The sequence below is a fragment of the Episyrphus balteatus genome, chromosome 3 (genome assembly GCF_945859705.1).
Source record: "Episyrphus balteatus chromosome 3, idEpiBalt1.1, whole genome shotgun sequence".
Taxonomy (NCBI): domain Eukaryota; kingdom Metazoa; phylum Arthropoda; class Insecta; order Diptera; family Syrphidae; genus Episyrphus; species Episyrphus balteatus.
The window spans coordinates 16582035-16724875 of record NC_079136.1 but is presented as its reverse complement, the minus strand read 5'-3'; the positions used below and the strand labels follow the sequence as shown (position 1 = coordinate 16724875).

General features: G+C 30.6%; 13 protein-coding genes, 1 long non-coding RNA gene and 1 pseudogene across 16 annotated transcripts; 4 read left to right on the top strand and 11 right to left on the bottom strand.

Moving 5' to 3' along the window:
• Positions 1–23110: 23110 nt before the first annotated feature.
• LOC129913258 (probable cytochrome P450 12d1 proximal, mitochondrial) lies at positions 23111–28052 on the bottom strand. The gene is made up of 6 exons (XM_055991842.1): positions 27879–28052; positions 24802–24919; positions 24481–24727; positions 24298–24414; positions 23792–24233; positions 23111–23737 (listed from the first exon to the last, which is right to left on the bottom strand). The coding sequence occupies exons 1-6, from the start codon at positions 27969–27971 to the stop codon at positions 23153–23155; spliced, it is 1602 nt and encodes a 533-aa protein (XP_055847817.1). The 5' UTR covers positions 27972–28052; the 3' UTR covers positions 23111–23152.
• Positions 28053–36616: 8564 nt separating this feature from the next.
• Positions 36617–37132, bottom strand: LOC129913279 (uncharacterized). The gene is made up of 2 exons (XR_008772021.1): positions 36740–37132; positions 36617–36670 (listed from the first exon to the last, which is right to left on the bottom strand). It is a non-coding gene; the product is annotated as an uncharacterized LOC129913279 (long non-coding RNA).
• Positions 37133–37181: 49 nt separating this feature from the next.
• Positions 37182–42284, bottom strand: LOC129913269 (uncharacterized). 2 transcript variants are annotated; one of them, XM_055991855.1, is made up of 6 exons: positions 42092–42284; positions 40017–40166; positions 39873–39947; positions 39377–39666; positions 38391–38656; positions 37182–38333 (listed from the first exon to the last, which is right to left on the bottom strand). In XM_055991855.1, the coding sequence occupies exons 1-6, from the start codon at positions 42282–42284 to the stop codon at positions 38279–38281; spliced, it is 1029 nt and encodes a 342-aa protein (XP_055847830.1). In that variant the 3' UTR covers positions 37182–38278. The 2 variants fall into 2 exon arrangements, with proteins under 2 accessions (XP_055847830.1, XP_055847829.1); XM_055991854.1 differs by having other exon boundaries at positions 39873–40166.
• Positions 42285–50157: 7873 nt separating this feature from the next.
• Positions 50158–55820, bottom strand: LOC129913265 (cytochrome P450 CYP12A2-like). Its single transcript, XM_055991850.1, has 5 exons — positions 55687–55820; positions 55250–55596; positions 55064–55180; positions 50839–51280; positions 50158–50781 (listed from the first exon to the last, which is right to left on the bottom strand). The coding sequence occupies exons 1-5, from the start codon at positions 55762–55764 to the stop codon at positions 50209–50211; spliced, it is 1557 nt and encodes a 518-aa protein (XP_055847825.1). The 5' UTR covers positions 55765–55820; the 3' UTR covers positions 50158–50208.
• Positions 55821–59164: 3344 nt separating this feature from the next.
• On the bottom strand, positions 59165–61143 carry LOC129913262 (cytochrome P450 CYP12A2-like). The gene is made up of 5 exons (XM_055991847.1): positions 61005–61143; positions 60820–60934; positions 60517–60763; positions 60347–60463; positions 59165–60283 (listed from the first exon to the last, which is right to left on the bottom strand). The coding sequence occupies exons 1-5, from the start codon at positions 61089–61091 to the stop codon at positions 59263–59265; spliced, it is 1587 nt and encodes a 528-aa protein (XP_055847822.1). The 5' UTR covers positions 61092–61143; the 3' UTR covers positions 59165–59262.
• A 5729-nt stretch (positions 61144–66872) lies between these two features.
• Positions 66873–69081, top strand: LOC129913602 (cytochrome P450 CYP12A2-like; annotated as a pseudogene).
• A 2000-nt stretch (positions 69082–71081) lies between these two features.
• LOC129913264 (cytochrome P450 CYP12A2-like) lies at positions 71082–72991 on the top strand. Its single transcript, XM_055991849.1, has 5 exons — positions 71082–71179; positions 71236–71344; positions 71424–71670; positions 71737–71853; positions 71912–72991. The coding sequence occupies exons 1-5, from the start codon at positions 71105–71107 to the stop codon at positions 72927–72929; spliced, it is 1566 nt and encodes a 521-aa protein (XP_055847824.1). The 5' UTR covers positions 71082–71104; the 3' UTR covers positions 72930–72991.
• Positions 72979–73262, bottom strand: LOC129913601 (metallothionein-4-like). Its single transcript, XM_055992362.1, has 2 exons — positions 73238–73262; positions 72979–73178 (listed from the first exon to the last, which is right to left on the bottom strand). Exons 1-2 carry the CDS (start codon positions 73260–73262, stop codon positions 73078–73080), a joined length of 126 nt encoding a protein of 41 aa, XP_055848337.1. The 3' UTR covers positions 72979–73077.
• Positions 73263–79458: 6196 nt separating this feature from the next.
• Positions 79459–80340, bottom strand: LOC129913274 (trypsin-like). Its single transcript, XM_055991863.1, has one exon. The coding sequence runs from the start codon at positions 80291–80293 to the stop codon at positions 79502–79504; it is 792 nt and encodes a 263-aa protein (XP_055847838.1). The 5' UTR covers positions 80294–80340; the 3' UTR covers positions 79459–79501.
• A 4705-nt stretch (positions 80341–85045) lies between these two features.
• LOC129913263 (cytochrome P450 CYP12A2-like) lies at positions 85046–86950 on the bottom strand. The gene is made up of 5 exons (XM_055991848.1): positions 86841–86950; positions 86673–86781; positions 86352–86598; positions 86173–86289; positions 85046–86103 (listed from the first exon to the last, which is right to left on the bottom strand). The coding sequence occupies exons 1-5, from the start codon at positions 86925–86927 to the stop codon at positions 85086–85088; spliced, it is 1578 nt and encodes a 525-aa protein (XP_055847823.1). The 5' UTR covers positions 86928–86950; the 3' UTR covers positions 85046–85085.
• A 5596-nt stretch (positions 86951–92546) lies between these two features.
• Positions 92547–95190, top strand: LOC129913260 (cytochrome P450 CYP12A2-like). Its single transcript, XM_055991844.1, has 5 exons — positions 92547–92870; positions 92917–93025; positions 93100–93346; positions 93410–93526; positions 93586–95190. Exons 1-5 carry the CDS (start codon positions 92781–92783, stop codon positions 94610–94612), a joined length of 1590 nt encoding a protein of 529 aa, XP_055847819.1. The 5' UTR covers positions 92547–92780; the 3' UTR covers positions 94613–95190.
• A 3253-nt stretch (positions 95191–98443) lies between these two features.
• Positions 98444–100498, bottom strand: LOC129913259 (cytochrome P450 CYP12A2-like). Its single transcript, XM_055991843.1, has 6 exons — positions 100343–100498; positions 100158–100281; positions 99847–100093; positions 99667–99783; positions 99164–99608; positions 98444–99108 (listed from the first exon to the last, which is right to left on the bottom strand). Exons 1-6 carry the CDS (start codon positions 100424–100426, stop codon positions 98524–98526), a joined length of 1602 nt encoding a protein of 533 aa, XP_055847818.1. The 5' UTR covers positions 100427–100498; the 3' UTR covers positions 98444–98523.
• A 6886-nt stretch (positions 100499–107384) lies between these two features.
• Positions 107385–109260, top strand: LOC129913261 (cytochrome P450 CYP12A2-like). The gene is made up of 5 exons (XM_055991846.1): positions 107385–107495; positions 107556–107670; positions 107731–107977; positions 108037–108153; positions 108219–109260. Exons 1-5 carry the CDS (start codon positions 107409–107411, stop codon positions 109237–109239), a joined length of 1587 nt encoding a protein of 528 aa, XP_055847821.1. The 5' UTR covers positions 107385–107408; the 3' UTR covers positions 109240–109260.
• A 4206-nt stretch (positions 109261–113466) lies between these two features.
• Positions 113467–119145, bottom strand: LOC129913256 (cytochrome P450 CYP12A2-like). The gene is made up of 6 exons (XM_055991841.1): positions 118976–119145; positions 118786–118900; positions 114848–115094; positions 114674–114790; positions 114180–114621; positions 113467–114129 (listed from the first exon to the last, which is right to left on the bottom strand). Exons 1-6 carry the CDS (start codon positions 119105–119107, stop codon positions 113542–113544), a joined length of 1641 nt encoding a protein of 546 aa, XP_055847816.1. The 5' UTR covers positions 119108–119145; the 3' UTR covers positions 113467–113541.
• A 2483-nt stretch (positions 119146–121628) lies between these two features.
• On the bottom strand, positions 121629–123323 carry LOC129913266 (cytochrome P450 CYP12A2-like). Of its 2 annotated transcripts, none has more exons than XM_055991851.1 (4): positions 123011–123323; positions 122842–122958; positions 122342–122783; positions 121629–122282 (listed from the first exon to the last, which is right to left on the bottom strand). In XM_055991851.1, the coding sequence occupies exons 1-4, from the start codon at positions 123295–123297 to the stop codon at positions 121692–121694; spliced, it is 1437 nt and encodes a 478-aa protein (XP_055847826.1). In that variant the 5' UTR covers positions 123298–123323; the 3' UTR covers positions 121629–121691. The 2 variants fall into 2 exon arrangements, with proteins under 2 accessions (XP_055847826.1, XP_055847827.1); XM_055991852.1 differs by having other exon boundaries at positions 121631–122282; positions 122842–122953; positions 123011–123322.
• Positions 123324–142841: the final 19518 nt, after the last annotated feature.

Sequence of the window (142841 nt, the reverse complement as noted above, 5' to 3'; positions counted from 1 at the left end):
TCTATAGGAATCCGGAAAGTTCAAAAAGTTTTTGAAAGAAGAATATCTGTTCTTATAATTACAAATTTGTTTATAATAAATTACCCAACATAAGAACAGAACCTCGAAAACAGCCAAAATGACGTTTTTTTAGCATTTTATAACCGTAATATTTCAAAAAGGGAGGTCAATCAAATTTTTCTGACTTCAGATTCGCGTTCAGCACATCAAAAACCTATAGAAAAGTATATCCTGGTTCTTGTGGCAAAAAAAGGTGCAATTTTGTTGATCAGTGCATTAAGAGAAGTACCTAACTAGGAAAGTGTTATGGTTATTGGCTCGGACTAAATATTTTCCAAATTAGTGTAACGGTGCATAAGAAAACTCTCAAACTTGAGAGTCAACCTCAGGGTCACTCTTGCATGTACTCTAGTCCTAGGTCGTAGTGATTCTATAGACTGCAGGCAAAAAGAGTAGATGAACTATCGAGACAAAGTTGGGTTTAGGTCAAAATTCTGCAGGGGTCAAAATTCTGCTTTCAAAATTCTGTTTTTCAAAATTCTGCTTTTCAAAATTCTGTTTTTCAAAATTCTGTTTTACAAAATTCTACTTTTCAAAATTCTGTTTTTCAAAATTCTGTTTTTCAAAATTCTACTTTTCAAAATTCTGTTTTTCAAAATTCTGCTAAAAATTAAAAATAGGTTTGGAAAATGTTAAAATGCGCGCTCTTTTTTAATTTTTTGCAAAATTCTGTAAAATCATCTTCTTGAAAAATTATCTACTTATTTGATAACTTACCAACATAATTTGTCATTCTTTGAATGCATATTAATTTTTGTTTTATAAATGAATAAATTTGAAAATATTAAAAAAGGTTTTGAATACTAAACATTTCCGAAAATAATTCAAAATTTTTTAATTTATCAAATAAAGATGAATATTCAAAAACTTGAATAAGAAAAGGAAAATATTTTGTATCAAACAACATCGGTTCCAATAAGTTATATGTAGACTTTATTGGAAAGAAAGTAAGTCTATGCATTTTAAAAAATATTTGCGACACTTAAACACAAAAATTTAGGAAAGTACCAAAGTTGAATTACATTAATGTAGTGGATTTTTCTTTAGTCAGCGAATATGCTATACAAAAAAAAAACAGAATTGGCAGAATTTTTTTTGTTCAAGTATAATGCTGGCAGAATTTTAAAAAGCAGAATTTTGAAAAGTAGAATAGAAAACAAGCAGAATTTTGAAAAACAGAATTTTCGTTAAAACAGCAGAATTTTGAAGCCAGAATTTCGACCCGATCCCGACAAAGTTCTATGAGATCAACATTGTTAACTTGATTTTTTCTTATGGGCAGAAAAGTTTCCACTAAGCGACTTCTCCTTGGGTCCATGTGGCCAGCGGGAGAATTTCCTAGATGAGATCGAAGGTGTGTCTTCAGTTCCCATTAGAACGAACTTATTAGTGAACACTTATATGGGTTTCTTCGATATCTTTAGAGGTAAAGCCAATAAGGAGAGACTTGACCGGCTTCCTCTTCTTAGAGTTATTAAAAGACTAGGACTTCCCCGTGATAGAGGAAGTTCTGGAACGATCGGCCGACGTCAAGTCTCGGAACTCAGTTACGAATGAATTTAAAGATAAGAAGAACCTTGCAAATGAAATAACGAAAGGGAATTTCGGATCTGCACACGTTTTATGCTGCTGAACATTTAGCGCCATTTATAAAGGCAAAGGGAAGGGCTGGCTAAAAGAAAGCTAAAATACCACCAGTATCATCCTGTGAGAAAGACTCGAGACTCCTGAGTTTCAACTGCGTCAGCGAGTGCCTCGATAATAAATTGTTCGATAATTCAGGCGAGTTGACTTTGCTGTGAAAGCAAAATATTTTACGTCCCTTACTTTGGCGGACACTTTGTGGCGAAATCAAAAAAAAAAATTATCTCATTAATTGTAGTTAATTAAATGCTAATTTGTTGCGCAAACCAAAAATTTGTAGCTCGCATAGTTTTTGAATTATTTATAATAAGTCTGAAGTTAGCGGACAAAATCTGAAATGATGGAAATTAATGAGTTTAGTTGACGTCCAAATTTGTAGCTTTTTAAATGCTTTTCAATTACATAAACTTGGTTTTTATAGCTTGAACAATTTTTTTTGTTATTCAAAATTCCGCTAAAATAAGACTGAAGTTAGCGGACGAAAGTAGAAAAATTAATATTTTTTGATGCCCGAAATTGTAGCTAATTAAATGCTAATTTGTTGCGCAAAAATTAATTTTGTAGCTCCACCCAGTCATTTTTTATTTCAACTTAAAGTTTCAGAAGTGCACTTCCGGTTTGATGAGGCCAGTGGAGACTTTTTTAAAAACACACTTTTTTAAGTTATTCTTTTTAGATGAATTGTAGCTTTTGAATACATCATTTTTGATACAAACCCCAATTTTGTAGCTCAAACCGTTTTTGAAATATTCAAGATTTTGTTTTAAAAAGATAGCTCAAAAGTGACCTTCCAAAATCCAAAAAAATGCGAAATTCAAAAATTTTTTTTTTCCACCAATTTGAAGTAACCTAGACTAAGACGAAATCCAAAAACCTCGATTTTGTAGCTCGTTTAGTTTTTTTGTTATTCAATATTTTGCTAAAATAAGACTCAATTTCATATGTAACGGTCAAAATTTTCAAAAAAGTCTTTTTTTAAATTTCGTGCATTGAAAAGTGCTATGAAAAGTAACTTTAGCTGACACAAGAGCACGAGTTTATAAAAAAAAAACCTTGAAAGAAAAATAAAACCATAAGTTTTGGACCTGGAAAGGTAGAAATAAGACCTGAAAGGAAAGTGCCTGGTGCTTTCCAAATTTATACCAAAACCTTGTCAGCAAAAAATCTCTCCCAAAGTTCTATACCTACTCCAGCTCCCATTTCATTAGTTAGGATTTTTATTATAAACCTAAAGTGTCAAAACACAAAAAGATTATATTTTCAAGATCTCCTTTTCCTATCACCACCGCACCGGTTGTACTCTCATAATATCAACAATATCACACCACCCCCTGCCTGCGTTTCTTCTATAAACAAAATCTTAAATCCCAGCCCAACAGAGCGTCTTAACTTTTTTTTTTTTTCTTCCTTAATAAATCTTAATAAATTAATATAAGAAAAATTAATAAGAGCGGCGAAAGTATTAAGTCCCTGAATCTTCTGTTAACTGCTAAGTTAAGATTAATGACTCTAATAAATCCTAGAAGGGATAGTTTTTCGTTGTACCTATGTCCATAGAAGAAAAAAAAAAACAGGTCTAAAGCTTATATAACATACAGAGACTGAAAGAAAAGATATAGAACAGGGGGGCTAAAACCAAATCAGGAAGAACAACAGACATGGCTGCTGTACACATTGTTGCTTTGATTAAATTTAATTTTTTGGCTTGAGCTCGCATCCCTTTTTTGATGAGCTATGCTATGGTAAAAGGAAATAACACTACGCAAGACAATGCAACCCCTTATAGAGAATAGCTCATAACATAGGACACAGGGAGGGTGGAAAAATAATAATATTCTCCAATCTAATTACGACTTAATCAGGTACATGCGGACTGTGATTAAGAACAAGGAAATAAAAGGTTGGCAGCCAAAAGGTTTTCCGTTTTCTGGCTTCAAAAGCAATATAAACACAAAAACAACAACAACAACCCTCATACGGTAGTATGCAAGGGTTTTTGGTTTATCCTTGATTATGGGGTGTAGATTGCTTTATACTGTCGCAAAATTGCACAACCATTGTCTCGCATTGTTGTTGCGTGTATTTAATCTGGTGCGGATATGAGGTAATATAACAAAAGTTGCTTTACACTCAGCACCCAACACCACCCGAACCGAATTATTGTACTATGAGATGTGTGTGTTGAATGCATTTTGGCGGGGCCAGTTTTTTTTTGTGTTGTCTTGGCTTATGCTTTATTTCGAAATGGAAATTGCGAAATGAGGCAGAGGACAGTAATTCAATGAAATGCGTTACATGTCAATGCGTTAATCATATAATCCCATTAAAACACTAGCTGAAGTGAGGGCAAAGTGGTTTCTTCTTTTTTTTTTTTTGTGTTGGCTTTGTGTGACGATGGTTACACATAAGAGATAAGAAGACTAACTATTGTGGTGGCAGATGGAGGAAGCTTTTATTACGGAAGAATGAGCTAAGCTGGAGATAATTTTGATCAAGTTTGAATAAATTTTTGATATTAGGTTTGAACAAAAAAAAAGTTTTTCATCTGTAGTGAAAACAATGAAAAAGGTTGTTGTTTTCGTTTTCTCTTCATCAGATTTATGAAAATAAATAATTATGGCATGATACCTTCTTAAATTAATCCACAAATCAGGTAACTTTTCCTTCCTGTTGAGTTTATTAACAAGACAAAATTATTAACAAGACTGCATGTATTTTAAAATTGTCGAACCTTCAAAATTAAATTTTTTATTATTTATAACTTTTATTAATAATAAATACAAAATTCCATTCCTTTCCTTTTTCAATTGTTTTAAGCTCCAAACGAAGTGTGACACTTAATTTCTTGTGCAGCAATTTTTTTTTTTTGAAAATTTTTGGAGACGTTTTTTTTTAATAGTTTTTGTACAATCAAATTTTTAAACATTTTTCAACAAAAAAAATGGAAAGTAGGTATCTACACTATTCTTAAGAAATTATTATTCACACATAAAAAGAAAATCCCCAAAAAAAAAATTCACATTGTTTTCCAAAAATCTGATTAAAAAAATATTCAAAAATTAAAAGACGATTCTTTTTAAATTTTAATATTACGGTTTTTAAACCCTTCTGTAAACAAATTTTGAAATCGGCTAATTCATTGAGGAGAAACTCCGAATTTAACAAAACGGTTCTCTAGAATTTCATAATTTCAATATTTAAATTCATTTCATATATAAATTCACAGTCTTGGTAAAAATAGTATTTAATGTGTTTTTTTTTTTTTTTTTTAGCTTTTTTCCCCAAATTTTGACTTTGAAGTTGATTATTTCGAGAAAGATTAATTGAAATAATTTGATTTAAAAACTATAGAATTAAGTGTACAATTCTGGCTTTTAAAAAAGGTATCATTCATAACTGTAAGTGTTGCCGTTGTTTTTTCAATTTTTTTTTGGTATTTTACGTCATATTTTATTAAATTGAGGAAGAAAGACCCCCCTTCCCATAGTAAAAAATGATTGTATTGAATTCCTATACAAAATACCGTTATCAATTCTTGTCGCCTAAGTTATCGTACTCGTGCCCTCTATGCCAGAAGTAGGTACTGTTAAATGTTGAAAGAATTTTTTTTGGTTTTTATTATTTTTAAAATGAACAGATTTATTTAAAAAAAAAACTTTGGAACCGTTTTAGAATAATCATTTTTAGCAAAAAAACAAAACCGACTTCCATGGATCAAAACTGGGTTTTATGGTTTTTAAAATAGTTCCTATGGCTAAAAATGAACGAAATTGAAATTGAAACTGCAGCCACCAGCTTTCCAATACAAAAATAATTATCAAAATTGGGTCACTCAGTCCAAAGTTATGCGGTAACAAACATATATAAAAAAAAAAAAAAAAAATACAGACGAATTGAATACCTCCTCCTTTTTGGAAGTCGGTAAAAAAACAAGCTTTTTCATAACGGTCATGTGGCGCTTTTGGTTTCAAATATATAATAAGTAATTCCTTTAAGAACTGATACAAAAAATTATTCAGTCGATATGTGGTCCAGAAAGAAAGGGAAGGAACAGAAAGTAAATGATATAACTTGAGCGCGAAGCAAAGAAGTCTTACGAGCAGGTCTGGCCTCCGAAAACGAGTATAAAAATCGTATACTATTCTCATGCATAATTGTGAATCGATTTTTGTAGTTTCACAATTTATATATGAACTTTTATATCTAAGGCAAAGCATCGAAATTCCATAACCTTCCTCCAACTTCCAACAGCTATATCTCGGAATTTTGAAAAAAATTAAAAAAAATTTTTTGTTGCCCAAGGGCAGCGGGGACTCTAACCTACATTTGGGTACAATTCCCATCCCTGTAGGTCCACGCGTTCTCAAACCGGGAGAACTTAAAAGTAAAAAAAATAAGCACGATTATGAAAAAATAGGCATGATGTGGCGGTTTAACATGGAAGATGATTTTTTAAAAATTTGACAATGTGCAAAGCGTAGGCCCATCACACAAGTTATCATTTAGTATCACTCCCAAAAATTGCTCTCAATCAGTTTAGCTTCCAGGAGCGTTCAAAAAAAATTTACCCCAACTTTCAGACGCGATTTTCTTGGAATTTTGGAAAAAATCCAAAATCCGGATTATACCACTACCGGTTAGCTGAGAATATAAGCTTTCATATGGCATCCATGTCTCTAGGTCACAGCGTTCAGCTCCCAGAAGCTTTTTCGCGCCTCCAACTTCCAACAGCTATATCTCGGAATTTTGAAAAAAAACTTAAAAAATGTTTTTGATGCCCAAAGGTAACCGGGACTCTAACCTACCTTTGGGTACAACTCCCATCCGTGTAGGTCCACCCTTTACATGTGGCATAGTTTTTCTTTAAAATGTTGAAGGTTTAGATTTTGGTTTTACTTTGTTTTTAAGATATAATTACTTTAAAATTACAATTTTAATTACAATGTAATTACTTTTGTAATTTATGTATAGTTATTCATCTTCTGAAAAAAAAATTAAGTATGTCAGACCCCCCAAAATACAAAAAACTGAGAGTAAAGGGTTGAAAATATATGGAAAGATTTTACGCGGTGGCAACATTTTTGACTGTTAAATGCATGAATTTTTACCAGTTTTAAATTAGTTTGGCAGCAATCTTAACACGCACGCCCTTTTGTTATACATCCATAAAAAGGTAAGGAATTACTCTATCTATATCTATTAAATTCATTAAAATTGAACTCAGGGTTCTCGCGGTGGCAGCGTTTTTAAGTGTTGAATATATGACATTTTACCAGTTTTAAACTATTTTTGGCAGCCATCATGAAACGCAAGCCTTTAAGTCATATACATCAATCCAAAATGAGTGTTAAATGTTTGACTTCTAACTCATGGTCATTAATTTCCCATTTCAGAATACCTACAGTTTTAAATATGTGTTGGTAACATGGTCTTGTCCATCCATCACAGGTTTTTTTTATCTATCATGTTTTTGTATAGTCGTTGATAATCACTTCAAAGTCCCCTAACAAGACTTTGCATGGTTGGCTATTTTATTTTCAAGCATATTTTTTGTGTTACTTTCTAAGTAGAAGAGGGTCAAAATATTGCTTGCAGAAAAGCAGAAAGAAGTTCCTGTAAATCATTGACAGGCATTGGATTGGCACCAAAAAAGTGATACCATATAGGTTCACTATGGTGTATACTTGTTTTTTTTTTTTTTTTTTTACTTGTATTTTTACCAATCCGTTTCTTTGTCTGTTAGACCTGATTCAAAGGTCACATTTTCAAACACTTCAAAGCATCATCAGCGACATAATTGTTTCAAAACGACCACTAAAGCACAACATTGAATGTAATGTCAGCAAAATATTTTAAGCCACACGCACTGACTCAGGCAGTACTGACTTTTTGCTTCTTGGCCCGCTGCCGCACCATCAAATTGTATATACTCGTACTCGTATAATATCAATTCAAAAGCAAATCTCTTGATAGGGTCGTTTTACATTCCAGATAGGCGATCTCAATGGCCAATAAAGCCGTCAGAGAGCCATTTAAAGATATATACAAAACAACAACCTCCACAACCACACCGTGCGCCATCTTATGGAGACACAAAAATGGCAGACAGCATGTCTAATGTCTATATCCTGCGATGATGACAGTAGTACGGATCCTTTTTTTTTCTAAAACGAGTTTCTTTTTGTCTTTCTTGTTTGTTTTTTTCATCAAAAAATATACGCCAACACAACATAGGTATACTATAAAATTAGTTTTGTTCTTTGCGTTGAAAATGATGCTAGCAAACGAGCAAAAGGGGATGGTTATTAGACGGGCTTATCCGCTCGTATATCTACCACTTCGCGTTTAAGTACAATGGCAGCCATAGAATTTGGATTCGCATTTGGATTTCGGATTCGGGGGGTGACAAAACATCGGCAACGTCGTAAAAAGTTTTTTTTTCACTTTTTTTTTTCTTATGTTGTTATTCCCTTTTAAAAAATATTTCCAGGATAACAAAAAGAAGCTCAAACAACAAGCAAATAACCGTTAGTCTCATAGTGATTCTTCCGGTGTGTTGTGAGATGAATATAGGGGATAGGGAGAGATGGGGTTTACTCATCAGATCCGGGCTAGGCCAAAAATACACGCAAAAAAGAAAAAAAGTAGACAAACGTGTCAGGAAGGATGGGGTTTGCCCCCATTTTCTAGCCAGTTTCCAGGCCACACATAACAAAGAGGTGAGTTCTGCTGCTGCGATGATGTTTTCGCAAGCAATTTCCCTTTTATGTTATTTTAATTTTATGTTATTGTTATGACAACAATGAAATTGAATGTGACGCGCCATGCCCGTATTACACAGTACGGTGCGACATTGGAGAGAGAGAAAGGGAGGCTGAATGTACACTCTCTGGTACACACAAAACAGGAACCGGGCTCGTATCCTGATTGTGTATTTATATGGCGCAGAAGGGAGTAAGGAGGATTCTTTTTATTGCGTGCGGTAGCACATTTAAGGATCAAAGATAGCATCTCACGATGGGTTATTTTCCACCTTGGGATATCATTTATATTCGTTCGCGAATTAATTCGTGTGTTCCGCAACCTGTTAGAGAAATTATTGTGCATCCAGCAACTGAACGTTGAATTTTATGGATTGTCGTCGTTGTCATTGTCATCTTTCTGTTTAATGTGTGAGTTTTTATTATTTCTTATTGTTTATTTTTTTGTTTCACTTTTTTTTTTAGTATTTTTTGTATTTCATATAGATTAAAGGCTTTTGTGTTAGATGATAGACATAACTACGAGATTAAACTGAGTTAAATTAGCCAATTTATATTAGGGTTTAACGAAGTGTAGATGGTTTATTTGATCTCTTAATGGCCAAGTACTGTAGGTTGGTAAAAGAAGAGGACGTTGCAACTGGAGTCCAGTTTGAAAAAGAGGCTTTCATACTTGAACACTTTGGATAGTTGGATACTTGAATTCCTGGATAATAGAATACCTGGATAATTCGATACCTGAATACTTGGGTATTTCGATACTTGGATAATGGATACTTGCATTATTGGATACTTGTATACTCGGATAATTGTATACTTGGATATTTAGATACTTCGTTAGTTGGATAATAGATACTTGGATACTTGGATAATGGATACTTGGATTATGGATACTTGGATAATTGATACTTGCATTATTGGATACTTGTATACTCGGATAATTGTATACTTGGATATTTAGATACTTGGATTCTTGCATACTTGCATACTTGGATAATTGGATACTTGTATTTTTGGATAATTGAATATTTGGATTATGGAAACTTGGATAATTGGATACTTGAATAATTGGATACTTGGATAATTGGATATTTGGATAATGGATACTTTTATACTTGGATTCTTGCATACTTGGATACTTGTATATTTGTATAATTGGATACTCGGATAATTGGATACTTGGATATTTAGATACTTCGTTAGTTGGATAATGGATACTTGGATACTTGGATAATTGGACACTTGGATACTTGGATATTTGGATACTTGGATACTTGGGTATTTGGATACTTGGATAATGGATACCTGGATGCTTGAATATTTGGATACTTGGATACTGGATACTTGCATTATTAAATACTTATATACTCGGATAATTGGATACTTAGATTTTTGGATATTTGGATATTTGGATTCTTGCATACTTGCATAATTGGATAGTTGGATACTTGTATTTTTGGATAATTGGATATTTGGATTATGGAAACTTGGATAATTGGATACTTGAATAATTGGATAATTGGATATTTTTATAATGGATACTTGTATACTTGGATTCTTGTATACTTGGATACTTGTAAATTTGGATAATTGGATACTCGTATAATTGGATACTTGGATATTTAGATACTTCGTTAGTTGGATAATGGATACTTGGATACTTGGATAATGGATACTTGGATATTTTGATACTTGGATATTTGGATACTTGGATAATGGATACTTGTATACTTGGATATTTGTATAATTGGATAATTGGATACTTGGATACTTGGATATTTGGATACTTGGATAATGGATACTTGGATAATGGATACTTGGATATTTGGATACTTGGATAATGGATACTTGAATACTTGGATAATTGGATACTTAAATTCTTGCATACTTGGATACTTGGATATTTGGGTAATGGATACTTGGATAATGGAAAGTTGGATTTTCTAAAGAAAAAAAAAAAAACAACTTAACTAAAGTACGAATCTTCATATTCAAAAATGTATGTTTTCAAAAAAAAAAAATAAACAACGAAAGTCAAAAAATATAAACATTGTGCCTTCGTATTTAGACCTTATACTTGTTGAATCATGAACCCCTCTTTAAGATCTGTAACCAGATTTTTCTTAAGTCGCACTTGACAGGTTAAATTCCAACACAATATAAACACAAACCGCTTTGTAGAGTGTCTATAAACTTTTTCACCACATTCTTAAGCTCAATTCTCAAGTGTTTGTCCTTCAATCTTATTGAAACTTAAGTGTCTTCTTGATGGTAAAACCACCTTCTTTGTATCAATCACCGTCATTTTATCACAACATTGGGTTGTTCCTTGACTGCCACACAGTTAAATATTGAATGAAATAAAAACCGCACTTAACATACGATTCAGGAGGCCATTTTCAGGATAAAGCATCACTCACTTAGTAACAAAACAACAAAAAAAGAAAAACACATCAGTGATGCTCTTCAAGAGCAGGACTCAATTCACAAGGGGGCGTTCGTATATGCCACCGTCTTGTTAATCCTCTTATCGTCCTTTTTTTTGATGCTCTTCAAGCTGTATATAGCCATTGCACATATTCCAGACATATACGATAATCTTGCTGCTAAAAGTGCCACTCAACTGACATATTTTTTCCGCAAACACGGAAATAACTGACACTGTCAGACAACAAACACACATCCTTGAACGGGACACTTGACAAACAACAGAAGAAAAAAAAAAAACAACAAGACGCTGGTGCTGAGATATAACTTATTGAAATTCAAGTATCAATATTTTGTCACACAAATAAGAGCACATCCTTTTTTTTTGGGAGAAAACCCCTTCTTCCCTCTCGAAGGGACAATTTTGATGGTATTCCTTCTGCAGATCCTGGAATTCTAGAATAGGACAACTTTCATTTACATTTTGCATGAGACTTTATTTCACTTCTAACAGGAAGAATGAGGAAAAAGAAGAAGCAGTAAGTAGAAATTCTAGAAACAGTTTCTTCTTCTTTTTCTTATTCCTTGCCTGTTCTTCATCTTGTGCTCCATTTGCATTGCATTATTAAAGCTCAGTTGGATGTCAATTTTCATGTGTAGCGAGTGTAAAGTTTGTTCTTTCTTTTTCTTATAAATTTCACACAACTACGACAGGCTTTGGCAAAGGAGCACAACAGCACCTATAAGATCTTTCAGGTAAGGAAAATATAGATACCAACATGCATAAATGCACAGACAGCATTCATAGAAGTGTCTGAAAAATGTCATCTAGTTGCTTATAAAAAAGTGTTTTTTCAGAAAAACCTAGCATTCTCATTGTGAAAGAAATTGTTCATTGAAAATTCGTATCTTCTGCTAGAAAGAAGGTATTTTTACTTATTCATTGGAACAAATAAAGTCCTCATTTGATGGTGTTCAATTTGATGTTTTATTTGTTGATGTCAGAAAACAATGATTTCTTCCATTTTTCCGTTTCATTTCAAGAATTGAATTTTTCATTTTTCAACTTTCTATCAGAAATAGTTGATACTTTTTATAATTCAAGTAGGTAGGTACATTAGGGTGGGTCAAAAAACTCAAAATTCTTTTTTTTTTTATTTGGTACTACGAAAAATCGATTGCTAGGCACCTCTAGAATATACACACCAAATATCAGCTCTTAATATTAATGGGAAGGTCCTCCGCTTTGCAATTTTCCATTTTTAAATCAAGCTTCTACTAAAAAAAAAATCATTTTTTAAAAAATCGACATATTAGCAAAAATTTTTACATATAATATTCTTGTAGGAAATTGAACACTCTACAAAAAAGGTCTTGTATACTTTTTTTGTTTATCTAATCGTTTAATAGATATTTGAGGTCCAAAAATCGAGAAAATCTTTAAAAATTCGTTTTTTGTTCTTAATTTTGTAACAAATTGAAAAATTATAATAATCAAACGCGCAAGACATATTCTTGTAGGAAATAGATTGTTCCACAAAAAAAGGTCTTCATAACTTTTTAAATTAATCTAACCATTCTAAAGATATTCGAGGTCAAATTTAAAAAAAATTATAAAAACATTTTTTAATATTCAAAATTTTCTAATTCACTGAAAACTCATTATTTTCAAATTAGCAAGATATATTCTTGTAGGGGCTAAAACGTACTATAAAAAAAATCCCTGGAATCAAATTGATTGCTTTAACCGTTTAGAAGATATTCGTATCCAAACCAATGCCACTGGTTTCAGTAGTTTTCTTATGACTCGTATGCATTGCGATTTGGATACGATTATCTTTTAAACGGTTAAAGCAATCAATTTGATTCCAACGAATTTTTTGTAGAACGTTTAAGCCCCTACAAGAATATATCTTGCTAATTTGAAAATAATGAATTTTCAGCGAATTAGAAAATTTTGAAAAGCAAAAAATGTTTTTATAATTTTTTTTAACTTTGACCTCGAATATCTTCAGAATGGTTAGATTAATGAAAAAAGTTTATAACATTTTTTGTGGAACAATCTATTTCCTACAAGAATATGTCTTGCGCGTTTGATTATTATAATTTTTCAATTTGTTACAAAATTAAGAACAAAAAACGAATTTTCAAAGATTTTCTCGATTTTTGGACCTCAAATATCTATTAAACGGTTAGATAAACGAAAAAAATATATAACGCCTTTTTTGTAGAGCGTTTAATTTCCTACAAGAATATGTAAAAAAATTTGCTAAAAAGTCGGTTTTTAAAAAATGATTTTTTTAGTAGAAGCTTGATTTAAAAATGGAAAATTGCGAAGCGGAGGACCTTCCCCATTAATATTAAGAGCTGATATTTGGTGTGTATATTCTAGAGGTGCCTAGCAATCGATTTTTAGGAGTAGGTACCAAATCAAAAAAAAGAATTTCGATTTTTTTGACCCACCCTAAGGTACATATCTTTTTGATCAATACAACATTCGTGTTGTGAAGGTGTAGAAAAAATCTCTTTAAATGAGAAACAAAGGTGGTGGACAATCTTGGAATAGGAAGGAACAAATGAAAAGAATCTTGTTGATTTTGTCAAAAGTCCATTCAAACAAAAATTCGTAGGTACCAAAAAAGACATGGTTTCGTAAGTTTTTAGTAACGACACAGGTAAATGAATTTATTTTAACCAATAGTACATTAAAGTATGACATTTTCATGAAATAATATTAAAAAATACTCGGACTTGGAAAAAATTGCGGTGCCCCTCATAACTTAATATTGGATCATGTGAAGTCAAAAATTAAAGTTCATTCGTTAAATAATAGTTTTTTCTTGAAGTTTTTCGAAATTAAATTTTTTCAGTTTTTTTTTAAACACTTTTAAGGGAAAAATGCGAATTTTAGGAAAAAAAATTATCAAAAAATTTGAAAGAAAACTTTCCAAGTACCTTTGCAAATTATACTAAGAAATTAGGAAAACACTTTAAAGTTTTGAACACTGGCATAAAACTTTCATAAGTGAAATATAAAAAAACACTCATAACTTCGTCAATTTTCCTCCATTTGATTGAAAATTTTGACACGATATTCTTGAGGTACTATGCATTCATTAAAAAATTGCAAAAAAAGGTCTTAATATCTTACCCATTTGTAAGGAATTCTAATTTTTTTTAATAAATTTGTTTCATTATTATTTGTTTTTGTTCACTTTCAGAACTGAATTTATATTTTTAGAACAGTTTTTGAAAGTTGGAATTATTCTCTTCCTAATTTTACGGCACCTTTCTTAATGGAAGTAAAACATCTTTTTTTCCAAATAAAATGAAATAATCCTCGTATCTATAAATTTGATACCAAACAAATTATACTTTTACAAAACAAAACTAAAATTATTAAATGCGTCGTATTTTATTTTTCCTTCCATTTTAATGAGGATAAAAGATTCATCGAATCATGCCCAGGTACCTCCCACTAATGCATCTTCTGACATATCTCAGCAAATTTCTACATTGCCTGGGGCTAACAAACTAGCTACAGTCAAACTTCATGAGATACTTTTTGTCCCTTTTTCAAGCCAAAAGAACAAAATCTCAGTAAGGCACGTATAACAAATTGATCTGGAAATCGGACTCATTATCCATCTGGCTACTAGCCCGCCCCCAATAAGCGATCCATACTGTCAAACAACGCCCGTTGCTTAAAAATCTATACAGAGGGGTTATGTTCAACTCAGACTCATAACAAGCTATAAACGAGTGAGTAAAACAACTACAACAGCAAAAAAAAAAACATCTGCAAAAAAAAGTCTCAATGCCAGCAAAAGTCATACAACCAGCAATTTGCTCAAAATAAATGCTTACCTATCCAATTTAACAACAAATTAATGACAACGAATTTATATCCTCTTTCTCTCTCGATGGCAGCAGCGAAATCAAAAACAACTACAACGACGACGCACGGTGGCGCTGGCATAGCAATAGCAAGCAGTGAGTTTCATTTTGTCTTGCCATGTTCTCATTTGATAAGCAAGGAGTGGTGGAGGCGTCATCATTCTAGTCGTCGTCGTCCATATTATATACCGAGTACAGTTGGAAAGTCATCGACATCGTCAACGTTCTGTTATGTCATCGTCAACATTACTCTGGCATTATCCATCCATCCACCACCCGCTTGGTGCTGTTGCTGCCTTTGCATTTATTGGTACTTCCCCATATCAGCTTACCAACAACTACTATACCAAAACTGAGCTCAAGGATCACATTGAAACTAGGAGAAGGTGCATGTTGTCTGGGCGGGATTCGGGTGAATTTTCGGACACACAATACACATGAGGTTACACCTCCTTTGACACGTGACATGAAAAGTCATTTAGCCTAAAGGCGAAGGCCGATTGTCTCTGTTCTATATAATACATCCATCCACCAACACGGTTGCCACTCAGTTGCTGTGTGTAGTACGTAGGTTGCTGAAAAGTATCATTTTGATTGAGAAAATAAGAAATAAAAGTTATTTTGAAATTGAAGTTTAATCATAAGATTGAGAGCCAATCGTTTGACAGAACCATAAGAAAAGTCTGTGAGATAGTGTTAATTTTTTTTTTAGTCGATAGGTGAACAATTGAATTTTATCGTAACCTTCAAATGGCTTTATTTTTTTTTTAAATTGGGTGTTTGGACATAATGATACAAGAAAACGTGGATTAGATTATACGTGAAATACCTCTCAAGAATCAATGAAGTTACTGTTTTAATCCTTAAAGTCAGATGTGTTCAAGATTAAATCAGGCACTGTTCAATTATAATATGTAGATCTTAAAAATTATTTAAAAGTAGTAAATAGTGGAAATAGATACCTGAATGATATGACCTACACAAAAACTCCAAAATAAAGTTCGCTGTTCAACTCTTTTGTTTGACGAAAACCGGACACTAATGACGCAGAAATATACTTAAAAATGAGGTTATATGTAACATTCTGGAGTTTAATTTATTAAATTATACTATATTCATATATTTTTGTAAACCAGGAGGCACAGTTGTTAAAGTAGATACTTATCTGATAATACACTGAGGGAAAAAACGCAACGTAAAATGTAAAATGTTCAACTTTGATTTAATGTTGAAAAATTTAACATGAAAATTCTTAAAAATAAAATTGAGACAACGTAAGAAATTTTTTTATTTCTGTCGGTCTTTAGCTTTTGTTGCAATTTATCACTCTAATTTTCAACAGTAAGATAGAACGTTGGTGAAGCATTCGCCTAGTAACCCAAGAGTTGTAGGTTCGATCCCCAGCGGCAATGTGATGGAATTGGGCATAAACTTTCATAAACTGAAAATCACATTGATTTAACTATTGTTCGGAATGATTTTGTGTTGAAGATGAACATTTTAAAATCAACGTGGAAATAAGATTAATTTGTTATGGTTTTCTATTTCAAATCAACATATTTCAAAGTAGTTCATCTTTGAAACAAAGAAGTTTCAACTTCAATTTTCAAAAAAAAAAAATATCTTTGTTTTTCAAATAGGCCATACAACTTTTTTCACTTTTCAAAATGAAGTCAAGATTTTCAAAAAAAAACAAATTTTCGAAAAATGTGTCAAAACTGCCAAATAAGATCGAAAAGACAGTTTTTTTGATCTTTTAATGAGCAGGTATCATCTTTGGAACATTTTTGACAATAAAGAAAAATTCAAATCATGTATAAAAGTTTTGTGCTTCAAGTTAAGCGAAAAAAAGACAAAAAAGTTGGAAGACACATTGGACCGCTCTTTAAACATGAATTTCATTTTGCTTGACCAATCTTATGTGGTAACTAAATAAACAAAAACAGTAGATAGTGAAACAAAAGTAGAAAAGATTTTTTAAAAATTAAAAAAACCAGAAAAATATAACAAACGGAAGGTTAAAAGTCTATTAAGTGCACCTATCCATTAGAAAATAGTTAAAATCAGTAGAATCGCTGTTCGCAAAATTGAAAAAGCATATTCCAATAATACGGTAAAGAATTTATCAAAATGTTCTTTGAGTGAAGGATCAAAATGTATAAAAGATTAAGTTCTGATCCTCTGGAACCACTAAACCACTGGAATTTTCAACTAATGAGGCATTCATCATTGATGAATGATGCTTTTCTTTCGGAACATCTTAAACAAGTTCAATGCAAAAAGCAAGCAAGTGTAAAAGGCCAGAAATAGGGTCACGAAGAAATTTAGAGAATTGTTAGCTTGAAAAACATCGAAGGTAATATAAACACAGCTGTTTTTAATAGGCCCTTATGTTTCATGTTTGCATCGCTTAAAAATTTTTAAATTATCTGCAGATATTTTTAAAGGTGATGCCATTTTTTATGATTGTGAAGCATATTTAATTAAAATCATTGCTAAAATTTTAATTTAAAGCATGATATATTGAGAAAATAAATTATGTAGGTATGTCACCTGTCAAAAACGTGTGTAAAAGTTCTATTTCTTAATAAAAACTAATTATTCTGCCTCTCTTTTTTCGTGAATAGCAATAGAGTTTTTATTTATTGAGATTTTTCAAGCGTTTTTTAAAATAATCAAGTATATCCAATCTTAGAATAGGTTTACGGAAACATAAATTCAAATACTATAAAAATGCATTTTCTTCATCACTATTTTGACCCACTTTTTGCAGAAATTATAGATTTCTTTTTAAAAAATCTTTTATTTTTTATAGAATTTTATCTATTCACATTCATTTGTTTAAAACTGTTTAGAAAAAAAGTCGATTTAACGTGAGTTATTAATTTTGTCCAGCTTGATTCTTAATTGGCCACACTGTGCGCCGCGTTTTGAAGATATTCAACTTTCAAATACAAAATGTATTTTTTTTCTCATTTTTTCAATTTTTTTACGGAATTATTAAGTTTTTTTCAAAAAAATTTCTAAACATTTTTGAATTTTTTGTATTCTAGGTTTTATTTTGGATTCACAGATGTTTTTATTTAACTGTCAAACTCCTAATACTATCGTATTAGAATTTTTCAATTAATTCGAATTATTTTATTTTTTTTTTCAACTAAAATTTTTGTAAAGCGTTCAATTTTATACAAGAATATGATTTAGTCTCTTTTAAAAAATTATAAAAATCTAAACTCAAAAACACAATCTTTCCCATGTAAATCATATGGGAAATTGAAATTTGCGATGTGGCAGTACTTAATATTAATATTAAAAGCTGTAACTTTTACAGAATTTGTTTTACATCATTTCCAACAATATTTTCGATATAACTTTAAATAACTCAACTCAAGGGACACACTGTATAAAAAAAAAAAAACAGATGGCGCCCATCAACTAAATTTCGCAAGTGCCAAAAAAAAAATCAAAGTAATTCTTGTTGGTCATTTGGATATTTTTTTTTTATTTTGTCACCTTACCGGTCACAGAGTTTGAATTTGAAGTCAAAATAGTCAATTTACTAAAAGTGCTTTGTGATTTTTACCTTAAAATTTGACTGCATTTTTACACTTGTTTATTTATTTAAACATTTATTATAATTCTTAAAATGGCAACCACGATTACAAAAGCCAAATCCAAAGACATTGGAGTCTCACATTCATATCCAAGTCCTTGGCTTGTCCTCTGGATGATGATGACAATCGTCATTTTGGTTTGGGTTAAGAGATATCAAAAGAAAATGTCCTTGTATTGTAGGTGGATCTATACACATTTGCTCTGATATTATTCTCGTCTTCTCTTCCTCTTAGCCAATGTAATAGCTCAGCGAATCTGGCTCATAAGAGAATTGACTTCATTTTGGCCCATTCATATATACAGAGTGCGGGTTCTATACGTTTTGGAAGTGATTATCGATAGATTTATTGGTGAACTGACAAATGTATAATGTACAAAGTTTGGAGTTTTGGGGTTTAAATAGGATCTAAACCTGAACTAGCTTTATACTATATATTCGTATGTGTTCGTGTTCATGAAAATGAAGGAATAAAGGAGGTGTGGTAAATTGCTGTTCAAGTCTCTGGCGAGTTAAGTGTCATGTAAGATTGTCGAATGGTTTAATGTTATACTGAGGTTTTTGGATTTTGACAAATGTGCATTTTAGGGATTTCATTTGGAAATATAATATTGTACCAGGCAAAGTGCTGGCAAATGGAATCATGACACGTATTGTACATTTTCAAATTCTAATTTTTTTTTTTATCAAACCATCATCGGAGACAGATGGAATAAGGTTGAGAGATGATTTATGTTGTAGTAATGCAGAAAAAAATGTACATACGACATTATATTCAAAATTCAAAATTCAAAAATATACAAAATTACTTAAGGTTTGAGAGCATCTGTTAAATTTACGATCATGCAATGATTTTTGAACTAAATGCATTCAAAGTATTGCATACTTTTAGAGGTTATTAAAAGCTGCCTTAAAGTATGCAAATAGTATTTGAAATCATTGCAACGATCATTTTCAAATTAAAGAACTTATTTTATTGCATACTTTTAAATGAGGATAACAAATTTAAGCCCAAAAATATGCAACATTACTCCGAGAATGTTTAACGTTATTTTTAAAACTTTTTTCAAATGTAAAAATGGTCCATTCGTGTTATTTTCTGAAAGAAAAAAACAAAAAAGAATTATGCAAAAACTTCATTTCCATTATTAAAAATACAGCAAAAAAAAATATCAACACCCGGGACTCTTGTAACCAGTGGGGCATTTCCTAATTTCTCCTTCTCGTTGTATTTATTTATTTTCTTATTTTTTCAATCATTAAATTTTCAAAATACAAACAAAAAACAAACAAGTATAAGAAAATGAAAAAATACAAAATAGCGAGAAGGAAAAGAATAACACAACATCCGCCCTCCTCCTCTTCTCCACCCTTAGCACTCATGCATACATTTAAGTGACAGCACATGATTAATGGCTGTCAGAGGAAATTGCTCCCGAAACGCAAGAAACAGGACGCCACCATAGTAAAAAAAAGGACGATAAACCAGCAGCAAGTGAAGACAAAAAAAAAATAATAATACAAAGTATACGAAATGAAGAAAGTAACAAAAAAAAAATCAATGTCGCACGAGGGATATAAGATATAAACTATACAAAAACGAGAACAACCCTGCTTTATTTTTTTTATTTTGATGATGAAAAGCACAGGGAAACCAGTAAGGATGCTGGAGGATTCGATACATTTCACAAGCTATATGTGCTCCTCAGCTCAGAGCACAAGTAAATTGAATGAGCAAATATCAACGCTCGCGATATGTTAACCTATGCAGTGTTAATGGCATCGAAAACGGGAATTCAATTTATTCAAGAGGATAACGACTTAAGGAGTAGCGTCAGCAGCAGCAGCGGTGGCAAGGAACAGTGCTAATATGATTCAAACAGCGAAATAAAAAAAAAAATTGCTTAAAAGATACCGGGGAGAATTTAATTAATTGAAATGGATATTGGGGACATACAATACAAATATTTTATTCAGACTTTAGAATTCCTATAATTTTAATTGTTAAGGATCTTTGCCCCATTTTAAATTCTAAAGTAGAATTATAGAAATAATTACGAGTAATTGAAATCTAGTATCGAGCTCCCTAATTTTAAGCCGATATAATTAAATATCGTGAGGTAAGGTAGTTGATATTGGATTTAAATGAAAAAAAAGTAAAAGACAAAAAAATAAAAATAAATATTCTTCATACATTTTGATCTTCAGCACTTAGAAAAAGTAGGTCCATGTTACGGACATGTCCCGGAATGTCCCGGAAATATCCCGGACGTGTCTCCAACACGTCCCGTACATGTCCCGGACGTGTCCCGGACATTTTCCGGACATGTTCCGGACGTGTCCCGGACATATCCCGTACATGTTCCGGAAGTGTCCCGGACGTGTACCTGACGTGTCCCGGACATGTCCCTGACATTATCCGGACATGTCCCGGACATGGCCCGGACATGTTCCGGACATGTCCCGGACGTGTCCCGGACGTGTCCCTAACATGTCCCGGACATGTCCCTAGCATGTCCCGGACTTGTCCCGGACATGTCCCGGACATGTCTTGGACGTGTCCCGGACATGTCTTGGACGTGTCCCGGACATGTCCCGGACGTGTCCCGGACATGTCCCGGACGTGTCCCGGACATGTCCCGGACGTGTCCCGGACTTGTCCCGGACATGTCCCGGACGTGTCCCGGACATGTCCCGGACATGTCCCGGACATGTCCCGGACGTGTCCCGGACATGTCCCGGACATGTCCGGGACACGTCCGGGACATGTCCGGGACACGTCCGGGACATGTCCGGGACACGTCCGGGACATGTCCGGGACATGTCCGGGACACGTCCGGGACATGTCCGGGACACGTCCGGGACATGTCCGGGACACGTCCGGGCCATGTCCGGGACATGTCCGGGACATGTCCGGGACACGTCCGGGACATGTGCGGGACACGTTTGGGACACGTTCGGGACACGTCCGGGACATGTCCGGGACATGTCCGGGACACGTCCGGGCCATGTCCGGGACATGTCCGGGACATGTCCGGGACAAGTCCGGGACACGTCCGGGACATGTCCGGGACATGTCCGGGACACGTCCGGGACTTGTCCGGCACACGTCCGGGACATGTCCGGGACACGTCCGGGACATGTCCGGGACATGTCCGGGACACGTCCGTAACACGTCCGGGACATGTCCGGGACACGTCCGGGACACGTCCGGGACATGTCCGGGACATGTCCGGGACATGTCCGGGACACGTCCGGGACACGTCCAGGACATGTCCGCGACATGTCCGGGACATGTCCGGGACACGTCCGGGACACGTCCGGGACATGTCCGGGACACGTCCGGGACATGTCCGGGACACGTTCGGGACACGTTCGGGACACGTCCGGGACATGTCCGGGACATGTCCGGGACACGTCCGGGCCATGTCCGGGACATGTCCGGGACATGTCCGGGACACGTCCGGGACATGTCCGGGACAAGTCCGGGACACGTCCGGGACATGTCCGGGACATGTCCGGGACACGTCCGGGACTTGTCCGGCACACGTCCGGACGTCCGGGACATGTCCGGGACACGTCCGGGCCATGTCCGGGACACGTCCGGGACATGTCCGGGACACGTTCGGGACACGTTCGGGACACGTCCGGGACACGTCCGGGCCATGTCCGGGACATGTCCGGGACCTGTCCGGGACATGTCGGGACACGTCCGGGACATGTCCGGGACATGTCCGGGACACGTCCGGGCCATGTCCGGGACATGTCCGGGACATGTCCGGGACACGTCCGGGACATGTCCGGGACAAGTCCGGGACACGTCCGGGACATGTCCGGGACATGTCCGGGACACGTCCGGGACATGTCCGGCACACGTCCGGACGTCCGGGACATGTCCGGGACACGTCCGGGCCATGTCCGGGACACGTCCGGGACATGTCCGGGACACGTTCGGGACACGTTCGGGACACGTTCGGGACACGTTCGGGACACGTTCGGGACACGTTCGGGACACGTCCGGGACACGTCCGGGACATGTCCTGGACATGTCCCGGACGTGTCCCGGACATGTCCCGGACGTGTCCCGGACATGTCCCGGACATGTCCCGGACGTGTCCCGGACGTGTCCCGGACATGTCCCGGACATGTCCCGGACGTGTCCCGGACATGTCCCGGACGTGTCCCGAACGTGTCCCAAACGTGTCCCGCACATGTCCCGGACGTGTCCCGGACATGTCCCGGACATGTCCCGGACATGGCCCGGACATGTCCCGGACATGTCCCGGACGTGTCCCGGACATGTCCCGGACGTGTCCCGGACATGTCCCGGACATGGCGCGGACGTGTCCCGGACATGTCCCGGACGTGTCCCGGACATGTCCCGGACGTGTCCCGGACATGTCCCGGACGTGTCCCGGACATGTCCCGGACGTGTCCCGGACATGTCCCGGACGTGTCCCGGACGTGTCCCGGACGTGTCCCGAACGTGTCCCGGACATGTCCCGGACGTGTCCCGGACATGTCCCGGACATGTCCCGGACGTGTCCCGGACATGTCCCGTACGTGTCCCGGACGTGTCCCGGACATGTCCCGTACGTGTCCCGGACATATCCCGGAGTTTTGTATGGCTTTGTTAAGGCAGACTAAAAAATTAAAACATTTTTTTGTACGAACTTGGTTTACTTTGGTGTAGTAAAATAAATTCGTCTTTTAGATAGATACTATGTTCTTTATTCGTTTCCTTTACTTTTTACTCCTTCACATCAGTGAATTTCAAATTAAGTGGTATCGCTAAAATATTAACAAAATATTGCTTAAAAGCATTCTCTGTAGGATAATTATATTCAATGTGAAAGTTCCTTATAAGTTTGGTAATGCAAACTTCCAATTCAATTTCAACTATCCGTTTGCCAACACAAATTCTAGGTCCAAATCCAAATGGTAAGAAACTAAATGGATGACTGTTGTCTTGAATAATCTCATTGCTCGTGTTCTTACGCATCCATCGCTCTGGAATATATTCGTTTGGTCTTGAATAATATTTCTCATTTAAAAGCATCAACGAACTATTGAGAATAGTATTTGTTCCTTTGGGTATTTGATAGCCACCCAAAACAATATCACGTCCTGCAGTTCGAAAATTTCCCGAAGCTATTGGATAGTATCTTAAAGACTCTTTAATGCAAGCTCTTAGATATGGCATATTTTTCATTGATTCCACAGTCAGGGGAGTGTCTTTGTTGGGCATGATACTCAACACTTCTTCTCGAAGAATTGCCTGTTTTGATGGATTCTTGGCAAGGGTAAGAAGCAATCCAGCTAAAACTGTACTTGTCTGAAAGAAAAAAATTATTACTCTCTCTTTAAATGGATAAGAAAGTTCTAATACCGCATCAACTCCTGCCAACAACATATCCATAGTCATTATAATGGCAACTTTCTTATCAATTTTCAAAAGCTTCTCTAGCACACTTGGTTCCTGATTCTCAGATCCTAACGACTTTTTACTTTCTAGTTGTATTATTGCATCTGATACAAATTTACTGGTAACTTCGAAAATCTCTTCTTGACATTTCATCATTTTCTTAAAAGCCGGTGTACTGATTGTTTTCCACATTGAAGGCTTCATTTCAAGTTCGAAAATATAAATGAAGAAGTCACGAACACTTTTGAACATTCGCAATGCATCGGGATTCTCATTTTGACGCCGGATCAGTCCGAAACTCTGATTTAGAGCAATCGATGTTATAGATTCAAATGTTAGTCTGTTTAAGTCTTCTTCAAAGTTACCGGGAACTTCTAGGGTATTTGGATCTCTGATGTCATGAATTCTATTTAGTTAAAAGTTAAATATGTTATTAAAGCTTTTAAGGATATTTTTTCGTAAACGAATACCTTTGAACAAACTCATCATTTATATCGACCAAGGAATTTATGTAAAGCTTGACATTTCGTGGTTGCACAATAACAGGATTGACAGCTTTTCTTTGTCTTCCCCAATCTTCTCCTTGTCTAAAATAAAACAGTCCGGAGATTAAAAAAAAAGGGTTTTTGAAAAGTTTTTTTTGAGGAACTCACGCCACAATAAGACCAGAAGTGTCTCCAAAAAAGTCTTTCTTAAGAACATTACGAAAATAAGCTACTGTTTCGAAACCATCTCGAACTGGCCAAATTCCTTCTGTGCGATAGACTTTTTCAATATGATCCGGATTGAGAACCATCAAGATATCAGATCTTCCGAACATTCCAGGCACTACATAGAGATCACCGAGCTCTTCTTTCAATATTAAAGCTGTTTCGGTGGCAGATGTGTTTTGGAATCTTCCTGGAAAGGATATAGATTTGAAGTTTTGTTTGTAGAAATTTTAGTTTGAAAAAAGATGAATGAATTTAAAATACCTCCTGGTAAATAGGAAGTTATAAAATCTAGTTTTGACTGTCTTGGAATTTCACTGTAGGGTCGTGCAGTAAGCCATTCTGGGTCTTGAGCTGGACTTGAAGCTTCATCATTTGTGACCTGCATGTAAAAAACAAAACAAATATTCGAATGAAATAAAAAGTGAGGTCACATATTGAACAATGAAGCTTGATATATTTGTTCACTAAATGGAAAATTACATTCAGTTAGGAGGGATTGTTCTTTAAATTTCCGTATCTTTGGTTTGAAAAGTCATATAATCTTTAAAAGTATACCAATTAAATGGAAATTTGATGCTCTAAAACTTTTATTATGATACAAATTTTGTAACTATCATAGAGACTGAGAAAAAATTGAAAAAAAAAACCAAAAAATTTAAACTAAAACGAAATAACCTCAAAAGTGTTGTCCTCGCTAAAAAACAGTGAATGCACAAAAAAAGATATTCATATTACCTACAATTTTGGTCAAGCAACTTATTTGGTCAAGCCAATAGTTTGGGAGATATAGACCAATTCGCGTTTTTTTTTCAAAATGGCGGATTTCGCCAAGGGGTTGGCGTCCCAGAAACCTGGACTTAAGCTTTTCTAATACCCTTCTTTCAGATTTTAAAAAGTCAGCCGCAATATATTTCGTTCCACGAAAAAGTATATCTTTCATATACTAAGTATCTTCTTCCAAGATATTTTTGATTCACTGTGTTAGTCTTAAATGTTCGTATTCTAAATCTTTAGAAAGGTCTATAATCGTTAAGTAGAAAATACCTACCTATTTTGCAAGGTTCTAGGTGAAGCCAAACTTCGCGAATACAAAAAAAAATAAAATGCACGACTGGGTCGCACGAACTTGCTCTTAGAGTTAAAGTTGCTTTAATTTTTTAAACTTTTTATATAGAAATTTGGAAAGAAAAAATAAAATTCGTTTTTTAAAAAAATAAAATAAAATCTGAAATCAAATTGCCCTCCAAAACAAGTATGCAGTTTTGATTGATATGTTAAGATGCATTTTTAGAAAAAAAATTTTCAAAATCGTTAGAGCCATTTTTTAAAAAACTAATTTTTTATAAATAATTTTTTGGAAAAAATGTTTTAAAATAAAATTGGTATGCCATTTTGTAGAAATCACTAATCAACATCTAAAAACAAAATTTCAAAAAAATTCAATGTCCCGTTTTCGAAAATTTGATTTTTCAAAAAATAATTTTCAAAATTTTTTTAAAAATCCCAAAATTAGTTTTTTGGAAATTTGTTTTTTGGTTTATATTTAATTATTTATTTATATTCTATAAATGCTTTCTCACAAAAAGTTTCATTGAAATCGAATAAGCAGTTTCGGAGATAATCGGATTTGAAAAAACGGTTCTATGGCAGGTACCGTTAATAATGATTTTCAAAAAAAAAAAATTTCATTAGTAGATAGGCCTTAGCTTAAAACTAACATTTGAATTTTTTAAACAAAATCGTTGGTGCCGTTTTTGAGATATTTCAATTTTACTAAAAACGGTATATGACAAGTACCGTTATTTTTGATCCAAAAAAATTAATTCTAAAAACCCCTCTGGGGAGTCGCTAAATGACGCTACATACCAAGTTTGACATTAATCGGTCCATCTGTTTAGGCTGTAGCTCCTTATACAGACAGACAGACGGACTTCCAGGACCCCCTTTTTTGGCATTATCTACCATCGTAATGTCATGGAAAATTGTTATCTCAACTTTTTTTTTTTTTGTACGAATGCATAACTTGATATATAGTACCTATATCGCAAGTAAAAATCATGTGTGCAATTCACACGTGGTAGAAGTGAAACCTTAAAAAAATTATTTTTCTTGCAAAAAAAAATAGAAAAAATCTACCTATTTTTATTCTATCACCTTCAAATCCATGTTTTTTATATGACAACCTATATAAATTGTATATCATCTAAAAGCTTATTGTCTAAGCTCATATAATATCGATCAGGTCTATACAAAAAGAGCTAGAATTTCCATCAAGTAAAGCGAAAAACACGTATTTTTATCTTCTAACGCTATTAAATCCATTTTCTTCCCTAACAACCTATAACAACCTACACCATCTGAAAGCTTATTGTCTCAGCTCAAAATATATATATCGATCAAGTCTATGAAACATCTACAAAAAGAGCTAGAATTTTTTGAACTCGATCAATTTCCATCAAAAAAAGCAAAAAAAAAACATTTATTTTTATGTTCTCATGCTATTAATACAATTTTTTTGTTTGACAACCTATAAAAAATTTTATACCATGTGAAAGCTTATTGTTTCACCTTGTATAATGATGCATAAATCTAATTTCAAAGATGTCTGCAAGAGAAGTTAGAATTTTTTAAAGTCAACCATGTCGAATTTCCAGACTGAGATCACGGTACTTCCTACACTGGTAGCTGGTCATCGTCAACAGATCTAAACAGGTGTTTTGAGGTATTTTTCAATTTAAGATTGTGTTACTTGTAGAGCACGTACCGTTATGTGTGATATATCAAATAAAATGTTATGTTATCAGCATGCGTATTAAAGTTAAATCAAAAGATATAACGTGTGTTGGAAAAGAACATCTTTTTACCGTTATCTCCGAATTTTGAATATGAAATTAATTGAAATTTTGTACAATTATATTTTATTTAATTACCTATCTACTGTACAAATTTCATTCATCTATCTATTGAAATAAAAAAGTTATAACAAGTTGAAGTCGTGTCGCGTTTTCGTTTCATCTTGTTTCAAATCACTACGATACTAAAGAAGTTTTCACTTCAAAAAGTAAACAGTTTAGTGATTTAAGAAATTATTTAAATGTCTAAAAACTCACTCACATTGATTTTTCATACTTTAAATTTGGTGATACCTATTTTCATTAGTTAAATGGATTAAATTGTATGGCAAGACTGAATTTATTGGGATTTCAGTCCTTTTTTACATTTTCTTAAACTACCATATATGTTTAAAACTGACTAATGAGTTTGAAATAAATGTTGGTACTTGTTTACAATGTTTTGTTTAATTATGGCTTAAATTTTGTTTTAATTTCCACACAAACCTTTAAATTAGTTTGAGTTGCAAGCGATCTTAGTGCACAAATTATCGGAGATTGATGCCGAAGAACATTTGTCGAACTTTTAATACAGAACATTTTAAATTTAATAATAAATTAATTTTTAAGGTTTAACTGTTAAGATTGCAAACGCTAACTCACGACTGAAATGAAAACAAAATAATATATTTGTTTTTATTGCTCGAAAAGCATGCCTTTTGTTTTGCCGCGTTATCGATATTAAAATTATAGGGTACATTTCCAGAAAAAACTTCGAAGCAACGCTTAAGAACAATAAGTATATCAAGAAATAAAGATGTTTATTGCATATATTCTTTAAAATACCTACTATAGAGATTTAAAAGGCAACAATCAGGAAGACCAAATTAAGAATCTGGTCAAAATCCCTTTTAATAAAAATAAAGAAATTTTATCAATGTTGTAATGCCGGCGATAGTAAACGAAAATCAAAGATATTAAACTTTTAGCTGTTTAATTCGCTTTTCGATTGTAAAGTAATAATAATGATAGGAAAAGCAAATTGCTCAAACCACTTAAATTCATTACAGTTTTTCTATATCTGTTTACATACGGTTTTACAGTAATAATTATACCTATGCATTCAACTCTCTGTATTTAAATGATTGATAAGACTGCTTGTTTTGTTCAGACATGTATTCATACTTATTGCAAGTCATCGCAATTGATTCTCTGTATTGAAAAAATAAAATCAAGTTTTGAAATAATTTAATTGATAGAAACACTTATCTTGTAATCGCATGGTATTCTATAATAGGATAAATTTTGAGAAAAAAAATAAATTCAAATCGTTGTCATTTATGTTTGTTAATATTAAAAAAAATATATAAATAAACTTCGTATACAATTTTTGAAGTGAAAACTTCTTTAGTATCGTAGTGATTTGAAACAAGATGAAACGAAAATGCGACACGACTTCAACTTGTTTTGTTTTAATAGATAGATGAATGAAATTTGTACTGTAGATAGGTAATTAAATAAACTATAAATGTACAAAATTTCAATTAATTTCATATTCAAAATTCTGAGATAACGGTAAAAAAATGTTCTTTTTCTACACACGTTATATCTTTTGATCTAGTGCACATACAAATTTGATTTAACTTTAATACGCATGCTGATAACATAACCTTTTATTTAATATATCACTCATAACGGTACGTGCTCTACTAGTTACACAATTTAAAATTGAAAAATACCTCAAATCACCTGTGGAGATCTGTTGCCGATGATGATCAGATCAGCCACCAGTGAATAAAGTAATGTAGTCTCATTTTGAAATTTCGACATGGTTAGCTTTAAAAAATTCTTACTTTATTGGTAGACATGGTAGATACATACATTATTGAAGCGTAATATAAAAGATGATATAAAATTTGTTATTTGTAGGTTGTTGGAATAAAAAAGGTAGGTTTTTTCGATTTTCTTTGCAAGAAAAATGATTTTTTAAGGTTTCACTTCTAACACGTGTGAATTGCACACATGATTTTTTTTTTTTTAAGTTATTATTATCTATCAACACCTAAATCAAAAATTCAAAAACAAACCCAATTTTTTTTTTTTGAATTTTGTTTTTAGTTTTTTTTCGTCAATAGGTAGAGGGTAGACCATGTTCAAAAAGTAAGATTTCATTATTATTATTAAAATTGTTAGGACAGCAAGACGAAAAGCACCTTCTTTATCCTAGATTTTGATTAAAACCATAAATTTTTGAAGTTATACTTCTTATGGGAGGGTGGGTATGAAAATTTACTTTTTGACAAGAATGTCAAAGGGATTATGACGCGATCACCCTGGGTAGCAGGGCTGTCATTTCACCTTTAGAGTAGGCAGTACTTTAGTATTTAAAAATGCAGTACGCCGCAGTACGGCAAACATAAAACACACAACACGTTGCAAGTTACATGTTTCATGTGGCAAGTTGCATGTGGCAAGTTGTATGTGGCAAGTTGCATGTGGCAAGTTGTATGTGGCAAGATGCGTGTGGCAAGTTGCATGTGGCAAGCTGCATGTATCAAGTTGCATGTGGCAAGTTGTATGTGGCAAGATGCGTGTGGCAAGTTGCATGTGGCAAGCTGCATGTGGCAAGTTGCGTGTGGCAAGTTGCATGTGGCAAGTTACATGTGGCAAGTTGCATGTGGCAAGTTGCATGTGATAATTTCCATGTGGCAAGTTGCCAGAGTTGCAAAAAGCTCACATTTCATCTCAGCTCACAGCTGAGCTCAAATTTGAGCTAGGTACCATAGCTTAGATCATTTGAGCTGAGCTAAAAGTGAGCTGAGCTGAAAGTGAGCGCCCCAACTTCCAACGCCTATATCTCGAAATTTTGAAGAAAATGAAAAAAAAAATTTTTATGCCAAAAGGTAGCGGGGACTCTAACCTACTTTTGGGTACAACTCTCATCCCTGTAGGTTCACGCGTTCTCAAACCGGGAGAACTTAAAAGTAAAAAAAAAAATAGGCACGATTCTGAAAAAATAGGCATGATGTGGCGGTTTAACATGGAAGGCGATTTTTTTAAAATTTGACAATGTGCAAAGCGTAGGCCCATGACACAAGCTATCATTTGGCATCACTCCCCAAAATTGCTCTCAAGCGGTTTAGCTTCCACGAGCGTTCAAAGATTCGGGGATTTTTCGAAAAAAAATTTTACCCCAACTTTCAAACGCGATTTTCTCGGAATTTTGAATAAAATCGAAAAACCGGATTATACCACTATCGGGTAGCTGAGAATATAAGCTTTCATATGGCACCACTCCCCTGTCTCTAGATCAAAGCGTTCCAACGCCTATATCGCGAAATTTTTAAGAAAATGAAAATAAAATTTTTGATGGCAAAAGGTAGCGGGGACTCTAACCTACATTTGGGTACAACTCTCATCCCTGTAGGTTCACGCGTTCTCAAACCGGGAGAACTTAAAAGTAAAAAAAAAAATAGGCACGATTCTGAAAAAATAGGCATGATGTGGCGGTTTAACATGGAAGGCGATTTTTTTAAAATTTGACAATGTGCAAAGCGTAGGCCCATGACACAAGCTATCATTTGGCATCACTCCCCAAAATTGCTCTCAAGCGGTTTAGCTTCCACGAGCGTTCAAAGATTCGGGGATTTTTCGAAAAAAAATTTTACCCCAACTTTCAAACGCGATTTTCTCGGAATTTTGAATAAAATCGAAAAACCGGATTATACCACTATCGGGTAGCTGAGAATATAAGCTTTCATATGGCACCACTCCCCTGCCTCTAGATCAAAGCGTTCCAACGCCTATATCGCGGAATTTTGAAGAAAATGAAAATAAAATTTTTGATGCCAAAAGGTAGCGGGGACTCTAACCTACATTTGGGTACAGCTCCCATCCCTGTAGGTCCACGCGTTCTCAAACCGGGAGAACTTAAAAGTAAAAAAAAATAGCCTCGATTCTGAAAAAATAGGCATGATGTGGAGGTTTAACATGGAAGGCGATTTTTTAAAAATCTTACGTCTTATGGTGTTTTATAAAAGTTTAAAATATCTTCAAATTTCATTATACTTTCCAAATAAAAATCAATGTATCCTCTCACCCATCACAGCTTAGGTCAGCTCACTTTACCTTAGCTCACCCAACAGCTCAGCTCAGCTCAGCTCACCGACAGCTCAGCTCACCCAACAGCTCAGCTCAACCATCAGCTCAGCTCAAATGAGCTGGAGCTATGGTACATAGTTCAAAAGTGAGCTAGCTCAAAATTTGAGCTGAGCTGTGAGCTGAGCTCAGCTCACTTTTGAGCTTTGTAGCAACCCTGCAAGTCCCATATTGCTACTACTAGTGCTGAAGCACACACAATTCTCATAAAATTATCATATCGCACATTTTATGCGCAATTCATTTACTTTCGTTAAGCATATACCGTACGTTCTGAACCGCACAACATGTGTAAATTTCACAGAATAAATTGAAAACTACATGGACGCAAGGAGGATGAAAGAATTAATTTATTGTTCACTTGATAAAAATGTAAAAAAAATAAGTGGGGATTAATTACTTAATAATAGAAATTAAAAATATCAAATGATATTCATTTACATATACTGAATGAGAAGTATAACTTCAGTCGCGTGTACATGTGTACACACACTCTTTTTTTTTTTGACAAGAAGCCAATACTTGCCCTATAGAGGAAGTAATACCTCCTACTTGTTATCAAAATGCTTATAATAAAATTATAATGCAGCCAGCCACAAGTTATGATTGTAAGCACTCAGCACTTAATTAATTTCACAACAAAAAAGATAAAGTACGTTTTGTTTTATAAACAAACCTCTTATCTTTCTACAAAAATAATAGAGCGTAAAAAAGTTATTATTTGCGGGGAGAAATAATTGCACGCTTTCCTTACTATGTATATGTATTTTTATGATTTAACATTAATTAACGTATCTACATCTACATATTTAAAAAACAAAATCTTTTATATGACTTAACCCTCTACTGCATGAATTATGAACGAAATGAAATAAAAATATTTTTAACAATTTTTTAGCTTTATTAGGTGTTGAAAAAAGGTAATACATAAATTTTTTTATTTTTTTACATATATATAAATTTTTAGAAACATAAACCATATATGGGTTAGTATGCAGCAAGTCAATTTCCAGCAAACAATTAATAACCCATATATGGTTTAGTATGCATTCAAGGTATGTTTTGTAAAATATGTTTTTATTACATTGGACTTTCCTTATTCATGGAATTTATTCAAACTCTTGTATCATTGTTGCAGAAGAACCCCTTCATTTTCTACATGTACACAATACGTTTTCAGTCCCGAAATTTGATATATTGGTGTTTTTGTTTGGAATTCAGGGATATGGTCGATGTTTTCAGTTAGTAGTGAATTCAACGGCTTTTGCCCTTGGTTGTTGTGAGTGAATTGGAGTTTCGTGATTAGATGGGGCTGGACTTCCGTGACTTGTATATAACTCCCTCAGCTTTGTTTTGTTCCATCTCTGCTTTGATCACATGCCAAAGCTGAAGGGCATCATCTTTTTCGTGACATTTTAGGTGTTACAGATTTGCAAAAGTGCTCGGAGATGGCTTCTTTGATGTTAAAAAGGGCCAGAATCTGAAGCTAGATCGTCATCACTTCGAAAGCCATCACCAGTTTTAGCATAAACACACTTATTTTTTCCATAGAAAGTCTTCCAATTCATTTTACAAAAAAAAAAAAAAAAAAAAATCCCACAAAAATCAGTAATGTAAGTCGCCAACGCATGATAACCCATATATGGTGTTTTGGAAAAAATGCAAAAAAAAGACAAAAGTTATTAAAAAAAACAAAAAACAAACTTCTTAAACATATAAAAGTATAATAAATTCATACGAAACTTGTTTTTAATTGGATGCAACTTACTTATTTCTTATAAAAAAAGACTTGAAAAGTTCACACTTTTATTCACTGATTTGCACTTTAGACATGCTCTTGAAACCATGAGTTTATTTCAGAATCACGACTCTCTTACTGATAATAAAAACAGGTTAATTATAAAAAAATAGACATAGTTTTATTAAAGTTTTTTCTTTTTGACATTTGGTGCAATATAACAAGAATAAATCGATATGAAATCGATAAACCATATATGGGTTAGTATGCGGTAGAGGGTTAAGGCTAATTTTTCAATATTCAGATAAACCCCAGATAGAGCTTATTCCTAGGAATAAAAGTTTTTTTTATATTGGCATTTATTCTTCTCATAGCACTGGTCTGCAAAATTTATCTTTTTTTTCTCCATCAAATACTTTTTTGAAATTATGAAAGATTTGACTTTCCTGAATCTAAATCTCGTTTCAGGAAAATTCTAGCACGTACCATTTTTTTTAATGATTTTTGAAAAATATGAGTAGTTTGTAGAAAATAACCCTTTTAGGCCCATTTGCTCATACTAGTCATAAATTCTCATCTTAGCTAGGTCGAACATAACTTTTGTGTTTTACTTAGTTTATTCTAAGTTGCTAAAAAATATTTATGTTTAACCTAGCAATGATTTACTTTCATGATATAAATCGCTGAGAACTTCAAATTCAAAAGTCAAATCAATAGAAACGTCAAATAATTTAAATAGATTTTGAGCAATTTAGCAATTAATATACAACAATATCGTTAAATTTTCAAGTTTCAAGTCTTTATCTTGCGGAATAAAAGTGTAAAAAAGTATATTTGAGCCAAAAATAAGTGTTAATTGGTTAAACAAAAATTATTCGTGTGTGTGTGTAAATGTGCTGGTGTGTCAAAATTAGTCAATGAAATATGACAGCAAAATAGTGCCTCATACAAAAAACTGTGGTGTAAATTGTACCATCTGTGGATGGTTTAAGTTAATGAATGTAAGTTTATTTTTATTAAATTGATAATAATTCATGTCCTTTGTACTACCGACATCAATTTTTGAGCGACATTCTTGCTTTTTTCATAAAATAAAAGTGCCTAGGTAGAACATAACAGCTTAAGTTCTACTATTTCTTCCCCCTAAGTTATGTTAAACTTAGAGGAATTTATGACACAGTTTGAAGTTCGTGCAAACCGTAATGTAGAACTTAAGGGTTTATGTTTCACATAAATATTTAAGACTCGTTTCAGAAAATGGGCCTTAAATTCGATTGACATAGTACAAAAATAAAACTAATATTCGTATTGAGCTCAAATTTAGAGGACTTATCTTTCATAACATGATCTACTATCTTAAAATTTGTCTATCCTAGGAACAAAAGTATACTTTTCTTATGGTTTTTGATATGCTGAGTTTGAATCCGAAGTCAAAAAGAATCTAGCACGTCAGGGTTTTGAGATATACGCGTTAGAGAATGGCAAAATCAAGTTTTTGGTTAAAAAATCTCAACAAAACTACTATATCTCAAAAACAGGAGCTGATCGAAATTTTTTGAATTCGGATTCAATCAACATACTAAAGTCTAATAGAAAAGTATACTTATGTTCTTGGGAAAAAGAAATATGAAATTTTAATAATCAGTTTCTTTATGGTAAGATATGCCAAACCTACTTAATTTACTTAAATTAAGATATCTCGAATAAGAAAAGAGATATTGATTAGATTGAAACTAAATTTGAAAGAAAAAAATAAGTTCTTTTATAAACCTTGACTAGTTTAGTTGAAAAAGTTTACACTACGCCAAAATATTGCTTCGAAAACAGCAAAAAAAAATGGGTTTTCGAGATTTTCTAACGAGAATATCCAAAAAAAGTGGCTTGATAGGCCAATTTTGACTTCGGATTCAGAATCAGCACACAAAAATCATTAAGAAAAGTATAGTTTCATTAAAAGGAGGATTTCCTATATTTTTGAAAAATTAAAATACAAAGATATAAGAGTCCTTATGTTATAGAAGGAGCTTTCAGCGTACCTTTCTATTCTTGGAATGGTATAATTTACATTCTATAAAATCAATTTCTTTAATTATGTAGGTAGTAGAAAACTGGACGTGCGTCGTTATGGTGAAGAAAAGTGATTCCGGTTCTTATTCTTATTCTTTTAAAACCAACCCAAAAAAATTAATTACTCAAAATTTGATAAAGATTTAAAAAAGGTGTTATAAATACCAAAGACCCAACAAATTTATTCATACTCTATTAAATTTTAAAAAGAAAATTGCAAAATTTGTATGACATTCGACTGATTTATCTAACCGTTTAATAGATATTTGAGGTCCAAAAATCGAGAAAATCTTTAAAAATTCGTTTTTTGTTCTTAATTTTGTAACAAATTGAAAGATAATAATTATCAAACGCGCAAGAAATATTCTTGTAGGAAAAAGATTGTTCCACAAAAAATGTCATATTAACTTTTTTCATTAATCTAACCATTCTAAAGATGTTCGAGGTCAAATTTAAAAAAAATTATAAAAACATTTTTTTTCTTTTCAAAATTTTCTAATTCACTGGAAATTCATTATTTTCAAATTATCAAGATATATTCTTGTAGAGGCTTAAACGTTCTATAAAAAATTCCTTGCAATCAAATTGATTGCTTTTACCGTTTAGAAGATATTCGTATCGAAACCAATGCCCACTGATTTCAGTAGTTTTCTAATGACTCGTATGCATTATAATTTTTTTTAATTTTGACCTCGAATATCTTTAGAATGGTTAGATTAATGAAAAAAGTTATCAAGACCTTTTTTAAGGAACAATCTTTTTTCTACAAGAATATGTCTTATGCGTTTGATTATTAAAATTTTTCAATTTGTTACAAAATTAAGAACAAAAAACGAATTTTTAAAGATTTTCTCGATTTTTGGACCTCAAATATTTATTGAACGGTTAGATAAACGAAAAAAGTGTTCAAGGCCTTTTTTGTAGAGAGTTCAATTTCCCACAAGAATATGTAAAGAAATTTGCTAAAAAGTCGATTTAAAATAAAATGATTTTTTTTTAGTAGAAGCTTGATGCGAAAAATTGCGAAGCGGAGGACCTTCCCATTAATATAAAAAGTTCATATTTGGTGTGTATATTCTAGAGGTGTCTAGTAATCGATTTTTCGGAGTGCCAAATAAAAAAAAAAAATTTCGATTTTTTTGGCCCACCCTAAATTTATTTTTTTTACTGAATTACACTTCCATTTTTAAATCTAAACATTAGTAACAATAAGTTGCGTTTTCAAAAAGGTGTCTTCACTTGCAGCATTTATCATCGGCATTACTCTTGCAGGCACACTTGCAATTATCAGAACAATTGCAGGATTGACAACATTTAGCGCTGGTGCATTTGCAGTCTTAAAAGAAAAAAAAAAAAATATAAGTAAACCCACAATTTATACCTAATCCTTTCAATTAATTCTTACCTTTACAACAATCTTTGCAGGGCATATTTAAAAATTTTGTGATTTTCTCTCACAACAAATTAACAGATTTTACGAATTATTACTCTTCACTGATAGAGATAAGTTTGAATACAGTTCGATTGCTACCTATTACATGCTTTTTTATAAGAAAAAAGCTATCGGAAAAAAACTTAGGTGATGTGTGCAATTGCTCACACCTCTCAGTTGCAAAAGATAACTTTTTTTTGCACTCTAAATATTTTTGCCGGTAGATAAAGTTTTGTTTACAAAACAAAACGTACTTTATAGGTGCTGAGTGCTTACATTAATGATTTCATTGTGTGCTTTATAATAACCTGTTATCTTTATTATTGTTAGGGTTTTAAAAAAGCTTTTTATGTACCACTCCAGTAATTTTTCAGACTCAACTGATTAAATTATTCTGTAAGGGCAACTTCCCAAATAACATTTTGTGGTTAGAAAGCGGAAAATAAACCGGATATTTACTCTGGTTATTTAACGGATAAGTTACTAAACTCGTTAAATAAACGTATTTAAGACGTTCCAGAAACGTCTCCACAACCGAAAATGGTCAGTTATTTTTTAACTTCGTCTAAATCGGGTTTTTAAAAAACCCACTTTTTTCTACAAATACTGGGTTTTTAAAAACCTAATTTTCACGGTTATTAAATAACTGTTTATTTTTAGTCAAAGAAAAACTTGAAATAAACCATTTACGGCTATTTTATAACCGTTTACAAACCGTTATTATACAGTTTAAAAAAAACCTGTACTGAGTTGTTTGACGGTTTTTTTTATAACCGTTTTACTACGGTTATTATAAAACCTGTAATTAACGTTATTACAGGTTTTTTTGAAACCTGTAATATAACAAGTTCTTTTAAAACCTGTATTAAACGTTAATTTACGGTTTTTTTTATAACCTCTTACCTATAGGTTTTTATAAAACCTCTAATAAACGTTATTTGACGGTTTTTTTATAACCGTTTTCTTCCCGTTTTTTTTAAAACCTGTAATAAACGTTGTACAGGTTTTTATAAAACCTATAACAAACGTTATTTGACGGTTTTTTTTATAACCGCTTACCTATAGGTTTCTATAAAACCTGTAATAAACGTTATTTAACGGTTTTTTTTATAACCGTTTTCTTCCAGTTTTTTTAAAACCTGTAATAAACGTTGTACAGGTTTTTATAAAACCTATAACAAACGTTATTTGACGGTTTTTTTTATAACCGCTTACCTATAGGTTTCTATAAAACCTGTAAATAACTTCGTACAGGTTCTTATAAAACCTGTAATAAACGTTACTTCACAGCTTTTTTATAACCGGTTATTTACAGATTTTAAAAAACCTATAAAATGTTTGCTTACCAACATGCTGCAAACCATAAGATTCTTCCCAGCTGAAAATTTAATATTTGAAATAAGAACGCTGAAATTTAAGTTTAGTGAAACATTATTTAATGAAGTAAAACTAAAACTAAAACTTAAAGTAAAAGTAAAACTAAAACTAAAAATAAAAAATAGCTTAACTTAATTATGTTGTGGATTGCCCGTCAGAGGCAGAGGAGCTGGTGTTGGAACTGGTATTTCTGTAATGAGAAAAATGTTAACTTAAATGTTGATTATAATTTTATTTTTTAACTTACGTGGACGGTTTTCCCATTCGAAATGGGGCTTGCTTCAAAAAGCCTTTAAAAAATGAAGCACCCTCAGCTTCACTATAAGTGGGGTACCTTGATCGGACCGCTTCCAATATAGTTTTATACAGGAATTTGTATTGGCTGAAACTTTTTTTGGCATTAGTCCCCAGCCAAGAATGTTCTGCCAGTAGTGGATCCGTAAAAATGCACTTGCAAATAGTGCGGATCGTTTTCATTCCGTTGGCCCCCCCATAGGAGCTCAACTTACGGACCTGAAAGAAAACAAAAATATGTTTTAAGATGTCGTTTTTTAAACTTTTTCGTAATATAAAATGCATTTATTTTCAAATATTTTTGGCCGCATTTATTATGATTTGAAATTATAAAAGAAAATGTCAATATGTATTACGGTTTATGAAAAAAATTAAAAAGAATTTCATTTTCGAAGAACTTTTTTTAATAAAAGTTTTGAAAAAAAATGTATCTTATTTTTTTTCAAAGTTCAACATCTAAACATAAAATTATTTTTTATTTATTTAATAACCCTTACTGTTGAAAGTTAAATAGCAAAAATTTAAAGTTCTTATTTACCAAAGTCTTTTAGAAAATTAATTATTTGGATGCAAAAATTCAGTTTTTATCAAAAAAAAAAACCAATTGAAATTGAAGTTATTTTTAATTGTTTTTTCAAAAGTGTGATATATATTACCTTTTCTGCTTCGGAATTCAACTGATAATATTTATTAGAAAAAGTTTGGAAAAAAGTCATTTTTAATTTTTTTAATAAATTTTTTTTTTAATTCTGAGTTTGAGGACCATTTTTTCAAAAACTCTTAATTAAATTTAGTGAATTTAAATTTAAGATAAGCTTCTGGCTTTGTAAAAATGTATTTTAAAATATTGTAGGTGTTGCCGTTGTTTTATAAATATTTTTTTTGTGTTTGAAGTCGGATTGTGAGAAAATTGCATATTTCGTATATTTTGGTACTTACCAATTTTTTTTTGAATGCTGCATTTTGATGGAGTTTTTCCTCGATTTCCTCAATTTGTTGGACAGAGGTAAGTGGGAAAATTTCATCCAGTTGCAGTTCCTCATCCACTTCCTCTGCATTCTCTTTTGCAATTTTGGACGCCAACAAATTGACCGAAACTTCGGACTTCGCCATGAATGCCTCCAGCATTCCTTGCATGGCCTGCACCTTCACCTCAGTGGAACGCTGTCTTTCCAAAATTTCGTCTATTTTGGACGACAGTTCCTTGAATTGGGTACTGGTGCTGGGGCCTATAAACAATTAAAAATAAGAGTTATAGTAATATACAAAAAAAAGTAATACGGTTAGTGAAAGAACTAATATGCTATCTCAGCTGTTACTAAGAGGGACTGGGGTTTATCCTATTCAAATAACATTGGATAAACCCCAGTCTAAGATAAGCTGGAGTTTAAAAACGACTTTGAAAATTGTACTAGTGCTAAAATACATTTTTTACCTTCAAACGTGTATAAGTCGGAAATGACATTAGTGATGGTAACATCTTCATTTGGGGGGGTGAACGAGGAAACGTCTTGAAAATGAGAAGTAAGTATGACAAAATTAGTAACTTTGTTCCCATGTTTATACATTTTAAACTTACCAGAATTAGGAATCAAAGTTGACATCAATTTGTTCATATCTGTCATGTATTCCGAAGAATTGGTGTCGATGGTCACTTCTTCCGTATTTTCTTCAGAAGAAGACAAATACTCGGCATCCTTTTCCTTCTGAACTGCTTCCTCCCAGGAACCTTAAAAGGAAATACATGTTTTGTCGTAAATATAAGTGGCATGAAAGGGATACAAGAAAATATTTGTTCAAAAGGTGAAGCGGCTTAAGACCGGCCGAACAGCTCAGATTTTGACGATTTTTTTTCAAACGTAGGCAATTAAAAATGCTTTAAAGTCTATAGATTAAAAATTGCCGATGTTACCGTATTGTTTTTTAAAATTACAATTAAATTTTTTTTGAACACAACCATTTTTTTTCTTAAATTTCATAAAACAAATGATAGCAAAAGATTCTCTAGGTTATTTAAGGAAAAAAAATATAAGGGAGTAAGGGACAATCTTCCATCGTTTAAGAGATAAATGCAATTTTCTCATAATCTGACTTTAAACACAAAAAAAATATTTTGAAAACAACGGCAACACCTACAATATTTTAAAATACATTTTTAAAAAGCCAGAAGCTCATTCTTATCTCCTAAATTTAAATCCACTAAATTTAATCAAGAGTTTTTGAAAAAAATTTCAATTTCAATGGGTTTTTTTTATAAAAACTGAATTTTTGCTTTGAAATAATTAATTTTCTCAAAGACTTTGGTAAATAAGAACTTTAAATTTTTGCTATTTAACTTTCAACAATAAGGGCTATTGACTGAAGAAAAAATGACTTTATATTTAGATGTTGAACTTTAAAAAACAAATAAGTAAAATTTTTTTTCAAAACTTCTATTAAAAAAAGTTCTTCGAAAATGAAATACTTTTTAATTTTTTTCATAAACCGTAATACATATTGACATTTTCTTTTATAATTTCAAATCGTAATAAATGTGGTCAGAAAAATTTGAAAATAAATGCATTTTATATTACGAAAAAGTTTAAAAAACGACATCTTAAAATTTCTTCAATAATTTTTTTTTTTCAAAAATCTGAGTTCAGATACCATTCTTTCAAAAGCTCTTAATTCAATTAACTTAATTTTAATTTTACAAATATGACTAAGTTTCTAGCTTTTTAAAAATGTATATTTAAATGTTGTAGGTGGCGCCTTTTCGTTCACGCGCGCTCTCGTGAACGAAGCGAAAAAGGGTTGCTGTGAGTTTTGTTATTGCACCCGCTCGCAAAAACACCTGCTGGTCGAAAATTTTTTTTTAAGGCGCCATTGTTCTTCGCGAAAAAAAGGTCGCTGTTTTATTGTTTTATCGCTGTACACTTATTGATCTTGTATCGAACACACAAGAACAACAAGTCGACCGTCGGTCGCGGGTGGCGCTTTGTTCAAGCGCGCTGTCTTGGACGACGTAAAAAAAAGGTCGCGGTTTTATTGTTTTATTGTTGTACAGTACACTTATTGATTTTGTCAACGAAGTGAAGTGAAAAAAGGTCGATGTTTTATTGTTTTATTGCTCTTGTATCGATCACACAAGATCAACATGTCGATTGTAGTCGTGGGCGCCGCGCCGTGACGCCTTTTCGTTCACGCACGCTGTCGTGAACGAAGAGAAAAAGGGTTGCTGTGAGTTTTGCTATTGCACCCGCTCGCAAAAACACCTGCTAGTCGTGTTTTAAGGCGCCATTGTTCTTCGCGAAATTTGCGATATTGTTTTGCAAATTGGCTGATGCTGAATTGCACTCGATGACAATGTAATGTGTTTATATAAGAAAGACCGGTCTAAAAAACTTTAATTTCTGTAATAAATCTCATTGTGTAGAATATTATGAAGCGTTATTCAAATATAAAAATATTGAAAGGCCATAACCGCGATTACTTTAAGTATATGAAAGGGGACCTAAAGTGTATCAAAATTAACGTAACTAAGCTGTCAAAAATAGGCCCCCAGGATAAACTGCTTTAAGTTTAGATACGAATAAAATTTTACTTGGAGAAAAGTGGTCTAAGTGAACTTAATAAAAATAAAATAAAAAAGATGTAGTTAAACTTGTATCTTACCGATGTCATCAAATATTAATTTGCATGCTATGCTTTGCCAATCATCCGATGCTGTGATGCAATTTTTCCGACCGCAAATGGAATCTTTCTTGGACTTTGGCCATAATAGCTTCGTTCCATCGATGACCCAATTTTTGGGAACTGCCGTCACGAACTTCCCTTCATCTTCGAGCGTCTCCACAACACAATACATTTTGATTAACAATGTACTAATGGAAAAAAAACAGATTCAGTGTTTGGTAAAGTTATTTTGAAAAATTTAGAGGAAATATTTTCTATGTTATAAAAATTAGGCAAATTTTCTTCTTCATTTGATTTATAAACGCTTAAAAATTTAGAATAGAACGGTTTTTCGTAAAAATTTTGTTTTTGTTTTAAGCTTGAACCATAGATAACTGGGATGCCATGTCGATATGTTGCAAACTCCATTCTAACAATTTCTTCTGAGTTTGTTAAGAAGTAACTATCTGCAAGTGACGACTTCAAAACAAAATGTTGAAGCTGAATTGCTCTATAGATTCCAACACAGTGTTTAATTTTGCATATTTTATTCCTATCTTTCATATAAAGCATAGGAGTTTTGTTTTCATCTACATCAATTAGATCTACATTCTCAAAATCTTCGATAATCCTATTTGCAATTTGTTCCAGGGGTCTGTTTCCAGATCTTATTCGACGTTTTAAATATTGTAAACGATTTTCATATTTGAAAGCACTTATATTATCTAAAGGTCCATGGTATTTAACATCATCTACGACATGATATAAATTGTGAACGTTATAACTTATGTTTTCAGCTCCATAGATACTAGAAAAGTTATATATGAATGATTTGAACAGACTCTGTGCGACATCAACAAAAACTTGTTTATTTTTACTCAAACATATTGAAACAGCACAGTGTAGTTCCATAAAATTGGCATATACTTCTTCATGAGTTTCATTTTGCAAAACAACCGGACCTAAGTACAACAAAAACATACGAAATTCAGTGGCCTTCCAAAAGCTTATCACATCAAGTCCACGAGGTGTTCTATTGAAGTCGCATGGAACATATTTTCGTAGTGATACTAAGGTCTTAGAGATTCTCTCAATGTTTTTTGCCGAGAATTTTGTTTTAAGGGTTCTATTCTTAATCCATGTAACCAACAATTTTTTCATGACACCTAAGCACAACAAGTGCATGTAATCTAGAGGAAAATTCATAATAATATCTATTGGAAGTTTTTCTAATGGAGATGGTTGCGTATGATGATCTTCGTGTATCCCAGCCCGGAAAGAATCATTCGTGCGAAGTGATTTTGATAGGTTTGGAAAACACATTTGGTGAGATTTGTAATTATAATCCCCTTCTACATTACATCTTTCACAAGCAAAATAACCATTATGCCCTTTGATTCCTTTTAAATAAGAACGAGCGGGGGCGTCACAGATGAAATTCCTGATTTTAAAACTTATTTTTTTGGAACCAATGTTCAAATCATCAATGTTAACAGCCTCCTCAAGAAATAATCGCAGAAATTCATTAACACTTGAAGGTTTTGCCATTCCGTAGTAAACACCTATTACTAGCGGCGGCACACGAAAACCATCTGGTGAACACAAAATAGGCCAAAATTGGCCCTTTGAACTTTTGCTAACAGGAATCCCATCAATATTAAAGTCCAAGAATATTACTGTTTGACATGTCTGAACACTTTCAAAAACCTTAGTAAGAGCGCGAACCAAACCGAAATGCCAGTATCTACCAGGTGGAACTTCGATAAAAATTTTCTCAAGGGAAACGCGAGTTTGTAATAATGTTCGAGGGTCTAATGGCAAATAAGGATGAGAATTATGCAAAATGTTAAGCAAATCACGCAAGCAAATATTCGATATGTTATGCTGAATAGCCCATAATACTAAGTTTTTTTTTAAATTTTCTGGAATAGCTTCAAAATTAGTTGAGACAGCGACACAATTGTTTCCAGAATTTTCACTGTCACTTTCATGTTCAGAAATAATATTCGATAGGTGTTGCAACTCTTCAAATTTCGTGTTAGAAAAACCTTGTTCACAATTAGCACTTATTTCATTTTCCGAAAGGTGTTGCTGCACTTCAAATAACCTCTTGCTAAGAAAAACTTGTTCAAGATTTTTAATTCTTTCTTTTTCACGCATTTCTAATATTATTTTTTTAACTTTTCTTTTAAAAGTAGTTCTACTACAAATTTTATTTTTAATGATAGAATACATTTTTATTATAGTGATTTTATCAACAGTCAAGCTTGGAATAATAACGCGGAATGAGAAAGACAAATGAAAAGACGCGCTAAGTTATCTGTATGCCTACTCTCAAGTTATTTTTCAAACTCAGAAGTTATTTTCCAAACTCAGAAGATATTTTTCAAACTCAGAAGTTATTTTCTAAACTCAGAAGATATTTTTCAAACTCAGAAGTTATTTTCTAAACTCAGAAGATATTTTTCAAACTCAGAAGTTATTTTCTAAACTCAGAAGATATTTTTCAAACTCAGAAGTTATTTTCCAAACTCAAAAGATATTTTTCAAACTCAGAAGTTATTTTCCAAACTCAGAAGATATTTTTCAAACTCAGAAGTTATTTTTTATACTCTGAAGTTATTTATTAAACAATATTTAATATTTAACCCTTCGCTCCCGGAAAAAAATACAAATATCTTGAAAAAAAGTTTTGATATTTTCTAACAACACACTAAAATGAAAAAAATAATGATTGTACTAGTAATAACATTGTATAAGGAATGTTTTGAGCTGAGAGTACAAAAGGAAAAGTCCATTTTGTAGTAAAAAAAACTAACAAAGTAATTAATAGGTGGTATCATGCTGAAACCACTAGGAAGCAAAGGGTTAAAATAAATTATAAACAAATAACAATATTTAAAATAAATTATAAACAAATAACTTACCTCTTAATAATTTTTCACAGACAGATATTTTTTTTTATTTAATTTATATTTTTTCACAAAAACTTTCTCGCACAATAACTTGCTACCACCAGCCACAAAAGAATACTGAGAGATCTGAGAAAAATGAGAGACAAAAATATGATGGGCGACGCGCGACGCTCGAGTATGGTGAATGTGTATGTGTGGAGAGTTGTTGGTTAGTTGAAATTGGGTTGGAACTTAGTTGAAAAATTGCCAGGGTTGTTAAAAGGTAAATAACGAGTTGATTAAAAACTTATACGTACTTATAGTAGTTATTTAAAATCTTACTTTAAGCTTAGGATTTATAATGGATTAATTTAAAACCAATAAACAACTTTCATTGTAAAAAGTCAGTAATTTAAAATCTCGTTTCAAACTTAAGGTCAAATTTGGTTAATTTCTAGTCTATAAATAGCTTTTTGCGTAAAAAAGGAGTTATTTAAATACTTACTTGAAACTTGTAATGAAAATTTGGTTATTTTTTAGCCCATAAAAGACAAAAATAAAGAAGTTAATTAGAAACTCACCTTGAACTTAAGATTTATAATGGGTTAATTTTAAACCAATAAACAACTTTAATGGTAAAAAGTCAGTAATTTAAAATCTCGTTTCAAACTTAAGGTCAAATTTGGTTAATTTCTAGTCTATAAATAGCTTTTTGTGTAAAAAAGGAGTTATTTAAATACTTACTTGAAACTTGTAATGAAAATTTGGTTATTTTTTAGCCCATAAAAGACAAAAATAAAGAAGTTAATTAGAAACTCACCTTAAACTTAGGTTCTATAATGGGTTAATTTTAAACCAATAAACAACTTCCATCTTAAAGTGAGTAATTTAAAAACTCGTTTCAAACTATAGATAAAATTTGGTTAATTTATAACCTATAAATAACTTTTTGGGTAAAAAAAGAGTTATTAAAATACTTACTTAAAACTTTGGGATCAGATTTGGTTAAATTCTAACTTAAAAAAAAACTTTTTGTGCGAAAAAAAAAGTTATTAAAATACTTACTTCAAACTTGGAGCCAAAATTTGGTTATTTTTTAACCCTTAAAACACAAAACTAGAAGTTATTTAAAAACTTATTTATGACTTTGTGTCAAAAACGAGTTATTTAAATACTTTTCCGAAACTTTTGAAGAAATTTGGTTATTTTAAAACCAACTTCAAACTGAGGTTATAATTTAACCAAAAAAATTGGGTTGAAAAAATAACAAGAATGTAACCTGGGTTTAATAAAAGTAAATAAATAGCCAAAATATTTCCTTAGTTTAAAAATGGAATTTTTTAAACTAATTTATGACTAAAAAGTTTATTTTACGTATAATTTTAACCCAAAACAAACCTTCGAAAATACTGGGTTTTTTTTCTAACCTAAAATTAACCACAGACTTTTAACAACCCGTTTATAGCCGCTTTTTGACCGCGGTTATTTGCAGTTATTTTATAACTTTGGTTATTTTGTAACCGAGGTTTGAAATTGTTACTTGGGTTAAGTAGCACACTACCAGCTAAATCAGCTTTTTTTCTTTTTGTTGTTGTTACAGTAGCATTAAAAAAAAAATTGGTACCTTCATGAAACTTCCGAAAAAGTTTGCTTTTGAAATTAGAACCAAGGATCAAAAGATAAAATTCGGGTTGAAGGTTTTAGATAAAGCAGGGACTAGGGGTCAATAAAAATATTTTTGTGTTTTTTTGAGAAGTTGAGTTGTGTGTGAGAAAGCTATCATAAAAGCTGACATACATTTTCAAATTTTTTTTAAACCTTGTGAAAAAGTTTGATTTGGTTATAAGAACTAAGAATCTTAATAGTTTTTAAAATTATCTTAAGTGAAAGAGTGTTTTTTTTTGTTTTAAGGGGTAATAACACCTTGTAAACCACGAAATCGAGCGTCATTTTCATCACCGTATAAAACAGAGAAGAAATATTATTTTCTTTTGGTGTTTGTTTATTTTAATTAAGTATATTAATAGGTAACAGAATAGGCTACTGTTAAATTTTGTAATGATGTGAAATTTTTTAAATGGCGGCGTAGTTCAGGATGATAGTAAAATTCTGTGCTCCCATCTGGCGACCAACTAACTCCTACAGTTTTTAACCGATTGGGCTGAAATTTTGTGTGGAGCTTAAAAATACTATTCTCTAGTGAAGTACTTCTTTGAAATATTAATTTTTAAAGAAATGGCATTAGTTTGAAAAAATTATTTCATTCCAAAAACAAAATTCGTTGAAAAAAGGACCATAAAATCGTTAAATTTTAATATTTCAAAAAAATCCTGCGTACTTCACTAGAGAATAGTATTTTTAAGCTCCACACAAACCTGAAACCACAATTTCAGCCCAATCGGTTAAAAACTGTAGGAGTTAGTTGGTCGCTCGATTTCATGGTTTACAAGGTGTTATTACCCCTTAAAGAAATGATGAAATTCAGAGTTAGTACAACAAAAACTGGGACAAAAATGTTACCCGAAAATCGGAATCTGAGAAGTCAATAGGTTTTTAAATGTGTTTTTTTTTTGGAAATAAGGAAATAATTTGCGATAATTTCAATAAAATCAATGATACAAATGGTCATTGTCTTTGCAATGTTTTTATGTTAAAGAGTGTTTTTTTTTTTTTAAGTAAATAAAAAATTTATCGGCCACCCTTATGAAATTTCGTATAAGCATTGCATTCGTGGAGAGAATAAATTCTGTGATAAATCCCAAAAAGCCAATGATTCGTTTATAAAAGGTCTAAAATCTAAAGTACCAATTTTCCACTTCTCATTGAAATCAAAAATAAAATTAATTTTTAAGGGAAAGGGTGTTTTTTTTGTTTGTTTTAGGGGAGCACTCATTTACTATTATAAATTAGTTTTAAAAGTGGTATCTCATAGAAATTCAGAAATACTGTTACACAGTAATAGGAGTCAAGTATCTACGGAGTCTGTAGGTACCCTATACAATTATTTTGGATGAAAGGGTGTTTTTTTGAGCAGGGCAAATTTGGCAAGACTCTTTACTTTTTTCTCCATGAAGGTTCACAGGTGAACAACAAAATAAAAATTTGTATGGATTCTCGAAAAACTTCACAAGTACATATGTAATAGTAGGGTAGTCCTTATTTTACTTTTTGTGAAAATTGAGTGCGACGCCCCCTTAATTGGTTCGAAATCAGGAAAAAAAACCCTATTTTTTCATATTTTTATCTCTAACCCTTCCTGGCCTTTTTTTGATATGAAGTTACTAGAGCAGGGACGATATTCTGTGTACAATGTTGGGTAAATGGCAGATGTGTGATCATTCATACGTATAAACTTCTTAATGAAATAGGGTCAGGAAGGGTTAGGAATAAAAATTTGAAAAAATTAGGGCATTTTTTTCCTGATTTGGAACCAATTTAGGGGGCGCCCTCAATTTTTTTTTCCTAAGGACCACCCTAATGTAATAGGCTGTACACTGTACAGTTTGTTCACTAGTGAACTACTATTATTTTATTTTTTTAGGATACATTTGAAACTCTAGAAAAATAGATCTTTGCCTTAATTTTTTTCTTTTTTTTTCAAGCAACATGTCCAAAGTTCATTTCCCAAATATCAACCATTTTTTTTTTTTTTTATTTCTTATGTTTCGGGGACATTTTTTCTATAGATAAACAGCAGGCACGAAAATTTGACTAACAAATTTTCAAAGAATTGCTTCTCAAAAAAGAGATAAATTGGTTCAAAAAAAAAATGTTGTTTCTTATTTGGCTCTAAACCTTTCGAAATCATTATCAATAAGAAGGTACTTCAAAAAATAAATAAATTTTTTTTATAAATAAATATTTATTTGATTAAAATTAACATTTTTTGATTCTTTGACACAGAAATCCTGATGTAATTTTTTCACTTGCAGCACTTTGCCTCAGCTCCACTCTTACAAACGCATTTGCAGGTCTCAGAACAATCACAAGATTCTCCACATGTATCGCTGGTGCACTTGCAATCTTCAAAATACAAAAAATTGGTTAAATAAATAATAAATTCAAGATTCCTTCAATCGGGGTTGTAAAAAGATTCATTTTAATGTAGAAAAAAATATTTATTGCAAATAAACAATTTTGCATTAAAAAAAAATGTTATAATTTATGTATTTAGCATTAAAAAAAAAGTATTGAATTTTAAAAAATCAAAAATATGTTTTTTTTTAATATTCGTTGAATTTCTTACAATTTCGGCTATTTGAACATAAAAAAATTTCAATATTATAATTGGAACAGCTAATTTAAAGACAAGTATCGAAAATTATGCCTAAGAAGTTTGACGAATATTAAAAAAAAAATTTAATGCACACATTTTGCATTAATAAATTTTTCAATCCAGATATTTTTTTATCAGTTGCGATAAATATTTTTTTTTTAATGCAAAATATTTTTATTTCCAATAAAAAATTTTATTTTCAAGCTAATTTTTTTTCAGTTGCCATTAATTTTTTTTGCAATAATATATTTTTTTAAATTTGTAATGGAAAAAAAAACGCATTTTAAAAAATAATTTTTTTCAACCCTGCCTTAAACTATACAAAATACCTTCAGAACAATCCTTGCAGGCCATCTTTATGATTTAATTTCTTCGTGTTTAAATTAAGCGTTTAAAACTTCTTGGATATTATAAATCCACTGATGATCTGATTTCAATCCATCAGGTTATTTTATAAGAATTTACAGATCAGAAAAATCCTAAGTGAAGTGTGCAATTTCGCACTACAGATTTATTGTTTTAATTTTTTTTTCACACAATGCCAGTTGTGTTTTCAAAACAAAGCATAGGTATATTTTTATTGGTAGGTGTGAAATGTTTCACAATAATTACTTAACTCCGTGCTTTGAAGTTGTTATCTTTGCTAGGCACCAATATTTTCCCTTCAATCTCTTCGATTGCTTATTGGCGATAATGATTAGATAGCTAGTTGCAAGTGGCAATTAGCAAAGTGCAAATCAGTGGCGTAACATCTCACAGTCTTGAAAGAAATCGAGATGAAATAAGTCTCTTATAAGTCGATTTGCTGGCAGTCGTTAATCTAGACAGAATTGTTCAAGTCAAAAGGAAAAGAAACCAGTTTTTTTTTTGTGACAAATTTTCGAAAAAAATTCTAGTTTTGTCCAATAAAAACCAATTTTTATTAAAAGTTATAATATATATTTATTTCAATTTTCAACTTCAGTAAACTTAAATTTCAACGGAATAGCTGGTGTGTTGAGAAACTGTCCCTTAAAAGCATTCTCCGTCGGATAATTAAATTCCATATAAAAATTTCTAACCAAACGTGCCACTGTAACCTCCATTTCAAGATCAACAATTCTCCTGCCAACACACATTCGTGGCCCAAAACCAAAGGGAAGATATGAAAAAGGCGTTACAACAGTTTCCAATGGTCCGTCACGTATCCAGCGTTCGGGAATGAATTCATTCGGCCGCGGGAAAAAGTTCTTTTCTCTCAGCAATAAATTCGAATTCGAAAGTACTCGAGTTCCTTTTGGAATTTGATAGCCACCTAAAGCAATATCATCACCAGCTGTACGGGGAATTCCAACACCAATCGGATGCATTCGAAGACCTTCTTTGATGCATGACCTTAAATAGGGTAAATTTTTCATTGATTCCACAGTAAATGTCGAGTCTTTCTGTGGCAGAACTTTGCGGACTTCTTCTCGTAGTTTTTGCTGCTTCTCCGGATTGGTAGCGACTTCGAGAAGAATTCCACTGATCGCAGTAGAGGTCTGTAATATTGGAAATATAATGTTTTACGAGGGTCTCAGAAAATTGGAAAAACTTACCGTATCCACTCCAGCCATTAACAAATCCATAGCCATTACAATTGCAATAGATTTATCAATTTTCAGCAATTTCTCCAATACACTTAATTCTCTTTCTGCAGAGTTCTCTAAATTTTTCTTTTCCATCTGTTGAAGTGTTTCTTCGACATAACCGAATATAGTCTCATAAATACCATCCAAAGCTTTCTTGTAACGAGCAAATGTTGGTGTCCAGACGTATTTATATGCAGATGGTTTGAAATCTAATTCATAAACATATTGAAGAAATATTTGAAGATTTTTAAATAATTCTTTTGCATCGGCTCTGTCTCGATTCTTTCGAATTAATCCGAGTTCTTTATCCAAGGCAACAACCGAAACTGATTCAAAGGTTAGTCGATTGATTTCGTCTATGAAGTTGTCTGGTACTTCGTGAGTTATTGGGTCACGTATATCGCGGATTCTATGGAAGAGAAAGTTTATCTCAAAAAATTAAATTTTATTCATTATATATTTTTTTTTTAAATTTTTTAGGGACAAGAAAAGAATATATTTTTTGTTTAAAGAAAATTTTACATAAAAGCCAGTGATGCATTAAAAAAACTCATGCATTTTTTCCAAGTTCAGTGACTGTTTGAGATTGTAAAATTGGTGATGCAAGGAATTATGTATGGCATATTTTCAGTGCATATGCTTCCCAAATTGCGTGCGAGTACGTCTGATTGTGAAGGCTCCAAGAAACGAAAAGCAATTGATATAGACAAAACCACAAAGCTCTTACTGGAGGTCTGGTAAAAAGATGGAAGACAACGGATTAAGATGGCTCACGATTCTCATCATCCAAAGATTACAAAATGAATTGAATTAAAAAATAAATTGATTTTTTTGTTATTTGCTTTTGTTCTACTGACTTTTTAATAAATATTGTGACTTAATTGTTATTAAATATTTGTCGGAAAATATTCATCAGTCTTATTAAAAATGTAAGTTTTCTTAAGCTTACGTATTAAATTTTAACTTTATTAGTTAGGGAACCTAGCCGACTTCCGACTTCAGAAGATCTCTGATTTTGATGATCTTTTTTTTTAAATGTCGGTTTAACCTCTATAAACTTAAAATTGCCGATGTTGCTGACGTTCTTTAAAATTTAAATTAAGTTTTCTGTGAACAAAAACAATTTTTACCGACTTACAAAAAGGAGGAGGTATTCTAATCGCCTTTTTTTTTTTTTTATTATTATTTTTTACCGACTTCCAAAAAGGAGGAGGTATTCAATTCGTCTGTATTTTTTTTTTTTTTTTTTTTTTATGTTTGTTACAGCATAACTTTGGACTGAGTGAACCAATTTTGATAATTCTTTTTGTATTGGAAAGCTGGTGGCTGCAGTGTGGTCCCATTTCAATTTCGTTCATTTTTAGCCATAAGAACTATTTTAAAAACCATAAAACCCAGTTTTGATCCATGGAAGTCGGTTTTGTTTTTTTGCTAAAAATGATTATTTTATGTTTGTTACCTCATAACTTTGGACCGAGTGAACCAATTTTGATAATTCTTTTTGTATTGGAAAACTGGTGGCTGCAATGTGGTCCCATTTCAATTTCGTTCAGTTATAGCCATAGAAACTATTAGAAAAACTATTAAACCCAGTTTTGATCCATGGAAGTCGGTTTTGTTTTTTCATAAAAAAAGATTATTTTGTTTAAATTTTATAAACTAAATGATACAAAAAGTTTGTCTAGGTAATTTTAGGAAAAGAGTGAGATACAATCTTTCACTGTTTAAGCAAAAAAGCAAAAAAAAAAAATGGCTAGAAGTTCATTCCTTTCTGTTATATGTAAATCAAATAAATTTAATGAAGAAATTCTGCAAAAATGGTCCTAAGACTCTGAATTAAAAAAAAAAAAAAATATTACAAACATTTTAAATGATTTTTTTTTTCAACCTTTTTCGAAATAAAATAAGAATTTATCTTTGAATTTTTTTGGCATACATATTGTTAATTGAATACTTTTAAACTTGACAGATTTCATTTTTGTTTGTCCATAAAAGATACCAAACAGACCTAATTCTTGTCTATATAAATTAAAAAAAAAAAACATCTTAAATTAAATTTAATCCATCCAGCCATTTTTTGCTCTATTAAGTTCAGTCTTTCTTAATTTTTGTATTTTTCATTTTTGCAAACTCTTAATTTCTAAAAAATGTTTTTTTTCTTAAATTTGCTAACATCTCTATTGCTGACGATGTTTAATGTTTTATATGAAATGAACATTTTTAAAATTGTACCTTGGCATTTTTAAGGACTTCGCTATGCAAATTACTTTGTAAAATATTTCGCCTTTAGATCTCAAAATAAGATACTTTTAGCTTCAAATTGCTTTTTCAACCACTCTTCTTTTTTAACAAATATCCGGTTTTTGAAAAATACATTGTACCTATTTCCGAAGTTTAATTATTTATAACACTGGTTAACAAAATTAAACTTTTTTTTGTTGCCGGAACAAAAAAACATACTTTTCTGCAGGTTTTCGGTATGCTGAACTCGAATCCGTAGTCAGAAAAAAATAATCAGCTCCCGTTTTTGAAATATTACCGTTAGAAAATGCAGTACTTCGGGCCTTATTCTTTTATATAAGGTAAATTGTTTGTGCATATTTAGTAACGATTTTTATAAGAACTATTTTCCAACTTTTTAAATCTGTTTAAATCTTTTCGATATCATTTTTACTTCCCGAGATATGCATATTTCATAAATTTTATAACGTCATTATCTCCTTTATGATATATGAAGCCAAAGTAACTTTCTTCATTTTAAGATATCTCGGACAATAACAAAGATATTTAAACAGATTTAAAAAGGAAAATAGTTTTTATAGAAACCGTTACTAAATATCTTCTAACAATTTTCCTTATATTAAAGAATAAGGTCCGAAGTAGTCAAAAAAAAAACATTTTTTTGCATTTTCTAACGATAATATTTCAAAACCGGGAGCTGATCAATTATTTCTGACTTTGGATTCGAATTCAGCACACCGAAAACCTTTAGAAAAGTATATTTTTAATTCGGCAACAGAACCTTTGTTAACCAGTGTAATTGCTGAATAATTTTGTTCAAAAAGTAAGTTTTTATTTATTTTACATATTTATTAATGTGATTTTATTAATGTGATAAATACCTTCTAGGTTCTATTTCTCTATATGGTTAGTAATTAGAATTAAGGTTTGAAAAAACGTTTTCCTACAAATGATAGTGGAACATATATGTAAATATAGATAGACAAATACTCGTATACTGACAGACAGATTGGTAAGACTGTGGAAGCTTTTTTCCCTTATTTTTGTAATTTTGTATCATCATAAGAATTTGTTTGTTTGTTGTATCAAGTTTGTTTTTTAAGTGAATGCTGAATATGATAAAGTATATCTCTACAAATGTTGCAATTAAAAATGGAACTAGTGATGGTACCAAAATAACAAAATATTTTTACTTGCTCTATAGGGCAAGTATTGGTTTCGTGTCGAATAAAAAAATTGAGGTTTTAATCAAAACCAACATTACGATGATGGAGAATTCCGAAAAAGTGGGTCCCGCAATTCCGTCCGTGCGTCTGTGCGTCCATCTGTACACATTTCCACAGCCTAAACGGGTGGATGGATTTTCTTCAAATTTTGTAAAGATGATTTTTATGGAATTCTGTAAGTTGGTTTTATTTTTGTTTTTTTTTTTTATATCTCGTTTAGAACGTATACCTCCCATACCAAAAAATACGATATTACGAATTTCTCGAAAACGGCTCTAACGATTTTGATTAAACTTTGTATACGTAATATTAAAAGCAGTGGAAATAAAACTGCATTTTTATTTTTTCTCAAAAAAGTCAAATAACAAAAAAAAATTTTTTTTCATTTAACGGCTCTTCCCCAATATCAATTTTTTTTTAAATTTAGATCCAGCTTCTAAAATCTACAAGTAGACTAACATAAAAGTGCTTTGAACTGCAAGAGCAAGTACGTGCGACCCCAGTCGTGCATTTTATTTTATAAACAAAAATAATTAAGAGACAGAAGTTATCAAAACAATATTTTTGACTATCTAACACAAGTCACTTTTGATAGATACTTGACTGGTTACTTATCAGTGTTGTGTTAAGTTAAAGTGTTTTGAATATTTAATATTCATTTCATTGAACTTATATACTTAACTTATCAATGTTGTAAAGAAAATAATGTAAAATGTTGTATTTACCTTTGTAGAAATTCATTGTTGACTTCTTGCATTGGGATAACATAAGTCTTTGCATTACGTGGCTGCATTAGCACAGGATTCACAGCTGTACGAAATGTGGACCATGCTTTACCTTCTCTGTTAATAAAAATTGAAGAATATGATTGATTTTAATTGAAATAAAAAACTAGATAACAAAAATCATACGAAGCTATAAGTCCTTCAGCCTTATCGTACAATTCGCTACGATATTTCTTTCGATAATATGCCATCGAGTCCATTCCTGGTCTATTTGGCCAAATACCCTCGGTACGAAAAACTTTTTGAATATCATCGACATTGAAAAGCATAACAACATCAACCTTTCCCAATGTTCCAGGAATTTTAAATGTATCACCGTACTGTTTTCGAGCATGCATTATATATTCCGTAAATGATTTGTCATAATATTGACCTCCTGGCAAAAATCCTCGAAAAAGTTCATATTTTGTTGGTCCTGGAATTTCATTATACGTTCGTGCTTTATTCCAATCAGCAGAATCTAAATATTCTAGCTTTTAAGTTTGAAAAAAAAAAAAAAACAAATAAAAACAAAAATAAATATTAAATTGCGGAGTATTATAAATTAAATTTATTTATCTGACCTTTAAGCTACCGGTAGAAGCAGCGCGCGTTGATAGAGATAACGTCGCCCATTTTAAACTGTTGGATGTTTTGAGCATCTTCGCTTTTATGTCTTTATTCGTTTAACAGTTAGAGTATACTGATTGTCTAAAAACAAAAAAAAAAATTATTTTCGTAAACAATAAAATGAAATGCTTATCATTTTATTAGCTAATTATGGTCATATATTGGTTTTGTGCAAAATAATCAATATATCCTAAAAAGCTTAGCTTTTCCGATTCGACTGTTGACATTGCTTTGAACATCAAACTTGACCCAAAACGAAAAAACCTATTAAATTCGAATTTGGTCTAACTTAGTTTTTAAATATTTTCGAATATGTGTAGCAATTATTTTTTGAACAAAAATCTTTCAGAAAAATGTACCCTTTTTAGTATTGAATTTTTTTTTCATGCTTTCTTATTTTTATGCAAAACAAAACATGAAACAAATGAATTTGATGGTTAAGCTATTTCTTTAATATTTTAACAAAAAGAGCAAGTATTTGCGACCCAGTCGAACATTTAGTTAGTAGAAAGCTTTGAATAAAAATTAATATAAATTGACCCATTAAAGTATTAATAAGAAGAGCTTTAGAAAAAGTATGTATTACGAACAGAAAATGAAAATTTAATACCACAGAGACCAAAATGTCGAGCTTAAAAGTTTTGTATTTAAATTTACGAAAATGGTGAAAAAGTCACTTTGATTGTTTTTTTTTTTTTCAATTTCCATTAATTCGTCAGTTATTGATAGTGTAAAATAGAATTGCAATTTTATTTATCCCATTATATTCAAGAACGCGTACAAGTCTCATTCAATTCGTATATCCTGCTCCTTCTTGGCTTATTTAATAAAAAAAAAGGATTTTCAAAAAATCCTAATAAAAAATAAATAAAAAAAAACGTATACACCATAGTGTACTATTGTGATTTGAAGGCTTTGCGGATATTTCTTTTAATTTAATGGCAATACCTTCGCTAAAATGTAATAGAAAAGACAAAATTTTATTACTTTTATAGATAGAAGATAAGATTATATATTACTGTCCTGAAAATCATCGATAAAGATCATTAAAGTCCTAAATAAATTATAAAACAATAAGAAAAAGAAAACTAAAATAATGAAATAAATTCATAAATAGTTTATGTTTATTGTGAATTTTAATATTTTTAGGGGCTTTTGCTTTTTTGATAAATTCGTTCACCCTTTTGTTCCTGGGCGAAACAGCAAAAAAAAAAAAACTGTAGTAGTAGTTTTTTTATTTTTCAATTTTCTCAAAAACTAGATGGTCCAAGATCCCAGGGCCGCCAGACATTACTTATTTTTTCAAGAATAAAATGTATGGAATTACGTAGTACTAGGACATACTGTTAGTGTATGGATACCGGCTACCTTGTGCCGACGGCCATTTTACCGGTAACAGGTGCTAAAGGTACGGAAATAAGTAGTTACTTTCCTTATTTTCTCAAGGCTGATTTTTATATATGATACTCAGGGAACTAATAGAAAAATGTTTGTAAGCTGCCAGACCCATCGGATGAGCCTAACACCTTGCCAGACACGCATTTTAGTAAACGTTAAAGTTAGATTTTATTATATGGAGGTCTGGGATAAAATTTAGAACACATTTTGACTTCAGGGCTCGAAAGAGTATCAAGACACGAGTCGAAAACCACATTTTGCACAATCGCATCTAGAGTCATTTGGCCGCCATTTTGTTTTTTTAATAAAAACTTCAATTTTTCACATAGCTCACGTATTTTTGAATCTACAGAAAAAACATGTATCGCAAACTTGAAGATAATTTAATTTAATACAAAATATGTTAAAATACTTTTTTCGATTATACCTTCGGTTTAAGAGTTAGGGTGGTTTTTTTTTGAAACCATATTTTCGTCATATCATTTTTATTTGAGCTTTTTTGAAAATTAATTTGTAGGTCTTTTTATTACCTTCATTTATTACATTAACGGTTTTTCGATTTGACAAACCGTTTTTTAACTGTAGGAAAAAAACTTCAAAAAGGCTTCAATTTTTTAATATAGGAAAAAGGTTCTAGTACAGGGTAATTTGCATTATATGTAACTCTTGTTACCTAGGCGTGTAGGTTGCACTCAGACAAGAAAAAAATCGTATAACTAACACTGCCAGACCCATTCCGACAGCCATTTTTTTTCCAGACATCTTAAAGCTTTATTATTTTCTCAAACTTCATTTTTATACATGATACTCAGGGAACTAATTCAATAAAATTATTTTTGACAAAAATAGTATTCAATGTGGTTCTTAAATTTTTTTTTCCTAATTTTAACTTTGAGTTCGATTATTCCAAAACCTATTGATTTAAATAACTTGATAACAATAAAGCTTGCAACTGTGGCTTTTGAAAAAGGTATCATTCATAGCTGTAAGTGTTGCCGTTGTTTTTTAATATTTTTTTTTGTTGCTCCTTTTGCCTAAAAGGGGGGAGATAGACAAAACACCGTTAACATATTTTGTGAGAAATAAAATTAACAATAACTTTGTCTCATAACATTTTTCTTTAATACCAAAACTGGCCGAACTACAAGCTATAGTCGCAAAACTGTGCAAAACAAAATGGCTACCAAAGTCGTACCGATATTTTTGGAGGGCTTATATTCTGTACTAGTGTAATTTCATATTTTGTGTCCGAATATCGACTATTCTTCAAACTATAGGTATTTTTAAAGTCGTTGACCACTGAAATTCAGAAACCTCCTTGTTTGATTTGAATGTAATGTATTCAAGTTTTTTAAAATTTTGTCTTTTACTATATAACTTCGGTTGTTTACAAACAGTTAACTATTGTATTTTTTATTAAAAATAGAAAACAAAATATCAAAAGCTGCCATTTTGTTTATTTTTAAAATAAAACAAATAATTTCTCTACCAATGTTTAAACAAGATTATGTGCAATGTCACAAATTTCTCGTAAATTACTTAAATGATTTTTCTTACAAAAGTTATTAAACATTCTATTAAAACCAAGCAAAATTAAATTTTGTTTATATTAAAAAAAAAAAAATCCAATAATTTAAACTTTCTGTTAAAAGTCGACAGCGCTGTCTTCACAATAATAAAATAATAACCTACATGATTTTTCTCTCCAAAACCAGAATTAGCATGTGTGGCCTTAGGGTCAATCTAAAAAAAAAGCTTTATCATGCTAGCCACTATACAACAGGTGAAAAAACGACATTAAACTTGATTTTGAAAATATCATTAGCAGCCAGCAAAAACAACAACAAGATAAAAACAAAAATAAAGTGGGTTTTGTAATCTTTGTTGTCATCGTTGTAGATAAGCGGGTTTAGCATAATTAACTTCTGCAAACAAAAATCTAACAAATGAGTCAAACAAACTAATTGGAACAGAACCAAAAGAAACATCAAATTTTCTAATTTATTTATTTATTTATTTATTTCTTATTGATTTAAATTTTTCTACACTTCCTCCATATTTTCTATCATTAATCTTAATTAGTTAAAAATTATAATTTCATTTTTTTTTTGTAAGTATATCACAAACAAAGCTTAATTTTCCAACTCACTCATTTTAAACTTTAGTGGAATAGCTGGCACATTAATCAAATGATTTTTAAAAGCATTCTCTACCGAATAATTAAATTCAATATTGAAATTTCTAACCAATCTTGTAATTGTGATTTCCAACTCCAATTCAACAAGTCTCCTTCCCACACAACTTCTAGAACCATGTCCGAAAGGAACAAACAAAAATGGATCAATAGTTCCATGATCAGCTTTTTCATCACGCACCCATCTTTCTGGAATAAATTCTTTTGCATTGGGAATATATCTGTCTTCCATAAGTAACAAATTATTGCAAAGCATTATGTCTTGATTTTTCTCAATTTGATAACCATTCATAAGAATTTCTTCTTCATTAGTTCGCATTATTCCCAATGAAATTGGATAGGTGCGCATTCCTTCCTTGATACAAGCCCTAAGGTATGGTAAATTCTTCATACTTTCCAATGTTAGAAGAGAGTCTTTTTGAGGAAGGATGGTCCGCAATTCTTGACGTAATTTCTCTTGTTTCTCTTTATTCTTAGCCAAGCAGAGTAGAATTCCTACCAATGTTGTACTGGTTGTATCAACTCCAGCCATCAAAAGATCCAAAGCCATTACAATAGCGATCTTTTTGTCAATTTTTAGGAGCTTCTCCAAAACACTCTTCTCTTCGTCACTCTCAGAACTTACTGATGTATTATTCTCAATTCTAGCAAGAGCTTCATTAATGTACTTCATAATGATTTCGTACATTTCGTCATAATTCTTCATCATTTCATTGAACTTTGGAGTCTTGACAATCTTCCAAATCGAAGGATTCATATCCAACATGAGAACTAAATTAAAGAAGTTACGAAGAACTTTAAAAAGCCTTTTAGCAACTACATTATCACGATCTTTTCGGATAAGTCCGATTTGTTGATTAAGTGCGACTACAGCAATTGATTCGAATGTTAGACGATTTAGTTCATCTTCGAAGGTTGCAGGCATTTCCAAGGTTTCTGGGTCTCGAATTTCACGAATTCTTTAATAAAACAAAAATCTATAAACACCTAAAAGTCTTCTTTTTAAAGCTTATCAAACTTACCTCTGTAAAAATTCGTTATTAACTTCAAGCATTTTATTGAGATACAATCTGGCATTTCGAGGCTGCATTAAAACTGGATTTACAGCTGTTCGAATCTTTGCCCAATCTTCATCGTTCCTGAATAGTATTCAATTAAAAAGGAATCAAGACAAATGTTTTTTTAAACTTACGTTGCTAAAAGCCCTACACCATCATCGAATTCATCTTTTCTGTGGACTTTTCGGTGATAAGTCAAAGTTTCAAGAAGACGACGTTTTGGCCAAATGCCTTCAGATCGAATTGCAGCTCGAAAATCATCCGGATTGAAAGATAGTAGAATATCTTTTTTACCAAACACACCTGGGACCCGTACAAGATCGCCATAAAGCTGTCGATTTATCAAAGCCCAATCATTCATAGACTTTTTGTGAAAGGCTCCTAATGACAAAAATCAAGATCAGAATCTTATCAAAATTTAAATTACAAGTTTTTACCGCCTGGTAAAAAGCCTCGAATAAGTTGAAACTTATTCGGGCCAGGAACTTCACTAAACGGTTTAGCTTTTGCCCATTCTTCTGCTAGATTTGCATCATTTATTGTATCTACTATCTTTGTTTGATTAAAATATTTTATTTTTAGTAACTCAAGTGGAAATAATTAAACTTTTTCAACCTATTACCTTAACATTCAACTGCGCAATTGACCGTAACTGTTTCCATTGGTTTATTTGCAATGATCGTTGAAATATATTCACTTGATGATGCATTGTTGATTAAAGATCTTTTATAACTGAACAGAGTTTTGTTCTGACTAGCTTCATGGACTTGCTAAATTGTATATTAATTTAAAAAAAGCTTTTTTAACAAATCATCATCATGCGTGTCGTTGTTTTTTGTTGTTTTGAACTTTAAAGATAAAATATGATGAGTTCTTTTTTTTGTATTATTATTTTTTATAACCACATACAAACCTACCTTTAGATTAATCTATACCTACTCTATTCAATTTGAAGTGTTTTGCTTGTGAAAGCATTTTGTAAACAAATATATTTTTGTATATATACGAAAGAGAATTTTTTAATAGAAATTTGCAAGATCATGACACGCGTGGATCTTCTTTTAGTATATGTTTGAATGAGCATTTAGAGAATTAGCATCTATAGCATCATCTATATTCATTCTCCTCTTCATAGTTCTTTAACCCTCTGTCGGCACACGGGTGCGAATTTGGCATGACAAAAATGAAAAGTGGTGAATACAGTATTCGAATTCCTCGAAAAATTCTACATCAATTTCATATCTGATTCTCCATAAAATAGTGAGACCGAAAAAAGTTCTAGCGCCATGAAAAAGTATAAACCAAATTCGCAAAAAAGGGGTGTGCCTACAGAGGGTTAAGAATGTTTTGACATTAACGCATTTAAGCATTCAAAACACGGTTTTAATGTAAACTAGTTATTATAGGACTTAGATTTTATTGCAGCAGGGGAAAAGATTTTCTGTATTTTATTGATACAAATAATTGTAAAGACATGCAAACTCACAGTTTTCTACTATTAAGTCTAATGGATTTTTAACATTGATATAACATTTTATAAATAATACTGTTGCAAAACAATTTCTTTGTCAAGCTCTTCAAAATAGGTCGAATTTCCCGACTTCACCTGATAAATCATTGGTAAATTCTTATCTTCGAAGTTTTTTATTTTGTTTTTGAAATGAAATATAATTATGAGGACCAAATCTGGGCTTTGAGGTGGGTGATTTAATTTACCGAACCAAATTGTCTGTCAATCAGTCAAACCCTAGTCTTGCAAAAGTGGATCCCTTTTTGTTCAACTTCCTGTTCTTTTTTCTTTGATAACCTCTTTTTTTCTTATATGCATCAAAGTTTGTATAATATTAACCGGTTATATTGAGACACTATTTTTTTTTTTTGAAATGATACGCAAAATCCGTTCCGTATCCCAAATATTTGAAGCCATGATTTTTGCTCAAAGAATTTTCTTCAATTTATTGATAGGAGTACTCTGCCTTATATAAAACGACAAATGCAGGAGCACAAGAGCAGGTATGTGCTATCAATATTATTTTCATGATACCAATATCTTCTATTGCGCGTTTTACCATCTAACGATTATTAAGACTAATTCTTTATGTTTTATTTTGTTTTTTAGATTATATTTGGAATTGATACGAGGAATAATTAAGTTTTCGAACTTGCTCTTAGAGTTCAAGTTGCTTAAGTTTTTAAGACTTTTTATATAGAAACTTGGGAAATGTAGGTATATAAAAAAAAAAAAACAAATAAAAAAATAAAATTAATTTTTCAAAAAAATAAACCAATATCTGAAATCAAATCGCCCCACAAAACAAGTACGCAGTTTTATTTGATATATTAAGGTGCATTTTTAGAAAAAAAAATTTCAAAATCGTTAGAGCCGTTTTTTAAAAAATAATTTTTTGAAAAAAAGTTTTAAAATAAAATTGATATGCCATTTTGTAGAAATCACTAATCAACATCTAAAAACAAAATTTCAAAAAAATTCAATGACCCGTTTTCGTTTTTTTTAAATTCCAAAAATTATTTTTTTCAAAATTTTATTTTTGGCTTAGATATATTTAAAGTATATAAATACTTTTGTATAAAAAATTTCGTTGAAATACAATAAGCAGTTTTGCAGAAATCCTATGGCAGGTACCGTTAATAATGATTTTCAAAAAGTTTTTTTTTTCTTCAAAAGATAGACCTTGTTTAAAAACTAACATTTGAATTTTTTTAACAAAACCGTGGTAGCCGTTTTCGTGAAATTAAACTTTTCCGAAATTTTTGTATGACAGGTACCGTTATTTTTGGTCCAAAAAAATTAATTCCAAAAACCTCCAAAAACTGCTACATAGCAAGTTTGGAGTCAATCGGTCTATCCGTTAAGGCTCTAGTTCCTTATACAGACAGATAGAAGGACTTCCGGGACCCACTTTTTGGCATTCTCTATCATCGTAATGTCATGGAAAAATGTAATCTCAACTTTTTTTTGAACGAATGCATAACTTGATATATAGTACCTACCTATATTGCAATTAAAAATAATAAAACGTAGGACTGGGTCGCACGTACTCATGGTAAAAATTGTTTAGAAAGGTTAAAGCCTTTTTAAGCATCCATAAATGACAATTTTAATTTAATTTTAAGAGACATTTTTAAAAACTATAAAAAGTTGTTTTTAAAATTACGAAAACACCTTTTAATTGGTTTTAACCTCCAAATGAAGAAAGCTACTATACGTTTCTTTGTGTAACAAAAAGTGTTTGTGTTTTTTTTATTTTTGGATTGTTAATATTTTGTTTACAACAATTTAGACAAAAATTCCAAAAAATAAAATCATTTTATTGTTAGTATTCTAAAGAGAAAATTCATCAATGCGTTTTGAAAAAAAAAAAAAAATTGATTAAAAAACATATAATTTTTTTTTAATCCAATATCTAACAATATTATTGAATATCTTTTTTAATTTTTAAATTAATATTAATTTAACGCTTTCGTGCAAAAAAGCTCCATAAAATCGGTTAAATTATTAACTAGAAAGTCAGTAATAGAGAAAACGGTTCAATGGCATTACCGTTAATAACGGTTTAGAAAATATTTTAAAAAAGTTTTCTAAAAGTTATCATTAACGGTATCATATAATCATTGTTCTTGATTCTGAATTTGTCCCAAACGACCAAATGAATCTTATCAAAATTTTGTTGTTTTAATACACCTAAATCTAAAATTAAATTTTGAACAAATTCAATTTTTTTATTTTGAAAAATTTAAGTTTTTTTTGTTACAATATCTATTTATATTACAATAATGCAAACCAACTTCATTTATTAAAAAAAAAAAAATTAAAAAAAAATATTGAAAAAAATCAATGTTTTTTTTTGTCAGAACTATTTTTGTTTAGTCCAAATTCAATTTTGGATCGGTAACAAAGACTGAGGGTATGAAAAATGTCTAAAAAAAATAGTAGATTTTAATAAAAATTTTAAGGGGCTTTTCATTAAAAATGTATAAACACCAATTAATCCAGTAAAATAAGGGTTTAACCTCGGAATGAATGTTAGTAGAAATTTTTTTTGCTCAATATCTTCCTTTTGCCATTCTATAACATATCTCAAAAGTCTAGAAAAATCTCATGTCCGCTTGTCGCGATTTCAAGGTCAAATCGCGAAATGGAGATTTTCAAAATTAGCAAAAATAGGCTATGGTATTATATACACATATGATACATGATTTCAAGGTATTTTTTAATGCTGATTCAAAAAAATCTAAAATCAAGACAATCTGACGTCTCTGGAAAAAGTTATACCTGTTTTTCATCTGTCAACTCATATTATTATAACAGTTGCAAGCTTACTGCCGAAAAACCCTTAAAAGTTATGGTAGATGAACCAAATTTTGCATGAAGATTTTAGAATCCATCATTATTAAAAATCAAAACAATCCATTACAAAAAATATATATACCTACGAAATAATGGTATTTTTTGATGGAGGGGCAAATTTTAGGATATGCACTAAAGAAGATTCTTGTTCATCTTAGGAATAAGTGCTAATAGGCTAATTTTTTCATTTTAATCTTTGTTTGGATATTCTTTAACTACCCTCAAAAATCTAAAAAAATCTCATGTCCGCAAGTCCTAATTTTCTTGGTTTGAAGGTAAGGTAGAGATTTTAAAAAATTGAAAAACTACACTTCAGATATTTGTGTCAGATCAACATGAATAAGATGCATTACTTTTCAGGGATGGTCAGGTTGACTTATTCGTGAGTTTTGTTGGAATAAGTGTTAAAAAATACCTTTAAATCATGTCGCTTATGTTGGTATACATATAAAAATTTAAACTTTTCTTATTAATTTTTTAAAATCTGCACCTTATTTTCAAACCAAGAAAATTAGAACTTGCGGACATGAGATTTTTTTAGATTTTTGAGGGTAGTTAAAGAATATCCAAACAAAGATTAAAATGAAAAAATTAGCCTATTAGCACTTATTCCTAAGATGAACAAGAATCTTCTTTAGTGCATATCCTAAAATTTGCCCCTCCATCAAAAAATACCATTATTTCGTAGGTATATATATTTTTTGTAATGGATTGTTTTGATTTTTAATAATGATGGATTCTAAAATCTTCATGCAAAATTTGGTTCATCTACCATAACTTTTAAGGGTTTTTCGGCAGTAAGCTTGCAACTGTTATAATAATATGAGTTGACAGATGAAAAACAGGTATAACTTTTTCCAGAGACGTCAGATTGTCTTGATTTTAGATTTTTTTGAATCAGCATTAAAAAATACCTTGAAATCATGTATCATATGTGTATATAATACCATAGCCTATTTTTGCTAATTTTGAAAATCTCCATTTCGCGATTTGACCTTGAAATCGCGACAAGCGGACATGAGATTTTTCTAGACTTTTGAGATATGTTATAGAATGGCAAAAGGAAGATATTGAGCAAAAAAAATTTCTACTAACATTCATTCCGAGATTTACCCCTTTTTTCTCCTTATTTGACTGTATTAAATTAACCTTATCTGATTTTTTAATTTATTTTTATTCAACATATCATAAACTCAAATTGTGGATTTGTTATATTGATTGAAAACTCATTGACACTAAAGTTTAAACATTGGGCAGGTTCAGAAACGTTAGGCACTAAATATTTAGGTAATTTCTCGGTCTCTGATTGGTCAGCTGTCAAAAAAAATCTTTCCAATTTAGGTAATTTTATTGGAAAGCTAACTGGAAAGTTAGGCAAGAAAATTTTCCCTAAAAATTTAGGAAAGTTTCTCTTGTCAACATGACAGCAGATTGTTTTTAATTAAAGAATTAATTTAGCAAAATTGAATTTATTTGTGTGAAAAACAAGTAAAAAGTGCATTATCGGTTATAATTAATATTATTTATTCATTAAAGTTAACTTAAATTTGGTGTCTTCCCCATGCGATCGGTAAAATACTTAAGTAAATTTCGAAATTTGACAAAAGCATCATATCCAAACTAATTTAGGCAATTTACTCAAATTTCCGTTCAGAAAATGACGTTGCCTAAATATCTAGCCCCTAATATTTCCTGAACGTGCCCATTATTTGTATAATTTAATTTGAATATTTCAATCACTACAATTTTAAAATACAATCTACCACATGCAAAACTGAAGTGTTACCAAAAATTCATTAACGACGAATATAATCTTTAATTAATTAATCAGTAATAAAATTTTGTTAAAAAAAACTGATTAGACAAGTCGTTGGTGCATTAAAATATCTCAAAACATCAAACATTTGTTAGTAGAAACCTATACACTTCAGTTTTAGAATTAATCAATATATTAGCCATAGACAGTATTTTTGTTTACAAATAAAGCTTTTTCATTTGTTTTGGTCTTGAAATAAAGTTCACAATAATTATACTCAGCTGTTTGAGCTTTTTTCTGCATTTATTTATTAATTTTCTAAATTTGGTTTCAATTTGTTAGTCTTTTCATAACAAAGCAAAGAAATGTATCGACAAGTTAGTCTTTTGAAAAAATTGCCCGAGCTCTACCAATTGCAGCTATTTCGTGCAATTACTCATACTGTTGATAAGGTTCATAGAAAAAATAGATCATTAAATAATTTGCTTAGAAAAAAGGTTCCAAAATGTATTTATTCTTTTCCATACAGGTTTCGGAGGAAAAGAGTACACAACATCAGCAATGGGAACATGCGAAGCCGTTCGAAGATATTCCAGGTCCAACAAAATATCAACTTATTCGAAGTTTATTTCCAGGCGGTGAGAGTTATGACGAGGTTTTGTTTACTTATCTGTGATCAAAAACATCTTTTTCTACAAAGGAATGTTTTATAAAATACCAATTTATGAGTTTATTCATAAGACCCGTGCAATGTACGGGGATCTGTATGTACTGCCAGGGTTCCTGGGAAGACTAAATTCGTTGATGGCGGGAGTTTAATCCAAATGACTTTCTACCAGTTCTGCGATCTGAAGGCGTTTGGCCTCATCGACGAGGTCTTGAAACAATGACTTACTATAGAACAGTTCATAAAAAAGAAACATTCGGACATGTAGTTGGTCTTTTAGGATCGTAAGTTTATAGATAGACTGACCCATAAACAAAAAATAGCAAGACTGGAAACTCGGCGGTCAACTGACGTTTGCCTACAAGCTGCGTGGTGTGGTGAATGTCGTGAACCTATCGTTGTGTTCGTGTCAAATGTGTGGTGAATGTCGTGAATCTATAAATGTGTGCGTGTTAACGTCATTTACCAACGTGGTGGCTTTCACATATATTCACAGACAGCACTGTACACAAAAGGGTTTCGGGGGGAAAGACGTACGAAATTTTCCAGTCTTGGTATTTTTTGTTTATGGACTGACCGAAGAAGTGATACAAAACTTGATGATTTTTTATTTGAAGAAACGGAGAAGATTGGGGAAAATTACGAAGTACTGTTAATCAAATTTTAATGCAACCTAAAAATGCCAAACTGCATTTGAACAATATGTTGGAAGTCAGTGACGAGTTTCTTGAAAGGTAAGTTATTAAAAAAATTATAAAAATTCATAATCACAAAGAATATTTCTAGAATATACGAGAAATTCATGATCCGAAAACTTTAGAAATGCCCGAAACATTCGAAGACGAAATCAATCGCCTAACATTCGAATCAGTTACTACTGTGATTGCCTTAAATCGTCAACTTGGTTTGATTCGCGAGAATCGAAATGAAGACGAAGATAAATTACTATTCGAAAGTCTTTGAAGTTTATTCGAATTATCACTCATACTGGACATTGGACCGCCAATATGGAAATATAAGCAAACGAAACAATTTCATCAGCAGATGAAAAATTATGACACCCTTGGAAAAATCTGCTCAAAATATGTAAAGGAAGCTTTAGACAGAATTGAAAATGACACTACTCCAAGAAAAGATAACGAAGAAAAGAGTGTTTTGGAGAAATTGCTGAAAATTGATAGAAATGTTGCTAAAGTTATGTCAACTGATCTAATTCCTGGTGGTGTTGATACAACAAGTAGTACTTTGGCTGGAATTCTGCTTTGCATTGCTAAAAATCCAGAAAGCAGGAAAAACTGCGTCAAGAAATTCGAACAATTCTACCACAGAAAGATTCACTTCTAACAATCGAGAATATGAAGAATCTTCCATACCTTGGAGCAAGCATAAAAGAGGGTATCCGGATGTATCCAATAGGATCGGGAACATTACGAACCATTAAAGAAGAAATTGTCATGATAGGCTATAAAGTACCAAAAGGTCAAGAAATCTTCCTCAATCATAATTTGCTTTTAAATACCGAGCAGTATTGTATCAATGCTTAAGAATTCATACCTGAGAGATGGCTTCGAAACGAAGATTCCCAGTTTGCTCCTGTGCATTCATTTTTGTACATGCCATTCAGTCATGGTCCAAGGAGTTGTGTGGGAAAGAGAATTGTCGAAATGGAGTTGGAAATTACGGTTGCTAGACTTGTCAGGAATTTCTACATTGGGTTTAATTATTCTACAGAAAATGCTTTTAAGAAACGATTGATTAATGTACCCGCCATAAAACTTAAGTTCAAATTCATTGAAGTTGAGCATTAGTTTAGTTAAAAATTACGTGTTTATTAGTATCAAAAACTTAAAGACCCAATTTATTCACTCTCCATTATATTTAAAGACCCCATTTAAAATTAAAAAAATCTATTAGGTCCAATTTATTCACACTCCATTAAATTTAAAGTCGCCATTAAAAAAGGGAAATTTTAAAATTTGTATGCGATTTGACAGTTTTATAATTTTTAATGGAGCCTTTAAAAATAATGGAGAGTGAATAAATTGGGCCTTAAATCACATACAAATTTTTAAATTTCCCATTTTTGGTTGAGTTGAGACTTAAAATTTAATGGAGTGTAAATAAATTGGGCCTAAAATCTTTGACTTTCTGCTACCAATTTGCTAGTTGCTTGTTTCTTCTACTAGTACAGGTAAAATAGTAAATAAAATCAAGAAATAAAAAAAAAATTGTTCCACTGATGAAACTTGGCAAAAAGTTTGCTTTTGGGATAAGAACCAAGTACAAAAAAAGTCTATAAAAAAAAGTTGGGTGGAAGGGTGTTTTTTCTCGGACAAGAGGGAGGGGGTGTAGGTCAAAAATATACTGAAAAAAATTCTTTGTTGAATATCATCATATGACGCATGTTTCCAAGGTATTTTTTGATGCTGAATCTAATGACATAAAAATAAAGTCAATACGATTGCTCTAAGAAAAGTAATTTCCGATTAAAAACCAGGGTGCTTGTTTTTTGACCTCAACAGGTAAAATATAACCGAAACCCATGTGAAAAACATGCTACGCTGACAAAATTTGGGATGAAGGTTTAAGATAAAACAGGGACAAAGGATTCATAAAGTTTTTAAAAATATTTTGGGTGAAAGGGTGTTTTTTTGATAGGTTAAGTTGTGTGTAAGAAAGGTATCATAACAGCTAACTTATATTTTATTAATTTTTAAAACTTGGTGGAATAGCTTTGGTTGGTATAAGAATTTAGAATTTATAAAAAGTAAAAAATTATTTTGAGTGAAAGGGTGTTTTTTTTTTTCAAGAAATGATGAAATTCGGAATTAGTACCACAAAAACTGGGTAAAAATTGTTACACCAATGAAAATTGGTAAAACTGTTTCATTTATAACAGAAAGCAAGAACTCAAAAAGTCTATACAAATATTTTAGGTTAAATGGTGTTTTTTTTGGGAAATAGGGAAAAATCCGCGATAAGTCCGATTAAATCAATGGTATAAATGGTACCCTTACGAAATCCATTAAATATGTTCTCTTTCCCATGGGAACTACGAATAATGTAAGTCTATAAATTTTTTGTATGTGAAAGGGGGTTTTTTTTAGAAGTAAAGAAAATATGGGCTTATTTGAAAAAGTGTGAAATACTAGAGTAATATTAGTGGTACCCTATTGAAATTTAGCAATTATGTTACTTTTAAGATAAGAAACAAGAATCTTAAGTGTTTATAAAAACATCATGGTTAACAGGATGTTTTTTTGCGTGAAAACAAAAATGATGGGTCACCCTAATGAAATTTGGTAAAAACATTGATTTTGGGATAGAAAGCAAGAATACAGAGTTTTCATAAAAAAAAATTTGGTGAAAGGGTGTTTTTTTCGAAGAGACAGTAAAATCTGTAATTATTGCCAAAACCTTCACCTCTGTCCGCGAAAAAACACCCTTCCACCCAACTTTTTTTTTATAGACTTTTTTTGTACTTGGTTCTTATCCCAAAAGCAAACTTTTTGCCAAGTTTCATCAGTGGAACAATTTTTTTTTTATAAATGACTATTTTACCTGTACTATACTTACAATTTCTATAAAAAAAAAATAACTTTATTGAAGAACATTAAAATTGTACATTCTTATACCAACTTTCAAAAATGACTATACAAATATACACTTCAGCCTATTCATAAAATTTATAAATTATTATCGTAGTATAGAATTTTGAATTGCATTTTATTTAATTATTTATTTATTTATTTTTTTTTTTTTTTTTTGAACAACTTTATCGAAGTTTGTTATTCGCTTTTTTGATTATTAAAAGCTTTTTTGATTATTTAGATCAACACATGAAAAATGAAGACTAATCTAGCTTTATCTGCATTACTTATTCATCTTTATTTTTTTAAACTATTAGTCTTATCACAACTTACTTAAGCAATGTATCGACAAGTTTGTGTTTTAAAAAGTGGTCATAGCCAGCCATGGCGTTCTATTTCTCAAAACACAGAAAAGGTTAATGTCAATAAGAGAATTAAAATTCATTTATTAAAAAATATGCTATTTCAAAGATTTTGAATGGAAATACTACTCGAAATAAGGAATGGCAAGAGGCCAAGCCGTTCAAAGCGATCCCAGGTCCAACACAATATCAACTTATTCGAAGCTTTTTCCCAGGCGGTGAGTATCGCGATTGATTCTCAATGATCTCATCTGGTCATCCAGTATAATAACTTGATCGCCTGTTTTAACCTTATAGGAATGTTTTACAAACTACCAGTTAATGATTACCTTCTTAAAACCCGTGAGATGTATGGTGATTTGTATGTTCTACCCGGATTTCTGGGAAGACAAAAATGGTTGATGGCATTCAATGCTGATGACTTTCTTCCCGTGTTGCGATCTGAAGGCATTTGGCCTTATAGGCGGGGACTAGAAACAATGAATTATTATAGGACCGTTCATAGAAAAGATGCATTCGAAGATAGTGTTGGACTTGTAGGAACGTAAGTTCACACAATCTCTTCTAAATAGTAAATCATGCTTTATTTTATACCTAATTTTGTTCGAAGAAACGGAGAAGATTGGGGAAAATTACGGAGCACGCTCAATCCAATTTTAATGCAACCTAAAAACGCCAAATTGTACCTTAACAATATGTTAGAAGTCAGTGACGAATTTCTTGAAAGGTAAGTTGATTTTTTATTAGAAAAAAAATCAAAATACTATCATAGACTATATTTTCAGAATTCGAGAAATTCGTGATCCAAAAACATTAGAAATGCCCGAAACATTCGAAGATGAAATCAAGCGATTAACATTTGAATCAGTTGCTGTGATTGCACTAAATCGTCAACTTGGTCTAATTCGCAGAAATCGAAATGATAAAGAAGCCAAATTATTGTTTGACAGTCTTCGAAGCTTTTTTGACTTATCACTTATGTTAGACTTTGGTCTGCCAATATGGAAATACTATAAAACAAAACAATTTTATCAGCAAATGAAGAACTACGATGTGATTAGAGAAATCTGCACAAAATACGTAAACGAAGCACTTGATAGAATTGAAAATGACAAAACTCCAAGAAAAGATAACGAAGAAAAAAGTGTTTTGGAGAAATTGCTGAAAGTTGATAGAAATGTAGCAAAAGTTATTGCTACTGATCTAATTACTGGAGGTGTTGATACAACAAGTAGTACTTTGGCTGGAATTTTGCTTTGCATTGCTAAAAATCCAGATAAACAGGAGAAACTTCGTCAAGAAATTTGCACAATTCTGCCACAGAAAGATTCTCTTCTAACAATTGACAACATGAAGAATCTACCATACCTTCGAGCTAGCATTAAAGAAGGTATGAGAATTTATCCAATAGCGACGGGAACAGTACGGACAAATCAAGGGGATATTGTCATGAGTGGCTATCAGATTCCAAAAGGTCAAGAAATTGTTTTAAATCATAATTTTCTTATGAATACTGAGCAGTATTGCCCAAAGGCCAAGGAATTTATTCCAGAAAGATGGCTGCGAAGTGAAGATTCTGAGTATGCTCCAATGCATTCGTTCTTGTTCATGCCATTCAGCCATGGACCAAGAAGTTGTGTGGGAAAGAGAATTGTCGAAATGGAGTTGGAAATTACGATTGCAAGACTTGTTAGAAATTTTCATATTGAATTTAATTATTCTACAGAAAATGCATTTAAGAACCAATTGATAAATGTACCCGCTATACCTCTCAAATTTAAATTCAGTGATATTCAGCAATAGTGTAGTAATTTTTAAAAAGCTTATATTAGCAAATAAAAATTTAGTCAAATTTTTGTAAGTCACATTTTGATCTTTATTTTCTTGAAATACTCTTAATTTTTAAGTTTAACAAAATATTAAGAGACTTGGTCTCCTCAAACGATTTCTTTCACTTGCAGCACTTTTCTTCTTCACCAGTTTTGCAAGAACACTTGCAATTATCAGAACAATTACAAGATTGACAGCATTTGGCGCTGGTACATTTGCAGTCTTTAAAGAAATAAAAATAATTAGTAATTCCACGATTAATAATTTGGTAACTTAATTACCTTTACAACAATCTTTGCAAGGCATTTTTATTGAATGAATTCGTACTTCTTAATGTAACAACACAACTTCTTACGACAATTTTTGTCTTTACTGGTAAAGTGATTACTTTGAATACAGCTCTGAGTTTTCAACGCTTTTTAATAAGAACTTTCTGATCTGAAAAAAACCTAAGTGAAGTGTGCAATTGCTCACTGCAAATGAAAACTTTTTTTTGCACTCATATTTTTGCCGGTAGATAAGGTTTTGTTTACAAAACAATAAGTAGTAGCTGCCTGGTATGTTTACAATTATGACTTATCTCTGTGCTTTGTAATACATATTTGTTATCTTTGCAAAGATTCTACCAGAGCTTTTAAAATAAAATAAAAAATAATTATTTTGATTTTTTATTTCTTTTAGTATAAGCTCTTACAATTCCTACAAAATTATGAAGTGGTATATTATCATGAAGTTTTGTTGGGTGCTTTTGATTTTTTCTATTAAAGAAGCTAAAATTTAGAAGTGCGAAATTGCATTCTATTAAAAATGATAGATACAGTTTTAGAATTTTTTTGAATCTTTATTAAGCTTAAAATCGCTATTAAAAAACGGAATTTTAAAATTAAAAATGAAATTCATTTATTTGAATGTTTTTGTTTGAGTAATCGAACGCAATATTGCTGCAGTTGGCATAGCTGCTGAAAATTTTTAAAAACACAAACTTGTCGCTGCATTGCTTCAGCTAGGTTACTACTAGACTAAAATAAAACTGAAATATCTAAAAGACCTTCAATCTAATTGATAAATAAATAAAAGCAGAAAAAGCTCATTTTGTAAATTCAAACAGACGATAGTCGAAATGCTTGTGAATGAAAAAAGCTTTAATAGCATGTAAACAAAAATGTAAATGTTTTATGGCTGGGTCGTAGAATTTTGCTTATTATGAATTTTGTTTGATATTTTCACAAGAACTTGAAAAAATATCATTGCGATAATAGAAATTGCGATAAGTCGGCCCCACAATACCAAGTCTTTATCCGTCTGTCAGGCTGGCAGTTTGGTCAATCTTTGTCATTCATAAGACCTTTACTTCTGGTCCATCTAAGGTTGTCCGATTTGTCATGGTTTTCGATTTCCATTATTTAAAATATAAAAAAAATTAATAACGGACTGTTTTCGATACACATTATGATCCTCAAGTCAAGATTTTGAAGGTCAAAGCGCGAAATGGAGATTTTCAAAATTAGCAAAAATAGACGATGGTATTATATACACATATCGCTGGCTGAGAATTATAAGGGTGTATTTCATACAAAATACAAAAAATTAATTTTGTACACCAAAATTTTCGTAATTTCAACGGCTTTTAGATAACATTTAAAAAAAATTAGAAAAAAATTAATGGCGACGGCACAGGTAGAAAAGACATACAACTTTCATGATTTCACATACATGTATTAATACAATAAGGTTCTATGTTATTCAAATTGCAACATAGAACCTTTTTACTGATTTTTTCAAACAAAAAAATACATTGATTTAAGTTACATAGAACTTTTTTACGCAAATTTTTCAAAATGAAATCTTATGGAAATGATCTTTTTTCTAACTAAAGTAAAAATAAAAGATCTTTTGCTGTTTTTGCTGGTATTGAACAACAGGGATGGAGTCGGCTAACTTGATAGTCAATAAATGACAGTCAAAAACGACGATTTTGCTCCATGATTCGTCGTTTTTGACTATCAACTATCGAATATCAAGTTAGCGGACGGGCTTTTGCTTAACAGCAAAGAATTTTTGTATCTCGCTCTGTACTCTTTAAACCAAAAAATTTGTACTATCCAATCTTAACTTTTGCAATAATTCATTACCTAGATATTCTTTCATCATAATTAAATTAAAATAATGTTTTTTGTGTGCCAAGAATTGGAAGTGATTTTTTGAAAACTTTTTTTTTTTCATAATCGAGGTTGGGAATTTCATAGTTCGTATTAATAAACCAAAAGTTAAAGAAACATTTAGATTCCTTAACTTTAAATAAAAGAAGTCACCTTAGTACCCAAAAAAACAAAAAATAACTAATTTTTAGTGGTATTTGGAAAATTGAGTATTTTTTTTTTTAAAGGTCAAGATTTTACTCTACTAACCGTAGTGAACTCTTCGTTATTCATCTTTACAATTATATTAGTTTATTTCTATTAATAGTTTCATCGAATAAAACTTTTTTTTTAACTTGAAGCAAATTTACTTACGTTATACATGGAGACAAATAAGCAACTTAGAATCAAGATGATGCTCCTCTAAAATCCAATCCTGTTAAATTAATAAGATTTCTAATAAAAATAAGTAAAATTTGTTTAAACATTTTTAAAATCAAAGTGAACTTCATTTTAATAAGAATTTTCTTCTTAAGAAAATTTAAGTGTAGATACCTGCTAAGATTGAAATGATTTTTTATTAATTTTATGTACTTATTAAAATAAAAAGATTAAACAAACTTTAAATTTTTTTTGGCATAAATTTCGTACCGTAGATGATTGTTTTAAGACGACTGTCTTTCTAGCAAAAAAGCATGCAAAAATCTGATTGATTTAATACAAATTCTAAATGTTTTTAGCATGTCTTTTTTCTATGTAGGTACCTAATTCAACAAAAGTAGGAATTGTTGTTTTCGATAAATGCAACAACGTGATTTGTGGTATTTTTTTCTGTTATTTAAAATAGATTTTGACTGTTTTTTTGCAAAACTTGAATAAAATTAAATTAAATCAAAGCTTATTTCACGATGAAGTCACTTTTTTCATATAAAATGCATTTATTACATGTAAGCTCTTTATAACTATAAGGTTCTATGTTGAACATAGAACCTTTTAAAAATTTTTTACAAATTTTTTCATAAAAAGGTTCTATGTCATTTTTTAAAAATGCTCATAGAATCCGTTTTTGTGGTGAAATTAAACTATTTTATCCAAAAACCAGCCTTAAAAAACTTTGAGATCGATTTTCTCAAAACTAAGGTGAGTTGACATACAACCCTATAATTCTCAGCCAGCGATATGATATATGATATCAAGGTATTTTTTAATGCTGATTCCAAAAAATCTTAAATCAAGGCAATCTGACGTGTCTGAAAAAAGTTATACCTGTTTTTCATCTGTCAACCCATATTATTATAACAGTTTCAACTTACTACAGAAGAACCCTTAAAAGTTATGGTAGTGGAACCAAATTTTGCATGAAGGTTTTTATATCCATTATCATTAAGAATCAAAACAATGCATTGCAAAAAACATTTATATCTATGACAAAATGGTATTTTTTGAGAAAAGGGGAAATTTTGGGATATGCAAAATCTTGGAATTAGTGCCAATAGGCTAATTTTTTTGTTTCTATCTTTGTTTGGATATTCTATAACTTATGTCAAAAGTCAAAAAAAAATCTCATGTCCGCAAGTCCTAATTTTCCAGGTTAAACTAAAGTTAGGTGCAGATTTAAAAAAAATAATATGAACACTTTAGATTCTTATATGTATACCAACATAACCCATATGATTTCAAGGTATTTTTTAACGTTGATTCCAACAAAACCCACAAACAAATCAATCTGACCATCCCTGAAAAGTAATGTACCTACCCATATCCAAGATTGTACCAGGATGTTTTTTAGTGCATATCCCAAAATTTCCCCTTTTTCAAAAATTACCATTTTGTCATAGATATGAATGTTTTTTGCATTGCATTGTAAAATACCTTGAAATAATGTATCATATGTGTATATAACGTCTATTTTTGCTAATTTTGAAAATCAAGGGGCACGGTAGTGCCCAGCCAAGTTCTCTAGCAACTTTGGCCCTACACCCTTATTTACAGGAAACAACTCAAGCCATTTTTTACCCCCCTCTAACTTCCACACCAAAGATGCCAGAATATTCAAACTCGCTACATTTGTTGTGCTGGCCTGCCTAACCCGTAACTGACTCACTGACTCACTGACAGATCATCAAAATTATGGACAACTTCCCGCTATCGTAGAAACTTGAAATTTTACATAGTGATAGGACTTGTGGTGTATAATAAAAAAGGAAAAAATCGAAAATTTGAGAATTTCAGCCAGGGGACGTGGCAACCGCCCATTTCCGCTGAATTTTCATCAAATATTATAGAGCTGTTCTGATTATCGTAGAATCTTGAAATTTTTTAGAATGGTAGAGCTGGTAGGTTATACAAAGAAAAAATTAAAATCTGATAATTTCGGCCAGGGGGCGTGGTAACCGCCCATTTTCGCCGAATTTTCATCAAATATTATAGAGCACTTCTGACTATCGTAGAATCTTGAAATTTGGTGGAATGGTAGTTTATATAAAGGAAAAAAATTTATATTTGAGAATTTCATCCAGGGGGCGTGGTAACCGCCCATTTTCACTAAATTTTATCAAATTTTTTAGAGCACTTCTGATTATCGTAGAATCTTGGAACTTGGTAGAATGGTAAAGCTAGTAAGTTATACCAAATAAAAAATCTAAAATTTGAGAATTTTTTATAGGGGGCGTGGCAACCGCCCATTTCTGCAGAACTTTCATCAAATATTATAGAGCATTTCTAACTGCCGTAGAACCTTAAAATTTGGTAGAATGGTAGACCTGGTAGTTTAAACAAAAGAAAAAATTTTAAATTTGAGAGTTTAAGACAAGGGGCGTGGTAACCGCCCATTTTCTCTGAGTGTTCATCAATTATAGAGATTTTAACTTCTACAGCAAAACCTAGCAAAAAGTAGTGAAATCACAACAAAAACATTACTGTTAAAAAAAGACCCAAGTTCTCCTATGTTGAAGTTATGCTGGCACAAAAAGTAGTGAAATGTAAAAGTGTACCAAGTTCTAAAGCTTGGCTTTAAATTTGTATAAATAAAATGTTGATTGTTCTCTTGACAATTTTTCTTTAAATTACCAATTTTTATAGCTATTTGAAAAATTGCCAAGTAAACAATCAACATTTTACTTGTACAAATTTAAAGCCAAGCTTTAGAACTTGGTACACTTTTACATTTCACTACTTTTTGTGCCAGCATAACTTCAACATAGGAGAACTTGGGTCTTTTTTTAACAGTAATGTTTTTGTTGTGATCTCCTTTTCGCGCTTTGACCTTCAAAATCGCGACTTGCGGACATAAGATTTTTCTAGACTTTTGAGATATGTTATAGAATGCTAAAACGAATGTATTGAGCAAAAAAAATTTCTATTAGCATTCATTCCGAGGTTTACCCCTTCTTTCACCTTATTTGACTGTATTATAGGTAAATCAACGATTTTGAAAAGATAAAAAACGGAACATAGCTCACAAGCTTACAATCATGACGTTTTGACAGTGAATATGGTGACCATGTGATGGTAAAAGTTGATCGCCTGATAACATCACATGGTCAGACTTTAAAAACTGTTTACAAATTTCGTCATTCAGAAATTTTAAAAATTATCACATGGGAACCTTATAATCGATTTATATCAGTTTTTCAATGAAATCAGTGAAACAAGTGGCTTATCTTGAGTACTTATCTAATAATTTAGTTACAATCGAACTCACTTAAAGTCATGTCACATGTGTGACTATATGAACGGATTTTAAATTTCTAATTTATTTGATTGGATTGAATGACACTTAGTAAGCAGAAGAAAATTTTGTTATGTAGATTTCTGCATTGCGATAAATATCTTAGTAAAATAAAATACTCGACTGGGTGCCACGTACTTACTTTCATGAAAAAGGTTTTTTGGAATATTTTTATATAAAAATCATAAAATAAAATTTTTAATTTATTTTTATAGAAATCTAATTAAAAAAAACTTCCTTAAACATCTGTTTAAAGGGTTTTAATCGACAAAACAAATATGCAGCCTTAATTTCTCGTAGGTATAGTGAAAAATTTTTAGAAAACAGATTTTGGAAATTGTTAAAACCGTTTTTTTTTTACATTGATATATGCCATTTAGAACCAAATATAAATCGACACATAAAAATAATAATTCAAAAAAATTCATGGGTCTGTTGAAATTTTTTTTAAATCGAGAAGTTATTTGTATATACCTAATTTTTATTTTCCAGCTTGAAATGTATGGTATTTTATTGATTTCAAATCTTCCCCTATCTCTAAAAGGTTAGATTGTATTCAGCGATGGAACAATACTTTCTTGCAATAAACTGCGATACAAATACATAGCTTTTACTGAGAAAAAATGAAACAATCTTATCAAGCACTAAACTTTGTTTTATTGAAAAGTTGTCTTTTTTTATTGTTCGTTCAATTCAGCAGCATTCTTTTCTATCCACGAACGCAAATCAGCAACTGAAGAATATACCCCTGGATAGTCTTTGCGAGCGCACATATTACCCCAAGATACAATTCCAACAAGTTTACCCTCAGAAACTAATGGACCACCCGAATCACCTTGGCAAGCGTCCTTGCCACCTCCTTCAACATTAGCACACACCATTGTCTCACGAACTTGGCTGCCATATTTATATTTTGTTGATGAACAATCAGCCATTGAAACAATATCAACTTGAACTTGTTGAAGAATTTTCTGAATTGATCCAACTAAGAATTTTTCAGTACCCCATCCGCTGACAACTGCTGGAGCTCCAGTTCTTGGATTGGTAGTAGCTAGCTTGATTGGTTGAATTCTGTTGCTGTATCGAACTGGTGTGTCTAGCCTGATTACAGCCACATCGTTAGTCATGATGCTGCTGTCATAACCTTCGTGGTATTTGAGTGACCTTACGGAGACATATTCACCTCCAGACTGGTAATTGGCTGATCCCAATCGAACTTTAATTTCCTTTGGCTTAACACTTTGTAAGCAATGGGCTGCAGTTACTATTATATTGGGTGAGTATAAGCTTCCTCCACAGAAATGACTTCCACCTTTTTGCAAGGACACTTGGTAGGGGAACTTTTCAATGGTTGTTGGTTCACCCCCAACGATACGTCCACCAAAATCATCAGGCTTGTATCGAGGCTCAATTAGACCGGCCAAGGTACAGCCGAAGAGGACAAATATAACTACTGCCTGTCGAAACATTATACGCTAAAAATTTGACAACAACTGATTTCGAATAAAGTTTAAAATTAGCCTTTTATAGTTTTGACTTATTTCGAGACTGTTATCTTAGGGCTTTAAATCTAAGTCGTAGACAAAAGATAACAGTTTCAAGTTTATGTGTCAAACAATTCAACTTGAATTTAAAAGGTAAAGTAATCCCTTGTTGTCTGAGCACTCTAAGTATCAGATTTTGTAATAGTCGTAGGTATAAATCTTGACTTATAATTGACACTCGCGATAAAAATTGAAGTTTCAAAAGTTTTTCGGATTAGAAACAGAAGTGTCTTTGATTGTTTATATGTAACTGGATAAGGCCAGAAATTGTTCTGAAGTTTCTAGGTAAGTGATAGTGAAAAGGTTATTAGAACTGTGTTACGGAGAAGCGCAACTTTTGGTTTTATTTTTGATAAAGATTATAAGGTATTTGTATCAGAAATAAAACTACACATAATTGACTTGAGCGGATATTACAATGACAGCTCTGAATGACTGGGAGTGTGGAGATGGAGAGCTCATACCCTTATTTATTTATAATCAGTTTTTCTTTCAAATAAGAGAGTATTCGATTCCAAGCCGAGCATCTGGCAAAACCTCTGCCTGTCCCAAAAGTTATGCTTCTACACAAAGTTGCATATACATTTTTGGTTTTTAGTTTTCTCTTAGGGATATATTTTCAAAACTTGCGGGAAACTAAAAATCTAAAATGTAGGCAACCCTGCATTTTCTCGAAAAGGAATTTAATGTTCTTTCATTTGAAACAAATATCGATTAAATAACAGATGAGAAGAAACTTTTCCAAAAAGCCATATTTCTAAATCTGGCAACCCTGTAAGTTCAATGTTCATGTTCAACATTTGAATGTAACAATATTTTTACTTGCTCTATAGGGCAAGTATTTGTTTCGTGTAGAAAAAAAAAATTCGAGGTTTTAATCAAAACCGACATTACGATGATGGAGAAGATCAAAAAAGTGGTTTTCGTCATGCCGTCCGTCGGTCTGTGCGTCTGCGTATGTGCGTCCATCTGTACATGGAGCTAGGGCCTAAACGGATGGACGGATTTGCTTGAAACTTGGTACACATGATTTTTACGTAATTCCCTAGACCTGTTTTTTTTTATTTTTCTAATATCTCCTTTTAAACGCATATCTCCCATATAAAGTTTTCGAGGTATTGCAAATTTCTCGAAAACAACTCTAACGGTTTTGATTAAATTTGGTGTAGGTAATACTCCCTTACAAAACTGCGTTTTTAGTTTTTCTCTAAAAAAAAGGCGGAGAACGGAAATATGGCGTTGCCATTTTTCAAAAATTAACATATTTTTTAAGTTCATATATTTCATCAAAGCATAAGTTAATTTTATTCAAAATTTACAGACATAATTTTGAAGTGTCAAAAATAAAAAAAAAAATTAAAAAAGTTTTTGAAAAAAAAAAATTTTTTTTAAGTTTTTGAAAAAAAAATTTAATTTTAATTTTTTTAACTTGCAATTTTTTTTTATTTTTTTTTCTCGACACTAAACAAAATCTTAAATTTCCAATAACTATTTAAGATAACGATACTTTGAACTACAAGAGCAAGTACGTGCGACCCCCAGTCGTGCATTTTATTTTTCATGCTTGTATATCCTTCATTGTTAAATTTAAAAAAAAATTCTATTTTCATCAAGACAGTTCAATGAAAATTAAGTAATTTTTTCAAAAACTGTAATACATAAGACCTTTTTCTCTCTGTATTCAACTAACAATAAATAAAGCAAACAATTTTTGAGAAATATGAAAATAAATATTTTAAAAAAATTGAAAAAAGACATTTAAAATTTGTTTCATTATTTTTTTTTAGTTCTGAGTTTTGAGGACGATTTTTTCAAGACACTGCATTCAGTTTACTTGATTTTTAATTTACAAATAAGAATAATCTTCTGGGTTTGTAATGTAATCCTTATCACAACAAAAACATTACCGTTAAAAAAGAGCCAAGTTCTCCTTTGAAATTATGCTGCCACAAAAAGTACTGAAATGTAAAAGTGTACCAAGTTCTAAAGCTTGGCTTAAAAACTGTATAAATAGAATTTATTTTGACAATTTTTGCTTTAAATTACCGATTTTTAAAGCTGTTTTAAAAATTTCCAAGAAAACAATCAAAATTCTATTTATACAGTTTTTAAGTCAAGCTTTAGAACCTGTTACACTTTAACATTTCAGTACTTTTTGTGCCATCATAATTTCAACATAGGAGAACTTGGCTGTTTTTTAACAGTAATGTTTTTGTTGAACCTTAAATCTCTATAATTGATGAAAATTCAGAGAAAATGGGCGGTTACCAAGCCCCTTGCCTAAAATTCTCAAATTTTAAATTTTGTCTTTTGTATAAACTACCTACCAGGTCTAACGTGCTACCAAATTTCAAGATTCTACTATAGTTAGAAGTACTCTATAATATTTGATGAAAATTCAGAGGAAATAGGCGGTTGCCACGCCCGCCCCCTGGCTAAAATTCTCAAATTTAAAATTTTTCTCCTTGTATAAACTACCAATTCTACCATTTTATTAAGTTTCAAGATTCTACGATAATCAGAAGTGCTCTAAAATATTTTATGTAAATTAAGCGAAAATGGGCGGTTACCACGCCCCACAGTGTGCAATTTTACCAATCTAGCGGAACTAAATTCCTGGTTCCAAGTACACTTAATTTTTGCTATGAAAACCAGTTTAATTATATTAAATATGTATTTCTACAAGTGCCTTATTGATTTTCAGATATATATATCTAATTATAAGTCCGATATCAGGCATCGGAGTACATTATGTACAAAATAGATGGGGAAGAGCCGACATCGAGCTATCGATTTTGGGAGTTGTTTATCAAAAATATCTATATCTCGAAAACGAAGCTAGATATCGAAAAATTTTATTTAATCTTTTTGTCTTATATTATCACGAGGAGTCTAAAAAAGTAATTTGCGATTCACAAAAATCTGATTTACGATTTTTGAAAATATCGAAAATAGGTTTTTGGCCTATAAATCTGAACAAAAAAAAAAAAATATTGTATGGGGGCCGCAGCTATTCACAAAAACCTTTAACGGATTCTGATAAATAGAATATTGAGCGAGGTCCTCATCACCATTTCACGAAGGATACATGCGGATACATTTTTAAAACGCTTGACGAAGTCAGAACAAATAATTGAAATAAAGGGCCTAAGATCTTGAAACATAATTAAATTTTCTTCCATTTTAAGACTTAACAACACATTTTGCTGTGGTAACATCATAATAGAATACCAAAAAATAATTTAAAAAAATGTTTGTCCAGCTAGCTTTGATAAATAATAAAATACACAACTATTAGTTTCACTCAAAAAAATCAACTAACTTTAAATATATTTTTGCTTATTTTAATGTTATGTTCTGCATGCAGTTTTAATTTTTGTTTCTTTGTTAACATTTCATTGTATGGAATTCAACCTTTCATTATACATCAAAATATTTATATTCGGAAAACTTCGAGTTTTAATAAAGTTCCACTACACTGAGGGAAAAAATAAATTGAAGTTGACACGTCGTTGTTTCAAAGTTGAACTACTTTGATTTATGTGACTTTAAGATACGAAACCATCAAAAATTAACCGATTTTCCACGTTGATTTTAAAATGTCCATCTTCAACGCAAAATCATTCCGAATAATAGTTAAATCAATGTGGTTTTCATTGGTTTCACGTTGTTTTATGATGGCTTTTCCCTCAGTGTAGATATGTAAAATTGCACACTGTGCGCCCCCTGAATTGAAAATCTCAAATTTTTGATTTTTCCCTTTGTAAACACCAAAAGGCCCATCAACGTGCCAAATTACAAGTTTCTACGATAGCGGGAAGTTCTCTATAATTTTGATGATCTGTCACTGAGTCAGTGAATCAGTGACTTAGTTACGGTTTTTGCGATTTTTGAGGCCCTAGTTATATCACAGAAACTACTCATCGTAAGTAGCTGAAATTTAGTGAGGAGCTTGGTTTTTACCAGCTTAACAAATGAAGCGAGTTTGAAATTTCTGACATCTTTGGTATGGAAGTTAGAGGGGGATCGAAAATGGCCTGAGTTGTTTCCTGTAAATAAGGGTGTAGTGCCAAAGTTGCTAGAGAACTTGGCTGGGCACTACCGTTCCCATTGATTCTCGTATGCTTTAATCAAGTCAAAAAAGTACTCTTTGTTCTTTCTTCTTGGTCTATAATTTTAAATAATTTTATCAGAAATTCCGTCATCCATTATGTTTTGATTTTTATCGTATATTATACCCGTGACACACTGATAGATACCTCCATGGTTTAAATTTATACAACATGTGTGTCCAGTCGATACCATGGTATTGATAATAGGGTTTTAAGCGTAGTATATTATCTATACTAGAAGTGTGTCCCCAGGTATTAGCGATTATGGTGATAAGTTGATATCAGAAATAAATTAAACACCTGCAATATTGGTAGTTAAAGTATTCAAATTAATTTGGTTTTCATTTCTTTAGGAACTACCATCATTTAAGATCGTTTCGAAGTTAAAATGCATTTTCCTCGAAACTAGGTATACCTATACTTTTTGAACAAAGTCCCCTATGACATCGAAAAAGATTATTTTCTTTCGCTTTAAACTTCTGTAAACAGTATGATGAAATAAAATGAATACCTAATAGATTGCTTAAAAATTTAAATTTATGTATATAAATACAACAAGTTAAAATAGTTGTACTTTTTAGAATTTAACTGAAATTTCAAATCGACTATTGCTCAACTTCGCTAAATTTAAACTTAAGTGGTATTGCAGGTACATTTATCAATCGATTCTTAAAAGCATTTTCTGTAGAATAGTTAAACTCTAAATAGAAATTCCTGACAAGTCGAGCGACAGTAATTTCCAACTCCATTTCGACAATTCTTTTTCCCACACAACTTCTTGGTCCATGGCTGAATGGCATAAATAAAAACGGATGCGTTGGAGCATATTGAGACTCTTCACTTCGAAGCCATCTCTCAGGTATGAACTCCTTGGCCTTGGGACAATACTGCTCAGTATTCAAAAGCGCATTGTGATTGAGAATAATTTCTTGACTTTTTGGAACCTGATAGCCACTCATGACAATATCTTCTTTATTGGCCCGTACAGTTCCTCCTCCAATTGGATACATTCGCATACCTTCTTTTATGATAGCTCGAAGGTATGGCAGATTCTTCATATTGTCGATTGTTAGTAGTGAATCTTTTTGTGGTAGAATTGTACGAATTTCTTGACGCAGTTTTTCCTGCTTTTCTGGATTTTTAGCAATACAAATTAAAATACCAGCTATTGTACTACTTGTTGTATCGACTCCACCAGCAATAAGATCTTGAGCCATAACTTTTGCTACATTTCTATCAATTTTCAGCAATTTCTCCAAAACACTTTTTTCTTCGTTATCTTTTCTTGGAGTTTTGTCATTCTCAATTCGATCAATGGCTTCGTCAACGTACTTTGTGCAAATATCTGACAGATTGTCAAAATTTTTCATCTGCTGGTAAAACTGTTTAGTTTTGTAATATTTCCATATTGGTGGTCCAAAGTCCAGTACCATGGACAGTTCGAAAAGACTTCGAAGACTTTCGAACAATAATTTGGCTTCTTCATTGTTTCGATTTTTGCGAATTAGACCAAGTTGACGATTAAGTGCAATCGTAGCAACTGATTCAAATGTCAAACGATTGATTTCGTCTTCGAATGTTTCGGGCACTTCCAATGTTTTTGGATCACGAATCTCTCGAATTCTGGAAAGAGTTTTTTTTTTTTATTGACTTTCTTAAGAAGTGACCGATATTTCGTTGAAACTTACATACCTTTGAAGAAATTCATCATTGACTTCTAACATGTTGTTCAGATACAGTCTAGCATTCTTAGGTTGCATCAAAATCGGATTAACAGTACTCCGTAATTTTCCCCAATCTTCTCCGTTTCTTATTGAAATCAAATTTAACCATTAGCTTAGGTCACTATTATCAAAAATTTGTGAACTTACGATCCAACCAGTCCAATAACATCGCCATATGGATTTTTTCTATGATATTTTCTATGGTAAGTCATTGTTTCCAGACCTCGTCGATAAGGCCAATTACCTTCAGATCGCAATACAGGAAGAAAGTCATCAGCATTAAATGCCATCACCCAATTTGGTCTTCCCAGAAATCCTGGGAGAATAAATAAATCTCCGTACATCTCGCGGGATTTATTAATGAATTCATGAATTGGTAATTTGTAAAACATTCCTTTAGTAAAAAAATAAATAAATAATAATATTTTTTTAAATCACTGATTCCAAAAAACCTTTCGGAATTATTACCGCCAGGCATAAAACCACGAATAAGTTGATAGCTTGTTGGCCCCGGAATTAATTTGAACGGTTTGGCTTGTTCCCATTCTTGGTTTCTGGTGGAATTTTCACTCGAAATCTATTAAATACGATATTTATCAAATTTATTTCGTTATTTATTTATGTATTTTCAAAAACCTTTTCTACAGATTGAGTAATTGAACGCAATTGCTGCACTTGGCATAGTTGCCCAGAATTTTTAAAAACACAAATTTGTCGATACATTGCTTAGCTGAAAGTTATAGCCAAACTTAAACTAGCAGGGCGAACAAAAATTAAAATTATTTATAACAAAAATGAGAAAAGCTTTTTGAGCAATAAAGTTCAGTCAGCTGATTGTTTTTTTTTTTTTAACTTATCATTAATAATAACCAAAACAAACGAAAAAGCTCTTTTTGTAAACAAAATTATTTCTGAAATGCATTATTATTGATTACTTAGTTCTATCATTTGGTCTTATGTATTTAATTGTAAGTCTTATGAAATTGAATTTTGAATTGGGAAGTTCCGTTGTTAACTTAATCCCAAAGGTAGTTCCTTTATTTGTTTTGGTGTCTTTAATTATTCCAATTCTTCCAAATTGTTAAGCTTTAAAACGGTTTAACGCATTCATACATATAACGTACGTTATACCTACTCAAAAAAAATTACTGTATAACTGCATTTTAAATGAGAAACTGATAAAGTAAAAAAACCAGAGTGCGACAGAGTGCTGGTGTACGTTTTTTGTGTAGCAAACAAAATATACCTATACCTTTTTTAAAAATTATAATCATTTTTATCAAAAAAAAAAAACAAAACCGACTTAGATGGCTAAAACTGGGTTTTATGGTTTTTCTAATAGTTCCTATGGCCAGAACTAAACGAAATTAAAATAGGACCACATTGCAGCCACCAGCTATCCAATACAAAAAGAATTATCAAAATTGGTTCACTCAGTTAAAAGTTATGAGGTAACAAACACAAAAAAAATTAAATTGCACGACTGGGGTCGCACGTACTTGCTCTTATGGTAAAAGTTACTCTAATGTTAAAGTTTTTCATTGAACAAAATAAGGGAAGATTTAAAATTTGATATTTTCACGGAATTTCGTTAGTGGCGCAAAAAAAATAAAATCTGTTTTTAAAAAATAATTAAATGCCGTTTTAAATGATCTTTTACAAAAAACTAAGTAGTGCCATTTTATTTCTAGTATAAAAAGGAATTTTTAGAAAAAAATTTTCGAAAATCGTTAGAGCCGTTTTTTAAAAAAATAATTTTTTCTATATAAAAATTTTCTAACATTTTTCCAAAAAAAAGTTGATATGCAATTTTGCATAAATAATTAATTTACACATAAAAACAAAATTTCAAAATTTTTCACCAACTCGTTTCCAAAAAATTGATTTTTCAAAAAAAAATTTTGAAATATTTTTTAAAAATCCAAAAATGTGTTTTTTGAAAAATTAAAAATTTTTTTAAATAATGATTGTTTAAACGTTTCTGTATTTAAAAATTTGGTCGAAATCTGTTTCGTCGTTTTTGAGAAATTCATAAATCCAAAAAACCGTTCTATGGCAGGTACCGTTAATAACGGTACAAAAAATATTTTTTTTATTATCAAAGGAGGCTCTTATCTGTAACAGTAAGCAGAAAAATTTTAATCAAAATCGTTAGAGCCGTTTTTTGAAATAAATCAACTTTACTGTTTCCGTTATATGACAAGTACACCCAGAGAAAAAACGCATAGTAATTTTTAATCCGTTCTACATTGAATCAATGGTGAAAAATATATTCACTCATTTTCTAAAAATCGTCCTATGCTTAAGTTACAGTTTGTCACATCAATTTTTATAAGTGAGATGGCACAGTGGTAAAGCACAAGCTTGTCAACCCAGGTATAGCAGGTTCGATCCCCAGCGGATGCCAGTTTTACTTTTTTTTATTTTTTTTAATGTGTGAACAACTTAGATTTAAAGTGTGCTACTTTGATTCAATCATTTTCCACTTTAGGCTAAAAATGTAGTGATTTTCCATTGATTCAAAGTGGTTTCGATTGATTTTACGTTGTTTTTTTGCTTAGTGTACCGTTAGCTTTGGTCCTAAAAAAAAAACTTCAATTTCTCCTCTAGGGAATCACCCAAAACTGTTAACTACCAAGTTTGAAGAAAATCGCTTCAGTAGTTTAGGCTGTAGCTCGAGGTTCTTACAGACAGACAGACAGACAGACAGAATTGCCGGACCCACTTTCTTGGCATTCTCCATCATCGTAATGTCATGTAAAATTGTTATCTCGAGTTCGATTTTTTTTACGAATCCTAAACTTGCCCTATAGTACCTATATCGCAAGTAATATAGTACCTATATCGCAAGTAAAAATACAGACGAATTGAATACCTCCTCCTTTTTTTGGTTTTTTTTTTTTATTCATCGAAAACAACAAAACATTTTTTGATCCGCTTTTCTGGTTTTGTTTAAAAACAAATAAGAGCATTGAATTTTGAAAAGTAAATTAGTACTCAATTATGTACATAAGATTTTGGAAAAAATTAGTTTGAATTTTTTTTGTTAATTTTTTTTTTATCAAAAAATGGTTAAGTAAGTGACAAATGAGTGAAAACTGTCCAATTTTTCTCTACAGCTGCGTACTGAAAACGAAAAGCAAAACGAATTTTTTCGTTCAAGATTTCTTTATGCTATTTTTGTATGGAAAATTTCGTTTCGAAGAAAACGGTTCAATAGTATCATTACCAAAATATTATTTTAAGTATTTGACAAATGTTTATGACGTTTAACTTAATCCACAAGTTCTCAGGAGATATACATTTTTTGAAATAGAAAATTTATAAAATTAAAATGCACGACTGGGTCAAACGAACTTGCTCTTAGGGTTGAAGTTAATAAAATTTGTAAGAGCTTTTATATAATAATAATTTTTATCAAAAAAAAAACAAAACCAACTTCCATGGATCAAAAATGGGTTTTATGTTTTTTTCTCATAGTTTCTATAGCCATAGCTGAACGAAATTGACATGAAACCACACTGCAGGCACTAGCTTTCCAATACAAAAATAATTATCAAAATTGGTTCACTCAGTCCAAAGTAATGAAGTTATAAACATTAAAAAATAATAAATAAAAAAAAATACAAAAAAAATACAAAATAAAAATAGAATACCTCCTCCTTTTTGGAATAAAAAACTAATTAACTAATTTTTCATATAAGTATATGTAGGTTTATCATTAAAAAAAAAAAATTAAATAAAATTTGGATGCCATTTTGAAGAAACTACCAATCAACATCTAAAACCAAAATTTCAAAAAAATTCAATATCCAGTTTTCGAAAACTTGATTTTTTTTTAATTATGTAAACGCTTTTGTATAAAATCATTTTATAGCCGTTTTTGAGAAAATTTAACATTTTATATGACAGGTACCGTTAATTTCGATCCAAAAAAATTAACTTCAAAAAAGCCTCTGGAGAGTCCCCAAAAAATGCTATAGTTGATATATATATTAGGGCGTTCGTTATTTTTGAATCAAGTTCCTAAGTTTAAAAACTGTTTCTAAATAGTAAAAAAAAATCCCCTAATTTGTTCATGTTTTTATTTTGACGCTAGATGGCCACCCAAGAGAGTTAAAGTTTTCTCTCATTTGAAATAGGGGAACGGGTCGTTATTCTGTATTCCAAAATTCTGTATGACCAAAATTCTGTATCTGAAGAAAAAATTCTGTATGAACAAAATTCTGCATTCCATTATTCTGCTTTTCTATTATTCTATATCCAAAATTCTGTTTTTCAAAATTCTGCAAATCCAATATTCTGCTTTTAAAAATTCTGCAATTCTAAAGCTCTACATTAAAAGATGTCCCTCAAGTAAGCAGAGCAAGTATCCCAAAATTATATCAAGTGCTCCCCTACTTTTGGAAAAACTTAATGTTCTGCTAACTCGATTTAAAGTTACCAGAAAATGCCTTCAACTGTTAGTAAAAAATTCGGGTTTGGTATAATATTTAGGTGCCAAACAAAAATTCAAAAAAAAAAAAAAAAAAATTTTTACAAAAATAATTTTTTTTCTGTGATATTCGAAAAAAAAATTTTTTTTTTAAATTATCTTGAATAATTTAGTGCTTAACTAATTTGAGTTAAGTACCCAATTTTTTAAAAAAATTTCCGTGATTTTCCATTGAAAAAAAATATTTTCATTTTCCATACAAATTCATGTTCTATAATGAATGTTCGACTAATTTGAATTAAGTGCTCCATTTTCCGATGAATTTTCCGAGATTTTTCATTAAAAAAAATATTTTCATTTTCCATGTTTTTTTTTTTAAGTTGATCTTTCTTCGTTATTAAACATAAAACCATCGACACACAATTTATCCTTTCCTTTATTAGGTTTTAATGATTTAATATTTTCCATTTTTCTGAATTAATTTTATATCAGGATTAACTCATAACACTTAACTTAGCTGTCGAACGCAAACTGCTTCAAGGTTCTGCATAGAAAATATAATAAAATGCACGACTGAGGTCGCACTTACTTGCTCTTGCAGTTCAAAGCACTTTTATGTTAGTCTACTTGTAGATTTTAAAAGCTGGCTCTTAATTAAAAAAAAATTAATATTGGGAAAGAGCCGACATTTAGGGCATGAAATTTTTTTTTTTGTTGTTTGACTTTTTTGAGAAAAAATAAAAATGCAGTTTTATTTCCACTGCTTTAAATATTACGTTTACAAAGTTTAATCAAAATCGTTAGAGCCGTTAGGCTGTGGAAATGTGTACAGATGGACGCACAACCGCACAGACGCACAGACGTACAGACGCACGGACGGAATTGCGAGACCCACTTTTTTGGAATTCTCCATCATCGTAATGTTGGTTTTGATTAAAACCTCAAATTTTTTTTCGACACGAAACCAATACTTGCCCTATAGAGCAAGTAAACAATCTGTAATCCAAAATTCTGTAAATGATAACAGAAAAATTGTTTTGATAAATGAAAAAAGTGCGCACTTTTTTCATTATCAAAACAATTTTTCTTTTATCATTTACAGAATTTTGGAGTACAGAATTTTGGAATACAGAATTTTGGAATCCGAATTTTGGCCCATACAGAATTTCGACCCCAAATCCTTGAAATAGGTATATGTATGTTGACTAATGATACCATTTTTTTTTAGATATAGTCTTATTGTACAAATATTTGATGAGGTTCTTTTCTATATTAAACACCCTTTTCAAAAAGGTATAAACCATTTTTCTAGGACTAGGGGTTTAGTCAGGACATTCATGTCTTTTTTGGGTCTACCAATTAAACCAAGCATATTTTACTAAAACAAGCATACGAGTAGCATGAAAAATAAAATAAATCCCTATTTCAAATGAGAAAAAAATTTAACCCTCTTGAGGCGCCATCTAGCGTCAAAAATCTTAAAAAAATTAGGGAATTTTTTTTTTTATTATTTAGAAACAGTTTTCCACTTAGGAACTTGATTCCCGAAAAAAACCTAAATAACGAACGCCCTAATATATATACATATAGTTTGAATTACCCAACCTGTGGCCACAAGCCTTAACCGCCTAAGTCGAGATAGGATTTTTTAGAGATCGTCTCACTAAAATGCTTGCCATTTATTAATTTGCTGCACTATCAGCTGAAATTTTTCTTAACTCGACTTAGGTTGTTTTGCCCTAATATTTTTTCGAATCAAATAAATTATGCGAGCGCAGGTTTACCCTAGGGAGGCAATATAAAATCGTTAATTCCTCGTTTTCCTATCTCGACTTAGGCGGTTAAGGCTTGTGGCCACAGCTATATCGCAAGTAAAAATTGTAAACTTCAAAGTTTTCAGTAGATTTTTACATTTCCTAGAGCGTATAGAACTTTGCTTATTGCAAACTCGCGACAATCAGAATCTTATGATGCAGTCGTGATAAAATCTATAGAAGCTTTTTTCATTCATAATAATATTAATATCAGTTAGTAAAATTTATGTTTGCACAGAGCTTTTTTCCCTATTTCAATAAATTGAAAGGTCTCTAATGTAGACATTTCTATTCTGTTTGTTAGTCTTGTCATAACCTAAATCTACTATGTACCGACAAGTTTGTGTTTTGAAAAATAATTCTTCGCAACTATGCCAATTACAGCAATTGCGTTCAATAAGTCAAACTTTAGAGAAGGTAATAGAAGGAAAAAAATTTCTTGTTTCTAAATAATTTATTCCAGGTCTCAGATGAAAATTCAGCCCGAAAGCAGGAATGGGAACAAGCCAAGCCATTTAAGGCTATTCCAGGGCCAACAAAATATGAATTTATTCGTAGTTTTTTCCCAGGCGGTAAGAATTTGGTTGTAACTCTGACTTTTCGATTATAAAAATTATTTCTTCCTTGTTTTTTTTTTTTGTTCAAGGAATGTTTTATAAAATGCCAATTTATGATTTCATTTATAAGACCCGTGAAATGTATGGAGATTTGTATGTCCTGTCAGGGTTTTTCGGAGGACCGAATACCTTAATGGCATTTAATCCGGATGACTTTCTAACTGTACTTCGAGCTGAGGGGGTTTGGCCACATCGAAGGGGACTTGCAACAATGAAATATTATAGGACAGTTCATAGAAAAGAAGAATTTGGAGATGTTATTGGTCTAATAGGATCGTAAGTTCAAAAGTGATATGAAAAAATTGATTTCTGTTATGAAAAATATTTTTTTTTTCTAAGGAACGAAGAAGATTGGGGAAAATTACGGAGTACTGTTAATCCAATTTTGATGCAACCCAAGAATGCCAAATTGTATTTGAATAATATGTTGGAGGTCAATGATGAATTTCTTCAAAGGTAAGGTTAAACAAAACAGTTTCTAAATTCGAAAATCAGCGAAAAACAACTTTTTCTAGAATTCGAGAGATTCGTGATCCAAAAACCTTAGAAATGCCTGAAAGTTTCGAGGACGAAATCAATCGCTTAACTTTTGAGTCTGTTGCTGTGATTGCCTTAAATCGTCAGCTCGGTCTAATTCGCAAGAATCGAAATGATGAAGAAGCCAAATTATTATTCGAAAGTCTTCGAAGTTTTTTCGAACTATCACTCGTACTGGACTTTGGACCGTCAATATGGAAATACTACAAAACGAAACAATTTCATCAGCAAATGAAAAATTATGATATACAAAGAGAAATTAGCACAAAATACATAAATGAAGCAATCGAAAGAATTGAAAATGATAAAACTCCAAGAAAAGATAACGAAGAAAAAAGTGTTTTGGAGAAACTGCTTAAAATAGATAAAAAAGTTGCTAAGGTTATGGCTTTAGATCTGATGACTGCTGGAGTTGATACAACAAGTAGTACTTTGGCTGGCATTCTACTTGCTATTGCTAAAAATCCAGATAAACAAGAAAAACTACGTCAAGAAATTTGTACAATTCTACCACAGAAAGATTCTCGTCTAACAATCGACAATATGAAGAATCTACCATATCTTCGAGCTTGTATAAAAGAAGGTATGCGAATTTATCCAATTGGTGGTGGAACAATACGAACAATCAAAGAAGATATTGTTATGAGTGGATATCAGATTCCGAAGGGTCAAGAAATTATTCTCAGTCATAATATTATGTTGAACACTGAACAGTTCTGCCCCAAAGCCAAAGAATTTATTCCAGAGAGATGGCTTCGAAGTGAAGATTCTAAATATGCTATAATGCATCCGTTTTTGTTCATGCCATTCAGTCATGGACCAAGAAGTTGTGTGGGAAAGAGAATTGTCGAAATGGAGTTGGAAATAACGGTTGCAAGACTTGTCAGGAATTTCTATATAGAGTTCAACTATTCTACAGAGAATGCTTTTAAGAATCGATTGATAAATGTTCCTGCAATACCACTTAAGTTTAAATTCAGCGAAGTTGAGCAAAAGTTTAAGTGAAGAGTATTTTTCAGTACAATGTTTTGTTTCATTTTAATATCTATTCTGTAAAATCTATACATTTTTAAAACAAATTATTTTAATTTGGTAAATAAAATCTCTTAAGAGAAAAAATAAAAGGGAACATAAATTAACATATTGAAAACTGTACGTAGATGTACTCAAAAGAGTCCTTAGAAAACAATTCAATTTTTTACTAGACCCCCATTTTTTAATTCAATGAAAATACAAATTATTTCAAATAAAACTTTTTGTTTTTTTTTTCTTTAAATATAATTAAAAACAAAGTTTTTCTGCATTATCTATTCAACTATCAAGTGCAGGTGTATTTACATGTATTCAAAATATTTGAATAACATCAAGTGTTATTTATTGATAAGCTGATATTATTTATCATATTCTGATACCAATCGAACAAATGTATGATGAAATATTCAGTAAAATATAATTGTTATTGAGGTACCTACCATTAAGTTAGCCCATGATGATAAACGCTATCAAAATTATGCACAACTGAGTAACACGTACTTGCTCTTATAGAAAAGGTTGCTTAGAATGTTACAGTTTTTTATGGCATTAATAAAATAAAAATGTTAATTTAATTTTTTTTTATAATTTTATAAGAAATGTAAAATACCTAAGTATTAAAAATTGTTTGTAAAATAATAAGAACACCTACATACATCTTAAAACTGAAAATGCCATTTAATTTCTTGAATAAAGGCTTGGCCACACCAAACGGTACATGCAGTAGCGGTACCGTTACTTGTATGAAAAAAAATTCCAAACTGACACATCAACGTTCAGATGTGTAATTTTTTTCATGTACGCATGTACCCTTTAGTGTGGATAAACCTTAACAAAGAATTTTTAAAATTTTTTTTTTTTTTTTTCAAAAATTGTATAAACAATTCTATTTAAATACCTAGTTTTTTTTATAAAAATTGTCAAAATATATTTTCTATTCTATTCTGAAGAAATTACTATTTGACACATAAAACCAAATTTTCAAAAAATTGATTTTCAAAAAAAATGTTTGATGCTTTTTTAAAATTGCAAAAACAATTTTTTGAAATTTTTTTATTTATTTTACATAAATTGAATACTTTGTTCAAAAAAACCAAAGGTTAAACATTTGTATTTAGTTGGGCTAAGAAATGCCTGTTGGTAGTTTTTTTTTTTTTTTCTTATTTTTAAAATTGAATCCACTTTCGTCTTAGCATATTCGTTCCGAAAAATACTTGAATCAAAGTGGTTTTCGTTGATTTTAAGTTGTTTTTCCTTCAGGATAGTGATATTGTAAAGTCATGTTTGATTTTTATTGCAAGTTCGAATTTTTAAAATTAATCAAACCTAACGAGATAAGGAATTTCTTAAAAATATACATTTTAAAATTTCGATAATTTGAAACGACTTTTTCAAAACTTCTTTGATTAAATTTCAAAACATTGAAAATTAATATTAACCAACAAAAGCACTTCATAAACCAATACAATTCATGCAGTATACCATTTTCATCTGTATAAGTAAGGAAAATTTAGAAAACAAAAAATTTGTTTAGTGAAAACTATATGTTTCTATGTCTTCTAGTTTTCGAGAAAATTGAAAAATTATTTTATCAGATTTTTCTTTTTTCAAAATATTTTTTGTTTTTATTTGTTTTTATTTTTCAATTTTCTCAAAAACTAGAAGACATAGAAACATATAGTTTTCACTGTTCGATAAGGAATCAATTGAGGCAGTTTTCTGTGTGAGTAATTTTTTTATTAAAATTCACAGCCTGGACACAAATAGTATAAAATGAGTTTTAAAAAAAAAATGTTCGCCTATTTTTAACTTTGAAATCGATTATTTCAAAAACTATTGGCTTTAATACCATGATTTAAAAATTAAAATTAAATGTACAATTTTGCCTTTCGGAAATGGTATCATTTATTACTGTAAGTGTTGCCGTTGTTTTTAAATAATTTTTTTTTATTTTGATAATTTTTTTTTAGAAAACTGCCCCTCCCACCTAAACGGTGGGACGGTGAACTCCTCTACAAAAACCCGTTATCAAATTCTGGAGCCCAAGTTATCCTACTGCGTGTCAAAACAACATTTTTGTTCTATACCTAAAAGTTCTAATTTCTGTATCTGGGTTGAAATCGTAAATTTTTTTTTCTAAGCCGATTTTAAACAGATTTTCATAAAAATACCTCGTTTGATTTGGAAATAAATATTATTTTAGAATATATTTTTAAAACAGCATGTTGTTGTTAATTTGATGTCGAAGTTGGGTAAATGAGGAAAAAAATGGAATTTTTGAACTTTGATAGCTTATAAATTCTAGGTGGTTTAACCGAGTTACATGTTTTATACATTGTTGTATGTTTATCTCCTATCAGAAACAATAAAAAAATCAAAAATGGGTAAAAATTTGATGAAGCTAGAATTTTTTCAATGGGTGAAGGTCCAAAAAACCGTTTTTTGCCCCTAACTTCAGATTTTGGGGGTGTTAGGGACTTTTTAAATACCGTTTCGTAATCAGTGCGACTAGCTCTACAAAACGTTTTAACCCAATTAGTTTTCATAAAAAAAGCAAAACAATCAATCTCTTTTCTCTTCTAACGCGCGCTGGTCATCGGCAACACATCTTCACAGGTGTTTTGAGGTATTTTTCAAGTTTTTCAATTAAAGATTATATAACTTGTAGAGCACGTACCGTTATGTGTGATATATTAAATGAAAGGTAATATTATCAGCAAGCGTATTAAAGTTAAATAAATTTGTTATATGCTCTAGACCAAAAGATATAACGTGTTTAGAAAAAGAACATCTTTTCATCATTATCTCAGAATTTTGAATTACCTATCTACTGTATAAATTTCATTTATCTATCTATAAAAACAAAAAAGTTATGATCAATTGATTTTTCGTGTCGCTTTTTCGTTTCATCTTGTTTCAAGTCACTACGATACTAAAGAAGTTTTCACTTCAAAAATATTTTCTTATAAGAATGGTACATTTATTCCAATATTCGTTTTTAAGGTTTGAAGATTTTTAAAAATTTACTATTTTAAAAATCTATTTTTGAATTTTCTTATTTTTACAAAATATCCAATGGCATTCAAAGATGTTGAAGTTATTTTAAAAAACAAGTTATACATTTTTTACTTACTTATCTTCCTTATCTTATAAAATTTTATATAAATTTTAAACATTCTTAGCAACAACATGCGACTCATTCATGCGTTTAACTTTCTTCAAGTATCAAATATACACAAAAAATGTGTTAATCTATTTTTGAATTTTCTTATTTTTACAAAATATCCAATGGCATTCAAAGATGTTGAAGTTATTTTAAAAAACAAGTTATACATTTTTTACTTACTTATCTTCCTTATCTTATAAAATTTTATATAAATTTTAAACATTCTTAGCAACAACATGCGACTCATTCATGCGTTTAACTTTCTTCAAGTATCAAATATACACAAAAAATGTGGAACACATAAAATGTCGATCACAGTAAATTTGAATTCCAAGAAAAAGATCAGTTTAATGTTCTTTGTTGCTGCTATACACACGATTTAATTGACCAACATGGACCATGTTCATAACTGCAATTTAATGCCTCCATCGTTTTGTTGGAACCACCGCGAAAGATTATACCTTTTCTTGTAAACTGCATCTTCGACCATAAAAATTACATCAAACCTCGAACGCAGCTGCAAATTCGGAGAGATTTCAATTAACAAAACGAGTTTTTTTTTTTGTTTTGCAAACTTTCGCTAGTATAAGTAACGATGAAAAATAAATCTCAGTTGATGATGACATTCTTAATGCAAAAAAAAGTCTCGTAAACAATTTATTATCCTAAAAATAGCCTTATGTAATTAATAGATATTGTTTTTTAACAACAAAACAATCTAATTTTCCATTTCAGTGAATTTAAATTTCAAAGGAATAATTGGTCTCGCTATAAATTGAGTATCAAAAGCATTTTCAATAGAATAATTAAATTCAATATTAAAATTTCTAACAAGTCTCATAATCGTTAGTTCCAATTCCAAATCAACAATTCTTTTGCCAGCACAACTTCTAGGTCCAAAACCAAAGGGTAAATAAACAAATGGATTCACTTCATCTGCTTTAAATGCATCTCCTTCTTCAGTTCGAAGCCATCTTTCTGGAATGAATTCCTCAGCTTTAGGGAAATATTTTTCTTCTCTCAAAATGATATTATTTCCCATAGCTACGTCAGTGTTCATTGGAACTTGATATCCATTCAAAACCATATTCTTTGGTAATGATCGAACTGTTCCTGGTCCAATAGGAAATAATCGAATACCTTCTTTAATAGAAGCTCTTAAGTATGGGAGATTTTTTAGACTTTCAACAGTTGGGACTGAATCTTTTTCGGGGAGAACCGATAAAACTTCTTGACGTAATTTTTCTTGTTTGTCAGGATTCTTTCCGATTCCGAAAAGAATTCCTGTTAAAGTTGTTGTTGTCTGGAAGAAGTTTTTAAGAGTTTTATGAGTTTTTTAAAGCTTTCTAAGTTCTTACCGTGTCAACTCCTGCCAACATCATATCCATTGCCATTACAATTGCTACCAACTTATCTTTCTCTGCTAACTTTTCCACAACACTCTTTTGATAGCTGCTATCTTCTGTGGAATGTGGATTTTTTTCCATGCGCTCTAAAGCATCTTCAATGTATTTTTTGGTAATTTGAAACATTGTCTCAGAAACCCTCATCATTTTATAGAATTTTGGAGTTTTTATGATTTTCCAAAGCGAGGGCTTTATATCCAATTCATAAGCCAAGTCAAAGAAATCCCTTAAACTTCGGAACAGAGCCTCTGCTTCAGGGGAATCACGATTGCGTCGGATCAGACCAAGCTCTTGATCAAGAGCTATAACAGCTACAGACTCAAAAGTTAGACGATTGATTTCATCAACAAAGTTACCGGGCATTTCGTTAGTTTTTGGATCACGAATTTCTCGAATTCTGTTGTTGGAATAAGTTGTTTTTGAGCTCAATGAAAGTTTGGAGACTTTTACCTTACCTTTGAATAAAATCTTTATTAACTGGTATCATTTTGTTCAAATATTGCTTAACGTTCTTCGGTTGCATTAATATTGGATTAACAGCTGTTCGAAATTTACCCCAAGATTCACCAGAACTGAAAAAAAAAAATATTTCCCTTAAAAAAAATGTTGACAGTATTTTTTTCTAGAAAGCTTACGTCATTATAAGCCCCTCATTTCCTTGAAAGTATTCCTTTTTGTAGACATTTCGAAAATAAAAAGCTGAATCGAAATTTCTTCTAGCTGGCCAAATGCCTTCATTTCGAAATACTTCTCGAAACATATTTGGATCAAAAGCCATTAAAATTGGTTTCTTTCCGAAAATTCCGGGAAGTATCAAAAAGTCTCCATATTTCTTTTGGAGAATATTGAAAAACACTTTAACTGGTTGTTTGTAGAAGGCACCTTTTAGAGATAAAATTCTGTAATAAGTTTTGAGTATAAGATGGTAAATAATATTTTTGGATACCTCCTGGCATGAAGCCTCGAACAAGTTCAAATTTTGATGGGCCGGGAATATCTTCATATGGACGTGCATTTTCCCAATCGGTAGTTTCTGTGGAGACTTTATGTGGACACTCTGCAGAGTTAGTCTTATTATAAAAATAAATCCATTAAAAAAGAGCACACTGACAGGAATCTTTAAAAACTTACTTGGCTTTCAATATTTCTTCTAATCGACTGAAATAAAATTGAGGGAATATTATTAGTTCTGTTTGATAAACACTTGGACAACATCTTGCGAACTTGCCGACACGATCGGTATTATTATACTAAACATGTTATTCGCATAGTGCCTTTTGATTGTTTTTGTTTATCCAAAGTCCAAACTTGTTCGGAATGCAGAGGCAGCTGTTGTGAATCTCTCTATGAACAGTTTCATTTGTGTTAGTTGATTAAAAGCTTTAATCAAATTAAAAAGAAATGTTTTTTCTTGTTATGAAAGCTTTTTATTATTATTATTTTTATTTTTTTTATTTTATTTTTTTAACAATAAAGATAATTATTATTTGTTTTTGTTTGTATACATGCATTCAATAGCAAGCGGTAAAGAAATTAAAATACAAACGATGTAGTTATTTGTTTGTGAATAATTTTTTTGTTAGATTTTAAATTTGCTATAGTTTGATATCGGCTCGAAAGTCTAGTAATTGTTAAGAAGAGAATTCTATCACTTATATGTGTTTTTTTTTTTCTTTTGTTTAATTAATTCTGTGTTACCATTATTTGAAGCCTTTTTCTGTTGTTATAGATGGGCAATAATAAGTCAAAGTGAAGTAGTTTCTTCCCTTAAAGGGCTTCCAACAAATGAAGTAGTAGTAACTTGAAAATAATATAAAAAAATTTATTTAAAATTAAAAAATTCTCTAACATTTAAAAAAAAAAAAAATTGGAATGCAAATAAAAAGGAAATTTTAATTAACACACATAAAAATTATGTTTCAAAAAATTTCGTCCATCCGTTCTCAAAAAATTGATTTTTCAAAAAAAAAAAAACTGAAATTTTTTCTTAAAAATCCAAAAATTATTTTTTTGAAAAACCGACAGGAAAAATCAATTGATCATAACTTTTTTGTTTTAATAGATAGATGAATGAAATTTATACAGTAGATAGGTAGTTAAATAAATTATAATTGTGCAAAATTTTAATTAATTTCTTATTCAAAATTCTGAAATAACGGTGAAAAGATGTTCTTTTTCTAAACACGTTATATCTTTTGATCTAGAGCACATAACAAATTTATTTAACTTTAATAAGCATGCTGATAATATTACCTTTCATTTGATATATCACACATAATAGTATGTGCTCTACAAGTTATATAGCCTTTAATTGAAAAACTTAAAAAATTACCTCAAAACACCTGTGAAGATCTGTTGCCGATGACCAGCCAACAGTGTAGGAAGTACCGTTTGAAATTTCGACATGGTTGGCTTTAAAAAAATTCTTACTTTTTTTGTAGGCATGGTAGAAATATGATTGAAGCATCATATAAAAGGTGAAACAATAATGATATAAAATTTATTATAGGTTGTCATTTAAAAAGTGGATTAAATGGCGTTAGAAGAGAAAAGAGATTGATTGTTTTGCTTTTTTTATGACATATAAAAAGAAAAATGATTTTTAAGGTTTCACTTCAACCAGTGGCGTATTGAGGGGGGGGCTCAAGCTTCCAAGACAATGTTATTATTTAGCTGATTTCTTCATAATGTACATGATTAACTGAAACTTGTTCATAAATCTTAGAGATTTAGAGGCAGTTCAGATGTTTGAGCCCCCTCCAAATTCTGAAAAGGGTGTTTGTTTGAGTAAGGGCCTTAGCTGAGGTTGAGGGTTGGGATACATTTTTTTTCGGATTTTATTCCAATTCGGAATTCTTCAAATCTTTTTTTTTTTCGGTATTTTGGCGTCGAATTACATCACCGTTAAATTTTGTAAAACTTCTTATGCAAACTCTAAACACCGTATTTTATCGTCTTCAGTATATTTACTTTTTTTCAAAATAATATTATCTCATAGATAATAGAAATTTTTGGTATCTTAAAATCTTAGTGGTCATCATAACTAATGGTTTCTTTAAGAAAATTCCAGTTTGCGCTTCTGAAAATTAGTTTTTCAGACTTTCACGTTCTGCATTTCACTTTTTGCGCATTCATTTGCCGATAGTGAAATTAAATGTTATGCATTTTTTCACTCATTTTGGATTTTCTGATCGAAATCAGTTTACTTTGTTTCTGTGAGTGAATTTGGTGCCTTTTTCAATGAATCTGCAATCTTTGGACAAAATTTGTTGTTAATTTATTTATATCATAATTTATCACTGCCTCTGTGTTTGAACCTCATTCGCTTTACACTTTATCTAATTAATTTTTATTCGAGTATTTACAAATTGCAAAAATATCGGCCATGTTCTGCATTTCACTTACATACATATTTGATATTATGTCTCGAAAAATGTGTCTAGGTACTTATTTTTTCTTTTAAATTCTGATTTTTTTTCATTAAAATTGTAAATAAAATTGCATCCATGCTCAAAGAAGCAGTAATTTCACTTTAGAAACAAAATAAAAATGGATGATACTTCAGTTTTGACAGTTCGAAGCATTTACGAAGTTGTCGAAATCGATCGAAGATCCATTTAACGTTTTTGCGGAAAATAGTAATGAGTATAGCTCAAAAACAAGACGTGATAGGTATAATTCGTAAACAGTTTTGAATTCAGCACATCACAAAGCACAAACACAACTTTGACTGTGAAAGGAAGAGACAGTAGTGCGAAGCTATCGAGAGCAGTAAAATGTAACTTTTAGTACTGCAGCACAGCGCTTTTCTCTCGATAAAAGACGAATAAAAAAAAGAGAAAAAATGTTCTTTTATTTAGGTACCCTATACAAAATTTTTGAAACATTTTCCAGCCCCCTCCAAATTTAATTTTTTTCTGGATACGCCACTGACTTCAACCACGTGTGAATTGCACACTTGATTTTTTTTTTATTGGAAAAAACCTTTGTTTATCTTTTCTACAGCTCAGAACTGACACAAGCTGGAAATTCTCAATAGTAAATTAAATCGCAATTAAAAAAAAAAAAAGAGTGTGTGTACACATGTACACGCGACTGAAGTTATACTTCTCATTCAGTATATATAAATGAATTTCATTTGATATTTTTAATTTCTATTATTAAATTAATTAATCCACACTTCGTTTTTTTACCTTTTTATCAAGTGAACAATAAATTAATTCTTTCATCCTCCTTGCGTCCATGTAGTTTTCAATTTAATCTGTGAAATTTACTCATGTTGTGCGGTTCAGAACGTACTATATATGGTTAACGAAAGTAAACAAATTGCGCATAAAATATGCTATATGGTAATTTTATGAGGATTGTGTGTGCTTCAGCACTAATAGTAGCAATATGCAACTTGCAGGGTTGCTACAAAGCTCAAAAGTGAGCTGAGCTCAGCTCGCAGCTCAGCTCAAATTTTGAGCTAGCTCACTTTTGAGCTATGTACCATAGCTCAGCTCATTTGAGCTAAGCTAAAAGTGAGCTGAGCTGATGGTTGAGCTGAGCTGTTGGGTGAGCTGAGCTGTCGGTGAGCTGAGCTGAGCTGTTGGGTGAGCTAAGGTAAAGTGAGCTGAGCTGAGCTGTGATGGGATACATTGATTTTTATTTGGAAAGTATAATGAAATATGAAGATATTTTAAACTTTTATAAAACACCATAGCTTAAGTTGTTTGTTTCTAGTTATTAATGGAATTATTTTAACACAGATATTTTTATAAATAAGACAGATAATTTTTCGTGATCTTTTCTCTTGGTGTTTTTGATAGTAAATATATTTCTATTTTTTTAGTAAAATATTTCTTTTTTTATCATAAAAAAAAAATTCCGGTACAATCCGGTTTTTCGACTTTTTTTAAAATTCCGAGAAAATCGGTTTTGAAAGTTGGGGTAAATTTTTTTTTCGAAAAATCCCCGAATCTTTAAACGCTCCTGGAAGCTAAACCGCTTGAGAGTAATTTTTGGGAGTGATGCCAAATGATAGCTTGTGTCATGGGCCTACGCTTTGCACATTGTCAGATTTTTAAAAAATCGCCTTCCATGTTAAACCGCCACATCATGCCTATTTTTTCAGAATCGTGCCTATTTTTTTTTTTACTTTTAAGTTCTCCCGGTTTGAGAACGCGTGGACCTACAGGGATGAGAGTTGTACCCAAATGTAGTTTAGAGTCCCCGCTACCTTTTGGCATCCAAAAAAATTTTTTCATTTTTTTCAAAATTCCGAGATATAGGCGTTGGAAGTTGGGGCGCTCACTTTCAGCTCAGCTCACTTTCAACTCAGCTCAAATGAGCTAAGCTATGGTACCTAGCTCAAATTTGAGCTGAGCTGTGAGCTGAGCTGAAATGTGAGCTTTTTGCAACCCTGGCAACTTGCCACATGGAAATTACCACATGCAACTTGCCACACGCAACTTGCCACATGCAACTTGCCACATGTAACTTGCCACATGCAACTTGCCACATACGACTTGCCACATGCATTTTGCCACATGAAACATGTAACATTTATGTTTGCCGAACTGCGGCGTACTGCATTTTTAAATACTAAAGTACTGCCTACTCTAAAGGTGAAACGACAGCCCTGCTACCCAGGGTGATCGCGTCATAATCCCTTTGACATTCTTGTCAAAAAGTAAATTTTCATACCCACCCTCCCATAAGAAGTATAACTTCAAAAAAAAAATAGAAAAGATCCTTGCAAGAAGATTTTGTAAATTAGTTTAAAACCAAAAAAAGAGAAAATATTTTCAACCTTCTGCAAAATAGCAAAGTCTTAAAAAGATTACTGCAATAAATATCAATCATTTGTATTAATGTAAAAACTAAAACAATTCTCGTGCTCGTGCTTGAATTGTTCACTGCATTCTGCATAATAATCTCATCGTGACTTGCAAAACAATTTGCAATTGATATTTTATTTATAAATGTTACATCCTTATCGAAAAATCAAAATCAAATACAAAAATAAAATTTAGACTACAATTCAAAATCTATTTTAGTAAATTGTATTAGGATGATAGTTGCATTGTTTGGAAAGATTTCTAAAAATTAATAGTGGTGTCAACTTCGCTTTTAAGTTCTAAATCTATTAGTGGAGTAACTAAAGCCCAAAAATTGGCAATATTAGGGAACCCGGCCGCACAGGTTAGATTTTGATGATCTTTTTTTCAAACGTCGGTAATTAAAAATACTTTAAAGTCTATAGATTAAAAATTGCCGGTGTTGCCGTTTTGATTTTTTAAATTTAATTGAAGATTTTTGTGAACAAAAACCATTTTTTTTTAAAAATTTTTCTTAAATTTCATAAATTAATTGATGCTTAAAGATTGTCTAGGAAATTCAAGGAAAAAAAATATATGGGAGTGAGGGACAATCTTCCATAGTTCAAGCGATAGATGCAATTTTTGACTTCAAACACAAAAAAAAATATTTGAACACAACGGCAGCACCTACAATATTCAAATATACATTTTTTAAAAGCTAGAAGCTTAGTCATATATGTAAAATTAAAATTAAGTTCATTGAATGAACGGCTTTTGAAAGAATGGTAATTGAACTCAGATTTTTGAAAAAAAAAAAAATTATTGAAAAAATTTTAACATGTCGTTTTTTAAACTTGGTCGTAATATAAAATATATTTATTTTCAAATTTTTTTGGCCGCATTTATTAAGATTTCAAATTATAAAAGGAAATGTCAATATGTATTACGGTTTATGAAAAAAATCAAAAAGTATTTCATTTTCGAAAAAAATGTAACTTATTTTTTTTTAAAGTTCAACATCTAAACATAAAATTATTTTTTATTCATTTAATAACCCTTACTGTTGAAAGTTAAATAGCAAAAATTTAAAGTTCCTATTTACCACAGTCTTTGAGAAAATTAATTATTTCAATGCAAAAATTCAGTTTTTATAAAAAAAAAACCATTGAAATTGAAGTAATTTTTCATTTTTTTTTCAAAAGTGTGATATATTTTACCTTTTTTGCTTCGAAATTCAACTTATAATATTTATGGCCAAAAATTTGTTTTAAATAAATTCATATTTTATTAGAAAAAAGTTTGGAAAAAAGTCATTTTAAATTTTTCTAATAACATTTTTTTTTTGAATTCTGAGTCCTCAACCATTTTTTCAAAAAGTCTTGATTAAATTTAGTGGAAATTTTAAAATATTGTAGGTGTTGCCGTTGTTTTCAAAATATTTTTTTTGTGTTTGAGGTCAGAATGTTAGAAAATTGCATTTATCGCTTAAACGATGGAAGATTGTCCCTTACTGCCTTTTATACATATATTTTCCTTAAATTACCTAAAGAATCTTTTGCTATCATTTGTTTTATGAAATTTAAGCAAAAAAAAAATGGTTTTGTTAAAAAAAAATTTAATTTGAATTTAAAAAAAAACAATACGGAAACACCGGCAATTTTTAAAATATAGACTTTAAAGTATTTTTATTTACCTACGTTTGAAAAAAAAAATCGTCAAAATCAGAGCTGTTCGGCCGGGTTCCCTAATAATTTGCTTTAGTTACTCTACTATATATCAATAAGTGATCTAGAATTTAAAAAAAAATTAAAAAATATTTAGATATTTGGGTACGTTGTTGGTGTTTTTATTTTCTATTTCTGATCTTCAATCAATCTCGTACAAAAAAATCTTACAATTTCAAACTCTTCTATTCCTGCAATTTTAACAATTACCAGTATAGTACACTTACTTCTCTTGGATTTAATTAAAATTCCAAAGCTATGTTTTACGTCCAGACGTAAACCAGGGCTGTCACTTTAAATTCAAATAATATTCATACAATAGTAGTATTAAGTTGTCAACGAATAAATTATTGGATTGTATTTTTATGAGAATTCAAACTTTCTTTTAGCTATTTTTAAGTGCGATTGATTAAAGTTAACCCTGTTCGATATGTTTTATAATAAAATTATATTCCTTTGTCAGGTAGCTCTTATTAATGTTAATGGGTTTGTTTATTGCAAATGTAAACAAAAATAAAAATTGTGTTATCGTGCTGTTTAATAATTTTGCAAGCTCATTTTGACACCAGTCTTAAAAAGCTTTTTTTTCCTATTTATAATAAAATTGGTTGAAAGCAATATGTTTATATGTTATTTTGAATTTAGTTGTGAAAGAACTCTTAAATAGAAATGTTTCAACCAGTTAGAGTGATTAATTGTTCCTTGCGAACATGTCAATGGAATCAGTTGCGATCAGTTGCGCAGGTTAATTTGAAGGCAAGTTTCTGTTGATCATAAATATTATTTTCAACTTAAAATTGTTTGAATCTTTCATAGAACAATGAAGAAATTCACGAAAAAGGATATTCTCAAGAATGGCTGAACGCAAAACCAACGAACGAAATTCCCGGACCAACTGTGTACAATATGATACGGGGATTCATGCCAGGAGGTAGGTTTTTAGGTTATCAAATTCTACATACTGACCAATATTAATGAAAAAATTTTTTAGGTGAATACTACAAAATGTCATTGAATGACTTCACATTGGCTGGGCGAAAAAAGTACGGTGACATTTTCATGTTGCCAGCAATGCTTGGTAGATCAAGTATGTTGATGGTATTCAATCCAAATGACTTTCCCGTATTTCTGCATTCTGAAGGCATATGGCCACTTCGTAATGGACTTGAAACAATGAATTATCATCGAACAATTCATAAGAAAGAGGACTATGGAGATGTTATTGGACTTCTTGGATCGTAAGTTTTGAAAAATAAATTCTGAAAGTCCACAATTTTCATCAAAAAACTTGTTTTAGAAACGGTGAAGCTTGGGGTAAAATTCGGACTGCAGTTAATCCAATCTTAATGAAGTCCCAAAATTCAAGGTTATATCTTGGAAAGATGCAAGCAGTCAGTAGTGAGTTTCTTGAAAGGTAAGAGACATTTGACCACAATTTAGGAACTTCTATCAACTTCAATAAAATTTGTTTGTCTCTAGAATTCGTGAAATTCGAGATCCCACTACCATGGAAGTACCTGATAATTTCCTCGACGAAATTAATCGGCTTACTTTTGAGTCTGTAGCTGTAATTGCACTTGACCAAGAAATTGGATTGATACGAAAAAATCGTGACCATGAAGATGCACAGGCAATTTTTAGCAGTCTGCGTAGTATCTTCGATTTAACTCTAGACCTTGATGTTAATCCATCACTTTGGAGATTTATTTCGACACCGAAATTTAAGCAAATGATGAAAAGTTATGACACATTACACGAGATCATTATGAAACTAATCAATCAGGCATTGGAGAGAATTGAGATGGAAAAATCAATATCGAAGGACGATCAAGAAAAGAGTGTTTTGGAAAAGCTGTTGAAGATTGATAAAAGAGTTGCAGTTGTTATGGCTTTGGATATGCTAATGGCTGGAGTTGATACAACTTCTACGACACTAACTGGAAATCTTCTTTGTTTGGCTAAAAATCCTGAAAAACAAATGAAATTACGGAAAGAAATTCGTTCGGTTCTTCCACAAAAAGATTCTCTTCTAACAATCGATAGTTTGAAGAATCTTCCTTATTTAAGAGCATGTATTAAAGAGGGCATACGAATGTATCCAATATCATCAGGATTTCCACGAATAGCAAGTGATAATATTGTCATGAGCGGTTATCGTGTCCCGAGGAACCAAGAAGTTTTATTGAATAGCAATTTGGTGCTAATGGAAGATGAACATATTCCCAATGCTAAGCATTATTTACCAGAAAGATGGCTTCGAAGTGAAAAAGCAACAACTAAAGATCAAATTAATCCGTTTATATATATTCCTTTTGGATTTGGTGCTAGAAGTTGTGTTGGTAAGAGAATTGTTGAAATGGAATTGGAGACAACAATTGCAAGATTGGTGAGAAATTTCCATATTGAATTTAATTATTCTACGGAAAAAGCTTTTAAGAACCGGCTAATAAATACGCCGGCAATACCACTTAAGTTTAAATTTAGTGAAGTTGAAAATTAGATAAAAAAAAAGTATTTTTGTATTAATAAAATTAAAAATGAAAAAAATGCCTTTGTTTTGTTTTTATCCTGATAAGCTTTCAAAAACAGTCTTATAGATAAGATTAATTTAAAAAAAAAAAGTTACACATACACCACAGTGACCAATTTTTACATTATTATAAATATGAGTGCAGCGCATTGCCACTGGTAGTGAGTGTTATCTATTGCTTTTAAAGAAAAGGAAATAAAATCCGCTGGGTTTATTTCATATGACGTAGGATAGGATCATTAAAGGAAATTAAAGTATGCATTAGGGGTTGCTTATCTTGAATATGGTAGCATCCCAGGTGCTCATTGCCGCGTCTGTTGAGGTGCCTTCTTAGCTTGATTTGATTTAAGAGAAAACCTGTGGTAATTTACTTTTGTTTATTGTTATTTTTCAGAACCTTTAAGAATACAAAAACTTAAATAATATGGAAAAATTACCTAATAAAAAAGTCGGATTTCTTAAGAAAATAAATTTTATCTCGGTTATTTATGGAATATTCTCAACAATGTTATACCATTTTGAAAAGAAAATTGAACACACCAACTTTTAAGGTAACTTGCCGAAACATCGTAGTGCATTTTTTTTTACACTATGGTTCATTGAATTAGAGTCATGTAAAATTTTTTAATACTTAGTTGGGCAAAAAAGTAATATTTGCTTTAAAACTGATGCAGCTGAGTTAAAATTTTTGAATGCATTTGGTAGCAGGGTTATTCAATATATGGCTGCAATTTTTTTAATTATTTTTCTGATAACTGTCACCACCTACCCTATCTACCGTTTTCGTTTCGACGTTAACTTTTGGGACACCCTGTATTTTGTTGCAGTATATAATAGGCAAACTTTTCATATAATTAAATTTGTGAAATATTTATTCAAAAAAATTTTAGGTATTTAAAAAAAAAAAAAAAACAATACAACAGCGACAAATTTTAATACCTTAAGGCTATTTTTAATATCAACCTATATTTGATACCTTACTGCACATCAATATTTGATTTGTTTTTTCTTAAGTTGTATTTTGTATAAAAAAAAATGTAAAGGGTATTTTTTAAGAAATCGAAAATCGCATTTAAATTCTGAGAGGTCCACAAATGCTCAAAACGCTGATTTATTAATATTAATGTTCTTGGCAATGAGCTTCACCCATTTTAAAATTCAAAAATACGAAAAATCACAAAATTTAAAAAAATGCAACTGAAAAACAGAATAATATGCTAAAAACATATATGTATTTGTTTATATGGCAGGCCAAGACTGTGTAAAAGAGCTTTTTAAAAACATGATAGATAAATAAATTAGATATAATAAAATCAAAACACAACCAAACTTTGTTGATTTTTTCTTCTGTTATTTGTTGATAAATAAACTAAAAACTTTTCGTGTCATTAAACATGACGTAATCTACATATTTTATAGGAATACTTCCTCCGTATATTTTTTGTATATCAAAAAAAAGCGTGTTTGCATAAGAAGGCACGTGGACCGTAGGCGTCGGTAGCTTCTCTGCGTTGCGCCGCACAGAGAGATAGATTGTGAAGTAAATTAAGCTTTTTTTGCAAACCGGCGCGAGGCGCTAAAATTGTTTACAAGCTTTCATTAATGAAAGAAATGCGAATTATTTGTATCTGAAGGTTAAACTTGTTATTGTTTATAATTTATTTTAAACCTAATGTGCTTTAAATGAATCAGATGCATATAAAAATTTTCATTAAGCATTTTACAAAAAATTCATACAGCTTTTTGACAATAGCCAATATATAGGGTATTAGATATACTGAAGAATACACAATTGACCCATATTGCATTTTTGAACATTTTTACTTGCGATATAGGTACTATATAGACCGGTGCCAATAATTTTTGAAAATAAAAAAATTATTAGCAGCATATGGGTGGTGGGAAAATTTAGGATAAATGGTATATGAAAGGGGAAAAATAAATTGCCCACAAAAAAATTGGGGGAAAGGGGGTGGGTGGGCGAAAAAGTGGGGTGGGTGTCAAAAATCATGGTTTTTTACGATTTCTGTCAAAACTAGACGTCCTATCGAAAAAAGTCAAATGCAAAAGTTGTAGGTAGTATAAATGTCTACAATTTTTACTCAAACAATTTTTTTCTATAACCTCAAAAATATTGGAAAAAATGCAAAAATACGATTTTTTTATTTTTTATTTTTATCTTTTACAAAAATGGTTGGATTTTAACAAAACTTGGTTTAAAACTACTTTGTTATGTTTTCTACCTATTAAACATTTTTTTGAGCAAAAAGTGAATTTTTGGATTTTTAACGAATTTCATTTGAAAAAATAGCCTATTTTTCAATCAAAAAAGTTACCGAAAAAATTTTTGATTTTTGATAAGTTTGAAATGAAATTATTTAGATTAAAACCTATTATTTAAGATTGTGTGGAGAAACTATACTTTTGTTTTAGAAAATATTGAGAAAAATTGAAAAAAACGATTTTTAAGATCGATTTTTCCGTAAATGACAGTAATATTGGCGAGAAATAATTTTCCATAGAAACTAAATTATACTTTTCTAATGGCCTCTGACCTTCTTAATTTGAATCTAGCATTAGAATAGCTCTAACGTGAAAAGTTTTTGAGATATTGAATTTTGAACGTCCAAAACACTATTTTTGTGATGTTTTGCATGGTAATATCTCAAAAACGTGATGTGATAGAATTTTTCTGACTTCGGATTCGAGCTCAACGCACAAAAAACCATTAGAAAAATATACTTTGATTTCTATAAAAAAAAACTTTTTGACTAGTGAATTTGAACAAGGCATTCGATTTTTTCTTCCCTGTTCGAATTCACTAGTCAAAAAGTTTTTTTTATAGAAATCAAAGTATATTTTTCATATACCATTTATCCTAAATTTTCCCAATACCCTTATGCTGCTAATAATTTGTTCAACTTTTGCCCTCTGAAAACCGGATTGGCACTGGTCTAATAGGGCAAGTTTAGGATTCGTAAAAAAAATCGAACTCGAGATAACAATTTTACGTGACATTAAGATGATGGAGAATGCCAAAAAAGTGGGTCCGGCAATTCTGTCTGTCTGTCTGTCCGTCTGTCTGTCTGTCTGTCTGTGTGTACCTAGAGCTACCACCTAAACTAATGGAGCGATTTCCTTCAAACTTGGTAGTTAACAGTTTTGGGTGATTCCCTAGAGGACAAATTGAATTTTTTTTTAGAACCAAAACTAACGGTACCTTTCATGTAACGGAAATAGAAAAATTAATTTTTTTCAAAAACGGCTCTAACGATTTTGACTAAAATTTTTGTGTGTAAGACATAAAAGCTTCCATTGGAAATAAAAAAAAATATTTTTTGAACCGTTATTAACGGTACCTGTCATAGAATGGTGTTTTTGATTTATGAATTTCTCGTAAACGACAAAACATATTTCGACCAAATTTTTTGTACAGAAACGTTTAAACTATCGTTATTTAAAAAAATTTTAAATTTAAAAAAAAAAACACATTTTTGAATTTTTAAAAAATATTTCAAATTTTTTTTTTTGTAAAATCAATTTTTTGGAAACGGGTTGGTAAAAAATTTTGAAATTCCGTTTTTATGTGTAAATTATTTATTTCTTCAAAATGGCATACCAACTTTTCTTTTGAAAAATGTTAGAAATTTTTTATATCTAAAAAATTATTTTTTCTAAAAATCCCTTTTTATACAAGAAATAAAATGGCATACTTAGTTTTTTGTAAAAGATCATTTAAAACGGTATTTAATTATTTATAAAAAAAAAGATTTTATTTTTTTTTTCCACTTATGAAATTCCGTGTTCAATGAAAAGCTTTAAAATTAGAGTAACTTTTACCATAACAGCAAGTACGTGCGACCCCAGTCGTGCAATTTATTTTTTTTTGAATAATTATCATGCAAAACTCCTTAAATTTTTTTTCGGATTTTTCTTAAAAAGGTCAAAGTGACATTTGAATATTTAAAGCACATATCTCAAAAATTTATCAGATTTGAAAAATTGTTTTTTTTTTTGACGATGAATCCACAAAGTCTTTATACTTACTGTTACTATGGACATCAATTAGTCACAATCTCCAAAAAATTTAGCTGGAATGTTTATTTTGAGCCCAAAAAACTTGCTTAGCAATTAACTTATTTTAGAGTAATCATCACACAGAAATAAATTAGTCACTCGAAAGTTTTTGTCATTTGAGTTTAATAGATATTGAGAACATTTTTTAACTCATACAAATTTTTAGCTAACTTAAAATATTCTTAATAATAATCTCTAAACCTCTACATCCTTAAAATTAAATCTCAGAGCAAAATCAGGTGAATTGAGAATAGTAGTTTTAAATGATATATCCTCTGGATAATCAAATTGAATATGAAAATTTCGAATCAATCGACAAAGTGCAGTTTCCAATTCCAAATCTGATATTCTTCTGCCAATACATGTTCTAGGACCAAATCCAAAAGGAAGAAAAACAAAAGCATTCACATTCTTTGCCATTGGACATTCAGCTTTGTCAACATCTCTCAACCATCTTTCGGGTATAAAATCATTTGGTCGAGGGTAAAATTTCTCATCGCGCATTAGAATTTGTGATGGCATTGCAATATCTGTGTCCTTTGGAATACGATAACCATTCAAAACAAGATCTCGTCCTGTCGATCGGAATTGTCCAACAGAAACTGGAAAAAGTCGAAAAGCTTCTTTGATGCATGCTCGTAGGTATGGAAGGTTTTTCATTTTGTCAGCATTTAGGGATGTATCCTTATTTGGGAGGATTTTCAAAATTTCTGATCGCAAAATATCCTGTTTATTTGGATTTTGAGAGAGAGTAATAAGACACCCTGTGAGTGCTGAAGAAGTCTGAAAGAAAAGTAGTTAACAATATTAAAGTTAAAGAAAATTCTTCTTACAGTGTCCACTCCTGCCAAAAGTATGTCCATGGCCATGACAATTGCAACTTCCCTATCGATGTTCAAAAGCCTCTCAAGGACACTCTTTTCCGAGTCTGGTTTTCCCGGATTAGGGGCATTCTTGAGTCGTTCTATTGCAGCGTCTATATATTTGATAGTGAGTTCAGTAACTTTATCGAAGTTTTCTACTATCCTCTTGTATTTTGGTGTAGGAATGATTTTCCAAAGTGAGGGTTCAAAATCCAGTTCATACATAAGTTCAAAAGTATACTTGGACCCATCAATGACTTCTTTAGCTTCAGGATTTCTCTCCGCATGATTAATGAGACCAAGTTCTGTATCTAATGCTACCAAACATGCTGATTCCATTGCCCAGTGATTTAGGTCATTTTCAAAATCTACAGGAACTTCAAAAGTTTTCGGATCTCTAATTGACTTTATTCTGAAATTTTGTCAATAGAATTAAAATTATATTAAAAATAAATAAAAGGTACCTTTCAATAAATTCTTTCATAGCATTATCCATTCGTGGAACATAGAATTTTGTAGTTTTTGGATTCATCATAACGGGATTGGTGATTTTGCGAAAATGTGCCCAATTTTCTCCTTGTCTAAAAAAAAAAATTGTTAAAAAGTGTTCGACAAGTGTACTATTATTTTAGCCTAACTCAGCAACAAGTCCAGCAGCATGTTTGAATATATGAGGCCGAAGAATTTTTCTGTAATAATGAACTATATCAAGACCCCTACGAACAGGCCAAATCCCTTCGGTACGAAAAACTTTCTGATAGTCTTCTGGATCAAAGGAGCAAACAACATTCCGTTTGCCAAATAAACCAGGCAACATGAATATTTCGCCATAGTCCTTGCGGTATATGCGATTAATTTCGGGAAGTGGTTTTTTGTAGTAGCGGCCTAAAATAAGAAAAAGTAAATCATACGGTCATTGGAAGAAGTTGGTAAAATTACATGAATGGTATTTTTCACAATTTCAGAATTTAATTAATTTTTTTAAGCATATAGTTCCGTTTTCACATATTTTGCCAATTTCGAGATGCTATGAAATAAGGGCAAGTGAAGTAAAATCAACTTTTAAACTTTTAACTTTTTTCACTTTTTCCAAAGAGAAATACAACCGATTTTGTTTCAGACTATTAACCGAGTAAAATGAAATTCGGCCGAACCACCAAACGAGTGTTGTTCGACTGTGCAGTGATACGTATTTACAAGTAGTTTTGGATTTTTTTTTTATAGTTTCACGAAAAACACAAGACGTTTTTGTATCCAGTTTTCTGTTTTTGCTTAAAAACAAATAAGAGCAATGAAATTTAAAAAAAAAATAAATACATAATTACATAAAATTTTGAAAAAAGTAGTTTGAATTAAAAAAATTATAAAATATAAAATTATTTTGAAAATTATTTTTTCAAAAACCAATTGAAAAAACAGCTTTATTTAAAATCAAGATACAAGTCGAGGTTTTTGGCCTCACAAAATATTATAGCTCGTTATTTGAGTTGTAACCGTTTATTTTTAATAATTTTTTTTTTTCTTCTAAATTAAGTAAATTTTTGGAAAATTGAACCTGGCTAAAAGAGGGGAATAAAACCCCTTCCCATACGATTTTTTTCTAGTCTAAACTCAACCTACACGTTTTAGCTTTAAATCACAATTTTTTTGATAAAAGTTTAAAAAAAGTTATGGTCAATATAAAAGAAAGTGATCATAGCATTTTACGAAATTCTTTATAATATCTAAGTGGTAAGTTTTAGATTAAAAAGTTACTTAACATATTTTGTGGGAAATAAAATTTACTATAACTTTGTCTCATGTCGATATTTTTGTGGAAAATGGGGGTTTAGTTTCTGTACCAATGATCTTTCATATTTTGAGTCCAAATAGCAGTTGCGAATTTTTTTCTCAGCAAAAATTAAACTGGACTATTATAAATGTTAAAGATCCATTTTAGCCTAGTTTTTCCACACTCTGGTGCAGGTTGTTCTTAAGAATGTCTAAATAAACAAAGCAATCAATTCATAAAAGAATAATTCTTCAAGAAATTAAAAGTTGTTTCCATGCGAAGTATGGCATTTGATTTGTTGTACAACAAAGAATTTTGATTTTTTTTTTGAAAATTTGTAATTTAAAAATTTTTTTTTTTTTTTTTCAAAACTAGAAAAAAATTATTTTTTGTTTATACATTACATACCATTGCATACAAAGAATTTTGAAAATTTGTAATTTAAAAAAAAAAATTTTTTTTAAAACTAAAAAAAAATAATTTTTTGTTTATACATTAAATACCTAGAAATTTTCAAAAATGAAAAAAAAATTGTGAAATTTATTAGCCCACAAATGTATTTAGTTTTTTTTTTTTTTTGAAAAACGGCGCACAGGGCAGAATAGGTCGATTTGTGATATTAATTACTTCTAATAATAATAAGACATTTTTTGTCACTTTTATTTGGTTTTGTAACTAAAGTTAGCAGTCTTCTTGAAATTTATGAACTTTTTCCCATTAAAATTTTTATTTTTCTCCAGGAAATTAAGTAAGGGGACAAAATATTAATACATTTGAAAAAACCTATATTTTTGAATTATGTTTTTTTTGTATAAAAAGTGAACTTTATTTTAAGAAATAGTTCTTTAATTCGATCTAAGAAAAAAATTGTATGGGAAGGGGGCTGTATTACACCTCGTTCCGGTGGGAGGGGCAATTTTCTGAAAATTTAACCTTAAATTAAAAAAAAAATACATAAAATCAACAAAAAGACCTAAAATACTGAGCAATAGCTTTTTAGAAAGCTTATTTTGCATTCTTTCAAATGTTTTTCGATTTAAGTAGTTTTCGCCTATTCTTTTTGTGAAATAAAATTTCAAAGTCAAAACTTTGAAAAAAAAATTGTCAAATTTGATGTTCAAGTTATTTTTCTTTTCAAATTTTCTTTGTAAGGTGGGGATTTTTTTTAAAAACTTTATAGTCGCATCAATTTTAATTGGAAAATATTAATAATAAATTAAATTAAAAAAATATTTTAATAAAAAAAAGTAAAAAACAAAAGCACTAACTTAATTATAACAAATCACCCTGTTTCACGAAACTTCTTATAATAAAAGAAAAAAAAAACAACTTTTAAAAAGAAAAAAAACATTGTTTGGTTTTGTAATTTATTTTAATAAAAACAAAAAAGCACTTTCTTAAAAAAAACAACAGTTTTTTGAAGTTCAAAATTTCATTAATTCATATGGGCTTATAGAGTAATTACTTACCATGATTTCTCCATTTTTAGACTTGCTAAATATTAGCCTAAACAGAAGATTTTGAGAAAAAACTTTAAGATGCGTTTCAAAAAATTCCTTATTTTCTCATTCAATTTTTAAATATGTATAAGAAATTTAAAAAAAAAAAAAAATTTCAGAAGAATAGTAATTTACATACTTTTATCTATGTAAGAAATTTGTATTTTATTTTTTTCTCAAGTAATTTTGAGTTTAAAAAAAAAAAAGAACAAAAGAACACCTTTTTTATTACTTATTAAAAACTGAATTTTTTCTCTAAAACTCTCAACTTCAACCGCTTCAAGTTGTTTGAATGCGAAGTATGGCATTTGATTTGTTGTACAACAAAGAATTTTGAAATTTTTTTTTTTTTGAAAATTTGAATTTTAAAAAATTTTTTTTTTTTTTAGAACTATAAAAAAATTATTTTTTGTTTATATTATACCTACCTAGAAATTATAAAAAATGAAAAAAAAAATAGTGAAATTATTAGCCCACAAATGTATTTAGTTTTTTTTTTTTTTTTTTTGAAAAACGGCGGCGGTTAGAGATCTATACAAAAAAAAACTTTGATATAGAAAACATATTTTTTGAAATGTTACATATTAATTGTACCTATCATAGAACCGTTTTCTTGATTTCTGATTTTCTCCTAAATGACATAACCGATTTAGACAAAAAGAAATTATAAAAAACCATCTGAGTAGGGCAGGTAAGCGTAAAATTAAAATGTATAAGACATTTCAAAGCCTTCAGTTTTGTATTTTTTTTTTAAATATTTAATTTTTTTTTCGAAAAACTATCAAGAATAGCACACTTGCAATTCTTACTAATTTAAAAATAATTCTCGTGATCTTGTGTTTTCGTTTAGTGCTAAGTGTTGTATATAACAACAATCAAATATTAATTAAAAGTCAATTAACGGGTAGCTAGATATTTATAAATGTCATAAGTTATTTGTTAATAAATTGAAAAGCATTAAAAAAATATTTAACTTTTTAACAAATAAAGGTTTATATAATTAGTTCTTACGACTATTTAAGATATTGACTGCAATTTCAAAACTGACAGCAAGTTTTTCCACCATTTTTTTTTTTTGCAGTAGAAGATGCATGCTAATGAAGTTCTTAGTTTAAGTCATCAAAAATATAACTACTCTTTTTGAATAATCAAGTCACCAAATTTTCTCACTAAACTTTAGGTTTAGATTAAGATAGAAATTTTGTTTATTTTATCGATATTTCAAATTTCACTATTTATCCACTGATATTAATTACAAATCATTGATTGTTTAGAAAAGTGGAATGAAATGAAAGATTATACCTACCTCCTGGCATAAATGCCTTCAACAATTCGAACTTTGACGGTCCCGGTATGGTTTCAAATGGTTTTGCACTAGCCCATTCTTCTGTTTCACAAATGTCAATTTTTTCATCTTTCACCTTTTAATTAAAAAAAACTAGCCTAATTTAACAAATTCCATAATCCTTTTAGATGATTATCGAAAATTTTTCTACCTGCTGCGTATGTGTTAAAACCGAACGAGTCCCTAAAATTGGACAATCTGATGCTGCTCCGCGCAGCGTTTTTATTAAACGGCCACTCATATCAACGTTTCTCACAAAACTGCACCAACTAAAATTTATCATTAAGGCATTGAGGGAGTCAAAATATTATATTTTTGAAAAGCTTTTAGTACCTATGGAAAGGTACCTTATATCATATCGATTCCATTCTGACGACCGACGACGCGACGACGCAACAACGTCAGAGAAAATATATTCCAGCGAACAAAAAAAAAAAATGTAAACAACTTATGTTCTCTCTCCCCAGATACCACGCAGAGAATTCATAAATAGAACAATCTCCAAAAATGAATACCTTAACTGGATCTCACCAAGTTGATGCTGAATACAAGCACCAAGCCGAATAATAATATATGAAGATCACTGCACTTATCAATGAAAAGCAAAACATTGTATCCACACGAGGCAATAGGTTATCGTCAAACTATTTACTCAGGTCTTGAGAAAGTATTTTTAAAGAATTCTATTCAATTTAAAAAAAATATATTATTTAAATATTTAAATAAAAATCCATATACAGTGGAGCCTCTCTTTGTTTGATTATGTTTTGTTATACTAAAGGAAGTAAATAGAGTTTGTATGTTCCCTCATAACTTCTAAACTACTCATCCTTTTTTAACAAATGAGGTAGTGTTAGAAGCGTCTTGCTGGTGGTCAAGTTATTGTCTATGTAAAATTGTTCAAGGCTTGTCTTAAAATAAAAAAAAAAAATAAAAACAATTACCTTAAAAGAAAAATCTGGCTGACTAAAGACTATAAATTGGTACGCAAATAGATTTTGTTGATATAAAAAAATTAACAGTAAGTAAATGCGAAGGTGGATGTAAAAAGGGTTGCCAGAAGTAAAAGAATTTAAAAAATATATATATTTTAAACAACCCTGGTAACCCCACAATTTTTACTTGCGATATAGGTACTATATATCAAGACGGAAGTCCGTCTGTCTGTCAGTCTGTATAAGGAGCTAAAGCCTAAATGGATGAACCGATTGATGTCAAACTTGGTATGTAGCATTATTTGGCGACTCTCCAGAGGGGTTTTTGGAATTAATTTTTTTGGACCAAAAATAACGGTACTTGTCATATACCGATTTTAGTAAAATTGAAATTTATCAAAAACGTCTCCAACGATTTTGTTTAAAAAATTCAAATTTTAGTTTTAAGACAAGTTCTATCTTTCAATAAAAATTTTTTTCATAGAACCGTTTTTTTTTTTTCAAATCCGATTATCTCTGAAACTGCTTATTCGATTTCTACGAAACTTTTTGCGAAGAAGCATTTATATAATTTAAATATAAACCAAAAACAAAATTTCAAATAAAATAATTTTTGGAGGGTTGGGTTCGATATCCCGCTTTTTATATTCCCGTTTTTTTAAAATCCCGCTTTTAAAATCCCGTTTTTAATTATCCCGCTTTTTATAATCCCGCTTTTTAAAATCCCGATTTTTATAATCCAGTTTTTTATTATCCCGATTTTGCAAGCAAAACTAGTTGTTTTATTTTAAAAAATCGCTCGATTTTTTAAAATAAAACAACTAGTTTTGCTTGTAAAATCGGGATACTAAAACAAATTAAAAAATGAGAAATTTTTCTAAACGCATTTAATTAAAACCTTTAACAAAAAATATAATATATAAAAAAAAATAAGAAAAAGTAATTAATGTGATACTAAAAAGAAATCAATTAACAAACTAATATTTACTTTAAAGTTTCAGAAGAACAATCAAATCGTGATAATCCCATAGATTAATAATAATTTAAAATGATCACAACACCTTAAATTAAGTACACACTACATAATCAAAAGAAATTTCATTTAAATATATTTCAACTTATATTTGGATGCATTTCAACAATTTTGATATTTAAATAAATGAAATTTCTTTTACTTGTGAACTCAATTTAAGGCTTCAATCATTTTATGTTTTTTTTTCAGAATGTGTTAAAGGTACATATTGTGTGGGCTTTACAACGCAAAAAATCAGTTTTACTAATTTTCTGTCTATTTCTCATGATTTTTTTATTTGTGAATTAAGCATGTATTTTGTAAAAAAAAATCGGGATTTTCGGGATTTGACGGGATTTTAAAATTCGGGATTTTAGAAAACGGGATTTAAAAAAGCGGTATTTTAGTAAACGGGATTTTGAAACTTTTTTTTCGGGATTTTCAAAAAACGGGATTTTAAAAAGCGGGATTCCGATACGCTCCCATTTTTGGATTTTTAAAAAAATGTTGAAAATATTTTTTGGAAATTTCGGTTTTAGATGTTGATTAGTGATTTCTACAAAATGGCATACCAGTTTTATTTTAAAACTTTTTTTCCAAAAAATTATTTATAAAAAATTAGTTTTTTAAAAAACGGCTCTAACGATTTTGAAAATTTTTTTCTAAAAATATATCAATAAAAACTGCATACTTGTTTTGGAGGGCAATTTAATTTCAGATTTTATTTTATTTTTTTAAAAAACTAATTTTATTTTTTTTACCTATATAGTAGGTACCTACATTTTCCAAATTTCTATATAAAAAGTCTTAAAAATTTAAGCAACTTTAACTCTAAGAGCAAGTTCATGCGACCCAGTCGTGCATTTTATTTTTAATATATTTTAAAATATTTTATTAATTTTTCATTTTTTTAACTTATCCTACACCTCTACATCCTTAAAATTAAACTTCTGCTCAAAGTCCGGTGCATTAAAAACAGTAGTTTTATATGATATTTTCTCTGGATAATCAAATTTTACATAATAATTTCGAATCAATCGACAAAGTGCAATTTCCAATTCCAATTCAGATATTCTTCTACCAATACATGCTCTAGGACCAAATCCAAAAGGCAAATAAATAAAAGGATTAACATTTGCTGCCCTAGGACATTCAGCAGCTTTTTCGACATCTCTCAACCATCTTTCGGGTATAAATTCATTCGGTCGTGGGTAAAATTTCTCATCCCACAGCAACATTTGTGATGGCATTGAAACATCTGTTTCCTTTGGAATGCGATAACCATTAAAAACAAGATTACTTCCTGTCGATCGAAAGTGTCCAATAATTACTGGAAAACATCGTAAAGCTTCTTTGATGCATGCTCGTAAGTATGGTAGGTTTTTCATTTTGTCAGCATTCAAATGAGTATCCTTTTGAGGGAGGATTTTTAAAATTTCTGATCGCAGAATATCCTGTGATTTTGGATTTTGAGAAAGACCCAAAAGACATCCAGTTAGTGCAGAGGAAGTCTGAAAATTAAAATTATTTTTTTTAATTTTTTATTAAAGTTAATGTGAAGTCTGTTTACAGTTTCAACTCCTGCAAAAAGAAAATCTATAGCCAATGCAATTGCAACTTCCCTATCGATTTTCAAAAGTCTCTCAAGGACACTCTTTTCCGAGCCGGGTTTTTCCGAATCGGGATCATTTTCGAGGCGTTCTATTGCAGCGTCTATATATTTGACAATAAGATTTGTAACTTTGTCAAAATTTTCTATAAACTTCTTATATTTTGTTGTGGGAATGATTTTCCAAAGTGACGGCTCAAAAGTTAGTTCACATATTAGCTCAAAAGATTGCTGTGATATATCGATGACTTCTTTAGCTTCTGGATTTTTTTCCGCATGATTAATTAGACCAAGTTGTGTATCTAATGCTATCATACATGTTGATTCCATTGCCCAGTAGCTTATATTGTTTGCAAAATTATCAGGAACTTCAAAAGTATTCGGATCTCTTATTGATTTGATTCTAAAATTTTGTTAATGAAAGTAAAAATAAGTTTACAAAAAATGAGTGTTTGACAAACTTTTCAACAAACTCCTGTACAATATTGTCAATTCTAGGAATATAGAATTTTATTATTTTTGGATTTAACATTACAGGATTGGTGGTTGTGCGAAGATATGCCCAGGCTTCACCTTGACTAAGAATATTATGATAAATATTGTTATGTTATTTAATTTTCGCAATCATACTCAGTTATAAGCCCAGAACCTTTTGTAAATATATGTGGGTTAAGTACTCTTCTGTAATGATGTACTACTTCAAGATCTCTTCGAATTGGCCAAATTCCTTCGGTACGATAAATTTTCTCATAGATTTCGGGATCAAAGGAGAAAACTACATTGCGTTTGCCAAATAAGCCAGGCACCATGAATGTATCGCCATATTCCTTGCGATATGAACTATAAATTTCGAATAGCTTTTTCTTGTAGTAGCGTCCTAGAATTGAAAGTGTGTTCAAAATATTTAATTTTTTCATAACTACTAAAATAAGTAAATATTTTTAAGGTGTATATCAGGTCCACCTTGATTAAATTTAAAAAAAAAAGCTAAGAAAATCAGAAAAAAGCGGTTTGCTTTTGTTGAAATTGAATAACGCCATAAACAAATATGGAAACATTATTTTTCTCAAAAACGGCTCCAGCTATTATGTTTAAAACTTATTTGTAGGCTGTTGCATAAAGATCGTACTCTTTAAATAAAAAAAATATTTTAAATGTTTTGTGAACCGTCATTAATCTTGTCATAGAACCTTTATTTTATTTTTGGCTTTCTCGTAAAAGATTCTACCGATTTCAACGAAATTTTTTAACCTAATTTATTAAACTAAGGCCAAATTTTCAAAAATTTATTATTTTTTAAGAAAGAATTTTTTTTTTGTTTTTCTGGTTTATACTTCAATTTACAGGTAAAATAGGCATTTAAAAGAAAAAAATTGTTCCATTCATGAAACTTGGCAAAAAGTTTGCTTTTGGGATAAGAACCAAGTACAAAAAAAGTCTATAGAAAAAAATTGGGTGGAAGGGTGTTCTTTTTTCGAAGAGACAGTAAAATCTGTAATTGGTCCCAAAAAGACAATGATTCATTTTATTTATGTTTTTGATCACAAATTAAACATTTATAAATAATTTCTTACACGTTTTACCCGAATCATTGGCTTTTTGGGACCAATTACAGATTTTACTGTCTCTTCGAAAAAAACACCCTTTCACCAAAATTTTTTTTATGAAAACTCTTTATTCTTGCTTTCTATCCCAAAATCAATGTTTTCACCAAATTTCATTAGGGTGACCCATCATTTTTGTTTTCACTCAAAAAAACATCCTGTTAACCATGATATTTTTATAGAAACTTTAGATTCTTGTTTCTTATCTTAAAAGTAACATAGTTGCTAAATTTCAATAGGGTACCACCAATATTAATCTAGTATTACACACTTTTTCAAATATACCCATATTGTCTTTACTTAAAAAAAAAAAAACACCCTTTCACATAAAAAAAAAAATTATAGACTTACATTATTCGTGATTTCCATTGGAAAGATAACATATTTAATGAATTTCGTAAGGGTACCATTTATACCATAGATTTTATCGGACTTATCGCGGATTTTTTCCTATTTCCCAAAAAAACACCCTTTAACATAAAATATTTGTATAGACTTTTTGGGTTCTTGGTTTCTGTTATAAATGAAACATTTTTACCAAATTTCATTGGTGTAACAATTTTTTCCTAGTTTTTGTGGTACTAATTCCGAATTTCATCATTTCTTAAAAAAAAAAACACCCTTTCACTCAAGATAATTTTGTACACTTTTTAGATTATTAATTCTTCACATGGGTTTCGGTTATATTTTACTTGTTGAAGTCAAAAAACAAGCACCCTTGTTTTTAATCGGCAATAACTTTTCTTAGAGCAATTCTATTGACTGAATCATTCGATTCAGCATTAAAAAATACCTTGAAAACATGTGTCATATGATGATATTCGACCAACAATTTTTTTCAGTATATTTTTGACCTTCAGCCCCTCCCTCTTGTCCGCGAAAAAACACCCTTCCACCCAACTTTTTTGTATAGACTTTTTTTGTACTTGGTTCTTATCCCAAAAGCAAACTTTTTGCCAAGTTTCATGAGTGGAACAATTTTGTTTTTATTTCTTGATTTTATGTACTATTTTACCTGTACTAAATTTAGATTTACAGTTTTCAATATAATAAAATCAAAATAAAATCATTTAACTGTAAAATTTTAACAATGTGCGATTTTTTTTAATTGCTTTCACTTTTAAATTGTCAAAAACTTTCCGCATTATTGATGACCGCTCGCACAGTGATGACATTGGTCGTTTTTGGCGTCAAAACTCATTTCCACGGCCATTTCTGGACGAAAAGTCATGAAGTTTGGCAGTAATAGTATGGATAATACGAAAAGGCTGGCAACTTTTTTTTTATTCAAAATGGCGACTCGAAAATGGCGGAAAGAATGAGCGTTAAAATAGAATTTTCATTTTCAAAATAGTATAAAAGATAGAAATTGGGCTAAATTCATGACAAAAAGGTGTCAGATCTTAGATTTAGGATTCATAGATTAATATTCATATTCTTTAAAAAAAAATCAAAAATTTTAAAAACAAAGTCCAAAAAATGCCAAATTAGTAAAACACACTTTAACACCCCTTATTATGCTATTTCATGGATTTTTTTTTTAAATAAGCACAATTTTGAGATCTCTTCTATTTACGTGTTTCATAAGAAAATTGAAAATATTGCGGTTATATGGTTTCCAACTATGTTTTTAAGTAAATATTAGAAAACATGATATAATGAAAAGTTTCAATGCTCAATAAAACTGAGAATTTATTTTTTCCGTAAACCAAAATATACTTTTCTAATAGATTTTAATATTGTTAATTCAAATCTGAAGTCCAAAAAAATCTATGACCTCACATTTTTGAGATATAAGTAGTTTAAAATAATTTTGTATCTACAAAACGTGACGTCATAGATTTTTTTTGACTTCATATTTGATTTTAGTTTTTTATTACATTAAATACTTCGGTTTTTTTCGGTTTTCATATTTTGATTTTCTGTTAGATAGGTATGTATTTTGCTTTGGAATTATATTGTCTAGAATTCCCATAATTTATTTGCTGTTTCGCTTTTCTTCTCTGCGATTTAAATTTATTGATATTTTAGTTTTTGTGGATGTTAATATTAGCCGTTTAAATTCGAGTGAATTTAAACGCCCACATGCTTTTAACATCCACTAGAAAATAACGAAACAAATGATATCGAAACAATTTAAAGATCTTTAAAAATTCATTAATAAATATTTTTAATTTAATTTTTAAAAAATTTAAGTTCATAAGCTAATCATAAATGGGTCAGAAGTTTATTCAAGGTCAATCGTCGAAAATATAATATATTCCGCAAAAACTTTTAAGCGGTCTATTAAATTGAAAAGGGTTTTTCACAATATTAAAATTATTTGAACTCCAACAAAAAATAATCAGTCAATTATTTTTTTTTTTGTTATAGATAGATCCTATTTATAAGATATTATTATTATTATTATTTTCTGTTCAATGCCACTATCTATAGTATTTGTTGCGGCTCGTTGAAGTTAAGCCTTGATTATTTTTTAAAATAGGTAATTGTCACGTAAACAATGATGCTGATGATGATAATTTAATTACTATAATTTGTTGTTAAATTTTATTACAAATTTATATTTTGTTTTTTAAGTATTAAAGTTTAATTAAAAAAGAAAAAACTTTTATTTTTCCAAGGATTTTACATCCAATACATCTGTATCAAACAACAGCGTCTAAGGTTATGGCATATGAACTTAGCGTATTTTTCGATACTGGATGTCATGGAACTAAAACAAAGACAATCTGACTTCCCAGAAAATATATTTTGCCTATAAAAACACTTTATAATTTAAAATAAGAAATAGTCACAGCAAGTTCCGGGGATAATTTTTCGAGGAAAAGAATTTCATATTTTTTATTTAGGTACGAGTTGTGCATACCTATACCTACATATCTCTCATGTTAATCGATGCTATTTTTTTTTTTTACATTCTCCCTTTTTTTGTATCAATAAATATAAAACAACACAAAAACAAAAAAAAAAGTTTACCTCCAGGCATAAACGAAATCATTGATTCCAATTTTGAAGGTCCCGGCATAGATTCGAATGGTAGAGCATTAATCCATTCTTCTGATTCAGAAATGTCATTTTTTTCATCCTTCGCCTTTATAAAAGAAAAAAAAAACTGAACCCTTTTAAAAACTTTGATATTATTTTAAATTGTTCACAGTTTTTCTACCTGTATCTGGTTTAAAACTGAACGAGTTCTCAAAAATGGAAAATTCGAAACTGTTTCACGCAGCACTTTAGATAAGCGGCCATTCATATTAACGTTTCACACAAAACTGTAAGTTAATATAGAATTTAATCAAGCTTTTACTCATGCATACATCATTCTCTCTCCAGAAATCACACAGCGAAATAAATAATAGAAGAACTCCAAAAATTAGGGGCTTAATTTTATTAATAATGATAAAGATTCTATAATGATTAGAAAAAAGTAATAGTAAAGCCTGAACTATGTACATAGAAACACAAAGTGAAAGAAAGTAAAAAGAGTTTCTTATTTTTCAAATAGCTAATTTAAATTTTTAAATGTCACATCAAGAATTTGTTTTTGTTTTTTTTTACTTTTGTTTACTTTTTATACTTTTTTTCACTTTGTGTTTCGATGTAGTTCTAGCTTAACAATAATAGAATTTTTGTTTACATTTTGGCGTGAAAACAAGCCATTTTCTAAAAGTACCTATAATTTTAAAATCGAATATAATTAAAATTACTAAGAGCAATGACCGTCGAGATACTGGACATGTGTCAAGTGATACATGAAAGATAATTTGGTACTGAAAATTTAAAATAAGAAGGGTTGCCCTTAAAAATGGCTAACCTATTTTAATAAAAAAAATTACAAAATCACTATATTCATTGATACATAGATTTTTTACCTTCAAAATGTCAATTTGTATCTGGCAACTCTATTTTAAAGAAAAAAATCCAAATTCACAATACATATATTAATCATATCTTTGTAGTTGAATACTAAAAATCCCAAACAAAAGCTCAGATATGTAACAAAAATTATAAGAATAATTTATGTAAAGGTAATCCTTTCATAATAAAAAAGCCACAAAAATTCAAAATCTTTTTTAGACAAAAAGCTATGAATTTCCATAAATTATATAAAATATAAAATAAATTTAATTCGAAACTATCTTCTTTCTAAATTAAAATTTGGCAACCCTACTTAAATCCTTAGAAAATTAAGAAAAAAACTCATTCCACAGCCAAAATAAACTATATTTTAATGAGTTAAAAGTAAGCATAATCTAAGTTTATAACTAAAAAAAGTATTAAATGTCATTTCTCGTTAGACCAGGTATTTGGCAACTCTACACAAATGCTATAAAAACATCAAAATACCAACTTTTCAGCGAAAATGTATGATGTTTGATTGAGTGAAAGGCTTAACGACTGATCAAGTTTAAGCTTAGACGTTTTTGCCATAAAAATTACGGGTGTCATTTATTCAATACAAACAAGTCCTAGGCAACCCTTTTTTAAATGGTGAAAAAAAAAAACACCAAAACCACTCGTTTTTCATTCAAATTTTATGAAATGTGGTAAAGAAAAAGTCTATAATACATTTACACACCAAATCTAAGTTTAGATCTTCAAATGCTATACTTTTAAAATAAAAGCAGAAGGCAACCCTACTCAAAAAATTAAAAAAAAAAACATCCATTTTTATACAAAATTACTTTTATTAAATAAATAAAAATACAATTTGGCATTCTGCTTTATTAAAAATATCAGGATTAATTTTTTTTAATAAGAAAAAGTACTCGACAACCCTATTCAAACGCTAAAAACCAACGAAACCACTAAGTTTGCATCAAAAATTTTTGATATTATTAAATATTTAAGGCTTGAAAAATCAATTAAGATGTTTTTATTTAAAAAAAAAAATGTCAGGTGCAGTTTCCTAAAAAAGTATTCGGCAACCCTACTCAAAAGCTAAAAAAAAAACTTCAAAAACCCTATTTTCAGACAAAATGTATGACATTTGATAGTAAAAGTCTGAAATAGATAACAAATCATAGCTTAGACGTACTTCTATCTTGTTGGAAGCCATATTAAAAAAGTTCAGAGGGCAGCTTCTGGCATTTGGCAACCCTATGGTCTTGAAGGAATCGCACAAGAGCTTTACTTTTGCATTCCGTTTTGAAAATTAAATAAAACTATAAGAAATATATCTAATTTAAACCCGTTTAAACAATCAAGGCTGAAGAAAAATCTATATTAACCTTGATTTTAATACTTTAAGAGAATCCCAAAAAGTTTAATACAGACATCTCAGCCCACAACACAATATGCCATCAATTTTCATGTCAAATGAGTCTGTTCACCCTCAAGTCTCGCCATTGTCGCTATATCTACAGTTTACATCCCAATTTCACCAAAAACCGACCGTCATTGTTGTGTATCGAATTGTCATCTCATTGTAACCCGCAAACCCCTTTTTTCTTTTCATTCATGTCTTCGTCATGTAAACTCTTGCAAAACTTAACTTTATCTTCGATGTCACTTCGAATCAATTCCAATCAATTCCGAGTCCCTGAATTCCTGTATCGATTTTTTTTTTCGTCAACACTCGTTCATTCCGGGTTGATACCCAAAGCGGAAATAAAAGGATGTTTGTTGAAAATAATGTTAAAAATAAAAGTGTGACGATGGAAAATAGTAAAAAAAAAAAATAAAATGAGCAGAAAAACTGTTTTGTGGATTGGTTTTCCTGTGTAAACTAACAATTTTGGCCCAAGTAAAGGAGTATTGTAACAGTGCTTCCATGTTTTCAGAGACTAGGTGTACCTACCTATAATCCTACAGAACATGTAATGAACATTCTATATATTTTTCTCTGTTGCAGTAATATAATAAAGGAAAAAGATAGGTTTTTTTGTTTTCTATGCTTTTTATATTCAATTTTTGTCTGGCGCAGTATTTCGTAATCGGTAACTATACATCTACACTTATGCGCCATAAAGGGAAGAGGGCGCGGCTCTCAGCTTATAAATTACAAGAAGATAAAATCTGACATTTATGATGACATTGGCATTGAATTTTACACGAATTTAGGCCAATTTCTGAAAACAAACACATTTTTTTCTTTTTTTACGGTCAACAGAAGTAGATAATTCGGATGCAGTGCGGTAAAGTTGGTGTATTTGTACACCTAGGTTTTTGTGTGGTGTTAAAGTTTTCTATTAAAGACAAGTTGGGTAAGTATTTCATTCAACTTTATGAGGTTATTTTTTATTAAAATGTTCTTTAGAAACCTTGAAGGAGAAAGAGATCATATATTTAATGTGTGAAAATTTCTTTTCGAATCGGTAGCTACATCTGAAAAATGTTGGTTGATCAAGTCATTTTCTTACGAAGACGCTGCTCGAAGAGCGGTAGAATTCCTGGCGAAAGTTGGATTACGTACTAGTCGGCGGTAAAACCAGACTTTCATTCATAAATTCTTTCGAGTTTCGACTATTTGTTGGATGAGCTTAAGCTTATGCATTTGCCCAGATATCTAGCATATGTCAAAAATTAATAGGTAAACTGAAAAATGAACTGGAAGAACATTTACAAGTCAATTTTAAAGTTCAAGTGACCTCAACTCGAAATTTATAAAGCGTTTCACCCAGGTACGACAGTGGGCTCATCAGTTAGATCTTTAAATAAAAATAATTTTAATAATGTTTTATTATTTTTGCTATTTTTTTTTTTCGTTATTAGAACATTGACAAGTATATGTAATACATTGGGGTTGGTCAAAAAAATCGAAATTCTTTTTTTTTTGATTTTGTACTCCGAAAAATCGATTGCTAGACAATTCTAGAATATACAGACCAAATATGAGCTTTTTATATCGATGGGAAGGTCCTCCGCTTCGCAATTTTCCATTTTTACATCAAGCTTCTGCTAAAAAAGATTAATTTTTTTATTAATTGACTTTTTAGCAAATTTCTTTACATATTCTTGTAGGAAATTGAACGCTCTACAAAAAAGGCCTTATAAACTTTTTTCGTTTATCTAACCGTTTATATATTTGAGGTCTAAAAATCGAGAAAATCCTTCAAATTCGTTTTTTGTTCTTAATTTTTTAACAAATTGAAAAATTATAATAAACAAAGGCGCAAGACATATTCTTGTAGGAAATAGATTTCTCCACACTAAAGGTCTAAATAACTTTTTTCATTAATCTAACCATTCTAAAGATATTCGAGGTCAAATTTTAAAAAAATTATAAAAACATTTTTTGCTTTTCAAAATTTTCTAATCCACTGAAAGTTCATCATTTTCAAATTAACAAGATATATTCTTGTTCTTGGGCTTGTACGTTCTTCAAAAAACTCTTTGGAATCAAATTGATTGCTTTAGCCGTTTAGAAGATAATCGTATCCAAATCGCAATGCATACGAGTCATAAGAAAACTACTGAAATCAGTGGGCATTGGTTTGGATACGCATATCTTCTAAACGGTTAAAGCAATCAATTTGATTCCATGGAATTTTTTATAGTACGTTTAAGCCCCTACAAGAATATATCTTGCAAATTTGAAAATAATGAATTTTCAGTGAAAACGAAAATTTTGAAAAGTAAAAAATGTTTTTATAATTTTTTTAAATTTGACCTCGAATATCTTTAGAATGGTTAGATTAATGAAAAAAGTTATTTAGACCTTTAGTGTGGAGAAATCTATTTCCTACAAGAATATGTCTTGCGCCTTTGTTTATTATAATTTTTCAATTTGTTAAAAAATTAAGAACAAAAAACGAATTTGAAGGATTTTCTCGATTTTTAGACCTCAAATATATAAACGGTTAGGTAAACGAAAAAAGTGTACAAGACCTTTTTTGTAGAGCGTTCAATTTCCTACAAGAATATGTAAAGAATTTTGCTAAAAAGTCGATTAAAAAAAAATGATTTTTTTTTAGTAGAAGCTTGATGTAAAAATGGAAAATTGCGAAACCTTCCCATTAATATTAAGAGCTCATATTTGGTATGTATATTCTAGGGGTGTCTAGCAATCGATTTTTCGGAGTACCAAATAAAAAAAAAGAATTTTGATTTTTTTGACCCACCCTAATATGTATAGTATATCCTCAAAAATATTGAGAAAAATGCAATAATACGATATTTTCGTTCTATATTTTTACCTTTTACGATAATAGTTATTTTTATAATAATTTTTTTGTATTGACGAAAAAATGATTTTTGAAAAGTGCGGGATGCTGTCTTTAAGATTAAAATCTTTTATTTAAGACTATGATATAGTGTGTTTTTCCAATATATCCCCAAAATTTGGATTTATGGGCAAAAAAACAATTTTTTCGACTTTCCCGGTGCAAATATATTAGCGTCGTAAATTTTCAATTCATTGGAGTATTTTTTTCATATTTAAGTTAGAATATATTTAAAACTTTTCAGCAATACATAGGACATATGGTTTTGATAAAAACAAAAAAAAAACAAAACTATAGAATCTGTAAGATCAAGAATTTCAAAAACACATACTGCATTTTGACGAAGAAGGAAATTCGACTTAGAAGGAGCTCGAGTTAATAGGAGTCGACTGTGTTTTTAAATTCAACGAAATACGTTTTATAAAAATCGGTGGAGAATTGACCGAGAAATCAAATTTTAAACCATTTCATAATAACAACTAATGAGCATAACCTTGTTTTCTGTTTATCATGCCTTAATTATTTCTTTTTGCTTTCACTCTAGAACTTACATTAGTAGATAACGTAGGTTAAATTTACCATTCCATCGCTTTGCATAGGTATGATTATGATGTTAGTTTTGTAACTATTCCAGATCTCCACTAATTGTTCGGCTTTGACCTCAACACTCAACATATCATCCGTATCCAAAACTTGTAGTTGGTTCATAACTTAAAGTCTTACTCAAAAGTTAGCAGTATCCTAGAGACAATTTTTGCTTTAGTGTTATTTAGTTTTTCAATTATCACAGAAATAATATTTTGGAAGTTCGTTTGATATCTCAAAAAATAGATTCGAGAACGTTTACCTACGTAAAAATCGATCTCAAAAAATCATTTTGTGTCTTTTTTCAAATTGTCAAAATATTTTCTGAAATAAAAGTGTTTTTTCTAGTAATATACTACGAACTGTATATCGTTTTTATCATAATTCAATATACCATGAAAAATGGTTCTTCCGTTTAATACCATAGCTGGCACGAAACGATAACGAACGAAAATCGAATTGTCTCAATTTTAAACGATTCCCTAAATTTCAACGGGAGTAGATGGTCCTTTAGAGAAGTTTTACAACAAAAAAAAAAAAACAACAATCGTAAGTTACCTCCAAAATTTTAAAAGCTTCTCTCTCAATTTTTAAGCCACTATTTGCCGTCGGATTTATTTTAGCAGAAGGCGGTGATTTGATCAGGCATACACGAACATATTTCTAAAATTTGATCTTTTCTAGATGAAGAAGGAGAATAATTCTGGCTCTGGTTGCATTGTACTGGAGAACTCACAAGTCAAGCTGCATAATTGTTCAAAAGCCCGTTTAACTCCTGGTTTTTCTAACATTATCGGAAGAAAGAAGTGAGCTTTCAGTGCTACGTTTTCTGGTATTGAACGGAGGCGGTGGAAATAGGTTTAACTGTGAATGAAAAGAAAAAGAAGTTTTGCGGTTACAGTGCTGGGATCGAATGGAGAATTACTTTTGCTAAGCGCAGTTCTTTCGAATTTAAATAATTTAAGTTGTAAAGCTCTCACGGAAGACCAAAAGAAGCCATGTTTATTACCTTAAGGACATTAATAAAAGAACTGATGATAGCCTTCTGTGTTGCTTTCGATTGAAAGATTCTCAAGTAATGTTTGGTCCGCTATGGGCCCAAAGAGTCTATACGATTCCAATCCAGATAGATAACGTGGCTAAAGAGGAGACTAAGGTGGTGCAAAGAAGTAAAGAAAAACTAGAACTGACCTAATATGCAAAACTGGAGAAATCTAAGTAGCAACTAGGTATCGAGCTCGCTTTTTCTACTTAAAAAGTTATTTTATCATAAATTCTTCAATTGCTCGTATTTGCAATAAAAAAAATTATCAATTAAATGAATGAATGAAGAATTTTAAGAAGAGTTGTATTTTTAAACTCTGTTTTTAGCTTCAGTTTTTGTTTTATAAATTTAAAAAAATTAACAAAAAGCTGTTTCATTTTTTTTTTTTTTTTTAATGCAAAACTTTATTTCTTTAAACGCGCATAATCATCATTACATCCTTCCGGCATTACAATAACTACAAACAACCAACCAACAATCGCTCAAATGTCGCTCAATTCCAAACAAAAATTCCACTCTATTCATTATTATTGTTGCATCTCTTTTCTTCATCTTTGAAAGCATCCTTTTGAAAACTCCACCACATGAACTTCTTTCTTTCTTTCGATTTGAAGGGTTGAAAAATACATAAAAGTTAAACAAAAATTGATTTGACGTCATACGCAGGCCATTCATCTTAGCCCTGATGGTGTTCAACTTCATACAAACTAAGCTCAGCCTCTTCATCTTCTTCATATCTGACTGAGAGGACCAACGATGATTGGGCTTTTCACCTTCAAGCTATATCTAATATCTCTCCATTGTTCAATGTTTAAACCTATATATCCATATCCTTCCCACTCAAAGGAATCCCCTTTTTTAAATTTGCTCAGCGCGTCATTCATTTTTATAGCATCCTCTGCAGGGGTGGATTTATGGCATCCAGATTCCAAAAAAATGTAACAAAAAAAAAAAAAAACTCATTCCCCACTTTTCGTCCTTTAAAAAAATCTGGGACTTACAGAAAAAAAAATATGCAAGGAGCTACTTCTGAAAAAAAAAATCGATGTCCTTGAAAAATTTTCATACGCTCCGTTACAACCGGCGGACATTTTTATTGTTATTAGCGACAGTTTTGTTAATAAAAATAAAATTTATGTCACCGCCACACGCTTCGTCATTCTCATTCGGATATGTACACTCGTTCGCTTGTCAGTTTATATCTATACTACCTACTTTGTGGGCTATGCGATGTAGGATGGGGGTATGTTTTTGTGGGCGCGCGGGGGTGTTGTGTGTGCCTGTCACCCTGACATTCAGACATTTATTATATGCTTTCGCCAGGATATAGGTGAAACGTTTGAAACAATTTGTCCGGGTCTCTGAGGTTGTCTGATGACGACGCAGAGATTCCTGCATGAAAAGTCGTAAAAGTTTATGCTTTTTATACTGCTGCTGTGTCGGTTATAGGATTTTTGCTTCCTCATTGGGGTGTTGTATAGAGTATAATGTTAACGTAGGTCAGTTATACGGCTGATCGTTAAATGACGTCATGACGAAGCAACTTTTTGGGCTCTGCTGTTGTGCCTCTGTGTATATATATAGAGGGAAGAAAAATATTATTTTTTATGACAAAATGTCAAGCATCAAAAGAATGAATGAAAAGTGCCAGTGACGGGACAAGGTCAAATTACTGAGTTTTATTCAGAAGTTAAATAAAGACGAGACGACTGACAGGACAGGGGGGTTGGTGATGATAGACCGATATGTTTTGGGACGCTATACACCGACGACAGGCGATGACGGTTTTAATTGATTAATCAATTTTATATATTTTTGTATTTCTTGACAGAGCTTATTTCAGCAGGATTATAAAATTGATGAGTTTATAAATAAAAGAAATAGAAAAAAGAAGCAATGAAACCTTGGAAGTTTGGTATTGACTTTATTTGCCTGAGCATGAGCACATTTGGAGTCAAGCTTGGAACTTTGGACATATTATTTCTTCATATGTTTTTCTTAATTTTGATCCTTTGCAGGGTTGCATTTACACTATTATTGAGAAAATGTTTATAAAATTTAGTTCCTCGAGATGTTTAACGACAACTAAGAAAGTCGGAAATTAAAAATCTTGGTGCAAAAGATATCGCTTTTCCTTAGCTGAATATTTTTTTATGAAAACGATACACTAGAATTTTAGTACTCCATCCCATATGAAAGATCTTGCATTACTTGTTAAACAATCAAGGATCAAAGAATGCTCAAGACGGGGCAACTCTCCTTGAGTCCAGAGTAGAACAATAGATTAAAAATTGGTTATGAAAAAAAAGTTACGAATACACCACAGTGACCTGATAAAATATCAATAATACGATCATAAAACAGATAAGCTTTTGTCAGCCATTCATGTGCTGTCATAATTACATTGTTTAAGAGTTTTTATATTTACAAACCATTTAGTACCAATATCTGAAACTATCCGGGCCAGTGGATAGGTAAATAAATAATCATCATAATATCTTTGCCGCCGGGTACAAAGGGGTTAAGTCATAAATGATAGTTTGACAGAAAATGCGAAGTTGAGCTAATCGATGAATTTTTGAGCATCTCTTATCTCTTATTTTTATAGGAAAGAGTTGTTCTAAATTAATGTTTTTGATACCAAATAAAAGAGAAAAAAGATGTTATTCTTATTTTATCGAAACCCGAAAAATGCAATTTTTTGACTTAACAACTTTGTACCCGGCGGTAAAGAATATATATGTATATTACAAATCAATATTTTAGTCTTTTAAGACTTATTTCGACTGAGAAAACAAAATTTAACCCAAATGCAAAACGTAACTTATCTTCAAAAACAAGTCCAACGATTTTGATTATGCAAATAAAGTAATTTTCTTTGTAAACAAACATTTTTAAACATATAATAATGTTACCTGTCAAGAACTTTTTTCTAGATTTTTGACTTTCTTTTAAATAACTCAACAGATTTCAATTTATTATACAGATTTCAATTTATAAAAATAAGACATTATTTTAAGATTACTCATATAAGTTCAAAATCTGTAAAAATCTTGGTTTCCTTTTAAAAAGGAGTTTAAATGACGGCTGTATTCTTGGCAAAAAAAAAACATGCAAAAATCCACTTAATTTAATACTGATTTGTTTTAAGCACGACTTTTTTCTCCGTGCGTTTAAAAAGTTATGACGTGATATTAAAATTAAGCAAACATTTTTACTTTTTTACTTTTTTTTAAATTTTTTTATTACAGTGTCAGTTCATAAGAATTTTATTTAAATTTAAAGTTTAAAATTGTTTTGAGAATTTGGTATTTAAAATTCGATTTTTGAGAATTCATCCTTTTTTTGGAACTCATATAAAAAAAAAATCATGTGTGCAATTCACACGTGGTAGAAGTGAAACCTTAAAAAATCATTTTTCTTGCAAAAAAAAAAAAATAGAAAAAATCTACCTAGAATAAAAATTATTCTATCACCTTCAAATCCATGTATTTTATATGACAATCTATATAAATTTTATATCATCTGAAAGCTTTTTGTCTAAGCTCAAAATATATTTATCTATCAGGTCTACGAGACATCTACAAAAAGAGCTAGAATTTTTTGAACTCAATCAATTTCCATCAAGAAAAGCGAAAAAACACGTATTTTTGTCTTCTCACGCTATTAAATCCATTTTCGTCCCTAACAACCTATAAAAAATATTATACCATCTGAAAGCTTATTGGCTTAGCTCAAAATATATATATCGATCAAGTCTATGAGACATCTACAAAAAGAGCTAGAATTTAAAAAAAAAAAAGCAAAAAAAACATTTATTTTTATGTTCTCATGCTATTAAATCAATTTTTTTGTTTGACAACCTATACAAAATTTTATACCATGTGAAAGCTTATTGTTTCACCTTGTATAATGATAATGATATATAAATCTTATTTCAAAGATGTCTACAAGAGAAGTTATAATTTTTTAAAGTCAACCATGTCGAATTTCCAGACTGAGATTACGGTACTTCCTACACTGGTAGCTGGTCATCGCCAACAGATCTCCACAGGTGTTTTGAGGTATTTTTAAAATTTTTTCAATTCAAGATTGTGTAACTTGTAGAGCACGTAACGTTATGTGTGATATATCAAATAAAAGGTTATGTTATCTGCATGCGTATTAAAGTTAAACCAAATTTGTATGTGCACTAGATCAAAAGATATAACGTGTGTTGGAAAAGAACATCTTTTTACCGTTATCTCCAAATTTGGATTATGAAATTAATTGAAATTTTGTACAGTTATAATTTATTTAATTACCTACCTACGAATTTCATTTATCTATCTATTAAAACAAAAAAGTTATAACAAGTTAAAGTCGTGTCGCGTTTTCGTTTCATCTTGTTTCAAATCACTACGCTACTAAAGAAGTTTTCACTTCAAAAAAAAATTTTTAATCTTCGGTTTAACGTAGTAATAGAAATATTACACAACCAATAATTTTCAAATATTTTATTTACATATGTGTTTTTAGTGCATCCATAGGAACTATGTTTTTAAGCTTATTTAGTTTATTACGATTAAAAAACTTGTACATTCAGCTTTTACTACTTATTTCCTTTTTTTGTTTTTTTTTTTGAGGTTTTTGAAATAAAAAAAAAAACAACAAACAATATTTCTTTCAATTATTTATTCTCCTATGAATTTTAACATAAAAAGCTTTGTCAAGCAATTAAGCAACTTCTACACTAAGGGCTAATTTATTGAGCCTCCATTAAATATTAGATTTTGTCGTTTTAGTTAAAAGCGTTATTAAACTATTTACGATATTAAGGAGACTCCATTAAATATTCATTTTATTCACTCTTCTTTAGTTAATTTCTTTGTTGTCAATGAAAACTTTAAATTTAAAACTCTGTTAAAAAAATCCCAAGGATTTTTTATTTATTTTGAAAATAGATCTGTCAGAATCTAATAATTTTTTAAATAAAAGAGATTTGATTTTTTTCTTGTTTAAAATGATGAAGAAGCGCTTATAATAGAAATGTAGATACTTTTAAGAGTGATATATATATGCATCAGTTCTCTAAAATTAAATATGCGTTACATGCTATCGGAAAGTAAAACAACGAGTTAAGGAATGTTTTAAATAATAGCCGGAAAAGCCGGGCGAAAAGTAATTGCAACAGTCGATCACATCACCAATGCATAAGATGAAAATATTATGCAGCGCAATAACGGCAACCGTGTTTTTTTTTAGTTGGAGTAGTTGTTCTAGTAGATGTGACAATTGACAATGGCTCACGTAACGTTAGCTGTAGCATACAAAAGGGATACACCCACAAAATTGGCAATAGAAATTCGCATTGATACAAATGCGTAAAAGCCTTATTTAATGAGCAGTTGACCATTTCACATCATAAATTTTAAACACATGTTAGGCCAATAAAATTAAATTAGTCTTGAGCTTTATCTACTCCACACCCGTTCAAATAATTCCAAACCAACGATGGTTTGGTTTAACAAAATTAAGCTTTGTTTTTAGACTTATTGGAAACAATTTTGATTTGAATGTATTCTTGAACAATTGTTGACTACATTAACACAAAAAAGTTATATCTAACTCGTTCTTAGGGCCAATTTATTGAGCCTTCATTAAATTTTGAAATTTATCGCTTTAGTTAACGGCCTCGTTAAACTATTGTCGCCTTTAAGTATACATCATTAAAAATTCATTTAATTAACTCTTCTTTAGTTAAAGTCCTTACTTTTAATGGAAACTTTAAATTTAAAACTCTGTTAAAAATATCCTAGGGATTTTTTATTTTGTTTGAAAAATAATCTGTCAAAAGCTACAATTTTGTCAAATCAAATAGATTTGAATTGGAAGAAAAACCAAAAAACTATGACCCGTAAGTATTTTGCAGCTGAAAACGCCAGAAAATGCAAGAGATTAACGATATACCAGTGGTAACCAAAGAATTCTACAACCTACAATTGAAACCATGAGAAGAAGAAGGAGTTAAGTGAAATTTTTAATTTTTTCCATCGGTGTCAAATAACAACTTAAATTTAAGTGTTATCGGCATTCATCTCGTGTCATTGGTTTAGAAGTAAGCTTCTCTTCTTCTCATGGCTTCAATTGCAATGTTATGTATGTATTATGCAGCATCTCAAAAATGATTAGTTTTGAAGTGGAGAATATAATCTAGTAGATCTAGTATTATCTGTGCGAAGTAGACAAGAAATGCATTAATTTCTTTGAATTTTGTTCTTTTTTATTGTACAAATGCATGTGTGTAGTATACCTACAAAAAATTCTAGTCTGGACTTTTTTCATAATTGTGATGTTTTTTTAATAATTCTTTAGCTCATTTGACATTTTTCAAATAAAATAATAATTCAAATACAAAAAATAAATGAAATGACATTTGACACTAATGGAGAGTGAATAAATAGAAATTCTGTTTAAAACCTCCATTAGCTCTAAAAATCCCTCTTAAAAGGTCGAATTTGGTGTTTTAACTAAAACTACTTTTAAATTTAATGCTCAATTAGTTAATGATGCCAAACTTCAAAAAAATCCTTAAAAGAGACTGAATTAAACGAAATTGGTTTTTAATTTTAAAATTCCCTTTTTTAATGGCGATTTAAGTTTAATGGAGAGTCAATAAATTGGGCCTTAGGCCCAATTTATTCACACTCCATTAAATTTAAAGTCTCCATTAAAAACGGGAAATTTTAAAATTTGTATGTGATTTGACAGATTTTTTATTTTTAATGGGGCCTTTAAATATAATGGAGAGTGAATAAATTGGACCTTAGGTCCAATTTATTCACACTCCATTAAATTTAAAGTCGCCATTAAAAAAGGGAAATTTTAAAATTTGTATGCGATTTGACAGTTTTATAATTTTTAATGGAGCCTTTAAAAATAATGGAGAGTGAATAAATTGGGCCTTAGTGTTGGAAAAATATACAATGAAATGTTGTGCATAGTTCAAAATTTAATTTGGCGCTTACGATTATTTGGCGGAAAATGGTAGATATATGAATAGAAAAAGTCAGCTTATTAACCCTGCCATGAAGACACGTTTTCATTTTTTTTTTTTCTAAGTTTAAAGTTGATTTTGTATAAAAATTTTTTTAATTTGAATAACAGTGAGATTATTAAGAAATATTCTATATAAAAGGAGCATAAGAAGAAAAATTTTTCATAGCGAATTCGAAAAGATAAGTACATAAAATGTTCGACTTGGTCGCACACCTGCTTCTAATCAAAGTTCTTTTTTTGTATGTAAATCCCATTCTTGCAATGAAAAGTAATTCAACTTTATCATTTTTGTGTAAGCAAAATGGAAAAGTAAGAGAATGGTCAACAAAGAACAACTTGTTCCACCCTAGAATAAAATAATTTGCATTAAGATTTTAAACTGCAGTTACGTATACACCACAGTGACCTTTTAAGTTTTCAATAATTTAATCGATCCCAAAACTGTAGGTATTGTTTTTGAGTCCAAATTTTACATGTCAATTTCCAAGATATCAAATTACTCGTAACACTTCCATGAAAGTGAAAAATAAACAAAGTATTTGTAAGATTAGCAGTTGCAAGTTTTTTTTTTTTTGTACGGTTTCTCCTTCTTCAATAGATTTTTGGAAATAAGTACAGCTTTTTACTTTTTTTTTCTAGTGGGCACATACATTCTATTAATTAAAGTGCATTCAACCGATACTTTGCACTTTGACTAATTTGTTATGATACCAGGAAACTTGCCCAAAAAAGACCTCATGTGTAAATATGAACTTTTGATTTTCTTTATATAAAACTTCAAAAATAATTGCAAACTATTTTTTTAGAATTTAAAAATTCATTTTGACAAGCATTTCTCTGCATCTTGATGGTTTCAACTTTATGACAGGGAAGATTTTTACACAAAAAAAATATAAAACAAAAAATAAAAACTTTATAAACTAAAAGAACGAAACATATTTCTTTTAATTATTATTTTGCACCAACATATCTTCTGACATGCTATCTATTCTACCCAAGAAAACAAGAAACCCTGTATGTTCTTGGTTCATTCTTCATAAACTATATACCAAACTCACCCCCGCCCCTCATTCATATAGAATATAAAAGTATACAGAAAAACTTTTTTTCGTAAACTCTGACACATCTCTGCCGCCGAAGACGATTAAATGCATGAGAAATAAGAAACTTTCCATATTATACACTCTCTTCGGATAAAACTTTTTCTTGCCTGCACAGAAAGAGAAAGAGGGTAGAAGAAGTAGAACGAAGGAAGAAGTTTGAAGTACATGAAGGCAAAATGTTACAAAACTTAATTTTGCTAAAATTTTCTCTTCCACAAAAATGAAAAGAAAAACTGAAAAGAATCCAAATAAGAATCTTACATTGTGCAACTAAAGTAAGGTCTTATGCTTCCGATGAATTCCCTCCGCTATTTTAAAACCATGGAAAGTGATGGAAACCAAAATATAGCTAAAGCTAAATAAGTTTTGCTGTAATTGTTAGAAAAATGGGAAGAAGAGAAAAAAGGAAAAAAAACAACTTTTTCACTTCATTACTTTGGTGTTTTCTTTGTTTGTAAAAGTTAATTTTTTGGTATAAAATGAGCTAAGTATGAATTTTTCATAGAATTTTTTTATGTTTCAAAGCAAGATTTTGCAGTTTTAATACAAATTATGGTTTAAATCTGAAATTCTTTCAAAAGCCGGTATTGAGACTTCAATTTTCTTGGAGCGGTTTACACTGGTCTGCAAAATTGATCTTATTTTTTCTTCTTCAAATAATTTTTTGATATTATGAAAGACTTGACTCTAGTGAATCTAAACTGGTTTCAGAAAAATTTTTTAAAATGATTTTTAAAAAATATGAGTAGTTGTAGAAAATAACCCTTTTTTGATTCGGTTGATCTTGTACATAAATAAAATTATTATTCGTATTCAGCTCAAATTTGGAGGACTTATTTCTCATAACATGATTTATCATATGACCCCAAATTTGTATTTATTAATTTAAGTTTACACACATTTTAAGATACTAATTGA

Coding starts and splice junctions, on each gene's coding strand:
- LOC129913258 (XM_055991842.1), bottom strand. CDS start 27,971: ATGTTCTGTATTAAAAGTTCGACAAATGTTCTTCGGCATCAATCTCCG. Junction 24,728..24,801: donor AACTTCCTATTTACCAGGAG/GTATTTTAAATT, acceptor TATCCTTTCCAG/GAAGATTCCAAAACACATCT. Junction 24,234..24,297: donor AATGATGAGTTTGTTCAAAG/GTATTCGTTTAC, acceptor TTAACTAAATAG/AATTCATGACATCAGAGATC.
- LOC129913269 (XM_055991854.1), bottom strand. CDS start 42,284: ATGTATTGTGTTGTGGAGACGCTCGAAGATGAAGGGAAGTTCGTGACG. Junction 40,167..42,091: donor ATTAATATTTGATGACATCG/GTAAGATACAAG, acceptor TTTCCTTTTAAG/GTTCCTGGGAGGAAGCAGTT. Junction 38,657..39,376: donor CAGCATTCAAAAAAAAATTG/GTAAGTACCAAA, acceptor GTTTTCTTTCAG/GTCCGTAAGTTGAGCTCCTA.
- LOC129913265 (XM_055991850.1), bottom strand. CDS start 55,764: ATGCTCAAAACATCCAACAGTTTAAAATGGGCGACGTTATCTCTATCA. Junction 55,597..55,686: donor CTTCTACCGGTAGCTTAAAG/GTCAGATAAATA, acceptor CAAACTTAAAAG/CTAGAATATTTAGATTCTGC. Junction 55,181..55,249: donor GCTGAAGGACTTATAGCTTC/GTATGATTTTTG, acceptor TTTTATTAACAG/AGAAGGTAAAGCATGGTCCA.
- LOC129913262 (XM_055991847.1), bottom strand. CDS start 61,091: ATGCATCATCAAGTGAATATATTTCAACGATCATTGCAAATAAACCAA. Junction 60,764..60,819: donor TCGAGGCTTTTTACCAGGCG/GTAAAAACTTGT, acceptor TTTTGTCATTAG/GAGCCTTTCACAAAAAGTCT. Junction 60,464..60,516: donor GGTGTAGGGCTTTTAGCAAC/GTAAGTTTAAAA, acceptor AATACTATTCAG/GAACGATGAAGATTGGGCAA.
- LOC129913264 (XM_055991849.1), top strand. CDS start 71,105: ATGTATCGACAAGTTTGTGTTTTAAAAAGTGGTCATAGCCAGCCATGG. Junction 71,180..71,235: donor TTTCTCAAAACACAGAAAAG/GTTAATGTCAAT, acceptor GCTATTTCAAAG/ATTTTGAATGGAAATACTAC. Junction 71,345..71,423: donor TCGAAGCTTTTTCCCAGGCG/GTGAGTATCGCG, acceptor TTAACCTTATAG/GAATGTTTTACAAACTACCA.
- LOC129913601 (XM_055992362.1), bottom strand. CDS start 73,262: ATGCCTTGCAAAGATTGTTGTAAAG. Junction 73,179..73,237: donor TTGCAAAGATTGTTGTAAAG/GTAATTAAGTTA, acceptor ATTTCTTTAAAG/ACTGCAAATGTACCAGCGCC.
- LOC129913274 (XM_055991863.1), bottom strand. CDS start 80,293: ATGTTTCGACAGGCAGTAGTTATATTTGTCCTCTTCGGCTGTACCTTG.
- LOC129913263 (XM_055991848.1), bottom strand. CDS start 86,927: ATGTATCGACAAATTTGTGTTTTTAAAAATTCTGGGCAACTATGCCAA. Junction 86,599..86,672: donor TCGTGGTTTTATGCCTGGCG/GTAATAATTCCG, acceptor TTTTTACTAAAG/GAATGTTTTACAAATTACCA. Junction 86,104..86,172: donor AATGATGAATTTCTTCAAAG/GTATGTAAGTTT, acceptor AACTCTTTCCAG/AATTCGAGAGATTCGTGATC.
- LOC129913260 (XM_055991844.1), top strand. CDS start 92,781: ATGTACCGACAAGTTTGTGTTTTGAAAAATAATTCTTCGCAACTATGC. Junction 93,026..93,099: donor TCGTAGTTTTTTCCCAGGCG/GTAAGAATTTGG, acceptor TTTTTGTTCAAG/GAATGTTTTATAAAATGCCA. Junction 93,347..93,409: donor GTTATTGGTCTAATAGGATC/GTAAGTTCAAAA, acceptor TTTTTTTCTAAG/GAACGAAGAAGATTGGGGAA.
- LOC129913259 (XM_055991843.1), bottom strand. CDS start 100,426: ATGTTGTCCAAGTGTTTATCAAACAGAACTAATAATATTCCCTCAATT. Junction 100,094..100,157: donor TCGAGGCTTCATGCCAGGAG/GTATCCAAAAAT, acceptor TATCTCTAAAAG/GTGCCTTCTACAAACAACCA. Junction 99,109..99,163: donor TGTTGGCAGGAGTTGACACG/GTAAGAACTTAG, acceptor AACTTCTTCCAG/ACAACAACAACTTTAACAGG.
- LOC129913261 (XM_055991846.1), top strand. CDS start 107,409: ATGTTTCAACCAGTTAGAGTGATTAATTGTTCCTTGCGAACATGTCAA. Junction 107,496..107,555: donor TTGCGCAGGTTAATTTGAAG/GCAAGTTTCTGT, acceptor AATCTTTCATAG/AACAATGAAGAAATTCACGA. Junction 107,978..108,036: donor GTTATTGGACTTCTTGGATC/GTAAGTTTTGAA, acceptor AACTTGTTTTAG/AAACGGTGAAGCTTGGGGTA.
- LOC129913256 (XM_055991841.1), bottom strand. CDS start 119,107: ATGATAAATTTTAGTTGGTGCAGTTTTGTGAGAAACGTTGATATGAGT. Junction 115,095..118,785: donor GAAGGCATTTATGCCAGGAG/GTAGGTATAATC, acceptor TTCTTATTTTAG/GCCGCTACTACAAAAAACCA. Junction 114,791..114,847: donor GCTGCTGGACTTGTTGCTGA/GTTAGGCTAAAA, acceptor TTTTTTTTTTAG/ACAAGGAGAAAATTGGGCAC.
- LOC129913266 (XM_055991851.1), bottom strand. CDS start 123,297: ATGAAAAAATTAAATATTTTGAACACACTTTCAATTCTAGGACGCTAC. Junction 122,784..122,841: donor GTACAGGAGTTTGTTGAAAA/GTTTGTCAAACA, acceptor ACAAAATTTTAG/AATCAAATCAATAAGAGATC. Junction 122,283..122,341: donor TTTTTGCAGGAGTTGAAACT/GTAAACAGACTT, acceptor TTTAATTTTCAG/ACTTCCTCTGCACTAACTGG.